Source organism: Ammospiza nelsoni, chromosome 26, assembly GCF_027579445.1.
Source record: "Ammospiza nelsoni isolate bAmmNel1 chromosome 26, bAmmNel1.pri, whole genome shotgun sequence".
Lineage (NCBI taxonomy): Eukaryota > Metazoa > Chordata > Aves > Passeriformes > Passerellidae > Ammospiza > Ammospiza nelsoni.
In genome coordinates, this window is record NC_080658.1 from 3,989,687 (window position 1) to 4,104,307 (window position 114,621).

At 51.8% G+C, this 114,621-nt stretch overlaps 13 protein-coding genes and 20 pseudogenes across 13 annotated transcripts; 9 read left to right on the top strand and 24 right to left on the bottom strand.

Moving 5' to 3' along the window:
* Positions 1 to 706: 706 nt before the first annotated feature.
* Positions 707 to 1,450, bottom strand: LOC132084326 (feather keratin Cos1-1/Cos1-3/Cos2-1-like; annotated as a pseudogene).
* Positions 1,451 to 4,219: 2,769 nt separating this feature from the next.
* LOC132084327 (feather keratin Cos1-1/Cos1-3/Cos2-1-like) lies at positions 4,220 to 4,976 on the bottom strand (annotated as a pseudogene).
* A 2,768-nt stretch (positions 4,977 to 7,744) lies between these two features.
* LOC132084068 (feather keratin Cos2-2-like) lies at positions 7,745 to 8,578 on the bottom strand (annotated as a pseudogene).
* A 2,663-nt stretch (positions 8,579 to 11,241) lies between these two features.
* On the bottom strand, positions 11,242 to 12,018 carry LOC132084069 (feather keratin Cos2-2-like; annotated as a pseudogene).
* Positions 12,019 to 14,774: 2,756 nt separating this feature from the next.
* On the bottom strand, positions 14,775 to 15,083 carry LOC132084336 (feather keratin Cos2-2-like). Its single transcript, XM_059489406.1, has one exon. The coding sequence runs from the start codon at positions 15,081 to 15,083 to the stop codon at positions 14,775 to 14,777; it is 309 nt and encodes a 102-aa protein (XP_059345389.1).
* A 3,217-nt stretch (positions 15,084 to 18,300) lies between these two features.
* Positions 18,301 to 21,075, bottom strand: LOC132084070 (feather keratin Cos2-2-like; annotated as a pseudogene).
* A 754-nt stretch (positions 21,076 to 21,829) lies between these two features.
* On the bottom strand, positions 21,830 to 24,614 carry LOC132084071 (feather keratin Cos1-1/Cos1-3/Cos2-1-like; annotated as a pseudogene).
* Positions 24,615 to 25,357: 743 nt separating this feature from the next.
* Positions 25,358 to 26,128, bottom strand: LOC132084323 (feather keratin Cos2-2-like; annotated as a pseudogene).
* A 3,903-nt stretch (positions 26,129 to 30,031) lies between these two features.
* LOC132084359 (feather keratin Cos2-2-like) lies at positions 30,032 to 30,340 on the bottom strand. Its single transcript, XM_059489432.1, has one exon. It carries the CDS (start codon positions 30,338 to 30,340, stop codon positions 30,032 to 30,034), a length of 309 nt encoding a protein of 102 aa, XP_059345415.1.
* A 2,049-nt stretch (positions 30,341 to 32,389) lies between these two features.
* Positions 32,390 to 32,719, bottom strand: LOC132084395 (feather keratin Cos2-2-like). Its single transcript, XM_059489463.1, has one exon. The coding sequence runs from the start codon at positions 32,717 to 32,719 to the stop codon at positions 32,390 to 32,392; it is 330 nt and encodes a 109-aa protein (XP_059345446.1).
* Positions 32,720 to 35,134: 2,415 nt separating this feature from the next.
* On the bottom strand, positions 35,135 to 35,443 carry LOC132084365 (feather keratin Cos2-2-like). The gene has a single exon (XM_059489440.1). It carries the CDS (start codon positions 35,441 to 35,443, stop codon positions 35,135 to 35,137), a length of 309 nt encoding a protein of 102 aa, XP_059345423.1.
* A 2,038-nt stretch (positions 35,444 to 37,481) lies between these two features.
* On the bottom strand, positions 37,482 to 37,811 carry LOC132084355 (feather keratin Cos2-2-like). Its single transcript, XM_059489427.1, has one exon. It carries the CDS (start codon positions 37,809 to 37,811, stop codon positions 37,482 to 37,484), a length of 330 nt encoding a protein of 109 aa, XP_059345410.1.
* A 2,431-nt stretch (positions 37,812 to 40,242) lies between these two features.
* LOC132084356 (feather keratin Cos2-2-like) lies at positions 40,243 to 40,551 on the bottom strand. The gene has a single exon (XM_059489428.1). The coding sequence runs from the start codon at positions 40,549 to 40,551 to the stop codon at positions 40,243 to 40,245; it is 309 nt and encodes a 102-aa protein (XP_059345411.1).
* Positions 40,552 to 42,589: 2,038 nt separating this feature from the next.
* On the bottom strand, positions 42,590 to 42,919 carry LOC132084073 (feather keratin Cos2-2-like). The gene has a single exon (XM_059489042.1). It carries the CDS (start codon positions 42,917 to 42,919, stop codon positions 42,590 to 42,592), a length of 330 nt encoding a protein of 109 aa, XP_059345025.1.
* A 2,430-nt stretch (positions 42,920 to 45,349) lies between these two features.
* LOC132084345 (feather keratin Cos2-2-like) lies at positions 45,350 to 46,115 on the bottom strand (annotated as a pseudogene).
* A 1,580-nt stretch (positions 46,116 to 47,695) lies between these two features.
* On the bottom strand, positions 47,696 to 48,475 carry LOC132084274 (feather keratin Cos2-2-like). The gene is made up of 2 exons (XM_059489342.1): positions 48,416 to 48,475; positions 47,696 to 48,046 (listed from the first exon to the last, which is right to left on the bottom strand). Exon 2 carries the CDS (start codon positions 48,023 to 48,025, stop codon positions 47,696 to 47,698), a length of 330 nt encoding a protein of 109 aa, XP_059345325.1. The 5' UTR covers positions 48,026 to 48,046; positions 48,416 to 48,475.
* A 1,970-nt stretch (positions 48,476 to 50,445) lies between these two features.
* LOC132084272 (feather keratin Cos2-2-like) lies at positions 50,446 to 53,123 on the bottom strand. Its single transcript, XM_059489341.1, has 2 exons — positions 53,092 to 53,123; positions 50,446 to 50,740 (listed from the first exon to the last, which is right to left on the bottom strand). The coding sequence occupies exons 1-2, from the start codon at positions 53,121 to 53,123 to the stop codon at positions 50,446 to 50,448; spliced, it is 327 nt and encodes a 108-aa protein (XP_059345324.1).
* Positions 53,124 to 55,543: 2,420 nt separating this feature from the next.
* LOC132084329 (feather keratin Cos2-2-like) lies at positions 55,544 to 56,312 on the bottom strand (annotated as a pseudogene).
* A 1,579-nt stretch (positions 56,313 to 57,891) lies between these two features.
* Positions 57,892 to 58,671, bottom strand: LOC132084328 (feather keratin Cos2-2-like). Its single transcript, XM_059489401.1, has 2 exons — positions 58,612 to 58,671; positions 57,892 to 58,242 (listed from the first exon to the last, which is right to left on the bottom strand). The coding sequence occupies exon 2, from the start codon at positions 58,219 to 58,221 to the stop codon at positions 57,892 to 57,894; it is 330 nt and encodes a 109-aa protein (XP_059345384.1). The 5' UTR covers positions 58,222 to 58,242; positions 58,612 to 58,671.
* Positions 58,672 to 60,641: 1,970 nt separating this feature from the next.
* Positions 60,642 to 61,409, bottom strand: LOC132084310 (feather keratin Cos1-2-like; annotated as a pseudogene).
* Positions 61,410 to 65,324: 3,915 nt separating this feature from the next.
* Positions 65,325 to 66,005, top strand: LOC132084314 (feather keratin Cos2-2-like; annotated as a pseudogene).
* Positions 66,006 to 68,886: 2,881 nt separating this feature from the next.
* Positions 68,887 to 69,216, top strand: LOC132084074 (feather keratin Cos2-2-like). The gene has a single exon (XM_059489043.1). It carries the CDS (start codon positions 68,887 to 68,889, stop codon positions 69,214 to 69,216), a length of 330 nt encoding a protein of 109 aa, XP_059345026.1.
* Positions 69,217 to 70,805: 1,589 nt separating this feature from the next.
* On the top strand, positions 70,806 to 71,567 carry LOC132084379 (feather keratin Cos2-2-like; annotated as a pseudogene).
* A 2,398-nt stretch (positions 71,568 to 73,965) lies between these two features.
* Positions 73,966 to 74,295, top strand: LOC132084396 (feather keratin Cos2-2-like). Its single transcript, XM_059489465.1, has one exon. The coding sequence runs from the start codon at positions 73,966 to 73,968 to the stop codon at positions 74,293 to 74,295; it is 330 nt and encodes a 109-aa protein (XP_059345448.1).
* A 1,566-nt stretch (positions 74,296 to 75,861) lies between these two features.
* On the top strand, positions 75,862 to 76,628 carry LOC132084072 (feather keratin Cos2-2-like; annotated as a pseudogene).
* Positions 76,629 to 79,060: 2,432 nt separating this feature from the next.
* LOC132084339 (feather keratin Cos2-2-like) lies at positions 79,061 to 79,390 on the top strand. The gene has a single exon (XM_059489408.1). It carries the CDS (start codon positions 79,061 to 79,063, stop codon positions 79,388 to 79,390), a length of 330 nt encoding a protein of 109 aa, XP_059345391.1.
* A 1,583-nt stretch (positions 79,391 to 80,973) lies between these two features.
* LOC132084337 (feather keratin Cos2-2-like) lies at positions 80,974 to 81,740 on the top strand (annotated as a pseudogene).
* A 2,705-nt stretch (positions 81,741 to 84,445) lies between these two features.
* LOC132084319 (feather keratin Cos2-2-like) lies at positions 84,446 to 85,208 on the bottom strand (annotated as a pseudogene).
* A 6,763-nt stretch (positions 85,209 to 91,971) lies between these two features.
* On the bottom strand, positions 91,972 to 92,737 carry LOC132084307 (feather keratin Cos2-2-like; annotated as a pseudogene).
* Positions 92,738 to 95,184: 2,447 nt separating this feature from the next.
* Positions 95,185 to 95,955, bottom strand: LOC132084301 (feather keratin Cos2-2-like; annotated as a pseudogene).
* Positions 95,956 to 98,833: 2,878 nt separating this feature from the next.
* LOC132084294 (feather keratin Cos1-2-like) lies at positions 98,834 to 99,604 on the bottom strand (annotated as a pseudogene).
* Positions 99,605 to 101,826: 2,222 nt separating this feature from the next.
* Positions 101,827 to 102,580, top strand: LOC132084346 (feather keratin Cos1-2-like; annotated as a pseudogene).
* Positions 102,581 to 106,149: 3,569 nt separating this feature from the next.
* On the top strand, positions 106,150 to 106,910 carry LOC132084269 (feather keratin Cos1-2-like; annotated as a pseudogene).
* Positions 106,911 to 114,621: the final 7,711 nt, after the last annotated feature.

The window sequence follows — 114,621 nt, forward strand, 5'->3', positions numbered from 1 at the left end:
CTGGGACAGGCAGTGACCCACCAGGATTGGACTGACCCTAATGGTGCCACTGTTCCTCTCTTATGTGTCTCTGCAGCCTGGCAGTGCCTTGGAACCTGTGAGTTAATGAGGTAATGAAATAAATCTACTCTTTGCATTTCAGCTGTGGTTTGGTGACTTGGACTTATCAATTCACATACCAACCCACTCCTGGTACCATTTGGAGCCTTGCTGTTCCTGATGGCCATTGACTGTGCAGTACCCAGGCACATTTTTCTCAACTCCAAGACAAAAGGGCAAAAAGTAAAATTAACTGTAGGAACTCCCACCCTCTGCTTCTCCTCCTGTTATCCTGAGCAGACTGGAAGACTTTCAGTGGAAAGAAAGAGAACTTGGAGGACAAGGCTTGGATGCAAAACAACTTTATTGAGTTGAAAGAAGAAAAGGGAGTGGCGCCCAGAGAGCAACAGCAGCAGCCACTAAGGAGCAGAGGAGTTTCTGCAGGGTGTCCACCACCCTGTCCTAATGAGGGAGGGAGGACAACACATCTCCTTGATGCTGATTTGGGAAGATACGGGGAGCAAAGGAAAGAAAGAGAAGAGTAAAAGAAGGGAACAATGCCACAATGCCACGAAGCTGTAAAGAAAATATCCCAAAGCTCTAGGCCCTGACCAGAGCCAGGTTCGGAGATTTGGAAGATTCTTTCCTGAGGAGGTTGCCGGCAGATTTAGCAAGGACGGCATCTGTTGCCACCATAGCAGTTGGTGATGCAGGAGATGTCAAAGCCTCCAGAGCTGATGGGCACTCCGCCACAGCTGAGGATGTTGCCAACAGCAGCAGAGGTGGAGGATCCCACGGCGGTGTTCTGTGGGGAGGAGCTGAGGATGGGCCCAGGCAGGGTCACCAGCACAGCAGGCGGCTCAATGACAACGTGGGAGCTCTGGCACTGCCTGACACAGCACTCATTGCAGCTGCTGGCCAGCGGGCAGGGGCCACAGGGCTGGCAGCAAGGGTCACAGGGCTTGCAGCAGGACATGGCTCGGGCTCACAGGTGCACCTGGCACAGAGGGCAGGGAGAAGCACAAAGTGAGGACACGTGAGGAGCAGCACTGCACCCAAACACCCTGCAGCCAAGGCACCTTCTGGCCTACACTGCAGTGCCCAGCTCAAAGCTCAGGAGTCACCTCAGCCAAGTCCCAGCCTCTCTCTGCCTGCACAAGACCGTCTTTCCACTGCCCTCTCTTAGCAGAAGCCGCTCCCTCTCAGCTGAGACCTCCAGCCAGGCAAGAGCTGCTCTTGAAGCAGCAGCAGGCAGAGAGGAGGTTTCCCACTCACCTGATTCCTGAAGAGGAGTAGGAGGTGAGAGAAGTGGATGCGAAAGCAGAGACTTGGGCTGCCTTTTATAGCAGTCCTGCCCTGCCTCGGGCCCTGAGGCACCTTAGTGGAAGTCATAATTTTCTGACCAGCTCATGTCAAATGTGCACCATCCCAGCTAATGGTAGGGATTCTGTCCCGATTTCCTGTTCTGCCGCCTTTTCATTTCCCGGGTAATTCTCTGAGCTTCCTACGTGAAGGGTCATTTCTCTAAATGCTGGGATGAGAGATTCAAGAGTTTCTTTGGCAAAACCAATGCTGGGTGTATTTGGAATGCTCACACCATCACTTGACAGCATCCTCTGTGGAAAAATATGTTCACCTGTGTCATTCCTGTGGGTTTGGTTTTGTCCAAGTTGTCAGGAAATGGGCATCAGTCTCGTGCCTCTTGCCCACATGCCCAAGGAATGACATGTGAGGGCTCATGACATATCATTTTCTGTTGCTTTTCCCATCTCTCCATGATGGTCAACCACTGTTGCACCGAGGTCTGCATCTGCTGCGACGGTTGGTCCCCAGTTGCTACACAAATAGTGCTCAGACAATAATTTTGTTGCCTCAGTTGACTCATGGTCTTTCTGTGCAATCTCTGTGGGTCCTCTGGAAATATTGTGATTTGTCTGGGGCCTGATCCTTGTCATGGACACCTGAGTAATTTTCTGCCACACATGTCCCCAGTATCTCATCTGCTCAGTTCCCAGAACTGCGCATCTTTTCTGTCTGTTCCTAAGTCTTTGCTGAATCTCTGAAACCCTAGAGATCTTTGTATTATTCCATGCTGCTGTTTGAGGTGTGTTTGAGCACACATGGAACATTCTTTGCTTGGGTGACCCTCCTGAGGGCATGTGCAGGTCAGAGCAGCAGGACTCTTTCCTGGAGTGTTCATCATCTCACATAGAAACGTTTCCTTTGCCATCAGGACTGGCATTTTGTATGGAATCTACAGGTAAATGGCCATGGATCCCAGCTGTCAGAGAACTAGCACTGAAATCAACTTTGACCTCCTGCACTCTCCATTTCTTGTTTTATGGAGAGGGAGAAACATCAAGGCAGTCTGCCCACTTCCACAGTTTGTTATCATTCAGTGGGTCCACTTCTGGTGGAATGCTGCTGGTGGCCAGGATGCAACAAACGCTCTTTCTGTCCAGGCCAATGTCAGATGCATTTCTACATCTCAGCATCCTGGTGCTGACTGAGCATGGCTGAGACACCCCAGGAAATTGTTCTTGGACCAAAGGAACCCCTATTCAGATGTTTCTCTGCTGTGAGATATAGGACTGTTGGATCTACCCACATAGGATAGCTGAGTTCTGCTCTCTTCCCTTTAGAGGCTGTTGAGGATTAGAATCTTTTTGTTTGATGCTTTTTCCTCCAGGAATTTTGCACCATGATTTGCTAGGAAAGAGTAAGATCTAGGTACTTGAGAATGACAAAGAAGTGGCCAAGCTCATGGGAGGAGGACATCTGGCTGCACATCTCTTATCTGTGGGTTTCTCCTGGAGACCAGATATGTCGAGATATTTGGAGTGGGAAAATGGGTTTGGGCGCAGTGCCTGGCTCTCTTTCTCTCTCCACTTTTAGCAGGGAAAGGGACCTCAGCGCTGTGGGGAGAATTTGTCACCACTGCGGGTTTCCATGTCCTGTTACCTTTATCTACTGCGAGTGGAGCTCTGCTCGTAAAAGCAGCCTTGCCCTGGGACCTCATTAACACTCTCCATCACTATAAAAGGTTCTTTTCACCACATGTTCTGGTGCTCAGAATCTCCGCCCCTCCTTTCCTTACACTGCTTGGAGCCAGGCTTCCACTGCTATCCCCCTGCTGATTCTTTGTCGCTACTCTGGGTTTTGCTGCACAGTAGCCCCCTGACTGTTGAGATATCCCACAGATCGTGCTACAGCTGCAGAGTTTAAACAAGCTCCATCCCCCAACCAGGGATTTTTACTCGTTCCTGCCATTCTTGCTTGCAGATCCTGAGAGTCCAGCTGGGGCACTGGATCGCCTGCTCCTCGGGATTTGTAAATCCCAGCATTTCTTCCATGGCTTCCCATCTTGGCCAAGCCGCCATTACCGCATGACCCCCAAGCTCGCACCACAGCGCCCTCTGCTGCCATGGGGGAATCATCACACACGCCCTGCGTGGCCAGGAGCCAGCAGCGCCCCTGCTGGCTGTGCCCGGAGGTGTGGTCCCCTCAGCCCGGCGTGTCTGGGCAGCAGCTGGGCACTGCCGAGTGCTGAGGGACTATGTGAGGTTTGGAATTCATTGTGTTGTTCCCCAGAGTGCTGGCCACAGGCCCTAGGCCAGGCATGGAAGGAAGATTAGGAAGAGATGAGTTGTGGGCTGTCCCCAATTCATGATTTTCCCCATATCCCCTCCATTGGAGCCAAAGTCTCACTGATGGCCATTTGGCTGCTGAGTAGCCTGAGATGTTCTTCATCAGCCTTACGGGAAAAGGGCACAAAATAAAATCCGCTGCAGTGAGCCCCAAACATTGCATCCTGCATCTTTTTCCTGAGCAAACTGGAGGAGTTGTTCCAGAACAACAGACGACTCAGACACAAAGGCTTGAATGCAAGATAATTTTAATAAGTTGAAAGAAGAAAAGGAGATGGTTCACAGAGAGCACCAGGAGCAGCCACTAAGATGGAGCTCCCATGTGGTGTTCTCTGCACTGCTCTGCAGACGAAGGAAGGATGGCAGGTCCAGACTAGACTGCCTTGGGGAGTGAGGGACAGAAATGGAGAGGAGAATTCAACAAGGAAGGGAAGATCCAAAGCTCTAAATAGAATTTTCTGAAGCTCTACTTCCTGCCCAAAACCATGCTTTGAAGTCTTGGGTGTTCATGCCAGAAGACATTGCCAGCAGGTTTAGCAGGGACGACATCTGTTGCCACCATAGCAGTTGGTGATGCAGGAGATGTCAAAGCCCCCAGAGCTGATGGGCACTCCGCCACAGCTGAGGATGTTGCCAACAGCAGCAGAGGTGGAGGATCCCACAGCAGTGTTCTGTGGGGAGGAGCTGAGGATGGGCCCAGGCAGGGTCACCAGCACAGCAGGCGGCTCAATGACAACGTGGGAGCTCTGGCACTGCCTGACACAGCACTCATTGCAGCTGCTGGCCAGTGGGCAGGGGCCACAGGGCTGGCAGCAAGGGTCACAGGGCTTGCAGCAGGACATGGCTCGGGCTCACAGGTGCACCTGGCACAGAGGGCAGGGAGAAGCACAAAGTGAGGACACAAGAGAAGCAGCACTGTACCAAAACACCCTGCAGCCAAGGCACCTCCTGGCCCCCATTGCAGTGCCCAGCTGAAAGCCCAGGAGCCACTTCCGCCAACTCCCAGCTTCTGAGGGTCTGCCCAAGACCTTCTCTCCCCTTCCCTGTCCCAGCACAAGCAGCTCTCAGCCCTGCACTACAACAGCACTTCTCAGCTGAGACCTCTCGCCTGCAAGTAGCAGGAGGAAAAGGGGGAAAAGAGGCTTCCCACTCACCTGATTCCTGAAGAGGAGGTGGAGGTGAGAGAAGTGGATGCGAGAGCAGAGACTTGGGCTGCCTTTTATAGCAGTCCTGCACTGCCTCAGGCCCAGAGGCACCTTCGTGGAAGCCACAATTTTCTGACCAGCTCATGTCAAATGTGCACCATCCCAGTTAATGGTAGGGATTCTGTCCTGATTTCCTGCACTGCTGCCTTTTCATTTCCTGGCTAATTCTCTGTGCTTTCCTACATGAAGAGTAATTTCTCTAAGAGCTGGCATGAGAGATTCAAGGGTTTCCTGGGCAAAACCAATGCTGAGTGAACTTGGAATGTTCACACCATCACTTGGCAGCATCTTCTGTGGAAATATATGTTCACCTGTGTCATTCCTGTGGGTTTGGTTTTGTCCAAGTTGTCAGGAAATGGGCGTCAGTCTTGTACTTCTTGCCAACATGCCCAAGGACTGACATGTGAGGGCTCATGACACATCATTTTCTGTTGCTTTTCCCATCTCTCCATGATGGTCACTCACTGTTGCACACAGGCTGGCATCTGCTGCGAGGGTTGGACATGTTGCTACTCTAACATTGCTCAGAGAAAAATTGTGTTGGCCTCATTTGGTTTGTGATCTTTCTGTGCATTCACTGTGGTTTCTCTTGGAATATCAGGAGTTGTCTGGAGGCTGATCCTTGTTAAGGAGACCACACATGTTTTGGCCGCACTTGCCCCTAGTGTCTCCTCAGCCGAGTTCCCAGAATTTCACATTTTTTCTGTCTGTTCCTCAGTGTTTGCTGACTCTCTGGGAACATACAGATGTTTGCATTATTCCTTGCTGGTCTGTTTGAGCACACGTGCCTCCTTTTGTGCTTGGGTGACCCTCCTGAGGGCATGTGCAGGTGAGAGCAGTAGGATTCTTCCCTGGAGTGTTCATGATCGGAGAGACAAACATAGTTCCTTTGCCATCAGGAATGGCACTTTGTATGGAATCTATAGCAGAATGGTCATGGCTCCCAGCTGGCAGAGAACTAGCACTGAAATGAGCTTCTGTCTCCTGCACTCTCCATTTCTTGTTTTCTGGAGAGGGAGAAACACCAAGACAGCCTGCCCACTTCTGCAGGTCGTTATCATTCAGTGGATCCACTTGTGGTGGAATGCTGCGGGTGGCCAGGGTGGGACACCGGGTCTTCCTGTCCAGGCCAATGCCAGATGCATTCCTACATCTCAACAGCCTGGTGCTGAGTTAGCAAGACTGAGACGCCCAGGAAATTGTTCTTGGACCAGAGGAACCCCTATTCAGATGTTGCTCTGCTGTGAGATATAGGACTGTTGGATCTACCTATATAGCACCGCTGAGTGCTGCTTCCTTCCCTTTAGAAGCTGTTGAGGGTTAGAATCTTTTGTTTTGATTCAACTTCCTCCAGGAATTATCTCCTATAACTTGCCTGGAGACATTAACAACTGGGTACTTAAGAAAGAGAGAAGTGCCCAAGCTCAGTGGAGGAGGGCTGCACTTCTCTTATCTGAGGGTTTCTCCTGGAGGCCAGAGGTGCTAAGACATTTGGAGTGGTGAAAATGGGCTTGGGTGCAGCTTCTGGCACTCTTTCTCCCTCAGCTTTCAGAGAGGAGAGAGCCTGAAGAGCTGTGGGGAGACTTTGTCACCACTGCCAGGTACTGTCGTTTACTGCCTTTCTTCTACTGTGAGTGGACCTCTGCTTGTAGGAGCAGGTGTTGCACTGGGACCTTGTTAAAACAATACCTCGGTAAAAGAGGTGCTTTTCACCATATGTTCACGTGCTTGGAATCAGCACCCTACCTTTCCTTGCACTTTTGGGAGCTGAGCTGCCACTGCTGGGCCCCTGCTTCTAATTCATCACAGCTCTGGATTTTGCTGCACGGCAGTCCTACAGCCCCTGCCTGCTGAGACGTCATGCAGTTCCAGCTACGGCTGCAGAGATACGGATATATCTCATCCACGCCCCTGGAATTATTGCTCTTTCCTGCCATTCCAGCTTTCTGCTCCTCAGAGTTCTTCTGGGACACTGGGATCTGCTGCCACTCGGGCTTCCCAAACCAAAGCCTTTCTTCCATCCCTTTCCATCTTGGTCAAGCCGCCATTACCACATGGCCCCCGATCATGCACCACAGCGCCCTCTGCTGCCATGGGGGAATCATCGCACGTACCCTGCCCAGCTGGGATCCAGCAGCGCCACTGCTGGCTGTGCCCGGAGGTGCGGTCCCCCAGCCCTGCGTGTCTGGGCAGCAGCTGGGGCTAGGCCCTGCCGAGTGCTGAGGTGCCATGTGAGGTTTGGATCTCATCTCCTTGTTCCCAGGTGTGCTGGCCAAAGACTGCAGGCCAGGAAAGGAAGGAAGGAGAGGAAGAGATGAGTTATGGACTGTCGAAGGATGTTGGTTTTTGCCACCTCCACTCTTCTGGAGCCAAACTGTCCGTGATGGCCATTTGGTTGCCTAATAGCCAGGGATGCTCTTTATCAGCTCCAAGAGAAAGGGGCACAATATAAAACCCATTGCAGCAAGCCCCAAAGATTGCTTCCTACATATTTTTCCTGAGCTAACCGGATGAGTTTCCCCAGAACAACACACAACTCAGACACAAAGGCTTGAATGCAATACAGTTTTATTAAGTTGAAAGAAGAAAAGGAGATGGCTGTCAGAGAGCACCAGGAGCAGCCACTAAGATGGAGCTCCCATGTGGTGTTCTTTGCACTGCTCTGCAGATGAAGGAAGGATGGCAGGTCCACACTAGACTGCATTGGGGAGGAGGGAACAGAAAAAGAGAGGAGAATAGAGCAAAGAAAGGATGCCCTAAAGATCTAAATACAATATTCTGAAGCTCTACTTCCTGCCCAAAACCATGCTTTGAAGTCTTGCGCGTTCTTGCCGGGAGACATTGCCAGCAGGTTTAGCAGGGACGGCATCTGCTGCCACCATAGCAGTTGGTGATGCAGGAGATGTCAAAGCCCCCAGAGCTGATGGGCACTCCGCCACAGCTGAGGATGTTGCCAACAGCAGCAGAGGTGGAGGATCCCACGGCGGTGTTCTGTGGGGAGGAGCTGAGGATGGGCCCAGGCAGGGTCACCAGCACAGCAGGCGGCTCAATGACAACGTGGGAGCTCTGGCACTGCCTGACACAGCACTCATTGCAGCTGCTGGCCAGTGGGCAGGGGCCACAGGGCTGACAGCAAGGGTCACAGGGCCTGCAGCAGGACATGGCTCAAGGTCACAGGTGCACCTAGAATGGAAGACAGGGAGAAGCACAAAGTGAGGACATATGAGAAGCAGCACTGCACCCAAACACCCTGCAGCCAAGGCACCTCCTGGCCCACATTGCAGTGTCCAGCTCAAAGCCCAGGAGCCACCTGAGCCAAGTCCCAGCCTCTCTCTGTCTGCACAAGACCTTCTCTCCCCTGCCTTTTCCCAGCAAAAGCAACTCCCAGGCCTGCACTATGACAGCTCCTCTCAGCTAAGACCTCCAGCCAAGCAAGAGCTTGCCTTGAAACAGCAGGAGGAGGAGGAGGACAGGTTTCCCACTCACCGATTCCTGAGGAGGAGGAGATGAGAGAAGTGTATGTGAGAGCAGAAACTTGGGCTGCCTTTTATAGCAGTCCTGACCTGCCTCAGGCCCACAGGCACCTTAGTGGAAGCCACAATTTTCTGACCAGCTCATGTCAAATGTGAACAATCCCAGGTAATGGTAGGGATTCTGTCCTGATTTCCTGCACTGCTGCCTTTTCATTTCCCAGCTAATTCTCTGAGCTTTCCTACATGAATGGTCATTGCTCTAAATGCTGGGATGAGAGATTCAAGGATTTCCTGGGCAAAAACCAATGCTGGGTGTATTTGGAATGCTCACACCACCACTTGGCAGCATCCTCTGTGGAAAAATATGTTTACCTGTGTCATTCCTGTGGGTTTGCTTTTTTCCAAGATGTCAGGAAATGGGCATCAGGCTCGTGCTTCTTGCCCACATGCCCAAGGACTGACATGTGAGGCATCATGACACATCATTTCCTACTGCTTTTCCCATCTCTACATGATGGTCACTCACTGTTGCACACAGGCTGGCATCTGCTGGGAGAGTTGGACCCTGTTGCTACTCTAACATTGCTCAGAGAAAAATTGTATTGGCCTCCTTTGGCTCATGATATTTCTGTGCCCTCTCTGTGGGTCCTCTGGAAATACCAGTTGTTGTCTGGGGTCTGATCCTTGTCAAGGACACCTGAGTAATTTTCTGGCACACGCGTCCCCAATATCTTGTCAGCAGAGTTCCCAGAACTGCACATCTTTTCTGTCCGTTCCTGACTCTTTGCTGACTCTCTGGGACCCTAGACATCTTTGCATTATTCCATGCTGGTGTGTTTGAGGACACAGGTAGCATTCTGTGCTTGGATGGCCCTCCTGAAGTCATGTGCAGGTCGGAGCAGTAGGACTCTTCCCTGCAGTGTTCATGATCTCAGAGAAAAACATATTTCCTTTGCCATCACAATGTCACCTTCTATGCAATTTACAGCTAAATTGTCATGGCTTCAAGCTGTCAGAGAACTAGCGCTGAAATCAGCTGTTGCCTCCTGCTCTCTCCATTTCGTCTTTATGGAGGGAGAAACATCAAGGCAGCCTGCCCACTTCCACAGTTTGTTATCATTCAGTGGATCCTCTTCTGGTGGAACATTGCTGGTTACCAGAGTGGGAAACAGGCTCCTCCTGTCCAGGCCAATGCTGACTGAGTAGGGCTGAGCCCCCCCAGGAAATGGTTCTTGGGCCAAATGTACTCACAATGAGGTTTTGGTCTGCTGTGAGATATAGGACAGTTGGATCTATCTACATAGCATAGCTGAGTGATGTTCCCTCTCCTTTAGTGGCCATTTATGGTTATAATCTTCTTGTTTGATTCTTCTTCCTCAAGGAATTTTGTCCCTCTAATTTGCTAGGAAACATTAATGACTGGGTATTTAACGATGACATATGAATTGGCCAAGCTCGGGAGAGAAGAGCATCTGGTTGCACTTCTCTTCTCTGAGGGTTTCTCTTGGAGGCCAGAGATGCCAATATATTTGGTCTGGGATAATGGGGTTGGCTGCAGACTCTGGCACTCTTTCTCTCTCTGCTTTTGGAGCAGAGACAGACTGCTGCGCTCTGGGGAGAATTTGTCACTACTACGGAGTTCAGTCTCCTGCTGCCTTTTTTCTACTGTGAGTTGTGCTCTGCCGTAAGAGCAGCTGTTGCACTCGGACCTTGTTATCATTCCACCTCTCTAAAACAGGCAGTTTTCACCATATGTTCAGGTGTTCGGAATGCCACCCCGCCTTTCCTAGCACTGCTAGGAGCCAAGCTACCTCTGCTGGGCCCCTGTTGCCTCTTTGGCTCTAATCTGGGTTTTGCTGCACCATAGACCCCTGCTTGCTGAGGCATCCTACAGCCCCACTTCAGCTGCAGAGCTTACAATATGTCTATTCCACCATCCCGGGATTTTTACTCATTCCAGCCATTCTAGGTTGCAGCTCCCGTGAGTCCAACTGGGGCATTTGGATCAGCTGCCCCTTAGGATTGTAAAGCAAAGCCTTTCTTCAATCTCTTCCCATCTCGGTCAAGACGCCATTACCGCATGACCCCCCAGCTTGAGCCACAGTGCCCTCTGCTGCCATGGGCGAATCATCACACGCGCCCTGCGCGGCCAGGAGCCAGCAGTGGCCCTGCTGGCTGTGGCCGGAGGTGCAGTCCCCTCAGCCCTGCGTGTCTGGGTGGTAGCTGGGCCCTGCCGAGTGCTGAGGGACTGTGTGAGGCTTGGATCTCATCTCCTTGTTCCCTGGAGTACTAGCCACAGGCCCCCAGGCCAGGCAATGAAGGAAGGAGAGGAAGAGATGAGTTATGGACTGTCCCCAGGTATTGTTAGCTCCCATCTCCACTCCTTTGGGGCCAAAGTGTCTATGATGGCCTTTGGCTGCCAAGTAGCCAGGGATGTTATTCATTAGCTTCAAGGGGAAAACGTGAAAAATAAAATCCTCTGCAGTGAGACCATCATATTGCTTTCCCCAACTTTTTCCAGAGCAAACTGGAAGAGTTGCCCCAGAACAACATACCACTCAGAGACAAAGGCTTGAATGCAATACAGATTTAATACGTTGAAAGAAGAAAAGGAGATGGCTCTCAGAGAGAACCAGGAGCAGCCACTAAGATGGAGGTCCCATGTTGTGTTCTTTGCACTGCTGTGCAGATGAAGGAAGGATGGTAGGTCCACACAAGACTGCCTTGGGGAGTGAAGGACTGAAAAGGAGAAGAGAATTGCACAAGGAAGGCATGGTCCAAAGCTCTAAAGACACAATTTTCTGAAGCTCTATTTTGGTGCCCAAAACCATGCTTTGAAGTCTTGCGCGTTCTTGCCGGGAGACATTGCCAGCAGGTTTAGCAGGGACGGCATCTGCTGCCACCATAGCAGTTGGTGATGCAGGAGATGTCAAAGCCCCCAGAGCTGATGGGCACTCCGCCACAGCTGAGGATGTTGCCAACAGCAGCAGAGGTGGAGGATCCCACGGCGGTGTTCTGTGGGGAGGAGCTGAGGATGGGCCCAGGCAGGGTCACCAGTACAGCAGGCGGCTCAATGACAACGTGGGAGCTCTGGCACTGCCTGACACAGCACTCATTGCAGCTGCTGGCCAGTGGGCAGGGGCCACAGGGCTGGCAGCAAGGCTCACAGGGCTTGCAGCAGGACATGGCTCAAGGTCACAGGTGCACCTAGGATGGAAAGAAAGGGAGAAGCACAAAGTGAGGACATGTGAGAAGTAGCACTGCACCCAAACACCCTGCAGCCAAGGCACCCCCTGGCCCCCATTGCAGGGCGCAGGTCAAAGCCCAGGAGCCACGTGAGCCAAGTCCCAGCCTCTCTCTGTCTGCACAAGACTTTCTCTCCCCTGCCCTCTCCCAGCAAAAGCAGCTCCCAGTCTTGCACCCGCCCCTGTTAGCTGAACCCCACAGGTCTCAGGCAAGACATGCTCTTGAAGCGGCAGCAGGAGGATGCAGAGGAGAAGAGGCTTCCCACTCACCTGATTCCTGAAGAGGAGGAGGTGAGAGAAGTGTATGTGAGAGCAGAAACTTGGGCTGCCTTTTATAGCAGTCCTGCCCTGCCTCAGGCCCACAGGCACCTTAGTGGAAGCCACAATTTTCTGACCAGCTCATGTCAAAAGTGCACCAATCCCAGTTAATGGTAGGGATTCAGTCCTGGTTTCCTGCACTGCTGCCTTTTCATTTCCCTGCTAATTCTTTGTGCTTTCCTACATGAAGGGTCATTTTCTGTAAGTGCTGGAATGAGAGATTCAAGGATTTCCTGGGCAAAACCAATGCCAGTGCATTTGGAATGCTTAGATCATAACTTGGCAGCATCCTCTGCAGAAATATGTGTTCACCTTTGTCATTCCTGTGGGTTTGTTTAGTCCAGGTTGTCAGGAACTGGGCGTCCGTCTCATGCTTCTTACCCACATACCCAAGGAATGCCATGTGAGGAGACATGACAGATAATTTTCTTTTTCCAATCTCTTCATTATGGTCACTCACTGTTGCCCAGAGCTCTGCATCTGCTGCTAGGGATGGACTCTCTTGCTATTCAAACAGTACACGGAGAAAAATTGTGTTGTCCTCATTTGGCTCATGGTTTTTCTGTGTAATCGCTGGGAGTTCCCTGAAATTAGCAGGAGTTGTCTAGGGCCTGATCCTTCTCAAGGAGACCTGAGTAATTTTCTGCCACACTTGTCCCCGGTATCTCCTCAGAGGTGTTCCCAGAACTGCACATTTTTTCTGGCTGTTCCTGAGTCTTTGCTGACTCTCTGGGACCATACAGTTCTTTGCATTATTCCAGGCTGGTGTGTTTGAGCACATGTACATTTTTCTGTGCTTGGGTGACCGTCCTGAGGGCATGTGCAGGTCAGCGCAGCAGGACTCTTCCCTGGAGTGTTCATGATCTCAGATAGAGATCCTTTGCCATCAGGAATGGCTCTTTGTATGGCATCTACAGCTGAATGGGCATGGCTTCCAGCTGGCAGAGAACTAGCACTGAAATCATCTTCTGCCTCCTGCACTCTCCGTTTCTTGTTTTCTGGAGAGGGAGAAACACCAAGACAGCCTGCCCACTTCTGCAGGTTGTTATCATTTAGTGGATCCCCTTCTGGTAGAACGTTGCAGGTGGCCAGGGAGGGACACTGGCTCCTCCTGTCCAGGCCAATGCCAGATGCATTTCTACATGTCAGCATCCTGGCGCAGACCTAGCTGGGCTAAGACTGCCTAGGAAATTTTTCTTGGATGAAAGGAACCCATATTCAGGTGTTACTCTACTGTGAGATACAGGACAGTTGGGTCTACCCACTTAGCATAGGGTAATGCTGCTCCCTTCCCTTTAGAAGCTCTTGATGGTGCTTTTATTTGATTCTTTTCCCTCGAGGAATTTTATCCCAAAATTTTCTAGGAACCATTAATGACTGGGTACTACAGAAAGAGAAAAGAAGTGGCGAAGTTCAGGTGAGAAGGGCATTAAGATGCACTTCTCTTATCTGAGGGTTTCTCCTTTGGCCAGAGATGCCGAGACGTTTGGACTGGCAAGACGGGCTTGGTTGCAGCCCCTGGCTCTCTTTGTCTCTCAGCTTTTGTAGGGGAGAGACAATGCAGAGTTGTGGGGAGAATTCATCACCACTGTAGGGTTCTGTCTCCTGCTGCCTTTCTTTTACTGTGCGTGGAGCTCTGCTCATAGGAGCAGGCATTGATTTGGAACCTTGGTAACACTCTACCTCAGTAAAAGAGGGACTTTTCACCTTCTGTCCATATGTCCAGGTGCTCAGAATCCCGTACCCCGCCTTTCCTTGCAATGTTAGGATCAGGACTCCACTGAAGGACCCCTGCTGCTTCTTCAGCACTGCTCTGGATTTTGCTACAATGTAGCCATGCAGCCCCTGCCTGCTGAGACATCCCACAGTTCCAGCCACAGCTGCAGAGATCCAGATAAATCTCATCCACTACCCTGGAATATTTGCTCGTTCCTGCCATTCCAGCTTTCTGCCCCCCAGGGTCCATATGGGACACTGGGATCAGCTGCCCCTTAGGATTGTAAAGCAAAGCCTTTCATCCATCCCTTCCCGTCTCGGTCAAGCTGCCATTAGCGCATGGCCCCATCGCTCGCACCACAGCGCCCTCTGCTGCCATGGGGGAATCATCACATGCGCCCTGCGCGGCCAGGAGCCAGCAGCACCCCTGCTGGCTGTGCCTGGAGGTGCGGTCCCCTCAGCCCTGCGTGTCTGGGCAGTGGCTGGGCCCTGCCGAGTGCTGAGGGACTGTGTGAGGTTTGGATCTCATCTCCTAGTTCTACAGAGTGCTGGCCACAGGTCCCCAGGCCAAGCAATGAAGGAAGGATAGGAAGAGATGAGTTGTGGACTGTCCCCTTGCGTTTTTGTTTCCCATCCCCACTCCTATGGAGCCAAAACCTTCATGATGGCCTTTGGCTGTCAAGTAGCCAGGGATGTTCTCCATCAGCTCCAATGAAAAGGGCAAAAAGAAAATCCACTGAAGCAAGCCCCAAACATTACTTTCTCCACCTTTTTCCTGAGCAAAATGGAGGAGATGTCCCAGAACAACGCACAACTCAGACACAAAGGCTTGAATGCAAGACAGTTTTAATAATTTTACAGAAGAAAAGGAAATGGCTCTCAGAGAGCACCAGGAGCAGCCACTAAGATGGAGGTCCCATGTTGTGTTCTTTGCACTGCTGTGCAGATGAAGGAAGGATGGTAGGTCCACACTAGACTGCCTTGGGGAGTGAAGGACTGAAAAGGAGAAGAGAATTGCACAAGGAAGGCATGGTCCAAAGCTCTAAAGACAATTTTCTGAAGCTCTATTTCCTGCCCAAAACCAAGCTTTGAAGTCTTGGGTGTTCTTGCCGGGAGACATTGCCAGCAGGTTTAGCAGGGACGGCATCTGCTGCCACCATAGCAGTTGGTGATGCAGGAGATGTCAAAGCCCCCAGAGCTGATGGGCACTCCACCACAGCTGAGGATGTTGCCAACAGCAGCAGAGGTGGAGGATCCCACGGCGGTGTTCTGTGGGGAGGAGCTGAGGATGGGCCCAGGCAGGGTCACCAGCACAGCAGGCGGCTCAATGACAACGTGGGAGCTCTGGCACTGCCTGACACAGCACTCATTGCAGCTGCTGGCCAGTGGGCAGGGGCCACAGGGCTGGCAGCAAGGGTCACAGGGCTTGCAGCAGGACATGGCTCAAGGTCACAGGTACACCTAGGATGGAAGGAAAGGGAGAAGCACAAAGTGAGGACATATCAGAAGTAGCACTGCACCCAAACACCCTGCAGCCAAGGCACCTCCTGGCCCCCATTGCAGGGCGCAGGTCAAAGCCCAGGAGCCACGTGAGCCAAGTCCCAGCCTCTCTCTGTCTGCACAAGACCTTCTCTCCCCTGCCCTCTCCTAGCACAAGTATCTCCCGGCCTAGCATCAGCCTATCTCAGCTGAACCCCACAGGTCTCTGGCAAGAGCTGCTCTTGAAGTAGCAGCAGCAGGCAGAGGAGAAGAGGCTTCCCACTCACCTGATTCCTGAAGAGGAGTAGGAGGTGAGAGAAGTGGATGAGAGAGCAGAGACTTGGGCTGCCTTTTATAGCAGTCCTGCCCTGCCTCAGGCCCAGAGGCACCTTTGTTGAATCATAATTTTGCTGACCAGTACCTTTCAAATATGAACCATCCCAGTTAGTGGTAGGGGCTCTGTCCTGGTTTCCTGCACTGCTGCCTTTTCATTTCCTGGCCAATTCTCTCTGCTTTCCTAAATGAAGGATCGTTTCTCTAAATGCTCAAATTAGAGATTCAAGTATTTCCTGGGCAAAACCAATGCTGTGTCCATTTGACATGCTCATACCGTCACTTGGCAGCATGCTCTGTGGACAAATATATTCACCTGTGTCATTCCTGTGGGTTTGGTTTTGTTCAAGTTGTCAGGAACTGGGCGTCAGTCTCATACTCCTTGCCCACATGCCCAAGGACTGCCATGTGAGGGGTCATGACACATCATTTTCTGTTTCTTTTCCTATCTCTCAGTGATGGACACTCACTGTTGCACACCGGTCTGCATCTGCTGGGAGGGTTGGACGATGTTGCTACTCTAACATTGCTCAGAGAAAAATTGTGTTGGCCTCATTTGGTTATTGGTCATTCTTTTCAATCTCTCTGGGTCTCCTTGAAATACCAGGAGTTTCGTGTGGCCTGATCCTTGTCAAGGATAACTGAGTAATTTTCTACCACACTTGTCCCCAGTATCTCATCTGCAGAGTTTCCTGATCTGCACATTTTTTCTGTCTGTTCCTGACTCTTTGCTGACTCTCTGGGACCATACAGATCTTTGCATTATTCCATGCTGCTGTGTTTAAGGACGTGTGTATCATCCTGTGGTTGGGTGACCCTCCTGACGTCATGTACAGGTCAGAGCAACAGGACTCTTCCCTGCAGTGTTCATGATCTCAGATAGAAACATGTTCCTTTGCCATCAGGAATGGCACTTTGTACGGAATCTACAGGTAAATGGTCATGGCTTCAAGCTGGCAGAGATCTAGCACTGAAATCACCTTCTGCCTCCTGCCCTCCCCATTTCTTGTTTTCTGGAGAGGGAGAAACATCAAGGCAGCCTGTCCACTTCTGCAGGTTGTTATCATTTAGCAGATCCCCTTCTGGTGGAATGTTGTAGGTGTCCAGGGTGGGACACAGGTTCCTCCTGTCAAGGCAAATGGCAGATGCACTTCTACATTTTAGCAGATGGTGCTGACTGAACAACCATGAGATCCCCCAGGAAATGTTTCTTGGACCAAAGGAACCCATATTCAGGTGTTGCTCTGCTGTCCGATATAACAACATAGCATACTTGAGTGCCTGTTCCCTCCCCTTTAGCGGCTCTTGAGGATCAGACTTATTCTTTTTGATGCTACTTGCTTAAGGAATTTTACCCCATAATTTACTGGGAAATATTAATGACTGTGTTCGTAAGAAAGAGAAAAGAAGTGGCCAAGCTCAGGGAAAGATGTCATCTGGTTGCACTTCTCATATCTGCGGGTTTCTATTGGTGGCCAGAGATGCTCAGACAGTTGGATGTTGGAAAAAGTAGTTAAGTGCAGCCCCCGGCTCGCTTTCTTTCTCCACTAATGGAGGGGAGAGAGACTGTAGTCCTGTGAAGAGCATTTATCACCATTGTGGTGTTCTATCTCCTGCGACCTTCCTTCTATAGTGAGTGGAGCTCTGTTTGTAAGAGCAGTCATTGCACTAGGACCTTGTTAACACTCTATCTCAATGAAAGAGGGATTTTTCACCATGTGTTCAGTTGCTCGGAATGCAGACCTCATCTTCCCTTGCAATGCTTGGAACTGGGCTGACACTGTTGGGCCTCTGTGGCTTTTTCTGCACTACTCTGAGCTTTGCTGCACTGTAGCTCCCTACCTGCTGAGACATCCCTCAGTTCCAGCTACGGCTACAAAGATTCTGATAGATCTGCCCACCAGCTCAGGACTTTTACGCATTCCTGCTTTAAAGCTTGCTGCTTCTGAGAGTCTAGCTGGGGCAGCCGGATCAGCTGCCCCTCGGGATTTGTAAACCAAAGCCTTTCTTAAATCCTTTCCCATCTCTGTCTAGACGCCATTACCACATGGCCGCCGAGCTCGCACCACAGCGCCCTCTGCTGCCATGGGGGAATCATCGCACGCGCCCTGTGTGGCCAGGACCCAGCAGCGCCTCTACTGGCCGTGGCCAGGGGTGCGATCCCGTCAGCCCTGCGAGTCTGGGCAGCAGCTGGGCCCTGTTGAGTGATGAGGGACTGTGTGAGGTTTGGATCTCATCTCCTTGTTCCCAGATGTGCTGGCTACAGACCCTAGGCCAACCTATGAAGGAAGGATGGGAAGAGAAGAGTTTTGGGCTGTCTCCTAGCGTTTTTGTTTCCCATCCCCACTCCTATGGAGCCAAAGCCTTCATGATGGCCTTGGGCTGCCCAGTAACCAGGGATGCTCTTTATCAGCTCCAAGAGAAAGGGGCACAATATAAAATCCACCGCAGTGGCCCCCAAACATTGTTCTCTCGATTTTTTTCCTGTGCAAACTGGAGGAGATGCCCAGGAACAACAGGTGACTCAGACACAAAGGCATGAATGCAATACAGTTTTAATAAGTTTACAGAAGAAATGGAGATGGCTCTCAGAGAGCACCAGGAGCAGCCACTAAGATGAAGATCTCATGTGGTGTTCTTTGCACTGCTCTGCAGAGGTAGGAAGGATGGCAGGTCCTGACTACACTGCCTTGGGGAGTGAGGGACAGAAATGGAGAGGAGAGGACAATTGCACAAGGAAGGGATGATCCAAAGCTCTAAAGACAATTTTCTGAAGCTCTATTTCCTGCCCAAAACCAAGCTTTGAAGTCTTGGGTGTTCTTGCCGGAAGACATTGCCAGCAGGTTTAGCAGGGACGGCATCTGCTGCCACCATAGCAGTTGGTGATGCAGGAGATGTCAAAGCCCCCAGAGCTGATGGGCACTCCACCACAGCTGAGGATGTTGCCAACAGCAGCAGAGGTGGAGGATCCCACGGCGGTGTTCTGTGGGGAGGAGCTGAGGATGGGCCCAGGCAGGGTCACCAGCACAGCAGGCGGCTGAATGACAACGTGGGAGCTCTGGCACTGCCTGACACAGCACTCATTGCAGCTGCTGGCCAGCGGGCAGGGGCCACAGGGCTGGCAGCAAGGGTCACAGGGCTTGCAGCAGGACATGGCTCAAGGTCACAGGTGCACCTAGAATGGAAGGAAGGGAGAAGGACAGAGTGAGGACACATGAGAAGCAGCACTGCACCCAAACTCCCTGCAACCAAGGCACCTCCTGGTCCCCATTGCAGTGCCCAGCTCAAAGTCCAAGAGCCACGTGAGCCAAGTCCCAGCCTCTCTCTGTCTGCACAAGACCTTCTCTCCCCTGCCCTCTCCCAGCACAAGCCGCTTCCAGCCCTGGGCTCTTGTAGCCCATCTTAGCTGAGACCTCCAGCCAGGCAAGATCTTGCCTTGAAACAGCAGCAGCAGCAGGCAGAGGAGAAGAGGCTTCCCACTCACCTGATTCCTAAAGAGGAGGTGAGAGAAGTGGATGAGAGAGCAGAGACTTGGGCTGCCTTTTATAGCAGTCCTGCTCTGCCTGAGGCCCAGAGGCAACTTTGTGGAAGCCGTAATTTTCTGACCAGTACCTGTCAAATATGAACCATCCCAGTTAATGTTAGGGATTCAGTCCTGATTTCCTGCACTGCTGCCTTTTAATTTCCTGGCTAATTCTCTATGCTTTCCTACATGAAGTGTTATTTCTCTAAGTGCTGGGATGAGGGATTCAAGGGTTTCCTGGGCAAAACCAATGCTGGGTGCATTTAGAATGCTCAGACCATCACTTGGCAGCATCCTCTATGGACAAATATGTTCACTTGTGTCATTCCTGGTTTTGTTCAGGATATCAGCAAATGGGCGTCACTCTTGTGCTACTTGCCCACATACCCAAGGACTGCCATGTGAAGGCTCATGAGACATCTTTTTCTCTTGCTTTTCCCATCTCTGCATGTTGGTCACTTACTGTTGCACACAGTTCTGCATCTGCTGCGAGGGTTGGACCCTGTTGCTACTCAAAGAGTTCTCAGGGAAAAATTGTGTTGGTCTCATTTGGCTCGTCAGCTTTCTGTGCCCTCTCTGTGGGTCCTCTGGCAATATCAGGAGTTGTCTGGCGCCTGATCTTTGTCCAGGACAACTGAGTAGTTTTTCACTACGCTTGTCCCCTGTATCTCCTCAGCGGAGTTCCCAGAACTGCACGTCTTTTCTGGCTATTCCTGACTTTTTGCTGACTCTTTGGGACCATACAGATCTTTGCATCATTCTATGCTGAAGTGTTTGTACAGACAGACAGCATTCTGTTCTTGGGTGACCCTCCTTAGGGCATGTGCAGGTCAGAGCAGCAGGACTCTTCACAGGAGCATTCAGGATCTCAGCAACACACGTCTCCTTTGCCATCAGGAGTGGCATTTTGTGTGGAATCTACAGCTAAATGATCACGGCTTGAAGCTGGCAGAGAACTAGCACTGAAATCAGCTTTTGCCTCTTGTACTCTCCATTTCTTCTTTTATTGTGAGGGAGAAACAGCATGGCAGCCTGCCCACTTCCACAGTTTGTTATCATTCAGTGGATCCCCTTCTGGTGGAATGTTGCTGGTGGCAAGGTAGGACACAAGTTCTTCCTGTCCAGGCACATGCCAGATGCACCTCTACATCTCAGCAGCATGGTACAGACTGAGTATGGCTGAGCCCGCCCTGTAAATCGTTCTTGGACCAAAGGAACCTATATACAGGTGTTGCTCTGCTGTGAGATATATGGCAGTTGGATCTACCTACATAGCATAGCTGAGTGCTGTTCCCTTCCCTTTAGTGCTGTTGAGGGTCAGAATCTCTTTGTGTGATGCTTTTTCCTCCAGGAATTTTGTCCCATAAGTTGCTAGGAAAGATTAAGATCTGGGTAGTTGAGAATGACAAAAGAAGTAGCCAAGCTCAGGGGAGGTGGGTATCTGGCTGCATGGCTCATCTCTGAGGGTTTCTCCTGGAGGCCAGAGATGCCAAGACCTATTTGGAGTGGGAAAATGTGGTTGGGTGCAGCCCCTGGCTCTATTTCTCTCTCTGTTTTCTGAGGTGAGAGTGCAGCACAGTGGGGAGAATTTGTCGCCCCTTTTGTGTTTTGTCTCCTGCTGCCTTTCTTCTACTGTGAGGGGAGCTCTGCTTGTAAGAGCAGGTGTTGCACTGGGACCTTGTTAACACTCTACATCACTAAAAGGGGGACTTTTTACCATATGTCCAGGTGCTTGGAATCCTTACCTCACCTTTCCTAGCTCTGCTTGGAGCCAGGCTGCCACAGCTGGGCCCCTGCTGCTTCTTTGGCACTGCTCTGGGTTTTGCTGGACTGTAATCCCACATCTCCTGCTTGCTGAGACATCCTGTAGTTCCAATAAAAGCTGCTGAGCTTCTGATAATTCTTGTCCACAACCCCGAGATTTTAGCTGGTTCCTGCCTTTCCAACTTGTTCCTCCTGAGAGTCCAGCTGGGGCACTGAATCATCTGCCCCTCAGGCTTTGCAAACCAAAGTCTTTCTTCCATCCCTTCCAATCTCGGCCAAGCCGCCATTACCACTTGATCGCCAATCTCGCACCACAGCGCCCTCTGCTGCCATGGGGGAATCATCACACGCGCCCTGCCCAGCCAGGAGCCAGCAGCGCCCCTGCTGGCTGTGCCCGGAGGTGCGGTCCCCTCAGCCCTGCGTGTCTGGGCAGCAGCTGGGCCCTGCTGAGTGCTGAGGGACTGTGTGAGGCTTGGATCTCATCTCCTTGTTCCCAGGTGTGCTGGCTATAGACCCAAGGCCAGGCAATGAAGGAACAATAGGAAGAGATGAGTTGCGGGATGTCCCCAGGCATTGTTGTCTCCCATCCCCACTCCTTTGGAGCCAAATTCTCCGTGATGCCCTTTGGCTGCCAAGTAGCCAGGCATGTTCTTCATCAGCTCCAAGGGAGAAGGACATCAAATTAAAATCCGCTCCAGCGAGCCCCAAACATTGCGTCCTGCATCTTTTTCCTGAGGAGAATGGAAAAGTTGCCCCAGAACAACAGATGACTCAGACACAAAGGCATGAATGCAAGACAATTTTAATAAGTGTATAGAAGAAAAGGAGATGGCTCACAGAGAGCACCAGGAGCAGCCACTAAGATGGAGCTCCCATGTGGTGTTCTTTGCACTGCTCTGCAGAAGTAGGAAGAATGGCAGGTCCTGACTACACTGCCTTGGGGAGTGAGGGACAGAAATGGAGAGGACAATTGAACAAGGAAGGGATGGTCCAAAGTTCTAAAGACAATTTTCTGAAGCTCTATTTCCTGCCCAAAACCATGCTTTGAAGTCTTGGGTGTTCTTGCCGGAAGACATTGCCAGCAGGTTTAGCAGGGGCGGCATCTGTTGCCACCATAGCAGTTGGTGATGCAGGAGATGTCAAAGCCCCCAGAGCTGATGGGCACTCCACCACAGCTGAGGATGTTGCCAACAGCAGCAGAGGTGGAGGATCCCACGGCGGTGTTCTGTGGGGAGGAGCTGAGGATGGGCCCAGGCAGGGTCACCAGCACAGCAGGCGGCTCAATGACAACGTGGGAGCTCTGGCACTGCCTGACACAGCACTCATTGCAGCTGCTGGCCAGCGGGCAGGGGCCACAGGGCTGGCAGCAAGGGTCACAGGGCCTGCAGCAGGACATGGCTCGGGCTCACAGGTGCACCTAGAATGGAAGGAAGGGAGAAGGACAGAGTGAGGACACATGAGAAGCAGCGCTGCACCCAAACTCCCTGCAGCCAAGGCACCCCCTGGCCCCCATTGCAGTGCCCAGCTCAAAGCCCAGGAGCCACCGCAGCCAAATCCCAGCCTCTCTCCATCTGCATAAGACCTCCTCTCCCCTGCCCTCTCCCAGCACAAGCCTTGCAACAGCCCTGGGCTCCTGTAGCTCCTCTCAGCTGAGACCTCCACCCAGGCAACAGCTGGTCCTGAAGCAGCAGCAGCAGGCAGAGGAGAAGAGGCTTTCCACTCACCTGATTCCTGAAGAGGAGGTGAGAGAAGTGGATGAGAGAACAGAGACTTGGACTGCCTTTTATAGCAGTCCTGCCCTGCCTCAGGCCCAGAGGCAACTTTGTGGAAGCTGTAATTTTCTGACCAGTACCTGTCGAATGTGCACCATCCCAGTTAATGGTAGGGATTCAGTCCTGGTTTCCTGCACTGCTGCCTTTTCATTTCCTGGCTAATTCTCTGTGCTTTCCTACATGAAGTGTCATTTGTCTGAGCGCTGGAATGAGAGATTCAAGGGTTTCCTGGGCAAAACCAATGCTGGGTGCATTTAGAATGCTCAGACCATCACTTGGCAGCATCCGCTGTGGAAAAATATGCTCACCTGTGTCATTCCTGTGGGTTTAGTTTTGTTCAAGTTGTCAGGAATTGGACGTCAGTCTCGTGCTTCTTGCCCATATGCCCAAGGACTGCCATGTGAGGGGTCATGCAACATCATTTTTTGTTGCTTTTCACATCTCTCCATGATGGTCACTCCCTGTTGCACACAGGTCTGCATCAGCTGCGAGGGTTGGACTCTGTTTCTACTCAAAGAGTGCTTGGAGAAAAATTTTGTTGGTCTCATTTGTCTCATGGTCTTTCTATGCCCTCTCTGTGAGTCCCCTGGAAATACCAGGAGTTGTCTAGGGCCTGATCCTTCTCAAGGATACGTGAGTAGTTTTTTGCCACACATGTCCCCAGTATCTCATCTGCACAGTTCCTAGAGCTGCACAGTTCTTCTGTCCATTTTTGACTCTGTGCTGACTCTCTAGGAACATGCAGATCATTGCATTATTCCAGACAGGTTTCTTTGAGCAATTGTGCCTTATTCTGTGCTTGTGTTACCCTCCTGAGGGCATGTGCAGGTCAGAGCAGCAGGACTCTTCCCTGGAGTGTTCATGATCTCAGAGAGAAATGTTTCCTTTTCCATCAGGAATAGCACTTTGTATGGAATCCACAGCTGAATGGTCATGGCTTGAATCTCACCAAGAACTAGCACTGAAATCAGCTTCTGTCTCCTGAACTCTCCATTTCTTGTTTTATTGGGAGGGAGAGACACCAAGGCAGCCTGCCCACTTCTGCAGGTTGTTATTCAGTGGATCCCCTTCTGGTGGAACATTGCTGATGGCCAGGGTGGGACACAAGCTACTCCTGTCCAGGCAATTGCCAGACGCACCTTTACATCTCAGCCACCTGGTGCTTGTGGAGCTGGGCTGATCCCCCCCCACAAATAGTTCTTAGACCAAAGGACCCCAGATTCAGGTGTTGCTCTGCTTTGAGATATATGGCATTTGGATCTACCCACATAGGATATCTGAGTGTTGCTCCCTTCCCTGAAGCACTGTTGAGGGTTAGAATATTTTGTTTGATGCTTTTACATAAGGAATTTTCCCCCATAATTTGCTAGGAAATATTTATGATTGGGTAGTTGAGAATGACATAAGAATGCCCAATCTCAGGGTAGGAGGGCGTCTGGCTGCACATCTCTTATCTGTAGGTTTCTCCTGTAGGCCAGATTTGTCGAGATATTTGGAGTGGGAAAATGGGGTTGGGTGCAGCCTCTGGCACTCTTTCGCTCTCTCACCTTTCAGAGGGGAGAAAGACTGCAGTGCTATAGGGAGAATTCATCACCACTGCATGGTTTCATCTCCAGCTGCTGTTCTTCAACCGTGGGTAGATCGCTGCTTAAAAGAGCAGGCTTTGAACTGGGACCTTGTTAACACTCTACCTCAGTAAAAGAGGGACTTTTCACCATATGTTCAGATGCTCATCATGTCCACCTCTCCTGTCTGTGCAGTGCTTGGAGCCAGGCTGCTGATGCTGGCCACCTGCTGATTCTTTGTTGCTACTCTGGGTTTTGGTGCATTGGAGCCCACTTCCTGTTGAGACATCCTGCAGTTACAGCTACAGCAGCAGAGCTTAAAATACATACCATCCACCAACACGGGATTTTTACTCATTCTTGCCATTCGATCTTGCAGATCCCAAGAGTCCAGCTGGGATACTGGGATCAGCTGCCCCTCAGACTTTGTAAAGTCAAAACTTTCCTCCATCCCTTCCAATCTTGGCCAAGCCGCCATTACCACGTGACCCCCGAGCTCGCACCACAGCGCCCTCTGCTGCCATGGGGGAATCATCGCACGCGCCCTGCCCAGCCAGGAGCCAGCAGCGCCCCTGCTGGCTGTGCCCGGAGGTGCGGTCCCCTCAGCCCTGCGTGTCTGGGCAGCAGCTGGGCCCTGCTGAGTGCTGAGGGACTGTGTGAGGCTTGGATCTCATCTCCTTGTTCCCAGATGTGCTGGCCACAGGCCCTTTGCCAGGCAAAGAAGGAAGATTAAGAAGAGATGAGTTGTGGGCTGTTCACAGGTATTGATGATTCCCGTCTCTACTCCTTTGGAGCCAAAGTCTCCGTGATGCTCATTTGGATGGCAAGTAGCCAAGGATATCCTTCATCAGCTCCAAAGGAAAAGGGCAGAAAGTAAATTCCACTACAGCCAGCCCAAAACATTGAGTGCTCCATCTTTTTACTGAGCAAACTGGAGGAGTTGCCTCAGAACAACAGACGACTCAGGCAAAAATACTTGAATGCAAGACAATTTTAATAAGTTTACAGAAGGAAAGGAGATGGCTTACAGAGAGCACCAGGAGCAGCCACTAAGATGGAGCTCCCATGTGGTGTTCTTTGCACCGCCCTGCAGAGGTAGGAAGGATGGCAGGTCCAGACTAGACTGCCTTGGGGAGTGAGGGACAGAAATGGAGAGGACAATTGAACAAGGAAGGGATGGTCCAAAGTTCTAAAGACAATTTTCTGAAGCTCTATTTCCTGCCCAAAACCAAGCTTTGAAGTCTTGGGTGTTCTTGCCGGAAGACATTGCCAGCAGGTTTAGCAGGGACGGCATCTGCTGCCACCATAGCAGTTGGTGATGCAGGAGATGTCAAAGCCCCCAGAGCTGATGGGCACTCCGCCACAGCTGAGGATGTTGCCAACAGCAGCAGAGGTGGAGGATCCCACGGCGGTGTTCTGTGGGGAGGAGCTGAGGATGGGCCCAGGCAGGGTCACCAGTACAGCAGGCGGCTCAATGACAACGTGGGAGCTCTGGCACTGCCTGACACAGCACTCATTGCAGCTGCTGGCCAGCGGGCAGGGGCCACAGGGCTGGCAGCAAGGGTCACAGGGCTTGCAGCAGGACATGGCTCGGGCTCACAGGTGCACCTGGCACAGAGGGCAGGGAGAAGCACAAAGTGAGGACATATGAGAAGCAGCACGGCACCCAAACACACTGCAACCAAGGCACCTCCTGGCCCCCACTGCAGTGCCCAGCTCAAAGCCCAGAAGCCACCTGAGCCAAGTCCCAGCCTCTCTCTGTCTGCACAAGACCTCCTCTCCCCTGCCCTCTCCCAGCACAAGCAGCTCCCAGCCCTGGGCTCTTGCAGCCCCTCTCGGCTGAGACTTCCAGCCAGGCAAGAGCTGCTCTTGAAGCCGCAGCAGCCAGAGGAGGAGAAGTGGCTTTGCACTCACCTGATTCCCGAAGAGGAGGAGGTGAGAGAAGTGGATGAGAGAGCACAGGCTTGTGCTGCCTTTTATAGCAGTCCTGCACTGCCTTGTGCCAAGCGACACTTAGTAGAACTAATAATTTTCTGACCAGGTCATGTCAAATGTGCACCATTCCAGGTAATTGTATGGGCTGTGTCCTGTTTTCCTGTCCTTCTGCCTTTTCATTTCCTGGCTAATTTCTCATGCTTTCCCACATGAATTGCTACTTCTCTAAGTTGTGGGGTTAGAGGTTCTATGATTTCCAGGGCAGAAAGACATCATCACAGGCAGAAGACTCTGATCAAGGGCCAGTGGCATCCCATATAGACAGGTAATGTTGACCTGGGTCATTCCTGGGGGTTTATTTTTTGTCCAAGTTGTCAGGAAATGGGCATCACTCTTGTGCTTCACTTCCACGTGCCCAAGGACTCCCTTGTGAGGGGACATATTTTATGTCCACCGCAGAGTTCCTAGCTGGTGATGTTTCTTGGCCTTATTTGAGCATGCAGATTATTGTCTGGCTCCATGCAAATATCTGTAAGCCCTCGTGTGTCTGTCTGAGCTCGGGAACCCTCATCCTGGGAGCATGTGCAGGTCATGGCCAGGGGACTCTCCCCTTGTGTGTCCTTGAGCCCCACAGTGCTGCCTCTTGCACTTGTAGAGGGAGCCAATTCACAGCTCAATTGTGCAGCCTTTGGCCTTTCCGAGAAGTGTCCAGGGAACTGAAGCACAGCCTGCACCTCCTGCACTCTTCTGTTCTTGCTTTATATTCAGGGTGAAAGGCCAATAAATCTTTCTGGCCTCGGCAGATTGTCATCCCTAAATCAATCCTTTCTGGTGCAGTGTTGCTGGTGACCAAGAGGGGACACAGCCTCCTCATGTCAGGGCCAGTGCAAGATGCACTTGTACAGCTCAGCAACCTGGTGCTGAGGCAAAGGTTGAGATCTTCCTACAAGTATGTCTTGAACTGAAGGCACCATGTTCCTGTATTGCTCCACTGAGAGATGTAGGAGAGTTTCTCTGGAGGAGTCAACAGATTTGAGTCAAACTCTTTGGGTTCTCTAGTCCAGGTTTTCTATATCCCCGCCCAAAAAAACCTGAATCTCAGGGCCTAGCAATTGTGCCTTGGGAGCAGGAAAATATGACTTAGGACAAACTGATGAATTCCTGCTTCATTTTCTTATGCAGGTCCAGCAGATTGCACAGAAAGAAACTGTTGTATTCCAACTGGAACCCTCCATTCTGCATCCCACTGTGCTGCTTAAGGGTGGTGGAAATAGAAGAACCAGGAACAAAGGAAAAGAAAGAAAAAGAGATGGAGATGGATTAAAGTAATTTCAGTGCTTTTTTTCCCCCCTGTTTCTCACAATAAGGTGAATGTTCTCCAAGTCAAGCCTGGTTTTTCCTCTGATGGTAATGATGAGTAATCCCACTGTTTTTACCTTAACCCACAACATTTTCCAAATTATTTTCCCATGACCCATAAAAGATGGAGACTGAGACAGCAGCTGGGTGCGTCTGAAAGCTAGTTAAGGTCTCTGTGCTTTTGTAACAATTATGGTAATGAGAAATGTCTTTAGTGTTTTTCATTTACACAGCATTTTTCCGATTTCTGTGTGTGCCAGCAGAAGCAAATCTCTTTCTCTCACTGTTCCCCTCAGAGGACAGTGAGCAATGTTGTCATTTGGCTTTTGTGCTTGTGGTGCACCCTTTCTTGCAGGACATGTTTAATGAGGATCCAGAGAGGAACGGACCACACTGCCCCAGTTTAGAGGCAAGTTTAGGAGAAAAACACTCTGTAATGTGTGTTTAGTCTAAATAAATAGTTCCAGCAATCATTTTCCACAAATAAGAAATGAATGCTAGTGAATGAAAGCGAAGAAAACCCCAACCATTTATTGACAGATTGCCCACACTGCATGGGAAAAGGTAAATAAATGTTAGATATTAAACTGTCAGACCTTGCACCCCTCTCCCTTCCCCTCTCCCCACCAGGAAAAAAACCTAAAATGCCAGGCAAAGAAAAAAAAAACCACAACAGCTTGTCACATGGTGAGGAGAAAGATGGCACTGGCTCCTGTCTCAGGAGGAAAATCAATTCCAAAGTTTCACACAGCTTCTTGGGAAAACGGATGGGAACCTGGTGAATCCCTGGTTTTGGTCCCCTCTTCACAGCAGATAAAGCAGGAAGGGAAAAAACCTTCTTGCTTAAACTAACAAAAAACCCAAGCAGACAAAGCAAAAAAGTCAGACTCCCAGCACTCCTGACACTTGGGGGGTGAGGCTTGAAAAAGCCTGCTGAAGAACTGAATCCTCCTCCATCCCCTGGGACACACCTTAGAGATAAAGCAACCATATCTGGGGCATGAAGGACATGGTAAGGGAATAGACTAATCATGGTAAAACCACCCCAAGACACACACACAGCCAGAAGCTGGAATGCAGTAGATTCTAATGAGTCTAAAGAGAAAAATAAATTTTGAAGAGGAGGCAAGAGTAAAAAACTCAGCATGGACAGCCCAAGGTCAGTCCCCAACAGAGGCAGAAGTGAGGGAAGTCTGCCCTAGGCTAGTCTAGGATCAAGGATAGGAATCAAGGCTGAAAAAAGCAGAAAATAAAAAAGGAAAAAGCGGGAAAGGAGAAAGCAGTGGAAAGGAATGGGAGGCATGGACCATATTTTCAGAGTGTCCAGGCAGGCCCTTTCTGAAGAGCTTTCCCTTTGAAGGACAGGAGGCACATGTTTAGCCCATCTGAAAGCCATAGCCACAATATCCTTATTTGGAGTCTGGAATCATCATCTGAGCTCCTTCTCTGGTCTTTTACGGGAGTCTTTAGCAACATGGGCATCTCTGGCAGCAATCATGGCAGCTGGTGATGCAGGAGATGTCAAAGCCCCCTGGGTTGATGGGAACCCTGTCAGAGCTGAGGATAATGCCAACAGCAGCAGTGGTGGAGGATCCAGCCAGTGCCAGTCACTGACACCCTCAGCCCCCAGTTCCTTCTCTGCAGGAACCTGGACAGGGCCACAGCACCCACACCTCTCAAGGACAAGCCTTTTCATGCCACCTCCAGGCAGCCTTGGGGCTCTCAGCAGTTTCCCAGGGTCCTTGTTCCTGACTCATGCAGAAGGGTTGATATGACAGGGTTCTGTTTTCTCTGTGGGGACGGGGGAGTCCACTGGCCACAGAGGCCTTTGCCCCACAGTCCAGGAGCTGTGAGAAATGGATACTGTCACTGAGAATGAGGGATGTAGAGAGAAACTGTTAACTGTGCCGGGGAGGTGGATGGTGGAATATGGGGGAGTTTCTCTTCTCCCAAATCCAGAAGGGGAAACAGTGGCAGCCTTCAACATGGAGTGAGGATGGTTTCAGTTTTGGTTCTGTCGTCATGCTCACTTGATCCTGTGTAACCATTCAACACTGCCTGTGAACTAAGAAGCTGAGCAGAAGACTAGTGTGATGGACGTGTTTGAAGAGAGGAGGTTGTGGATTATCCCCAGGCACGGCTGTTTCCCATGCCCTGTCACCATTTGACATCATCTTCTCATGATGATCACTATTTGGGGGGAGCCAGGGAGGTGTTTGGGAGCTCCAAAAGATAAAGCACAAAATAAAGTCCACCGCGGAGTTTCCACCCACGGCTTCCTCCACCTTTTGAACTGAGCTGAATGGAAGTGTACCAGCATAAGGAAGGACAAAGCAGAGAGCCAGTTTTGGATGCAAAAAATATTTATTAACTGTAAGGAAGAGAAGGAGGTAGCAGAAAGAGGACACCAGGAGCATAGACGGGGGCACAGTGGGGGAGTCCATTTGCCTGGACTCCAGAGACAGGGAGGCAGGCAAACAGATCACACTAGGATGGCATCGGGTGGTGCAGACAGGAAAGGCAGGGAAGGGAAGAGAGTGGAAGAAAAGAGCAGTAAATCAAGGGCACAAATCCATTGTTCCAAAGATACATCTTCAGTGCAGCTCCACGTTCTGAGGTTCTGGAGGTTCTTGCCCAGGGATGTTGGCAGCAGCTTCTTTAGCAGGGACGACAACAACTGTTGCCATAGCAGTTGGTGATGCAGGAGATGTCAAAGCCCCCAGAGCTGATGGGCACTCCGCCACAGCTGAGGATGTTGCCAACAGCAGCAGAGGTGGAGGATCCCACGGCGGTGTTCTGTGGGGAGGAGCTGAGGATGGGCCCAGGCAGGGTCACCAGCACAGCAGGCGGCTCAATGACAACGTGGGAGCTCTGGCACTGCCTGACACAGCACTCATTGCAGCTGCTGGCCAGCGGGCAGGGGCCACAGGGCTGGCAGCAAGGGTCACAGGGCTTGCAGCAGGACATGGCTCACGGTCACAGGTGCACCTAAAATGGAAGACAGGGAGAAGCACAAAGTGAGGACACATGAGAAGCAGCACTGCACCCAAACACTCTGCAGCCAAGGCACCTCCTGGCCCCCATTGCAGTGCCCAGCTCAAAGCCCAGGAGCCACCTCAGGCAAGTCCCAGCCTCTCTCTGTCTGCAAAAGACTTTCTCTCCCTCGCCCTCTCCCAGAAAAAGCAGCTCCCAGACATGCACTACGACAGCCCCTCTCAGCTGAGACCTCCAGCCAGGCAAGACCTGGTCTTGAAGCAGCAGCAGGTGGAGGAGAAGAGGCTTCCCACACACCTGATTCCTGAGGAGGAGGTGAGAGAAGTGGAGAGAGCAGAGACTTGGGCTGCCTTTTATAGCAGTCCTGCCCTGCCTCAGGCCCACAGGCACCTTAGTGGAAGTCATAATTTCCTGACCAGCTCATGTCAAATGTGCACTAATCCCAGTTAATGGTAGGGATTCAGACCTGGTTTCCTGCACTGCAGCCTCTATTTCCTGGCTTCTGCCCTGTGCGTTCCTATCTAAATACTCCTTGAAGGGCCAGGAATGAGAGATCCAAGACTTTCCGGGATATGGACACGTCAGAGTAGGCAGAATGCTTGGATCATGGTCTGGTGGCATTCCATGCAGGCACATGACCTGAACCTGTGTCATTCCTGTGGGTTTCTTTGTGGCCAAGCACTCAGGGCATCACTCTCATTCTTCCTGTTTTCCTGCCCTTCTCTCCCGCATCCCTTTGTGACATCCCCTGAGTTTTCACATGCAGCCTGTTTTCCTGGCCCATTTTGGGAATGGATAGGGGACAGAAGGTGTTCTTTGTGGTCTTGCTTCCCCTCTATTACGTCTCCCTTTCGTCAGCACTCCATGCCTGCTTCTGCAACTCGTTCCTGCTCTTGCCCTGGGCTGGGCTGCGAGCTGTGCTGGATGGCCCTTGGCTGGATGGATGGTGCCTTGCAAGCTGCTCTGTCAATCCCCTTTCTCAGGCAGAATGACAAGATAAAACCAAACTGATAACAACTTGAAGCTTGAGTGTTGGAAGTTTGCCAAAGGTAAAGGGAAAGATTACGCATGAACGAGTACACCGGGAAAGAAAATGAAATTATGGCCTCCTTCCCTCAGGAAGTGATGGCTGGCAATTTGCCAGGAAGCAGGGCTTCCACCTGTGTCATGGTTGCTCATGATGGCACACTTTGTGACCAAGGCTGCAGAAATGGGCTCTGTGAGAAGAGTCCAGTGGCTCCAGACAGCTGTGACTGAGTCAGCTCCAGCTGTGTCCAAAGGGGACTCAGCACTGCCCAACACGGAGCACATTTGTCACACTGCTGATGCCTCTGTGCAAGCAGATTTCCTTAGAAATGGTTTGGGCTGGAAGGCATGCTTCGAGAGCATTTCTTTCCTGTTCCACCTTCCTCAATAGTTGGCCACCCACTAAACCAGTTGAGTTTAAACCTCCCTCTTGATCCAATTTGTGTCCAGACCAGTCTTGCACACTTGCAGGGCTGAGGAATCTAAACCCTTTCTGGGCAAGGTGTTTCTATGCCTCCGCTATCTCACAGAGAGAGGATATCTTTGCCAGGTCCAAAGGAAAGGGAAAAATAAAATTTTACTGCGGGAATTGCAATGCTGAGCTTCCTGCCCCCTTTTTCCCGTAAGTAAACTGGAGGACATGTCAGATAAAGAAGGAGGAATCAGAGGCCAGCATTTGAATGCAAAAGGAACTTTACTGAGTCAAAAGAAGCAAATATGGAGGGTCAGGGAGGGCATCCAAGAGAAGCAACTAAGATGCAGCAGGGAGGACTGATGTCCTGGGTTGTGAAGGGAAGGAAGACAGCAGGTCCCACTAGGCAGGCATTGAGTGGTAGTGATGAAAGGAGAGGAAGGCATGACAAAAAAAAAGAGGAGAACCAGAAGGAGACAATAGTCCAAAGCCTTAAATCAATTAACCCAGAATTCCATTTTCATTCCAGAACCATGTTCCGAGGTCTTGGAGGTTCTTGCCTGATGATGTTGCCGACAGCATCATTAGCAGGGACGACAGCATCTGCTGCCACCATAGCAGTTGGTGATGCAGGAGATGTCAAAGCCCCCAGAGCTGATGGGCACTCCCTCACAGCTGAGGATGCTGCCAACAGCGGCAGAGGCGGAGGATCCCACGGCGGTGTTCTGTGGGGAGGAGCTGAGGATGGGCCCAGGCAGGGTCACCAGCACAGCAGGCGGCTGAATGACAACGTGGGAGCTCTGGCACTGCCTGACACAGCACTCAGTGCAGCTGCTGGCCAGCGGGCAGGGGCCACAGGGCTGGCAGCAAGGCTCGCAGGGCCGGCACTGCTGGCACTTCTCAGAGCAGGACATGTCTGGAGCCTGGCGCTGCACCTGGCACAGAGGGCAGGGAGGAAGCAGAGCACACGCACACCTCAGACACAGCCCGCAAGGCAGCCCCAGCAGCACAAGGCCCCTGCTGCCTGCACAGCTCCAGCCTGGCCAGCCCCAACCTGGGCATCCTTTGCCTCAGCCCAGCACCCTCCTTCCCAGCTCAGCCAGGCCCAGCTCTGCTCCTGCCTAACCTGCAGGAAAATCAGCCCCTCAGCCCAGCCTCAGCCTCTGGCCAGAACACTCGCTGTCCCCTCTGCCCACACCAGCACCAGTGCACAACAGACCCAGAAGAACAAGGAGCAGCAACAAGGGCCAGAAAGCTCAATGCTGTCTTGGAGAGGGTGGAGGAGAAAGGGGCTTCCAACTCACCTGGTTCCCAAGGAGCAGGAGGTGACAGAAGTGGATGAGAGAGCCCCCAGTGTGGCTGCCTTTTATCCTGGCCCCACAGTGCCTCAGGGCCCACAGTTTGTGCTGCGCAGGTGACGATATTCCTGCATGATCCCAAACGAATGGAAAGATCTCTGGGAATGGTATGGCATGAGTTGGATTTTCCCTCTACCATGACTTTGCATTTCCTGGCATACCTCATTCCCAATCCCTCACGGACAATTCTTTTGAGTGCTTGTATGTGTGTTTCCATGATTCCTGGGGGCAAGGATGTGTCAGTGTGGTCATAAAACATGAACTATGTGCAGAAGGGATAACAAGGAGGCAGGTGATGGCTGCCTGAGGCATTCTTTGGGTATTTTGTGTTCCTGCTGACTGGAAGTGCCTCATCCACTCCCAGCCCCCCAGTCTTTGGCTCATCACCCAATGGCTCTCCTTCATGCCTTGCCTTTGAGGTAAAACCTCTTTGCCTTCCTCCTGAGCCTTCACAGTGCATGAGACTCCTGTAGCAGGGCTACCTGAGCTTGTGTCCTCCTTGGTGTTGTCAGAATCTGCTCTGGCTGGGAGCTCCCCAGCATCTCCTCAGTGCCACCCTTTCCTCAGGCCTCTGCCCCATGTGCTCCCCCACAATCATGTGCGTGGCAGTGTGGCTGTGGCCCAGTGTGTGCCAGTGTCTGCACACGCCTGTGCTTGTGCCCTGCTGGGAACAGCCCCTGAGAGCCTCTGGCCTGCACGGGGATGGTTGTGCACAGGGCAGGGCCCTTGTGTGCAACCCCCCTGCCCGTGTGCCTGTGCCCGTGTGCTGGGCTCTGTGCTCTGGGCTCAACTCTGAGCACCCCTGGCCAGACTGGCAGTGTGTCAGTGCCCTGGCTGTGTGTGCACAGCTGGGCCTGAGCTGAGCTCTCAGCCCAGCCATTGCACGGCCTGGAGGGCCTTCCCTGCCCAGCAGGGCCAGCCACTGACACACACTCAGCCCCCAGTTCCTTCTCTGCAGGAACCTGCACAGGGCCACGGCACTCACATCTCTCAGGGACAATCCCAAACCCAGGCCATCCCTTCAGTGCCACCTCCAGGCACCCTTGGGGCCTTCAGCTGTTTCCCAGGTTCCTTGTTCCTGCCCCATGGAGAAGTTTTGATGTGGCAGAGTACTGTTTTCTCTGTGGGGATTGGAGAGTCCACTGACCACAGTGGCCTTTGCCCTATAGTCCAGGAGCTGTGGGAAAATGTTTCTGTCAAAGAGAAGGAGTCAGCTGGAGAAAAACATTTGACCATGTCTGGGATTTGGTGGCCAGGAAATGGGAGAGTTTCTCCTCTCCCAAATCCAGAAGAGGAAACAGTGGCATCCTCCAACATGGTGCCAGAATGTTTTTGGTTCTGTCCTCATGTGAAATTGATCCTGTGAAACCCCTCATCCCTGCTTGTCTGGTTTAGGGCTGAGCAGAAAGCCAAAGAGATGAGGTTGTAGAATATCCCCAGGCACTGTTGTTTCCCACTCCCACTCCTGTGACCATTTGACATCATCTTCTTCCGATGATCAGTATTTTGGTGAAGCCAGGGATGTGTTTTAGAGCTACAATAGAAAAGGCACATAGTAAAGGCCACCGCGGAGTGTCCACCCTCAGCTTCCTCCAGCTTTTGCCCTGAGTTGAGTGGAAGAGTTCCCACACAAGGAATGAGAAAGCAGAGGACCAGGTTTGGATGCAAAATGACTTTATTGAGTCTAAGGTAGAGAAGAAGGTAGCTGAAAGAGGACAAAAGGAGCAGCCAGTGGGGCCCAGTGGGGATGTCCATTTGCCGGGCCAGCAGAGGGACAGAAGGAGGTCAAAGAGGCCCCACTAGGCTGGCAAAGGGAGGTGCTGACAGGAAAGGCAGGGAAGGGAAGGAAGAGGGTGGAAGAAAAGAGCAGTAAATCAAGGGCACAAATCCATTGTTCCAAAGATCCATCTTCAGTGCAGCTCCACGTTCTGACGTTATGGAGGTTCTGGCCCAGACATGTTACCAGCAGCTTTAGCAGGGACGACAACAACTGTTGCCATAGCAGTTGGTGATGCAGGAGATGTCAAAGCCCCCAGAGCTGATGGGCACTCCGCCACAGCTGAGGATGTTGCCAACAGCAGCAGAGGTGGAGGATCCCACGGCGGTGTTCTGTGGGGAGGAGCTGAGGATGGGCCCAGGCAGGGTCACCAGCACAGCAGGCGGCTCAATGACAACGTGGGAGCTCTGGCACTGCCTGACACAGCACTCATTGCAGCTGCTGGCCAGTGGGCAGGGGCCACAGGGCTGGCAGCAAGGGTCACAGGGCTTGCAGCAGGACATGGCTCGGGCTCACAGGTGCACCTGGCACAGAGGGCATGGAGAAGCACAAAGTGAGGACATATGAGAAGCAGCACGGCACCCAAACACCCTGCAGCCAAGACACCTCCTGTCCCCCACTGCAGTGCCCAGCTCAAAGCCCAGGAGCCACCTGAGCCAAGTCCCAGCCTCTCTCTGTCTGCACAAGACCTTCTCTCCCCTGCCCTCTCCCAGCACAAGCAGCTCCCAGCCCTGCACTACGACAGCCCCTCTCAGCTGAGACCTCCAGCCAGTCAAGGACTGGTCTTGAAGCAGCAGCAGCAGGTGGAGAAGAGGCTTCCCACTCACCTGATTCCTGAGGAGGTGAGAGAAGTGGATGAGAGAGCAGAGACTTGGGCTGCCTTTTATAGCAGTCCTGCCCTGCCTCAGGCCCACAGGCACCTTAGTGGAAGTCATAATTTTCTGACCAGCTCATGTCAAATGTGCACCATCCCAGTTAATGGCAGGGGTTCTGTCCTGGTTTCCTGCACTGCAGCCTCTATTTCCTGACTTCTGCCCTGTGTTTTCCTCTCTGAAGACTCTTTCTAGGGCCAGAAATGAGTGATCCAAGAATTTCCGGGATATGGACACGTCAGAGTAGGCAGAATGCTTGGATCATGGTCTGGTGGCATTCCATGCAGGCGCATGACCCAAACCTGTGTCATTCCTGTGGGTTTGGCCAAAGCACAAAGGCCAAGCACTCAGGGCATCACTCTCATTCTTCCTCTATCCCTGCCCATCTCTACCGCTTCCCTTTGTGACATCCCATGAGTTTTCACATGCAGCCTGTTTTCCTGGCCCATTTTGGGAATGGATAGGGGACAGAAGGTGTTCTTTGTGGTCTTGCTTCCCCTCTATTACATCTCCCTTTGGTCAGCACTCCATGCCTGCTTCTGCAGCTCGTTCCTGCTCTTGCCCTGGGCTGGGCTGCGAGCTGTGCTGGATGGCCCTTGGCTGGATGGATGGTGCCTTGCAAGCTGCTCTGTCAATCCCCTTTCTCAGGCAGAATGACAAGATAAAACCAAACTGATAACAACTTGAAGCTTGAGTGTTGGAAGTTTGCCAAAGCTAAAGGGAAAGATTATGCATGCACGAGTACACTGGGAAAGAAAATGAAATTATGGCCTCCTTCCCTCAGGAAGTGATGGCTGGCAATTTGCCAGGAAGCAGGGCTTCCACCTGTGTCATGGTTGCTCATGATGGCACACTTTGTGACCAAGGCTGCAGAAATGGGCTCTGTGAGAAGAGTCCAGTGGCTCCAGCCAGCTGTGACTGAGTCAGCTCCAGCTGTGTGCAAAGGGGACTCAGCACTGCCCAGCACTGAGCACATTTGTCCCACTGCCGATGCCTCTGTGCAAGCAGATTTCATTCAAAATGGTTTGGGCTGGAAGGCAACTTCAAGACCATTTCTTACTCATCCTCCTTCCCTCAAAGAGGGTCACTGATGAAACCCACTTAACGAGCTTTCTCCAAGCTTTTCCCAATTTGGTCCTGCACACTTCCAGCGCTGAGGCATGCAAACCATTTTGGGCATGTTAAAAACATTGCCTCAGTGTCCTCACAGAGAGGGACATCTTTGTCAGCTCCAAGGGAAATGGAAAAATAAAATTACAAGGCAGGGATTGCAACGCTGTTCTTCCTCCACACTTTTGCAATTGAGCAAAGTTGAAGAGTTGTCACGGAAAGAAGGAGAAATCAGAGACCAAGGTCTGAATGCAATAGAAACTTTATTGAGTCAAAATTAGAAAATATGGAGTATCAGAGAGGGCGCTCGAGAACAGCAAGAAAGATGCAGTAGCATGTCTGACCTACTGCGTTGCCAAGGGAAGGAAGCCAGTAGGTGCCACTACCCTGGCATTGAGTGGTGGTGACAGGAAAGGAAGGGAAGAGATAAATGAGAGGAGGACAATAAGGAAACAATAGTCCAAAGCTCATAATACATTGTGTTAAATTCTGTCTTCATTCGATCATCACAGTCCGAGGTCTTTGAGGTTCATGCCAGAGGACGTTGGTGGCAGCATCTTTAGCAGGGACGACAGCATGTGCTGCCACCACAGCAGTTGGTGATGCAGGAGATGTCAAAGCCCCCAGAGCTGATGGGCACTCCCTCACAGCTGAGGATGCTGCCAACAGCAGCAGAGGCGGAGGATCCCACGGCGGTGTTCTGTGGGGAGGAGCTGAGGATGGGCCCAGGCAGGGTCACCAGCACAGCAGGCGGCTGAATGACAACGTGGGAGCTCTGGCACTGCCTGACACAGCACTCAGTGCAGCTGCTGGCCAGCGGGCAGGGGCCACAGGGCTGGCAGCAAGGCTCGCAGGGCCGGCACTGCTGGCACTTCTCAGAGCAGGACATGTCTGGAGCCTGGCGCTGCACCTGGCACAGAGGGCAGGGAGGAAGCAGAGCACACGCACACCTCAGACACAGCCCGCAAGGCAGCCCCAGCAGCACAAGGCCCCTGCTGCCTGCACAGCTCCAGCCTGGCCAGCCCCAACCTGGGCATCCTTTGCCTCAGCCCAGCACCCTCCTTCCCAGCTCAGCCAGGCCCAGCTCTGCTCCTGCCTAACCTGCAGGAAAATCAGCCCCTCAGCCCAGCCTCAGCCTCTGGCCAGAACACACGCTGTCCCCTCTGCCCACACCAGCACCAGTGCACAACAGACCCAGAAGAACAAGGAGCAGCAACAAGGGCCAGAAAGCTCAATGCTGTCTTGGAGAGGGTGGAGGAGAAAGGGGCTTGCAACTCACCTGGTTCCCAAGGAGCAGGAGGTGACAGAAGTGGATGAGAGAGCCCCCAGTGTGGCTGCCTTTTATCCTGGCCCCACAGTGCCTCAGGGCCCACAGTTTGTGCTGTGCATGTGACGATATTCCTGCATGATCCCAAATGAATGGAAAGATCTCTGGGAATGGTATGGCATGAGTTGGATTTTCCCTCTACCATGACTTTGCATTTCCTGGCTTACCTCATTCCCAATCCCTCACGGACAATTCTTTTAAGTGCTTGTATGTGTGTTTCCATGATTCCTGGGGGCAAGGATGTGTCAGTGTGGTCATAAAACATGAACTATGTGCAGAAGGGATCACAAGGAGGCAGGTGATGGCTGCCTGAGGCATTCTTGGGGATATTTTGTGTTCTTGCTGACTGCAAGTGCCTCATCTGCTCCCAGCCCTCCAGTCTTTGGCTCATCACCCAACGGCTCTCCTTCATGCCTTGCCTTTGAGGTGAAACCCTGTTTGCCTTCCTCCTCAGCCTTCACAGTGCATGAGACTCCTGTAGCAGGGCTACCTGAGCTTGTGTCCTGCCTGGTGTTGTCAGAATCTGCTCTGGCTGGGAGCTCCCCAGCATCTCCTCAGTGCCATCCCTTCCTCAGGCATCTGCCCCATGTGCTCCCCCACAATCATGTGCGTGGCAGTGTGGCTGTGGCCCAGTGTGTGCCAGTGTCTGCACATGCCTGTGCTTGTGCCCTGCTGGGAACAGCCCCTGAGAGCCTCTGGCCTGCACGGGGATGGTTGTGCACAGGGCAGGGCCCTTGTGTGCAACCCCCCTGCCCATGTGCCTGTGCCCGTGTGCTGGCCTCTGTGCTCTGGGCTCAACTCTGAGCACCCCTGGCCAGGCTGGCAGTGTGTCAGTGCCCTGGCTGTGTGTGCACAGCTGGGCCTGAGCTGAGCTCTCAGCCCAGCCATTGCACGGCCTGGAGGGCCTTCCCTGCCCAGCAGGGCCAGCCACTGACACACACTCAGCCCCCAGTTCCTTCTCTGCAGGAACCTGCACAGGGCCACGGCACTCACATCTCTCAGGGACAATCCCAAACCCAGGCCATCCCTTCAGTGCCACCTCCAGGCACCCTTGGGGCCTTCAGCTGTTTCCCAGGTTCCTTGTTCCTGCCCCATGGAGAAGTTTTGATGTGGCAGAGTACTGTTTTCTCTGTGGGGATTGGAGAGTCCACTGACCACAGTGGCCTTTGCCCTATAGTCCAGGAGCTGTGGGAAAATGTTTCTGTCAAAGAGAAGGAGTCAGCTGGAGAAAAACATTTGACCATGTCTGGGATTTGGTGGCCAGGAAATGGGAGAGTTTCTCCTCTCCCAAATCCAGAAGAGGAAACAGTGGCATCCTCCAACATGGTGCCAGAATGTTTTTGGTTCTGTCCTCATGTGAAATTGATCCTGTGAAACCCCTCATCCCTGCTTGTCTGGTTTAGGGCTGAGCAGAAAGCCAATGAGAGGGAGGAGTTTAAAGAGAGGAGGTTGTAGAATATCCCCAGGCACTGCTGTTTCCCACTCCCACTCCTGTGACCATTTGACATCATCTTCTTCCGATGATCAGTATTTTGGTGAAGCCAGGGATGTGTTTTAGAGCTACAATAGAAAAGGCCCATAGTAAAGGCCACCGCGGAGTGTCCACCCTCAGCTTCCTCCAGCTTTTGCCCTGAGTTGGGTGGAAGAGTTCCCACACAAGGAATGAGAAAGCAGAGGACCAGGTTTGGATGCAAAATGACTTTATTGAGCCTAAGGTAGAGAAGAAGGTACCTGAAAGAGGACAAAAGGAGCAGCCAGTGGGGCCCTGTGGGGACGTCCATTTGCCGGGCCAGCAGAGGGACAGAAGGAGATCAAAGAGGCCCCACTAGGCTGGCAAAGGGAGGTGCTGACAGGAAAGGCAGGGAAGGGAAGAGGGTGGAAGAAAAGAGCAGTAAATCAAGGGCACAAATCCATTGTTCCAAAGATACATCTTCAGTTCAGCTCCACGTACTGAGGTTGTGGAGGTTCTGGCCCAGAGATGTTGCCAGCAGCTTTAGCAGGGACGACAACAACTGTTGCCATAGCAGTTGGTGATGCAGGAGATGTCAAAGCCCCCAGAGCTGATGGGCACTCCGCCACAGCTGAGGATGTTGCCAACAGCAGCAGAGGTGGAGGATCCCACGGCGGTGTTCTGTGGGGAGGAGCTGAGGATGGGCCCAGGCAGGGTCACCAGCACAGCAGGCGGCTCAATGACAACGTGGGAGCTCTGGCACTGCCTGACACAGCACTCATTGCAGCTGCTGGCCAGTGGGCAGGGGCCACAGGGCTGGCAGCAAGGGTCACAGGGCTTGCAGCAGGACATGGCTCGGGCTCACAGGTGCACCTGGCACAGAGGGCATGGAGAAGCACAAAGTGAGGACATATGAGAAGCAGCACGGCACCCAAACACCCTGCAGCCAAGGCACCTCCTGGCCCACATTGCAGTGCCCAGCTCAAAGCCCAGGAGCCACCTGAGCCAAGTCCCAGCCTCTCTCTGTCTGCACAAGACCTTCTCTCCCCTGCCCTCTCCCAGCACAAGCAGCTCCCAGCCCTGCACTACGACAGCCCCTCTCAGCTGAGACCTCCAGCCTGTCAAGGACTGGTCTTGAAGCAGCAGCAGCAGGTGGAGAAGAGGCTTCCCACTCACCTGATTCCTGAGGAGGTGAGAGAAGTGGATGAGAGAGCAGAGACTTGGGCTGCCTTTTATAGCAGTCCTGCCCTGCCTCAGGCCCACAGGCACCTTAGTGGAAGTCATAATTTTCTGACCAGCTCATGTCAAATGTGCACCATCCCAGTTAATGGCAGGGGTTCTGTCCTGGTTTCCTGCACTGCAGCCTCTATTTCCTGACTTCTGCCCTGTGTTTTCCTCTCTGAAGACTCTTTCTAGGGCCAGAAATGAGTGATCCAAGAATTTCCGGGATATGGAGACGTCAGAGTAGGCAGAATGCTTGGATCATGGTCTGGTGGCATTCCATGCAGGCGCATGACCCAAACCTGTGTCATTCCTGTGGGTTTGGCCAAAGCACAAAGGCCAAGCACTCAGGGCATCACTCTCATTCTTCCTGTTTTCCTGCCCATCTCTACTGCTTCCCTTTGTGACATCCCATGAGTTTTCACATGCAGCCTGTTTTCCTGGCCCATTTTGGGAATGGATAGGGGACAGAAGGTGTTCTTTGTGGTCTTGCTTCCCCTCTATTACATCTCCCTTTGGTCAGCACTCCATGCCTGCTTCTGCAGCTCGTTCCTGCTCTTGCCCTGGGCTGGGCTGCGAGCTGTGCTGGATGGCCCTTGGCTGGATGGATGGTGCCTTGCAAGCTGCTCTGTCAATCCCCTTTCTCAGGCAGAATGACAAGATAAAACCAAACTGATAACAACTTGAAGCTTGAGTGTTGGAAGTTTGCCAAAGGTAAAGTGAAAGATTATGCATGCACGAGTACACTGGGAAAGAAAATGAAATTATGGCCTCCTTCCCTCAGGAAGTGATGGCTGGCAATTTCCCAGGAAGCAGGGCTTCCACCTGTGTCATGGTTGCTCATGATGGCACACTTTGTGACCAAGGCTGCAGAAATGGGCTCTGTGAGAAGAGTCCAGTGGCTCCAGACAGCTGTGACTGAGTCAGCTCCAGCTGTGTCCAAAGGGGACTCAGCACTGCCGAACACTGCGCACATTTGTCACACTGCTGATGCCTCTGAGAATGCAGATTTCATTCAAAATGGTTTGGGCTGGAAGGCAACTTCAAGACCATTTCTTACTCATCCTCCTTCCCTCAAAGAGGGTCACTGATGAAACCCACTTAACGAGCTTTCTCCAAGCTTTTCCCAATTTGGTCCTGCACACTTCCAGGGCTGAGGCATGCAAACCATTTTGGGCATGTTAAAAACATTGCCTCAGTGTCCTCACAGAGAGGGACATCTTTGTCAGCTCCAAGGGAAATGGAAAAATAAAATTACAAGGCAGGGATTGCAACGCTGTTCTTCCTCCACACTTTTGCAATTGAGCAAAGTTGAAGAGTTGTCACGGAAAGAAGGAGAAATCAGAGACCAAGGTCTGAATGCAATAGAAACTTTATTGAGTCAAAATTAGAAAATATGGAGTATCAGAGAGGGCGCTCGAGAACAGCAAGAAAGATGCAGTAGCATGTCTGACCTACTGCGTTGCCAAGGGAAGGAAGCCAGTAGGTGCCACTACCCTGGCATTGAGTGGTGGTGACAGGAAAGGAAGGGAAGAGATAAATGAGAGGAGGACAATAAGGAAACAATAGTCCAAAGCTCATAATACAATGTGTTAAATGCTGACTTCATTCGATCATCACAGTCCGAGGTCTTTGAGGTTCATGCCAGAGGACGTTGGTGGCAGCATCTTTAGCAGGGACGACAGCATGTGCTGCCACCACAGCAGTTGGTGATGCAGGAGATGTCAAAGCCCCCAGAGCTGATGGGCACTCCCTCACAGCTGAGGATGCTGCCAACAGCAGCAGAGGCGGAGGATCCCACGGCGGTGTTCTGTGGGGAGGAGCTGAGGATGGGCCCAGGCAGGGTCACCAGCACAGCAGGCGGCTGAATGACAACGTGGGAGCTCTGGCACTGCCTGACACAGCACTCAGTGCAGCTGCTGGCCAGCGGGCAGGGGCCACAGGGCTGGCAGCAAGGCTCGCAGGGCCGGCACTGCTGGCACTTCTCAGAGCAGGACATGTCTGGAGCCTGGCGCTGCACCTGGCACAGAGGGCAGGGAGGAAGCAGAGCACACGCACACCTCAGACACAGCCCGCAAGGCAGCCCCAGCAGCACAAGGCCCCTGCTGCCTGCACAGCTCCAGCCTGGCCAGCCCCAACCTGGGCATCCTTTGCCTCAGCCCAGCACCCTCCTTCCCAGCTCAGCCAGGCCCAGCTCTGCTCCTGCCTAACCTGCAGGAAAATCAGCCCCTCAGCCCAGCCTCAGCCTCTGGCCAGAACACACGCTGTCCCCTCTGCCCACACCAGCACCAGTGCACAACAGACCCAGAAGAACAAGGAGCAGCAACAAGGGCCAGAAAGCTCAATGCTGTCTTGGAGAGGGTGGAGGAGAAAGGGGCTTCCAACTCACCTGGTTCCCAAGGAGCAGGAGGTGACAGAAGTGGATGAGAGAGCCCCCAGTGTGGCTGCCTTTTATCCTGGCCCCACAGTGCCTCAGGGCCCACAGTTTGTGCTGTGCATGTGACGATATTCCTGCATGATCCCAAATGAATGGAAAGATCTCTGGGAATGGTATGGCATGAGTTGGATTTTCCCTCTACCATGACTTTGCATTTCCTGGCTTACCTCATTCCCAATCCCTCACCGACAATTCTTTTAAGTGCTTGTATGTGTGTTTCCATGATTCCTGGGGGCAAGGATGTGTCAGTGTGGTCATAAAACATGAACTATGTGCAGAAGGGATCACAAGGAGGCAGGTGATGGCTGCCTGAGGCATTCTTGGGGATATTTTGTGTTCTTGCTGACTGGAAGTGCCTCATCTGCTCATAGCCCTCCAGTCTTTGGCTCATCACCCAACGGCTCTCCTTCATGCCTTGCCTTTGAGGTAAAACCTCTTTGCCTTCCTCCTCAGCCTTCACAGTGCATGAGACTCCTGTAGCACGGCTACCTGAGCTTGTGTCCTGCTTGGTGTTGCCAGAATCTGCTCTGCCTGGGAGCTCCCCAGCATCTCCTCAGTGCCATCCCTTCCTCAGGCCTCTGCCCCATGTGCTCCCCCACAATCATGTGCGTGGCAGTGTGGCTGTGGCCCAGTGTGTGCCAGTGTCTGCACATGCCTGTGCTTGTGCCCTGCTGGGAACAGCCCCTGAGAGCCTCTGGCCTGCACGGGGATGGTTGTGCACAGGGCAGGGCCCTTGTGTGCAACCCCCCTGCCCGTGTGCCTGTGCCCGTGTGCTGGGCTCTGTGCTCTGGGCTCAACTCTGAGCACCCCTGGCCAGGCTGGCAGTGTGTCAGTGCCCTGGCTGTGTGTGCACAGCTGGGCCTGAGCTGAGCTCTCAGCCCAGCCATTGCACGGCCTGGAGGGCCTTCCCTGCCCAGCAGGGCCAGCCACTGACACACACTCAGCCCCCAGTTCCTTCTCTGCAGGAACCTGCACAGGGCCACGGCACTCACATCTCTCAGGGACAATCCCAAACCCAGGCCATCCCTTCAGTGCCACCTCCAGGCACCCTTGGGGCCTTCAGCTGTTTCCCAGGTTCCTTGTTCCTGCCCCATGGAGAAGTTTTGATGTGGCAGAGTACTGTTTTCTCTGTGGGGATTGGAGAGTCCACTGACCACAGTGGCCTTTGCCCTATAGTCCAGGAGCTGTGGGAAAATGTTTCTGTCAAAGAGAAGGAGTCAGCTGGAGAAAAACATTTGACCATGTCTGGGATTTGGTGGCCAGGAAATGGGAGAGTTTCTCCTCTCCCAAATCCAGAAGAGGAAACAGTGGCATCCTCCAACATGGTGCCAGAATGTTTTTGGTTCTGTCCTCATGTGAAATTGATCCTGTGAAACCCCTCATCCCTGCTTGTCTGGTTTAGGGCTGAGCAGAAAGCCAATGAGAGGGAGAAGTTTAAAGAGAGGAGGTTGTAGAATATCCCCAGGCACTGTTGTTTCCCACTCCCACTCCTGTGACCATTTGACATCATCTTCTTCCGATGATCAGTATTTTGGTGAAGCCAGGGATGTGTTTTAGAGCTACAATAGAAAAGGCCCATAGTAAAGGCCACCGCGGAGTGTCCACCCTCAGCTTCCTCCAGCTTTTGCCCTGAGTTGAGTGGAAGAGTTCCCACACAAGGAATGAGAAAGCAGAGGACCAGGTTTGGATGCAAAACAACTTTATTGAGTCTAAGGTAGAGAAGAAGGTACCTGAAAGAGGACAAAAGGAGCATCCAGTGGGGCCCAGTGGGGATGTCCATTTGCCGGGCCAGCAGAGGGACAGAAGGAGGTCAAAGAGGCCCCACTAGGCTGGCAAAGGGAGGTGCTGACAGGAAACGCAGGGAAGGGAAGAGGGTGGAAGAAAAGAGCAGTAAATCAAGGGCACAAATCCATTGTTCCAAAGATCCATCTTCAGTGCAGCTCCACGTTCTGACGTTATGGAGGTTCTGGCCCAGAGATGTTGCCAGCAGCTTTAGCAGGGACGACAACAACTGTTGCCATAGCAGTTGGTGATGCAGGAGATGTCAAAGCCCCCAGAGCTGATGGGCACTCCGCCACAGCTGAGGATGCTGCCAACAGCAGCAGAGGTGGAGGATCCCACGGCGGTGTTCTGTGGGGAGGAGCTGAGGATGGGCCCAGGCAGGGTCACCAGCACAGCAGGTGGCTCAATGACAACGTGGGAGCTCTGGCACTGCCTGACACAGCACTCATTGCAGCTGCTGGCCAGCGGGCAGGGGCCACAGGGCTGGCAGCAAGGGTCACAGGGCCTGCAGCAGGACATGGCTCGGGCTCACAGGTGCACCTGGCACAGAGGGCAGGGAGAAGCACAAAGTGAGGACATATGAGAAGCAGCACGGCACCCAAACACTCTGCAACCAAGGCACCTCCTGTCCCACACTGCAGTGCCCAGCTCAAAGACCAGGAGCCACCTGAGCCAAGTCCCAGCCTCTCTCTGTCTGCACAAGACCTTCTCTCCCCTGCCCTCTCCCAGCACAAGCAGCTCCCAGCCCTGCACTACGACAGCCCCTCTCAGCTGAGACCTCCAGCCAGTCAAGGACTGGTCTTGAAGCAGCAGCAGCAGCAGGTGGAGTAGAAGAGGCTTCCCACTCACCTGATTCCTGAGGAGGTGAGAGAAGTGGATGAGAGAGCAGAGACTTGGGCTGCCTTTTATAGCAGTCCTGCCCTGCCTCAGGCCCACAGGCACCTTAGTGGAAGCCATAATTTTCTGACCAGCTCATGTCAAATGTGCACCATCCCAGTTAATGGTAGGGGTTCTGTCCTGGTTTCCTGCACTGCAGCCTCTATTTCCTGACTTCTGCCCTGTGTTTTCCTCTCTGAAGACTCTTTCTAGGGCCAGAAATGAGAGATCCAAGAATTTCTGGGATATGGACACGTCAGAGTAGGCAGAATGCTTGGATCATGGTCTGGTGGCATTCCATGCAGGCGCATGACCCAAACCTGTGTCATTCCTGTGGGTTTCTTTGTGGCCAAGCACTCAGGGCATCACTCTCATTCTTCCTCTATCCCTGCCCATCTCTACCGCTTCCCTTTGTGACATCCCATGAGTTTTCACATGCAGCCTGTTTTCCTGGCCCATTTTGGGAATGGATAGGGGACAGAAGGTGTTCTTTGTGGTCTTGCTTCCCCTCTATTACATCTCCCTTTGGTCAGCACTCCATGCCTGCTTCTGCAGCTCGTATCTGCTCTTGCCCTGGGCTGGGCTGCGAGCTGTGCTGGGTGTCCCTTGGCTGGATGGATGGTGCCTTGCAAGCTGCTCTGTCAATCCCCTTTCTCAGGCAGAATGACAAGATAAAACCAAACTGATAACAACTTGAAGCTTGAATGTTGGAAGTTTGCCAAAGGTAAAGTGAAAGATTATGCATGCACGAGTACACTGGGAAAGAAAATGAAATTATGGCCTCCTTCCCTCAGGAAGTGATGGCTGGCAATTTGCCAGGAAGCAGGGCTTCCACCTGTGTCATGGTTGCTCATGATGGCACACTTTGTGACCAAGGCTGCAGAAATGGGCTCTGTGAGAAGAGTCCAGTGGCTCCAGCCAGCTGTGACTGAGTCAGCTCCAGCTGTGTGCAAAGGGGATTCAGCACTGCCCAGCACTGACCACATTTGTCTCACTGCTGATGCCTCTGAGAATGCAGATTTCATTCAAAATGGTTTGGGCTGGAAGGCAACTTCATGACCATTTCTTTCCCATCCTCCTTCCCTCAACAGTTGGTCACTGATGAAACCCACTTAACGAGCTTTCTCCAAGCTTTTTCCAATTTGGTCCTGCACACTTCCAGCGCTGAGGCATGCAAACCATTTTGGGCATGTTAAAAACATTGCCTCAGTGTCCTCACAGAGAGGGACATCTTTGTCAGCTCCAAGGGAAATGGAAAAATAAAATTACAAGGCAGGGATTGCAACGCTGTTCTTCCTCTACACTTTTGCAATTGAGCAAAGTTGAAGAGTTGTCACGGAAAGAAGGAGAAATCAGAGACCAAGGTCTGAATGCAATAGAAACTTTATTGAGTCAAAATTAGAAAATATGGAGTATCAGAGAGGGCGCTCGAGAACAGCAAGAAAGATGCAGCAGCATGTCTGACCTACTGCGTTGCCAAGGGAAGGAAGCCAGTAGGTGCCACTAACCTGGCATTGAGTGGGGGTGACAGGAAAGGAAGGGAAGAGAAAAGTGAAAGGAGGACAATAAGGAAACAATAGTCCAAAGCTCATAATACATTGTGTTAAATTCTGTCTTCATTCGATCATCACAGTCCAAGGTCTTTGAGGTTCTTGCCAGAGGACATTGGTGGCAGCATCTTTAGCAGGGACGACAGCATCTGCTGCCACCATAGCAGTTGGTGATGCAGGAGATGTCAAAGCCCCCAGAGCTGATGGGCACTCCCTCACAGCTGAGGATGCTGCCAACAGCAGCAGAGGTGGAGGATCCCACGGCGGTGTTCTGGGGGAAGGAGCTGAGGATGGGCCCAGGCAGGGTCACCAGCACAGCAGGCGGCTGAATGACAACGTGGGAGCTCTGGCACTGCCTGACACAGCACTCATTGCAGCTGCTGGCCAGCGGGCAGGGGCCACAGGGCTGGCAGCAAGGCTCGCAGGGCCGGCACTGCTGGCACTTCTCAGAGCAGGACATGTCTGGAGCCTGGCGCTGCACCTGGCACAGAGGGCAGGGAGGAAGCAGAGCACACGCACACCTCAGACACAGCCCGCAAGGCAGCCCCAGCAGCACAAGGCCCCTGCTGCCTGCACAGCTCCAGCCTGGCCAGCCCCAACCTGGGCATCCTTTGCCTCAGCCCAGCACCCTCCTTCCCAGCTCAGCCAGGCCCAGCTCTGCTCCTGCCTAACCTGCAGGAAAATCAGCCCCTCAGCCCAGCCTCAGCCTCTGGCCAGAACACACGATGTCCCCTCTGCCCACACCAGCACCAGTGCACAACAGACCCAGAAGAACAAGGAGCAGCAACAAGGGCAAGAAAGCTCAATGCTGTCTTGGAGAGGGTGGAGGAGGAGGGGGCTTCCAACTCACCTGATTCCCAAGGAGCAGGAGGTGACAGAAGTGGATGAGAGAGCCCCCAGTGTGGCTGCCTTTTATCCTGGCCCCACAGTGCCTCAGGGCCCACAGTTTGTGCTGTGGATGTGACGATAATCCCAAACGAATGGAAAGATCTCTGGGAATGGTATGCCATGAGTTGGATTTTCCCTCTACCATGACTTTGTATTTCCTGGCTTACCTCATTCCCAATCCCTCACCGACAATTCTTTTGAGTGCTTGTATTTGGGTTTCCATGATTCCTGGGGGCAAGGATGTGTCAGTGTGGTCATAAAACATGAACTATGTGCAGACGGGATCACAAGGAGGCAGGTGATGGCTGCCTGAGGCATTCTTGGAGTTATTTTCTGATCTTGCTGACTGGAAGTGCCTCATCTGCTCATAGCCCTCCAGTCTTTGGCTCATCACCCAACGGCTCTCCTTCATGCCTTGCCTTTGAGGTAAAACCTCTTTGCCTTCCTCCTCAGCCTTCACAGTGCATGAGACTCCTGTAGCAGGGCTACCTGAGCTTGTGTCCTGCTTGGTGTTGTCAGAATCTGCTCTGGCTGGGAGCTCCCCAGCATCTCCTCAGTGCCATCCCTTCCTCAGGCCTCTGCCCCATGTGCTCCCCCACAATCATGTGCGTGGCAGTGTGGCTGTGGCCCAGTGTGTGCCAGTGTCTGCACACGCCTGTGCTTGTGCCCTGCTGGGAACAGCCCCTGAGAGCCTCTGGCCTGCACGGGGATGGTTGTGCACAGGGCAGGGCCCTTGTGTGCAACCCCCTTGCCCATGTGCCTGTGCCCGTGTGCTGGGCTCTGTGCTCTGGGCTCAACTCTGAGCACCCCTGGCCAGGCTGGCAGTGTGTCAGTGCCCTGGCTCTGTGTGCACAGCTGGGCCTGAGCTGAGCTCTCAGCCCAGCCATTGCACGGCCTGGAGGGCCTTCCCTGCCCAGCAGGGCCAGCCACTGACACACACTCAGCCCCCAGTTCCTTCTCTGCAGGAACCTGCACAGGGCCACGGCACTCACATCTCTCAGGGACAATCCCAAACCCAGGCCATCCCTTCAGTGCCACCTCCAGGCACCCTTGGGGCCTTCAGCTGTTTCCCAGGTTCCTTGTTCCTGCCCCATGGAGAAGTTTTGATGTGGCAGAGTACTGTTTTCTCTGTGGGGATTGGAGAGTCCACTGACCACAGTGGCCTTTGCCCTATAGTCCAGGAGCTGTGGGAAAATGTTTCTGTCAAAGAGAAGGAGTCAGCTGGAGAAAAACATTTGACCATGTCTGGGATTTGGTGGCCAGGAAATGGGAGAGTTTCTCCTCTCCCAAATCCAGAAGAGGAAACAGTGGCATCCTCCAACATGGTGCCAGAATGTTTTTGGTTCTGTCCTCATGTGAAATTGATCCTGTGAAACCCCTCATCCCTGCTTGTCTGGTTTAGGGCTGAGCAGAAAGCCAATGAGAGGGAGGAGTTTAAAGAGAGGAGGTTGTAGAATATCCCCAGGCACTGTTGTTTCCCACTCCCACTCCTGTGACCATTTGACATCATCTTCTTCCGATGATCAGTATTTTGGTGAAGCCAGGGATGTGTTTTAGAGCTACAATAGAAAAGGCCCATAGTAAAGGCCACCGCGGAGTGTCCACCCTCAGCTTCCTCCAGCTTTTGCCCTGAGTTGAGTGGAAGAGTTCCCACACAAGGAATGAGAAAGCAGAGGACCAGGTTTGGATGCAAAACAACTTTATTGAGTCTAAGGTAGAGAAGAAGGTAGCTGAAAGAGGACAAAAGGAGCATCCAGTGGGGCCCAGTGGGGATGTCCATTTGCCGGGCCAGCAGAGGGACAGAAGGAGGTCAAAGAGGCCCCACTAGGCTGGCAAAGGGAGGTGCTGACAGGAAACGCAGGGAAGGGAAGAGGGTGGAAGAAAAGAGCAGTAAATCAAGGGCACAAATCCATTGTTCCAAAGATCCATCTTCAGTGCAGCTCCACGTTCTGACGTTATGGAGGTTCTGGCCCAGAGATGTTGCCAGCAGCTTTAGCAGGGACGACAACAACTGTTGCCATAGCAGTTGGTGATGCAGGAGATGTCAAAGCCCCCAGAGCTGATGGGCACTCCGCCACAGCTGAGGATGTTGCCAACAGCAGCAGAGGTGGAGGATCCCACGGCGGTGTTCTGTGGGGAGGAGCTGAGGATGGGCCCAGGCAGGGTCACCAGCACAGCAGGTGGCTCAATGACAACGTGGGAGCTCTGGCACTGCCTGACACAGCACTCATTGCAGCTGCTGGCCAGCGGGCAGGGGCCACAGGGCTGGCAGCAAGGGTCACAGGGCCTGCAGCAGGACATGGCTCGGGCTCACAGGTGCACCTGGCACAGAGGGCAGGGAGAAGCACAAAGTGAGGACATATGAGAAGCAGCATGGCACCCAAACACACTGCAACCAAGGCACCTCCTATCCCCCACTGCAGTGCCCAGCTCAAAGACCAGGAGCTACCTGAGCCAAGTCCCAGCCTCTCTCTGTCTGCACAAGACCTTCTCTCCCTTGCCCTCTCCCAGCACAAGCAGCTCCCAGCCCTGCACTACGACAGCCCCTCTCAGCTGAGACCTCCAGCCAGTCAAGAACTGGTCTTGAAGCAGCAGCAGCAGCAGGTGGAGTAGAAGAGGCTTCCCACTCACCTGATTCCTGAGGAGGAGGTGAGAGAAGTGGATGAGAGAGCAGAGACTTGGGCTGCCTTTTATAGCAGTCCTGCCCTGCCTCAGGCCCACAGGCACCTTAGGGGAAGCCATAATTTTCTGACCAGCTCATGTCAAATGTGCACCATCCCAGTTAATGGTAGGGGTTCTGTCCTGGTTTCCTGCACTGCAGCCTCTATTTCCTGACTTCTGCCCTTTGTTTTCCTCTCTGAAGACTCTTTCTAGGGCCAGGAATGAGTGATCCAAGAATTTCCGGGATATGGACACGTCAGAGTAGGCAGAATGTTTGGATCATAGTCTGGTGGTATTCCATGCAGGCGCATGATCCAAACCTGTGTCATTCCTGTGGGTTTCTTTGTGGCCAAGCACTCAGGGCATCACTCTCATTCTTCCTCTATCCCTGCCCATCTCTACCGCTTCCCTTTGTGACATCCCATGAGTTTTCACATGCAGCCTGTTTTCCTGGCCCATTTTGGGAATGGATAGGGGACAGAAGGTGTTCTTTGTGGTCTTGCTTCCCCTCTATTACATCTCCCTTTTGTCAGCACTCCATGCCTGCTTCTGCAGCTCGTTCCTGCTCTTGCCCTGGGCTGGGCTGCGAGCTGTGCTGGATGGCCGTTGGCTGGATGGATGGTGCCTTGCAAGCTGCTCTGTCAATCCCCTTTCTCAGGCAGAATGACAAGATAAAACCAAACTGATAACAACTTGAAGCTTGAGTGTTGGAAGTTTGCCAAAGGTAAAGTGAAAGATTATGCATGCACGAGTACACTGGGAAAGAAAATGAAATTATGGCCTCCTTCCCTCAGGAAGTGATGGCTGGCAATTTGCCAGGAAGCAGGGCTTCCACCTGTGTCATGGTTGCTCATGATGGCACACTTTGTGACCAAGGCTGCAGAAATGGGCTCTGTGAGAAGAGTCCAGTGGCTCCAGCCAGCTGTGACTGAGTCAGCTCCAGCTGTGTCCAAAGGGGACTCAGCACTGCCAAACACTGCGCACATTTGTCACACTGCTGATGCCTCTGAGAATGCAGATTTCATTCAAAATGGTTTGGGCTGGAAGGCAACTTCAAGACCATTTCTTACTCATCCTTCTTCCCTCAAAGAGGGTCACTGATGAAACCCACTTAACGAGCTTTCTCCAAGCTTTTCCCAATTTGGTCCTGCACACTTCCAGCGCTGAGGCATGCAAACCATTTTGGGCATGTTAAAAACATTGCCTCAGTGTCCTCACAGAGAGGGACATCTTTGTCAGCTCCAAGGGAAATGGAAAAATAAAATTACAAGGCAGGGATTGCAACGCTGTTCTTCCTCTACACTTTTGCAATTGAGCAAAGTTGAAGAGTTGTCACGGAAAGAAGGAGAAATCAGAGACCAAGGTCTGAATGCAATAGAAACTTTATTGAGTCAAAATTAGAAAATATGGAGTATCAGAGAGGGCGCTCGAGAACAGCAAGAAAGATGCAGTAGCATGTCTGACCTACTGCGTTGCCAAGGGAAGGAAGCCAGTAGGTGCCACTACCCTGGCATTGAGTGGTGGTGACAGGAAAGGAAGGGAAGAGATAAATGAGAGGAGGACAATAAGGAAACAATAGTCCAAAGCTCATAATACAATGTGTTAAATGCTGACTTCATTCGATCATCACAGTCCGAGGTCTTTGAGGTTCATGCCAGAGGACGTTGGTGGCAGCATCTTTAGCAGGGACGACAGCATCTGCTGCCACCACAGCAGTTGGTGATGCAGGAGATGTCAAAGCCCCCAGAGCTGATGGGCACTCCGCCACAGCTGAGGATGTTGCCAACAGCAGCAGAGGCGGAGGATCCCACGGCGGTGTTCTGTGGGGAGGAGCTGAGGATGGGCCCAGGCAGGGTCACCAGCACAGCAGGCGGCTGAATGACAACGTGGGAGCTCTGGCACTGCCTGACACAGCACTCAGTGCAGCTGCTGGCCAGCGGGCAGGGGCCACAGGGCTGGCAGCAAGGCTCGCAGGGCCGGCACTGCTGGCACTTCTCAGAGCAGGACATGTCTGGAGCCTGGCGCTGCACCTGGCACAGAGGGCAGGGAGGAAGCAGAGCACACGCACACCTCAGACACAGCCCGCAAGGCAGCCCCAGCAGCACAAGGCCCCTGCTGCCTGCACAGCTCCAGCCTAGCCAGCCCCAACCTGGGCATCCTTTGCCTCAGCCCAGCACCCTCCTTCCCAGCTCAGCCAGGCCCAGCTCTGCTCCTGCCTAACCTGCAGGAAAATCAGCCCCTCAGCCCAGCCTCAGCCTCTGGCCAGAACACACGCTGTCCCCTCTGCCCACACCAGCACCAGTGCACAACAGACCCAGAAGAACAAGGAGCAGCAACAAGGGCAAGAAAGCTCAATGCTGTCTTGGAGAGGGTGGAGGAGAAGGGGGCTTCCAACTCACCTGATTCCCAAGGAGCAGGAGGTGACAGAAGTGGATGAGAGAGCCCCCAGTGTGGCTGCCTTTTATCCTGGCCCCACAGTGCCTCAGGGCCCACAGTTTGTGCTGTGGATGTGACGATAATCCCAAACGAATGGAAAGATCTCTGGGAATGGTATGCCATGAGTTGGATTTTCCCTCTACCATGACTTTGTATTTCCTGGCTTACCTCATTCCCAATCCCTCACCGACAATTCTTTTGAGTGCTTGTATTTGGGTTTCCATGATTCCTGGGGGCAAGGATGTGTCAGTGTGGTCATAAAACATGAACTATGTGCAGACGGGATCACAAGGAGGCAGGTGATGGCTGCCTGAGGCATTCTTGGAGTTATTTTCTGATCTTGCTGACTGGAAGTGCCTCATCTGCTCATAGCCCTCCAGTCTTTGGCTCATCACCCAACGGCTCTCCTTCATGCCTTGCCTTTGAGGTAAAACCTCTTTGCCTTCATCCTCAGCCTTCACAGTGCATGAGACTCCTGTAGCAGGGCTACCTGAGCTTGTGTCCTGCTTGGTGTTGCCAGAATCTGCTCTGGCTGGGAGCTCCCCAGCATCTCCTCAGTGCCATCCCTTCCTCAGGCCTCTGCCCCATGTGCTCCCCCACAATCATGTGCGTGGCAGTGTGGCTGTGGCCCAGTGTGTGCCAGTGTCTGCACATGCCTGTGCTTGTGCCCTGCTGGGAACAGCCCCTGAGAGCCTCTGGCCTGCACGGGGATGGTTGTGCACAGGGCAGGGCCCTTGTGTGCAACCCCCCTGCCCGTGTGCCTGTGCCCGTGTGCTGGGCTCTGTGCTCTGGGCTCATCTCTGAGCACCCCTGGCCAGGCTGGCAGTGTGTCAGTGCCCTGGCTCTGTGTGCACAGCTGGGCCTGAGCTGAGCTCTCAGCCCAGCCATTGCACGGCCTGGAGGGCCTTCCCTGCCCAGCAGGGCCAGCCACTGACACACACTCAGCCCCCAGTTCCTTCTCTGCAGGAACCTGCACAGGGCCACGGCACTCACATCTCTCAGGGACAATCCCAAACCCAGGCCATCCCTTCAGTGCCACCTCCAGGCACCCTTGGGGCCTTCAGCTGTTTCCCAGGTTCCTTGTTCCTGCCCCATGGAGAAGTTTTGATGTGGCAGAGTACTGTTTTCTCTGTGGGGATTGGAGAGTCCACTGACCACAGTGGCCTTTGCCCTATAGTCCAGGAGCTGTGGGAAAATGTTTCTGTCAAAGAGAAGGAGTCAGCTGGAGAAAAACATTTGACCATGTCTGGGATTTGGTGGCCAGGAAATGGGAGAGTTTCTCCTCTCCCAAATCCAGAAGAGGAAACAGTGGCATCCTCCAACATGGTGCCAGAATGTTTTTGGTTCTGTCCTCATGTGAAATTGATCCTGTGAAACCCCTCATCCCTACTTGTCTGGTTTAGGGCTGAGCAGAAAGCCAATGAGAGGGAGGAGTTTAAAGAGAGGAGGTTGTAGAATATCCCCAGGCACTGTTGTTTCCCACTCCCACTCCTGTGACCATTTGACATCATCTTCTTCCGATGATCAGTATTTTGGTGAAGCCAGGGATGTGTTTTAGAGCTACAATAGAAAAGGCACATAGTAAAGGCCACCGCGGAGTGTCCACCCTCAGCTTCCTCCAGCTTTTGCCCTGAGTTGGGTGGAAGAGTTCCCACACAAGGAATGAGAAAGCAGAGGACCAGGTTTGGATGCAAAATGACTTTATTGAGCCTAAGGTAGAGAAGAAGGTACCTGGAAGAGGACAAAAGGAGCAGCCAGTGGGGCCCAGTGGGGACGTCCATTTGCCGGGCCAGCAGAGGGACAGAAGGAGGTCAAAGAGGCCCCACTAGGCTGGCAAAGGGAGGTGCTGACAGGAAAGGCAGGGAAGGGAAGAGGGTGGAAGAAAAGAGCAGTAAATCAAGGGCACAAATCCATTGTTCCAAAGATACATCTTCAGTTCAGCTCCACGTACTGAGGTTGTGGAGGTTCTGGCCCAGAGATGTTGCCAGCAGCTTTAGCAGGGACGACAACAACTGTTGCCATAGCAGTTGGTGATGCAGGAGATGTCAAAGCCCCCAGAGCTGATGGGCACTCCGCCACAGCTGAGGATGTTGCCAACAGCAGCAGAGGTGGAGGATCCCACGGCGGTGTTCTGTGGGAAGGAGCTGAGGATGGGCCCAGGCAGGGTCACCAGCACAGCAGGCGGCTCAATGACAACGTGGGAGCTCTGGCACTGCCTGACACAGCACTCATTGCAGCTGCTGGCCAGCGGGCAGGGGCCACAGGGCTGGCAGCAAGGGTCACAGGGCCTGCAGCAGGACATGGCTCGGGCTCACAGGTGCACCTGGCACAGAGGGCAGGGAGAAGCACAAAGTGAGGACATATGAGAAGCAGCACGGCACCCAAACACTCTGAAACCAAGGCACCTCCTGTCCCACACTGCAGTGCCCAGCTCAAAGACCAGGAGCCACCTGAGCCAAGTCCCAGCCTCTCTCTGTCTGCACAAGACCTTCTCTCCCCTGCCCTCTCCCAGCACAAGCAGCTCCCAGCCCTGCACTACGACAGCCCCTCTCAGCTGAGACCTCCAGCCAGTCAAGAACTGGTCTTGAAGCAGCAGCAGCAGCAGGTGGAGTAGAAGAGGCTTCCCACTCACCTGATTCCTGAGGAGGAGGTGAGAGAAGTGGATGAGAGAGCAGAGACTTGGGCTGCCTTTTATAGCAGTCCTGCCCTGCCTCAGGCCCACAGGCACCTTAGGGGAAGCCATAATTTTCTGACCAGCTCATGTCAAATGTGCACCATCCCAGTTAATGGTAGGGGTTCTGTCCTGGTTTCCTGCACTGCAGCCTCTATTTCCTGACTTCTGCCCTGTGTTTTCCTCTCTGAAGACTCTTTCTAGGGCCAGAAATGAGAGATCCAAGAATTTCTGGGATATGGACACGTCAGAGTAGGCAGAATGCTTGGATCATGGTCTGGTGGCATTCCATGCAGGCGCATGACCCAAACCTGTGTCATTCCTGTGGGTTTCTTTGTGGCCAAGCACTCAGGGCATCACTCTCATTCTTCCTCTATCCCTGCCCATCTCTACCGCTTCCCTTTGTGACATCCCATGAGTTTTCACATGCAGCCTGTTTTCCTGGCCCATTTTGGGAATGGATAGGGGACAGAAGGTGTTCTTTGTGGTCTTGCTTCCCCTCTATTACATCTCCCTTTGGTCAGCACTTCATGCCTGCTTCTGCAGCTCGTATCTGCTCTTGCCCTGGGCTGGGCTGCGAGCTGTGCTGGATGGCCGTTGGCTGGATGGATGGTGCCTTGCAAGCTGCTCTGTCAATCCCCTTTCTCAGGCAGAATGACAAGATAAAACCAAACTGATAACAACTTGAAGCTTGAATGTTGGAAGTTTGCCAAAGGTAAAGTGAAAGATTATGCATGCACGAGTACACTGGGAAAGAAAATGAAATTATGGCCTCCTTCCCTCAGGAAGTGATGGCTGGCAATTTGCCAGGAAGCAGGGCTTCCACCTGTGTCATGGTTGCTCATGATGGCACACTTTGTGACCAAGGCTGCAGAAATGGGCTCTGTGAGAAGAGTCCAGTGGCTCCAGCCAGCTGTGACTGAGTCAGCTCCAGCTGTGTGCAAAGGGGATTCAGCACTGCCCAGCACTGACCACATTTGTCACACTGCTGATGCCTCTGTGCAAGCAGATTTCATTCAAAATGGTTTGGGCTGGAAGGCAACTTCAAGACCATTTCTTACTCATCCTTCTTCCCTCAAAGAGGGTCACTGATGAAACCCACTTAACGAGCTTTCTCCAAGCTTTTCCCAATTTGGTCCTGCACACTTCCAGCGCTGAGGCATGCAAACCATTTTGGGCATGTTAAAAACATTGCCTCAGTGTCCTCACAGAGAGGGACATCTTTGTCAGCTCCAAGGGAAATGGAAAAATAAAATTACAAGGCAGGGATTGCAACGCTGTTCTTCCTCTACACTTTTGCAATTGAGCAAAGTTGAAGAGTTGTCACGGAAAGAAGGAGAAATCAGAGACCAAGGTCTGAATGCAATAGAAACTTTATTGAGTCAAAATTAGAAAATATGGAGGATCAGAGAGGGCGCTCGAGAACAGCAAGAAAGATGCAGCAGCATGTCTGACCTACTGCGTTGCCAAGGGAAGGAAGCCAGTAGGTGCCACTAACCTGGCATTGAGTGGGGGTGACAGGAAAGGAAGGGAAGAGAAAAGTGAAAGGAGGACAATAAGGAAACAATAGTCCAAAGCTCATAATACATTGTGTTAAATTCTGTCTTCATTCGATCATCACAGTCCAAGGTCTTTGAGGTTCTTGCCAGAGGACATTGGTGGCAGCATCTTTAGCAGGGACGACAGCATCTGCTGCCACCATAGCAGTTGGTGATGCAGGAGATGTCAAAGCCCCCAGAGCTGATGGGCACTCCCTCACAGCTGAGGATGCTGCCAACAGCAGCAGAGGCGGAGGATCCCACGGCGGTGTTCTGGGGGAAGGAGCTGAGGATGGGCCCAGGCAGGGTCACCAGCACAGCAGGCGGCTGAATGACAACGTGGGAGCTCTGGCACTGCCTGACACAGCACTCATTGCAGCTGCTGGCCAGTGGGCAGGGGCCACAGGGCTGGCAGCAAGGCTCGCAGGGCCGGCACTGCTGGCACTTCTCAGAGCAGGACATGTCTGGAGCCTGGCGCTGCACCTGGCACAGAGGGCAGGGAGGAAGCAGAGCACACGCACACCTCAGACACAGCCCGCAAGGCAGCCCCAGCAGCACAAGGCCCCTGCTGCCTGCACAGCTCCAGCCTGGCCAGCCCCAACCTGGGCATCCTTTGCCTCAGCCCAGCACCCTCCTTCCCAGCTCAGCCAGGCCCAGCTCTGCTCCTGCCTAACCTGCAGGAAAATCAGCCCCACAGCCCAGCCTCAGCCTCTGGCCAGAACACACGCTGTCCCCTCTGCCCACACCAGCACCAGTGCACAACAGCTCCAAAAGAACAAGGAGCAGCAACAAGGGCAAGAAAGCTCAATGCTGTCTTGGAGAGGGTGGAGGAGAAGGGGGCTTCCAACTCACCTGGTTCCCAAGGAGCAAGAGGTGACAGAAGTGGATGAGAGAGCCCCCAGTGTGGCTGCCTTTTATCCTGGCCCCACAGTGCCTCAGGGCCCACAGTTTGTGCTGTGGATGTGACGATAATCCCAAACGAATGGAAAGATCTCTGGGAATGGTATGCCATGAGTTGGATTTTCCCTCTACCATGACTTTGTATTTCCTGGCTTACCTCATTCCCAATCCCTCACCGACAATTCTTTTGAGTGCTTGTATTTGGGTTTCCATGATTCCTGGGGGCAAGGATGTGTCAGTGTGGTCATAAAACATGAACTATGTGCAGACGGGATCACAAGGAGGCAGGTGATGGCTGCCTGAGGCATTCTTGGAGTTATTTTCTGATCTTGCTGACTGGAAGTGCCTCATCTGCTCATAGCCCTCCAGTCTTTGGCTCATCACCCAACGGCTCTCCTTCATGCCTTGCCTTTGAGGTAAAACCTCTTTGCCTTCCTCCTCAGCCTTCACAGTGCATGAGACTCCTGTAGCAGGGCTACCTGAGCTTGTGTCCTGCTTGGTGTTGCCAGAATCTGCTCTGGCTGGGAGCTCCCCAGCATCTCCTCAGTGCCATCCCTTCCTCAGGCCTCTGCCCCATGTGCTCCCCCACAATCATGTGCGTGGCAGTGTGGCTGTGGCCCAGTGTGTGCCAGTGTCTGCACATGCCTGTGCTTATGCCCTGCTGGGAACAGCCCCTGAGAGCCTCTGGCCTGCACGGGGATGGTTGTGCACAGGGCAGGGCCCTTGTGTGCAACCCCCCTGCCCGTGTGCCTGTGCCCGTGTGCTGGGCTCTGTGCTCTGGGCTCATCTCTGAGCACCCCTGGCCAGGCTGGCAGTGTGTCAGTGCCCTGGCTCTGTGTGCACAGCTGGGCCTGAGCTGAGCTCTCAGCCCAGCCATTGCACGGCCTGGAGGGCCTTCCCTGCCCAGCAGGGCCAGCCACTGACACACACTCAGCCCCCAGTTCCTTCTCTGCAGGAACCTGGACAGGGCCACGGCACTCACATCTCTCAGGGACAATCCCAAACCCAGGCCATCCCTAGGATGCCACCTCCAGGCACCCTTGGGGCCTTCAGCTGTTTCCCAGGTTCCTTGTTCCTGCCCCATGGAGAAGTTTTGATGTGGCAGAGTACTGTTTTCTCTGTGGGGATTGGAGAGTCCACTGACCACAGTGGCCTTTGCCCTATAGTCCAGGAGCTGTGGGAAAATGTTTCTGTCAAAGAGAAGGAGTCAGCTGGAGAAAAACATTTGACCATGTCTGGGATTTGGTGGCCAGGAAATGGGAGAGTTTCTCCTCTCCCAAATCCAGAAGAGGAAACAGTGGCATCCTCCAACATGGTGCCAGAATGTTTTTGGTTCTGTCCTCATGTGAAATTGATCCTGTGAAACCCCTCATCCCTGCTTGTCTGGTTTAGGGCTGAGCAGAAAGCCAATGAGAGGGAGGTGTTTAAAGAGAGGAGGTTGTAGAATATCCCCAGGCACTGCTGTTTCCCACTCCCACTCCTGTGACCATTTGACATCATCTTCTTCTGATGATCAGTATTTTGGTGAAGCCAGGGATGTGTTTTAGAGCTACAACAGAAAAGGCACATAGTAAAGGCCACCGCGGAGTGTCCACCCTCAGCTTCCTCCAGCTTTTGCCCTGAGTTGAGTGGAAGAGTTCCCACACAAGGAATGAGAAAGCAGAGGACCAGGTTTGGATGCAAAACAACTTTATTGAGTCTAAGGTAGAGAAGAAGGTACCTGAAAGAGGACAAAAGGAGCATCCAGTGGGGCCCAGTGGGGATGTCCATTTGCCGGGCCAGCAGAGGGACAGAAGGAGGTCAAAGAGGCCCCACTAGGCTGGCAAAGGGAGGTGCTGACAGGAAACGCAGGGAAGGGAAGAGGGTGGAAGAAAAGAGCAGTAAATCAAGGGCACAAATCCATTGTTCCAAAGATCCATCTTCAGTGCAGCTCCACGTTCTGACGTTATGGAGGTTCTGGCCCAGAGATGTTGCCAGCAGCTTTAGCAGGGACGACAACAACTGTTGCCATAGCAGTTGGTGATGCAGGAGATGTCAAAGCCCCCAGAGCTGATGGGCACTCCGCCACAGCTGAGGATGTTGCCAACAGCAGCAGAGGTGGAGGATCCCACAGCAGTGTTCTGTGGGAAGGAGCTGAGGATGGGCCCAGGCAGGGTCACCAGCACAGGGGAGGGTTCAATGACGACGTGGGAGCTCTGGCACTGCCTGACACAGCACTCATTGCAGCTGCTGGCCAGCGGGCAGGGGCCACAGGGCTGGCAGCAAGGGTCACAGGGCCTGCAGCAGGACATGGCTCGGGCTCACAGGTGCACCTGGCACAGAGGGCAGGGAGAAGCACAAAGTGAGGACATATGAGAAGCAGCACGGCACCCAAACACTCTGCAACCAAGGCACCTCCTGTCCCCCACTGCAGTGCCCAGCTCAAAGACCAGGAGCCACCTGAGCCAAGTCCCAGCCTCTCTCTGTCTGCACAAGACCTTCTCTCCCCTGCCCTCTCCCAGTACAAGCAGCTCCCAGCCCTGCACTATGACAGCCCCTCTCAGCTGAGACCTCCAGCCAGTCAAGAACGGTCTTGAAGCAGCAGCAGCAGCAGGTGGAGGAGAAGAGGCTTCCCACTCACCTGATTCCTGAGGAGGAGGTGAGAGAAGTGGATGAGAGAGCAGAGACTTGGGCTGCCTTTTATAGCAGTCCTGCCCTGCCTCAGGCCCACAGGCACCTTAGTGGAAGTTATAATTTTCTGACCAGCTCATGTCAAATGTGCACCATCCCAGTTAATGGCAGGGGTTCTGTCCTGGTTTCCTGCACTGCAGCCTCTATTTCCTGGCTTCTGCCCTGTGTTTTCCTCTCTGAAGACTCTTTCTAGGGCCAGAAATGAGTGATCCAAGAATTTCCGGGATATGGACACGTCAGAGTAGGCAGAATAGTTGGATCATGGTCTGGTGGCATTCCATGCAGGCGCATGACCCAAACCTGTGTCATTCCTGTGGGTTTCTTTGTGGCCAAGCACTCAGGGCATCACTCTCATTCTTCCTCTATCCCTGCCCATCTCTACCGCTTCCCTTTGTGACATCCCATGAGTTTTCACATGCAGCCTGTTTTCCTGGCCCATTTTGGGAATGGATAGGGGACAGAAGGTGTTCTTTGTGGTCTTGCTTCCCCTCTATTACATCTCCCTTTCGTCAGCACTCCATGCCTGTTTCTGCAGCTCGTTCCTGCTCTTGCCCTGGGCTGGGCTGTGAGCTGTGCTGGATGGCCCTTGGCTGGATGGATGGTGCCCAGCAACCTGCTCTGTCAATCCCCTTTCTCAGGCAGAATGACAAGATAAAACCAAACTGATAACAACTTGAAGCTTGAGTGTTGGAAGTTTGCCAAAGGTAAAGTGAAAGATTATGCATGCACAAGTACACTGGGAAAGAAAATGAAATTATGGCCTCCTTCCCTCAGGAAGTGATGGCTGGCAATTTCCCAGGAAGCAGGGCTTCCACCTGTGTCATGGTTGCTCATGATGGCACACTTTGTGACCAAGGCTGCAGAAATGGGCTCTGTGAGAAGAGTCCAGTGGCTCCAGCCAGCTGTGACTGAGTCAGCTCCAGCTGTGTGCAAAGGGGACTCAGCACTGCCCAGCACTGACCACATTTGTCCCACTGCCGATGCCTCTGTGCAAGCAGATTTCATTCAAAATGGTTTGGGCTGGAAGGCAACTTCAAGACCATTTCTTTCTTGTCCTTCTTCCCTCAACAGAGGGGCACTGATGACACCCTCTAAATCAGATTGCACGAAGCTGTGTACATCCTGATCTTGCACATTTCCGATCTTGAGGGATTACAAACCTTTTTGGGCAAGTTATTTCAATGTCTCACTGTCCTCACAGAGAGGGACATCTTTGCCACCTCCAAAACAAGAAGGAACAAATAAAATTGCACTTCAGGGATTGCAACACTATACTTCCTCCACCCTTTTTCCAGTGTGTGGAAATGGACGAGTTTCACAGAAAGGATAAGAAATCAGAGGCCGAGGTTTGAATGCAAAAGGACTTTATTGAATCAAGAGAAGAGAAGAAGAAGGCTCAGAGAGTGCACCCAAGTGCAGCAACTAAGATGCGGCAGAGATGTCTGATGTCATGGGCTTCTGAGGGAAGGAGGCCAGCAGGTCCCACTAGGTTGGCATCTAGTGATGTTAACAGGAAAGGAAGGGAAGAGAAAAATAAGACAAGGAGAAGAAGAAAAGAACAGTTCGAAGTTCGAAATCCAATGTGTTCAGTTCTGACTTCATTCCATCATCACGGTCCAAGGTTCTTGCCAGAGGATGTTGGTGACAGCATCTTTAGCAGGGACGACAGCATGTGCTGCCACCACAGCAGTTGGTGATGCAGGAGATGTCAAAGCCCCCAGAGCTGATGGGCACTCCCTCACAGCTGAGGATGCTGCCAACAGCAGCAGAGGTGGAGGATCCCACGGCGGTGTTCTGTGGGGAGGAGCTGAGGATGGGCCCAGGCAGGGTCACCAGCACAGCAGGCGGCTGAATGACAACATGGGAGCTCTGGCACTGCCTGACACAGCACTCAGTGCAGCTGCTGGCCAGCGGGCAGGGGCCACAGGGCTGGCAGCAAGGCTCGCAGGGCCGGCACTGCTGGCACTTCTCAGAGCAGGACATGTCTGGAGCCTGGCGCTGCACCTGGCACAGAGGGCAGGGAGGAAGCAGAGCACACGCACACCTCAGACACAGCCCGCAAGGCAGCCCCAGCAGCACAAGGCCCCTGCTGCTTGCACAGCTCCAGCCTGGCCAGCCCCAACCTGGGCATCCTTTGCCTCAGCCCAGCACCCTCCTTCCCAGCTCAGCCAGGCCCAGCTCTGCTCCTGCCTAACCTGCAGGAAAATCAGCCCCACAGCCCAGCCTCAGCCTCTGGCCAGAACACACGCTGTCCCCTCTGCCCACACCAGCACCAGTGCACAACAGCCCCGGAAGAACAAGGAGCAGCAACAAGGGCCAGAAAGATCAATGCTGTCTTGGAGAGGGTGGAGGAGAAGGGGGCTTCCAACTCACCTGGTTCCCAAGGAGCAAGAGGTGACAACAGTGGATGAGAGAGCCCCCAGTGTGGCTGCCTTTTATCCTGGCCCCACAGTGCCTCAGGGCCCACAGTTTGTGCTGCGGAGGTGACGATATTCCTGCATGATCCCAAATGAATGGAAAGGTCTCTGGGAATGGTATGGCATGAGTTGGATTTTCCCTCTATCATGACTTTGCATTTCCTGGCTTACCTCATTCCCAATCCCTCACCGACAATTCTTTTGAGTGCTTGTATGTGTGTTTCCATGATTCCTGGGGGCAAGGATGTGTGAGACTGCGCCATAGACATGATAGAAATGAACTAAGTGCAGACGTGATCCCGGGGATGCAGGTGATGCCAACATGGGGCACTCTTTTGTATTTTTTATGTTTCTGATGACCGCAAGGGCCCCTGCTTTCCCAGCCCTCCAGTCTTTGGCTCAGCACCCTACGCCTCCCTTGAGTATCATCCTTGTCCTTCTCTTAAAATCTTTTAGTACTCCTTCTCTGCATGCACAGTCTCTGAGGGACATGTTGCACTGCTGCGTTAACCACACTGTCTGTGAGTATCTGCACATCCATGTGCTTTTGCACTTGTGTGAACACACCCCTGAGTGCTGCAGTCGTGCATTTGGAGTGTTCTCCACATAGGAGAGCACTTGTCTACAACCATACTCTAGGGAATTCTATTCATGCATTGCTGCACTGTGAGTGATGTCTAGAGAGAACAATACACTGGATTAAGCAAGGAAAGTTGAGGTGTTGTTCAGTGCTTCCTACTACTCCAAGTTTTGACTGCAGTCCCAAGCCTCGGGAGCCACCAAGATGGTGCTAGAGCCGGGCTTGGGATACTGGACTTCCCTGGAGGCTCTGGGAGTCCGGGAGATTAATGGCTACACTTTAATGATTGGCAGCCCAATTTCAGATCTTGCTCCTTTGTATTAGCAGGAGGTTTGGGGATTAGAGCAGGAGGAAGCTGAATGTCTGGATCTCGATTCTTTGAGTCCCTGCTGAAGGGAGGATGGGGTGAACAGATATGGCCAACTGCCAATTGCCATATCTTAATATTCAATTTAATTTCCTACATATTTTCCCAACCCTGTTCACCTCAGAATGGAGAATCATAGAGTGGCTGCAGGGCCCTGGCTGTCCAGCCAAGATCAACCCAGCACAGCTGGTAATAACCATCAAGGATTGTTGGTAAGAACATGTGGAGAGAAAGACCAGCATGTGGCTGGAGACGGGACCTAGGGAGGTAGGGCAGCACTTTTCAGGGAGAAGTATCCTTGCTGAAGCTACTGGAAAGAAACAAAATAAAGCACAAGAAAACAGCAGGAATGAGGCGGAGAAATGGGCATGGATTGTTGAACAATTATGCTGACTTAGGAGGGAGGAATAAAAATGCAACATGTGCCTGCATGGAATGCTATCAGACCATGGTCCAAGCATTCTGCCCACTCTGACGTGTTTATACCCCAGAAATTCTTGTTTCTCTCATCCCGGCCTTAACAGAAGACTTCAGATAGGAATGCACATGGCAGAAGCCAGGAAATGAAAAGGCAGAAATGCAGGAAATCAGGATACAGACCCTACCATTAACTGGACGGTGCATATTTGAAATGATCCGGTCAGAAAATTATGACTTCCACTAAGGTGCCTGTGGGCCTGAGGCAGGGCAGGACTGCTATAAAAGGCAGCCCAAGTTTCTGCTCTCTCATCCACTTCTCTCACCTCCTCCTCCTCTTCAGGAATCAGGTGAGTGCAAAGCCTCTTGTCCTCCTCCTCCTGCTGCTTGAAGACCAGTTCTTGCCTGGCTGGAGGTCTCAGCTGAGAGGGGCTACAAGAGCCCACGGCGGTTGCAAGGCTTGTGCTGGGAGAGGGCAGGGGAGGGAAGGTCTGAAGGTTGTTTGGGTGCAGTGCTGCTTCTCACGTGTTATCACTTTGTTCTTCCTCCCTGCCCTCTGTGCCAGGTGCACCTGTGAACCCGAGCCATGTCCTGCTGCAAGCCCTGTGAGCCTTGCTGCCAGCCCTGTGGCCCCTGCCCGCTGGCCAGCAGCTGCAATGAGTGCTGTGTCAGGCAGTGCCAGAGCTCCCACGTTGTCATCCAGCCGCCTGCTGTGCTGGTGACCCTGCCTGGGCCCATCCTCAGCTCCTTCCCCCAGAACACCGCCGTGGGATCCTCCACCTCTGCTGCTGTTGGCAGCATCCTCAGCTGTGAGGGAGTGCCCATCAGCTCTGGGGGCTTTGACATCTCCTGCATCACCAACTGCTATGGCAACAGTTGTTGTCGTCCCTGCTAAAGCTGATGGTGACATCCGTAAGGAACAACCTCCAAGACCTCAGAACATGGTGCCAGAATGAAGATGGAAGTTTTGGAACGTTAAATTTATGCTGTTAGCTTTCTGTTGCCTTCTATGACTCGTTTCCCTTTCTTTTGCATTCCTTTCCTGTCACCACCATGCAATGTTAGCCTAGTGGGACCTCTTGGCTTCTCTCCCTCCCTATCTCTGGAGGCCAGGCAGATGGACACCCCCACTGCACCATAGTTGCTGCTCCAGATGCCTTCCGTGAGCCTCCTCCTTTTCTTCTTTAGTCTCAATAAAGTTGTTTTGCATCCAAGCCTTGGCCTCTGATTCTCTTTTCCTCTGTGCCATGTTCTTCCAGGGAGCTCAGGAGAAAACATAGAGAAGTAGAGGGTGGAACTCCCTAGAGTGTATTTGACTTTTTGCCCTTTACGTGGTAGCTGTTAAACACATCCCTGGCTACTCTACTGAAGTGACTCTCAGGGTGAAGGTGGGAGGGAATGGAAACCAGGGAGGCCTGGGGAAAGCCCACAACCTCTTCTCTTCCAACTGTCCTCACATTTAATATTCATCCCAGCTTCTGTCCAGACAGGCAGGACTGAGGGGTTTCATGATTAGTATTCTATTAGCCACACAAAAGAGCTGATTGGGAACTGCTTTTCTCCACGGTTCTTTGCTGGTTCATCCAGAAACTGCCAATCTTCCTCTAATGTTGCAAAATTCAACCAAGTGGGGATTTTTTTTACCATGCCCCTTTTAGATTATCTACTACTTATTTCGAAGATTCTTAGAGAAGTGCTGAGAAGTCGATTCATCTAGGATCTGCATGGGCAAGTTCCTCATCATGTTTTTGCCACTGGCCATGTGGCCCCGCCTCCATGCTCTGAATAATGCAAAATGCAGCAGGCATACAGTTAATGAGATTTTTTATCATATGCAGTAATTACACATTCATATTCATTAGTGAGCCAAACACACTTGACATATTTTACATACTTGCCGTCCTTATCACCTGTCCTTTTATACTTGTTTGGGTTCTGTCCTCAGCCTGATTTCCCTCTTAGGCAGCTGGTCCTCCACTGCAACATTTGAGTCAGGACAATATTGTTGTTTAGTAGAACTTCTGTTTTGTCAGACCTCAAGGTCTGAGCTAGCATCCTGCTTGCCATTTGAAGGACTTCTGTTTGCCTAAGTTACATCCTTAAGGTACTTTTCACCACCCAGACATGGACATACTCTTTTCCCCACATGCCTCCTTCTCTTTGACAGAAACATTTTCCCAGAGCTTCTGGCTGAGGACAAAGGCCTGTGTGGCCACAGGACTTCTCCCACTCTGATGAGACACCAGAGGTCTGTCACCTCAAAGCATCCCCATGAGGCAGGAGCACGGTCGTGTGAAAAAGCTGATGGCCCCAAGAAAGCCTGGAGGTGGCATCCAAGGGATGGCCTGGATTTGGGATTGTCCCTGAGAGATGTGAGTGCCGTGGCCCTGTCCAGGCTCCTGCAGAGAAGGAACTGGGGGCTGAGTGTGTGTCAGTGGCTGGCCCTGCTGGGCAGGAAAGGCCCTCCAGGCCGTGCAATGGCTGGGCTGAGAGCTCAGCTCAGGCCCAGCTGTGCACACACAGCCAGGGCACTGACACACTGCCAGTCTGGCCAGGGGTGCTCAGAGTTGAGCCCAGAGCACAGAGCCCAGCACACGGGCACAGGCACACGGGCAGGGGGGTTGCACACAAGGGCCCTGCCCTGTGCACAACCATCCCCGTGCAGGCCAGAGGCTCTCAGGGGCTGTTCCCAGCAGGGCACAAGCACAGGCATGTGCAGACACTGGCACACACTGGGCCACAGCCACACTGCCACGCACATGATTGTGGGGGAGCACATGGGGCAGAGGCCTGAGGAAGGGATGGCACTGAGGAGATGCTGGGGAGCTCCCAGCCAGAGCAGATTCTGGCAACACCAAGAAGGACACAAGCTCATCCACTGTGAGGGCTAAGGAGGAAGGCAAAGAGGTTTTACCTTAAAGGCAAGGCATGAAGGAGAGCTGTTGGGTGATGAGCCAAAGACTGGGGGGCTCAGAACTGATGAGGCACTTCCAGGTAGCAGGAGCAGAAAATAACCCCAAGAATGCCGCTGGCTGCCATCATGTGCCTCCTTGTGATCCGTTCTGCACATAGTTCATGTTTTATGACCACACTGACACATCCTTGCCCCCAGGAATCATGGAATCTTGCATACCAGCACTCAGAAGAAGTGTCGGTGAGGGAATGGGAATGAGGTAAGCCAGGAAATGCAAAGTGATGGTAGAGGGAAAATCCAACTCATGCCATACCATTCCCAGAGATCTTTCCATTCATTTGGGATCATGCAGGAATATCATGTCACCTCCGCAGCACAAACTGTGGGCCCCGAGGCATTGTGGGGCCAGGATAAAAGGCAGCCACACTGGGGGCTCTCTCATCCACTTCTGTCACCTCTTGCTCCTTGGGAACCAGGTGAGTTGCAAGCCCCTTTCTCCTCTATTCTCTCCAAGGCAGCATTGATCTTTCTGGCCCATGTTGCTGCTCCTTGTTCTTCGCTGTTGTGTACTGGTGCTGGTGTGGGCAGAGGGGACAGCGTGTGTTCTGGCCAGAGGCTGAGGCTGGGCTGTGGGGCTGATTTTCCTGCAGGTTAGGCAGGAGCAGAGCTGGGCCTGGCTGAGCTGGGAAGGAGGGTGCTGGGCTGAGGCAAAGGATGCCCAGGTTGGGGCTGGCCAGGCTGGAGCTGTGCAAGCAGCAGGGGCCTTGTGCTGCTGGGGCTGCCTTGCGGGCTGTGTCTGAGGTGTGCGTGTGCTCTGCTTCCTCCCTGCCCTCTGTGCCAGGTGCAGCGCCAGGCTCCAGACATGTCCTGCTCTGAGAAGTGCCAGCAGTGCCGGCCCTGCGAGCCTTGCTGCCAGCCCTGTGGCCCCTGCCCGCTGGCCAGCAGCTGCACTGAGTGCTGTGTCAGGCAGTGCCAGAGCTCCCACGTTGTCATTCAGCCGCCTGCTGTGCTGGTGACCCTGCCTGGGCCCATCCTCAGCTCCTCCCCACAGAACACCGCCGTGGGATCCTCCGCCTCTGCTGCTGTTGGCAGCATCCTCAGCTGTGAGGGAGTGCCCATCAGCTCTGGGAGCTTTGACATCTCCTGCATCACCAACTGCTATGGTGGCAGCACATGCTGTCGTCCCTGCTAAAGATGCTGTCACCAACATCCTCTGGAAAAATCTCCAAGACCTCGGACCGTGATGATGGAATGAAGTCAGAACTTAACAGATTGGATTTAGAGCTTTGGACTACTGGTTTTTTTCTTCTCCTCCACTCATTTTTCTCTTCCCTTCCTTTCTTGTCGCCACCCCTCAATGCCAGCCTAGTTGGACCTGCTGACTTCCTTCCCTCGCAGCCCAGGATGTCAGACATCCCTGCTGCATCTTAATAGCTTCCTTCAGGTGCCTTTCTGACCCTCCATATTTTCTTCTTTTGACTTAATAAAGTTCCTTTTGCATTCAAACCTTGGCCTCTGATTTCTACTTCTTTCTCTAACAACTCTTCCAAAGTGTCCATTGGAAAACAGGTGGAGGAAGCACAACGTTGCAATCCCTGCTGCTTTCTTTGTGCTGTTTATTTCATTCAGTTTGTTCCTTTTCTTTTGGTGTTGACAAAGGTGTTCCACTCTGTGTCGACGGTGAGGCATTGCAATAACTTGCCCTGAATGGTTTTGGATGCTTCCACCCTAGATGTGTGCAAGACCAGGGTGGACACAGCCTGAAGAAAGCTGGATTAGTGGGTGGCATCAGTGCCCACCTGTTCAGGGTAGGAGGATGGGACAGAAATGGTCTTGAAGTTGCCTTCCAGACCACACCATTTCTAATGAAATCTGCATTCTCAGAGGCAACAGCACTGGGACAAATGTGCTCCGTGTTCGGCAGTGCTGAATCCCCTTTGGACATAGCTGGAGCTGACTCAGTCACACCTGCCAGAAGTCGGTGGACACTTCTCACAGGGCCCATTCTTGCAGCCTTGGTTACAAAGTGTGCCATCAAGAATACCCATGACACAGGAGGAAGCCCTGCTTCCTGGGAAATCGCCAGCCAACACTTCTTAAGGGAAGGAGGCCATAAAGTGATTTTCTTTCCCGGGGGAAATGTGCATGCATAACCTTTACCTTTATCAAACTGCTTTTTATCAAGTGTCATGTTGTTATCAGTTTGGTTTTCTCATCTTTCTGCCTGAGAAAGAGGATTAATAGAGCAGCTTGCTGGGCACCATCCATCCAGCCAAGGGCCACCGAGAAAAGCTCAGAGTCCAGCCCAGGACAAGAGCAGGAACTAGCTGCAGAAACAGGCATGGAGTGCTGACCAAACAGAGACGTAATACAGGGGAAGCAAGACCACAAAGAATACCTCATGTTCCCTGTCCATTCCCAAATTGCGACAGGAAAACAGGCTGCACGTGAAAACTCATGGGATGTCACAAAGGGATGCGGAAGAGATGGGCAGGGATAGAGGAAGAATGAGAGTGAGCCCTGAGTGCTTGGCCACAAAGAAACCCACAGGAATGACACAGGTTTGGGTCATGCGCCTGCATGGAATGCCACCAGACCATGATCCAACCATTCCGCCTACTCTGACGTGTCCATATCCCGAAAAATCTTGGATCACTCATTTCTGGCCCTAGAAAGAGTCTTCAGAGAGGAAAACACAGGGCAGAAGCCAGGAAATAGAGGCTGCAGTGCAGGAAACCAGGACAGAACCCCTGCCATTAACTGGGATGGTGCACATTTGACATGAGCTGGTCAGGAAATTATGGCTTCCACGAAGGTGCCTGTGGGCCTGAGGCAGGGCAGGACTGCTATAAAAGGCAGCCCAAGTCTCTGCTCTCTCATCCACTTCTCTCACCTCCTCCTCTTCAGGAATCAGGTGAGTGAGAAGCATCTCCTCCGCATCTCCTCCTCAAGGAAGAGATCTGTTCTGGCTGGAGGTCTCAGCTGAGAGGGGCTGTCGTAGTGCAGGGCTGGGAGCTGCTTGTGCTGGGAGAGGGCAGGGGAGAGAAGGTCTTGTGCAGACAGAGAGAGGCTGGGACTTGGCTCAGGTGACTCCTGGTCTTTGAGCTGGGCACTGCAGTGGGGGCCAGGAGGTGCCTTGGCTGCAGGGTGTTTGGGTGCCGTGCTGCTTCTCATATGTCCTCACTTTGTGCTTCTCACTGCCCTCTGTGCCAGGTGTACCTGTGAGCCCGAGCCATGTCCTGCTGCAAGCCCTGTGAGCCTTGCTGCCAGCCCTGTGGCCCCTGCCCACTGGCCAGCAGCTGCAATGAGTGCTGTGTCAGGCAGTGCCAGAGCTCCCACGTTGTCATTGAGCCGCCTGCTGTGCTGGTGACCCTGCCTGGGCCCATCCTCAGCTCCTCCCCACAGAACACCGCCGTGGGATCCTCCACCTCTGCTGCTGTTGGCAACATCCTCAGCTGTGGCGGAGTGCCCATCAGCTCTGGGGGCTTTGACATCTCCTGCATCACCAACTGCTATGGCAACAGTTGTTGTCGTCCCTGCTAAAGCTGCTGGCAACATCCTCAGGCAAGAACCTCCATAACCTCAAAACGTGGAGCTGAAATGAAGATGGATCTTTGGAACAATGGATTTGTGCCCTTGATTTACTGCTGTTTTCTTCCACTCTCTTCCCTTCCCTTCCCTTCCTGTCTGCACCACCCAATGCCAGCCTAGTGGGGCCTGTTTGCCTCCCTCCACCCCTCTGCAGGCCTGGCAAATGGACACTCCCACTGGGCCCCCATGGCTGCTCCTTTCGTCCGCTTTCAGCTACCTCCTTCTCTTCCTTAGACCTAATAAATTTTTTTGCATCCAAAGCTGGCTCTCTGCTTTATCCTTCCTTTGGTTGGAAAACTTCCATTCAGCTCAATTCAAAAAGTGGAGGAAGCCGTGGGCGGGCACTCCGTGGTGGCCTTTACTTTCTGCCTTTCCTATTGAAGCTCCCAAACACATCCCTGACTTCTCAAAAATAGTGGTCATGTGGAGAAGATGATGTCAAATGGTGGCAGGGAATGGGAAACAGCAGTGCCTGGGGATATTCCACAAGCTCCTCGCTTCAAACACGTCCTTCACATTAGTCTTCTGCTCAGCCCTCAGCCACACAAGCAGGGGTGAAGGATTTAACAGGATCAACTAAGCATGAGGACAGAACTAAAGCCATCCTCCTACAGTGTTGGAGGATGCCACAGTTTCCCCTTCTGGATGTGGCACAGGAGAAAGTCTTCCATGTCCTCGACTCCATCTCCCATACACAATCAATAGCTTTTCTCCACTTGACCCATTCTCGTTGACATAAACATTTTCCCACATTTTCTGGCTCAGGACAAAGGCTACTGTGTCCACACAACTCCCTAGGCCCACAGGGCCAGCAGTACACTCCAACCTCAAAGCATCCCCATGAGGCAGGAGCAAGGACACTGGGAAACAGCTGATGGCCCCAAGACTGCCTGGAGCTGGCATCCAAGGGATGGCCTGGATTTGGGATTGTCCCTGAGAGATGTGAGTGCCGTGGCCCTGTCCAGGCTCCTGCAGAGAAGGAACTGGGGGCTGAGTGTGTGTCAGTGGCTGGCCCTGCTGGGCAGGGAAGGCCCTCCAGGCCGTGCAATGGCTGGGCTGAGAGCTCAGCTCAGGCCCAGCTGTGCACACACAGCCAGGGCACTGACACACTGCCAGCCTGGCCAGGGGTGCTCAGAGTTGGGCCCAGAGCACAGAGCCCAGCACACGGGCACAGGCACACGGGCAGGGGGATTGCACACAAGGGCCCTGCCCTGTGCACAACCATCCCCGTGCAGGCCAGAGGCTCTCAGGGGCTGTTCCCAGCAGGGCACAAGCACAGGCATGTGCAGACACTGGCACACACTGGGCCACAGCCACACTGCCACGCACATGATTGTGGGGGAGCACATGGGGCAGAGGCCTGAGGAAGGGATGGCACTGAGGAGATGCTGGGGAGCTCCCAGCCAGAGCAGATTCTGGCAACACCAGGCAGGACACAAGCTCATCCACTGTGAGGGCTAAGGAGGAAGGCAAAGAGGTTTTACCTTAAAGGCAAGGCATGAAGGAGAGCTGTTGGGTGATGAGCCAAAGACTGGGGGGCTCAGAACTGATGAGGCACTTCCAGGTAGCAGGAGCAGAAAATAACCCCAAGAATGCCGCTGGCTGCCATCATGTGCCTCCTTGTGATCCGTTCTGCACATAGTTCATGTTTTATGACCACACTGACACATCCTTGCCCCCAGGAATCATGGAATCTTGCATACCAGCACTCAGAAGAAGTGTCGGTGAGGGAATGGGAATGAGGTAAGCCAGGAAATGCAAAGTGATGGTAGAGGGAAAATCCAACTCATGCCATACCATTCCCAGAGATCTTTCCATTCATTTGGGATCATGCAGGAATATCATGTCACCTCCGCAGCACAAACTGTGGGCCCTGAGGCATTGTGGGGCCAGGATAAAAGGCAGCCACACTGGGGGCTCTCTCATCCACTTCTGTCACCTCCTGCTCCTTGGGAACCAGGTGAGTTGCAAGCCCCTTTCTCCTCCACCCTCTCCAAGACAGCATTGAGCTTTCTGGCCCTTGTTGCTGCTCCTTGTTCTTCCAGGGCTGTTCTGCACTGGTGCTAGTGTGGGCAGAGGGGACAGCGTGTGTTCTGGCCAGAGGCTGAGGCTGGGCTGAGGGGCTGATTTTCCTGCAGGTTAGGCAGGAGCAGAGCTGGGCCTGGCTGAGCTGGGAAGGAGGGTGCTGGGCTGAGGCAAAGGATGCCCAGGTTGGGGCTGGCCAGGCTGGAGCTGTGCAGGCAGCAGGGGCCTTGTGCTGCTGGGGCTGCCTTGCGGGCTGTGTCTGAGGTGTGCGTGTGCTCTGCTTCCTCCCTGCCCTCTGTGCCAGGTGCAGCGCCAGGCTCCAGACATGTCCTGCTCTGAGAAGTGCCAGCAGTGCCGGCCCTGCGAGCCTTGCTGCCAGCCCTGTGGCCCCTGCCCGCTGGCCAGCAGCTGCAATGAGTGCTGTGTCAGGCAGTGCCAGAGCTCCCACGTTGTCATTCAGCCACCTGCTGTGCTGGTGACCCTGCCTGGGCCCATCCTCAGCTCCTCCCCACAGAACACTGCCGTGGGATCCTCCACCTCTGCTGCTGTTGGCAACATCCTCAGCTGTGAGGGAGTGCCCATCAGCTCTGGGGGCTTTGACATCTCCTGCATCACCAACTGCTGTGGTGGCAGCACATGCTGTCGTCCCTGCTAAAGATGCTGCCGCCAACGTCCTTTGGCAAGAACCTCCAAGACATTGGAACGTGGTGCTGGAATGAAAATGGAATTCTTGACTGTTGTATTTAAGGCTTTGGACTTCTGTTTTCTTCTTCTCCTCCACTCATTTTTCTCTTCCCTTCCTTTCCTGTCACCACCACTGAATGCCAGCCTAGTTGGACCTGCTGTCCTTCTTCCGTCGGCAGCCTAGGACATCAGACATCCCCACTTCTCCATAAAGGCTTTCCTCAGGGGCTCCTTTTCATCCTTCTCCTTCTCTTCTTTTGATTCAATAAAGTTATTTTGCATTCAAACCTTGGCCTCTGATTTCTCCTTCTTTCCGTGACAACATTTCCAGTTTGCTCACTGGGAAGAAGTTGGGAGGAAACACAGAATTGAAATCCTGGCGGTGCAATTTTATCTTTTCCCTTTCCCTTGGCGCTGACAAAGGTTTCCCTCTCCGTCATGCTAATGTGGCATTGTAATAAATTGCCCTGAAATCTTTTAGACTCTTCAACACTGGAAGTGTGCAAGAGCAGGGTGTACACAGTTTGGAGCAAGCTGTTTTAGTGTGTACTGAACTGTTGAGCAAGGGAGGAGTGGAAAGAAATGGTTTTGAAGTTGCCATCCGGCCCAAACCATTTCTAATGAAATCTGCTTTCACGGAGGCATTAGCAATGTGACAAATGTGCTCAGTGCTGAGCAGGGATGAGTCCCTGCTGGACACAGCTGGAGCTGACTCAGTCACAGCTGCCTGGAGCCAGTGGACTCTTCTCACAGGGCCCATTCTTGCAGCTTTATGTGGAAAGTGTGCCATCATGAGCAACCATGACACAGGAGGAAGCCCTGCTTCCTGGGAAATTGCCAGCCATCACTTCCTGAGAGAAAGAGGCAATACGTTTATTTTCTTTCCCAATTTAATAGTGCATGCATAATATTCCCCTTTACCCTTGGCAAACTCCATTCTATCAAGCTTCATGTTGTTATCAGTTTGGTTTTACCTTGTCTTACTACCTGAGAAAGGGGATTGACAGAGCAGCTTGCTGGGCACCATCCATCTAGCCAAGGGCCACTGAGAACAGCTCAGAGTCCAGCCAAGGGCAAGAGCAGGAACTAGCTGCAGAAGCAGGCATGGAGTGCTGACCAAAGGGAGATGTAATAGAGGGGAAGCAAGACCACAAAGAACACCTTCTGTCCCCTATCCATTCCCAAAATGGGCCAGGAAAACAGGCTGCATGTGAAAACTCAGGGGATGTCACAAAAGGATGCAGGAGAGATGGGCAGGCATAGAGGAAGAATGAGAGTGATGCCCTGAGTGCTTGGCCACAAAGAAACCCACAGGAATGACAGGTTTTGGTCGTGAGCCTGCATGGAATGCCAACAGACCATGATCCAAGCATTCTGCCCACTCTGACGTGTTTATACCCCAGAAATTCTTGGAACTCTATTTCCTGGCCCTACAAGGAGTCTTTAGATAGGAACGTACAGGCCAGAAGCCAGGAAATAGAGGCTGCAGTGCAGGAAAACAGGACACTGCCCCTACCATTAACTGGGATGGTGCACATTTGACATGAGCTGGTCAGAAAATTATGACTTCCACTAAGGTGCCTGTGGGCCTGAGGCAGGGCAGGACTGCTATAAAAGGCAGCCCAAGTCTCTGCTCTCACATCGACTTCTCTCACTTCCTCCTCAGGAATCAGGTGAGTGGGAAGCCTCTTCTGCTCCTGCAGCTGCTGCTTCAAGAGCAGCTCTTGCCTGGCTGGAGGTCTCAGCTGAGAGGGGCTGTTGTAGTGGGGGTCTGGGAGTTGCTTGTGCTGGGAGGGGCAGGGGAGAGAAGGTCTTGTGCAGGCCGAGAGAGGCTGGGTTTGGCTGAGGTGGCTTCTGGTCTTTGAGATGGGCACTGCAATGTGGGCCAGGAGGTGCCTTGGCTGCAGGGTGTTTGGGTGCCGTGCTGCTTCTCATATGTCCTCACTTTGTGCTTCTCCCTGTCTTCCATTCTAGGTGCACCTGTGAGCCCAAGCCATGTCCTGCTGCAAGCCCTGTGACCCTTGCTGCCAGCCCTGTGGCCCCTGCCCGCTGGCCAGCAGCTGCAATGAGTGCTGTGTCAGGCAGTGCCAGAGCTCCCACGTTGTCATTCAGCCACCTGCTGTGCTGGTGACCCTGCCTGGGCCCATCCTCAGCTCCTCCCCACAGAACACCGCCGTGGGATCCTCCACCTCTGCTGCTGTTGGCAACATCCTCAGCTGTGGTGGAGTGCCCATCAGCTCTGGGGGCTTTGACATCTCCTGCATCACCAACTGCTATGGCAACAGTTGTTGTCGTCCCTGCTAAAGCTGCTGGTGACATCCTTTGGCAAGAACCTCCACAACGTCAGAACGTGGAGCTGCACTGAAGATGGATCTTTGGAACAATGGATTTGTGCCCTTGATTTACTGCTCTTTTCTTCCACTCTCTTCCCTTCCTTTCCTTTCCTGTCTGCACCACCCAATGCCAGCCTAATGTGATCTGTTTGCCTCCCTTTATCCCTCTGCAAGCACTGCAAATTGACTCCCCCACTGGGCCCCACTGGCTGCTCCTGATGTCCTTTTCAAGCTTACTCCTTCTCTTCCTTAGACTCAATAAAGTCATTTTGCATCCAAACCTGGCCCTCTGCTTTCTCCTTCCTGGTGTGGAAACTCTGCGATTCAGTGCAAGGCTAAAGGTGGAGGAAGTTGTGGGTAGACACTCCATGGTGGAGTTTCTTTATTTTGTGCCTTTTCTATTGGAGCTCTAAAACACATCCCTGGCTTCCCCCAAATAGTGATCATCAGAAGAAAAGATGATGTCAAATATTCACAGGTGTGGAAATGGGAAACAGCAGTGACAGGGGATATTCTACAACCTCCTCTCTTCAAACACCACCCTCACATTACCCTTCTTCTCAGGCCTCAACCAGACAAACAGGGGTGAGGGGTTTCACAGGATCAACTAAACATGACAGACCAAAGTCATTCTCCCACCATGCTGGAGTCTGCAATTGGTTCCCCTTATGGATCTGGGAGAGGATAAACTCTCCCATCTTCCAGCTCCACCTGTCAGAAACAGTTAAATATTTTTCCTCACTTGACTCATTCCGTTCAACAGCAATATCTTCCTAGAGCTCCTGGATAATGGGGCAAAGGCCATGGGGGTCAGTGCACTCCCCAATCCCCACATGGCCACCAGAACAATGTGACCTCAGAGGCTTCCCATGAGGCAGGAACGAGGACACTGGGAAACAGCTGATGGCCCCAAGAAAGCCTGGAGGTGGCATTGAAGGGATGGCCTGGGTTTGGGATTGTCCCTGAGAGATGTGAGTGCCGTGGCCCTGTCCAGGCTCCTGCAGAGAAGGAACTGGGGGCTGAGTGTGTGTCAGTGGCTGGCCCTGCTGGGCAGGGAAGGCCCTCCAGGCCGTGCAATGGCTGGGCTGAGAGCTCAGCTCAGGCCCAGCTGTGCACACACAGCCAGGGCACTGACACACTGCCAGCCTGGCCAGGGGTGCTCAGAGTTGGGCCCAGAGCACAGAGCCCAGCACACGGGCACAGGCACACGGGCAGGGGGGTTGCACACAAGGGCCCTGCCCTGTGCACAACCATCCCCGTGCAGGCCAGAGGCTCTCAGGGGCTGTTCCCAGCAGGGCACAAGCACAGGCATGTGCAGACACTGGCACACACTGGGCCACAGCCACACTGCCACGCACATGATTGTGGGGGAGCACATGGGGCAGAGGCCTGAGGAAGGGATGGCACTGAGGAGATGCTGGGGAGCTCCCAGCCAGAGCAGATTCTGGCAACACCAAGCAGGACACAAGCTCAGGCAGCAGTGCTACAGGAGTCTCATGCACTGTGAAGGTTGAGGAGGAAGGCAAAGAGGTTTTACCTCAAAGGCAAGGCATGAAGGAGAGCCGTTGGGTGATGAGCCAAAGACTGGGGGGCTGGGAGCGGATGAGGCACTTCCAGTCAGCAGGAACAGAAAATATCCCCAAGAATGCCTCAGGCAGCCATCACCTGCCTCCTTGTGATCCCTTCTGCACTTAGTCCATGTCTCTTAACCACACTGACACATCCTTGCCCCCAGGAATCATGGAAACTTGCATACCAGCACTCAGAAGAAGTGTCGGTGAGGGATTGGGAATGAGGTAAGCCAGGAAATGCAAAGTGATGGTAGAGGGAAAATCCAACTCATGCCATACCATTCCCAGAGATCTTTCCATTCATTTGGGATCATGCAGGAATATCATGTCACCTGCGCAGCACAAACTGTGGGCCCTGAGGCACTGTGGGGCCAGGATAAAAGGCAGCCACACTGGGGGCTCTCTCATCCACTTCTGTCACCTCTTGCTCCTTGGGAACCAGGTGAGTTGCAAGCCCTTTTCTCCTCCACCCTCTCCAAGACAGCATTGAGCTTTCTGGCCCTTGTTGCTGCTCCTTGTTCTTCCGGGGCTGTTGTGCACTGGTGCTGGTGTGGGCAGAGGGGACAGCGAGTGTTCTGGCCAGAGGCTGAGGCTGGGCTGAGGGGCTGATTTTCCTGCAGGTTAGGCAGGAGCAGAGCTGGGCCTGGCTGAGCTGGGAAGGAGGGTGCTGGGCTGAGGCAAAGGATGCCCAGGTTGGGGCTGGCCAGGCTGGAGCTGTGCAGGCAGCAGGGGCCTTGTGCTGCTGGGGCTGCCTTGCGGGCTGTGTCTGAGGTGTGCGTGCGCTCTGCTTCCTCCCTGCCCTCTATGCCAGGTGCAGCGCCAGGCTCCAGACATGTCCTGCTCTGAGAAGTGCCAGCAGTGCCGGCCCTGCGAGCCTTGCTGCCAGCCCTGTGGCCCCTGCCCGCTGGCCAGCAGCTGCACTGAGTGCTGTGTCAGGCAGTGCCAGAGCTCCCACGTTGTCATTGAGCCGCCTGCTGTGCTGGTGACCCTGCCTGGGCCCATCCTCAGCTCCTCCCCACAGAACACCGCCGTGGGATCCTCCACCTCTGCTGCTGTTGGCAACATCCTCAGCTGTGAGGGAGTGCCCATCAGCTCTGGGGGCTTTGACATCTCCTGCATCACCAACTGCTGTGGTGGCAGCAGATGCTGTCGTCCCTGCTAAAGCCGCTGCCACCAACATCCTCAGGCAAGAACCTTCAAGAACTCGGAACATGGTGCTGGAATGACAATGGAATTTTTGATTTTTGGATTTAAGGCTTTGGACTATTGTCTCCTTCTCCTCCTCCTCTTTTTTCTCTCTTCCCTTCCTTTCCTGTCACCACCACTCAATGCCAGCCTTGTGGGACCTACTAGCTTCCTTCGCTCGACAGCTCAGGACATCAGACTTCCTACTTCATAGTAGTGGCTTCCCTCAGGGGCTCTCTTTGAGCCTTCTCCTTCTCTTCTTTTGACTCAATAAAGTTCTTTTGCATTCAAATATTGGCCTCTGATTTCTCCTTCTTTCTGTTTCAACTCTTGTAGTTTGCTCACAGGAAAAAGGGTACAGGAAGCGCAGCATTGCAATCCCTGAAGTGCAATTTTGTTTGTTCCTTTTCCCTTGGTGGTGACAAAGATGTCTCTCTCTGTGAGGACAGTGAGGCATTGAAATAACTTGCCCAGGAATGGTTTAGATTCCACAGCCCTGCAAGTGTGCAAGAATGGGACGGACACAGCTTAGTGCAATCTGGTTTAGTGGGTGGCATCAGTGCCCAACTGTTGAGGGAAGGAGGATGGGAAAGAAATGGTCTTGAAGTTGCCATCCCGCCCAAACCATTTCTAATGAAATCTGCTTGCACAGAGGCATCAGCAGTGGGACAAATGTGCTCAGTGCTGGGCAGTGCTGAGTCCCCTTTGCACACAGCTGGAGCTGACTCAGTCACAGCTGGCTGGAGCCACTGAACTCTTCTCACAGAGCCCATTTCTGCAGTCTTAGTTACAAAGTGTGCCATCATGAGCAACCATGACACAGGAGGAAGACCTACTTCCTGGGAAATTGCCAGCCATCACTTCCTGAGAGAAAGAGGCAATACGTTTATTTTCTTTCCCAGGGCACTTCTCTATTCATAATCTTTTCCTTTTGTTTTAGCAAACTGCTTTCTATCAAGCTTCAAGTTGTGATCAGTGGGGTTTTATCTTGTCATTCTGCCTGAGAAAGGGGATTGACAGAGCAGGTTGCTGGGCACCATCCATCCAGCCAAGGGCCACTGAGAACAGCTCAGAGTCCAGCCCAGGGCAAGAGCAGGAACGAGCTGCAGAAGCAGGCATGGAGTGCTGACGAAAGGGAGATGTAATAGAGGGGAAGCAAGACCACAAAGAACACCTTCTGTCCCCTATCCATTCCCAAAATTGCGACAGGAAAACAGGCTGCATGTGAAAATTGATGGGATGTCACAAAAGGATGCGGGAAGAGATGGGCAGGGATAGAGGAAGAATGAGAGTGATGCCCTGAGTGCTTGGCCACAAAGAAACCCACAGGAATGACACAGGTTTGGGTCATGCGCCTGCATGGAATGCCACCAGACCATGATCCAACCATTCTGCCTACTCTGACGTGTTTATAGCCCGGAAATTCTTGGAACTCTATTTCCTGGCCCTAAAAGGAGTCTTTAGATAGGAACGCACAGGCCAGAAGCCAGGAAATAGAGCCTGCAGTGCAGAAAACCAGGACACTGCCCCTACCATTAACTGGGATGGTGCACATTTGACATGAGCTGGTCAGAAAATTATGGCTTCCACGAAGGTGCCTGTGGGCCTGAGGCAGGGCAGGACTGCTATAAAAGGCAGCCCAAGTCTCTGCTCTCTCATCCACTTCTCTCACCTCCTCCTCTTCAGGAATCAGGTGAGTGGGAAACCTCTTCTCCTCCTGCTGCTTCAAGACCAGTTCTTGACTGGCTGGAGGTGTCAGCTGAGAGGGGCTGTCGTAGTGAGGGGATGGGAGGTGCTTTTGTGGGAGAGCACAGGGGAGAGAGCCTCTCTTTGTCTTGTGCAGACAGAGAGAGGCTGGGACTTGGCTCAGGTGGCTCCTGGTCTTTGAGCTGGGCACTGCAATGTGGGCCAGGAGGTGCCTTGGCTGCAGGGTGTTTGGGTGCCGTGCTGCTTCTCATATGTCCTCACTTTGTGCTTCTCCCTGCCCTCTGTGCCAGGTGCACCTGTGAGCCCGAGCCATGTCCTGCTGCAGGCCCTGTGACCCTTGCTGTCAGCCCTGTGGCCCCTGCCCGCTGGCCAGCAGCTGCAATGAGTGCTGTGTCAGGCAGTGCCAGAGCTCCCACGTTGTCATTGAGCCGCCTGCTGTGCTGGTGACCCTGCCTGGGCCCATCCTCAGCTCCTCCCCACAGAACACCGCCGTGGGATCCTCCACCTCTGCTGCTGTTGGCAGCATCCTCAGCTGTGGCGGAGTGCCCATCAGCTCTGGGGGCTTTGACATCTCCTGCATCACCAACTGCTATGGCAACAGTTGTTGTCGTCCCTGCTAAAGATCTGCTGGTAACATTCCTGGGCCAAAACCTCCACAACGTCAGAACGTGGAGCTGCACTGAAGATGGATCTTTGGAACAATGGATTTGTGCCCTTGATTTACTGCTGTTTTCTTCCACTCTCTTCCCTTCCTTTCCTTTCCTGTCTGCACCACCCAATGCCAGCCTAATGTGATCTGTTTGCCTCCCTCCATCCCTCTGCAGGCCAGTCAAATGGACATCTCCACTGGGCCCCCATGTCTGCTCCTTTTGTCCTCTTTCAGCTACCTCCTTCTCTTCCTTAGACTCAATAAAGTCATTTTGCATCCAAACCTGGCCCTCTGCTTTCTCCTTCCTGGTGTGGAAACTCTGCGATTCAGTGCAAGGCTAAAGGTGGAGGAAGTTGTGGGTAGACACTCCATGGTGGAGTTTCTTTATTTTGTGCCTTTTCTATTGGAGCTCTAAAACACATCCCTGGCTTCCCCCAAATAGTGATCATCAGAAGAAAAGATGATGTCAAATATTCACAGGTGTGAGAGTGGGAAACAACAGTGCCTGGGGATATTCTACAACCTCCTCTCTTCAAACGCCTCCCTCCCATTTGCCTTCTGCCCTGCTTGTAGCCAGACAGGAAGGTCTGTGTTTTGTCACAGGATCAACTGAGCATGCGGACAGAACCAAAGCCAAAACCATCCTCCCACCATGCTGGGGTCTACCAGTGTTTCCCCTTCTGGATACAGGAGAGGACAAATTCCCTCATCTTCCTGGCCTCAACTCCCCAGATGTGTTCAAATGTTTTTCTCCCCTTGACTCAGTCTTTTTGACAGCACCATTTTCCCACAGCTCCTGGCCCAGGACAAAGGCCACTGCGGCCAGAGGACTCCCCCATCTCCTCAGAGACAAAAGAACCCTGTCACCTCAAAGCCTTCACATGAGGCAGGAACAAGGACCGTGGGAAACAGCTGAGGGCTCCAAGGCTTCCTGGAGGCGGCATCAAAGGGATGGCCTGGTGTCCTGGGTTTACTATATGATGCTTTTATCCCAAATTGTCTTGTTCTCTTTATGCTGAATAATAAGTTTTGAGCCTTTAAGTCTTGATTCAGAGAGTGAAGGGGGGAGAGAAGAAGTGTGCAGTTTGTTTTCAGACACTGCACTCACCCCTCCTCATTCCTGGTCCTGGACTGTTGCTCTCTGTGGATGGACAGACAGTAGGACAGAACTGTCCTTTGTTTCTTTGTTTTAGTTAGTTTAGCTAGGTGTGGCAAAGATGTTCCTTGGACATCTTTTTTTTTTTTCCCTTTTCTTTGGACTTTTTGACACCTTTGAACAACCAACAGAGCGCCGGCAGCTCCACCTGTGGCCCACTAGGTCGGGCCTGGGCCCGACATTTCCAGCACTGGAGGGACTGATAAGAGACAGAGAGAGCTGAGATGCAACCCAGGGAGGGGATTTTCTGAGTTTTCCATCTCTTGGGGAGAAGCAAGACATTTTATTGTTTAATATTTTTTTAGGTTTTATTGTTTAATAAACAGTTTTTTCCACTCTTCTCTAAGGAGGTATATTCTCCTGAACCAGCTGGGGGAGGAGCCAATTGAATCTGCTTTTCTAGAGGAAACCCTTTGGGGATTCTCTCCAAAATTTACCCTGAAGTAAGACACCCAGGTTTGGGATTGTCCTTGAGAGATGTGGGTGTACTGGCCCTGTCCAGGTTCCTGCAGAGAAGGAACTGGGGGCTGAGGGTGTGTCAGTGGCTAGCCCTACTGGGCAGGGAAGGCCCTCCAGGCCGTGCTCCCAGCCAGGGCAGATTCTGGGAACACCAAGCAGGACAGAAGCTCAGGCAGCACTGCTACAGCAGTATCCAGGATTTTGCAAGATTATGGTGAGAGCACAGAGGTTTCATTAAGTAGACAAGTCACATAGTGGGGCCGATTGTTTCATGAGCAAAAGAAATGAGGGCTGAGAACAGAGGAGCCCCTCAACCAGCTGGGATTACAAAAATCTGGCAGCATTACAAAACTCCAGTACTGTGCCCTAGGCTGGCATCACCTGCCATCCTTTGGATCCATTGTGCACTTAGTTTATGTCTTATGACTACAGTGACACATTCTTGCCCCAGGAAACATGGAATCTCACATACCAGCACTGAGAAGTAATATTCGTGAGGCTGTGGGCTGGAATCAAGCATTGCCGATTCCCACTCACCCCCTTTCACCCCCCATTTCTGTCAAGTTTGGCAGCCATTTTCCTCTCCTGGCAGATTTAGTGGAGTACTGAGGGATGTGTTTGTGAGCTCCATGAGAAAAGGCACAAAGTAAAATCCACTCTAGGGAGTCCCAAGCTCTGCTTACTCCACCTTTTGCCCTGAGCTCACGGGAGAAGGTGACACAGATAAAAAGAGAATCAGAGGCCAAGTCTTGGATGCAAAACAACTTTATTGAGACTAAAGAAGAAAAAGGAGGTGGATCCAGAGAGCACCAGGAGCAGCCACTAAGGTGCAGTGGGGGTGGCAATTGCTGGTTACCAGAGCAAGGGAGGTAGAGAAGCCAACAGGTCCCACTAGGCTGGCATAGAGTGCTATTGACTGGAAAGGAATGCAAGAGACAGAAGAGAGGAGAAGAAGGAAACAAAAATCAGAGGCCCTACATTCAGTCCCAAAGTTCTGTCTTCATTTCAGCTCCATGTTCTGAGGTTGTGGAGGCTCTTGCCTGAGGATGTTGCCAGCAGATTTAGCAGGGGCGACAGCACCTGCTGCCATAGCAGTTGGTGATGCAGGAGATGTCAAAGCCCCCAGAGCTGATGGGCACTCCCTCACAGCTGAGGATGCTGCCAACAGCAGCAGAGGTGGAGGATCCCACGGCGGTGTTCTGTGGGGAGGAGCTGAGGATGGGCCCAGGCAGGGTCACCAGCACAGCAGGCGGCTCAATGACAACGTGGGAGCTCTGGCACTGCCTGACACAGCACTCATTGCAGCTGCTGGCCAGCGGGCAGGGGCCACAGGGCTGGCAGCAAGGCTCACAGGGCTTGCAGCAGGACATGGCTCACGGTCACAGGTGCACCTAGGATGGAAGACAGGGAGAAGCACAAAGTGAAGACACATGCAAAGCAGCATGGCACCCAAACTCCCTGCAGCCAAGGCACCTCCTGGCCCCCACTGCAGTGCCCAGCTCAAAGACCAGGAGCCACCTCAGCCAAGTCCCAGCCTCTCTCTGTCTGCAAAAGACCTTCTCTCCCCTGCCCTCTGCCAGCACAAGCAGCTTCCAGCCCTGGGCTCTTGTAGCCCCTCTCAGCTGACACCTCCAGCCAGGCAAGAGCTGGTCTTCAAGCAGCAGAAGGAGGAGAAGAGGCTTCCTACTTACCTGATTCCTGAAGAGTACGAGGTGAGAGACGTGGATGAGGGAGCAGAAACTTGGGCTGCCTTTTATAGCAGTCCTGCCCTGCCTCAGGCCCACAGGCACCTTTGTGGAAGCCATAATTTTCTGACCAACTCATGTCAAATGCAAGCTATCCTAGTTAATGGTAGGGGCTGTGTCCTGGTTTCCTGCATTTCTGCCTTTTCATTTCCCAGCTTCTGCCATGTGCATTCCCATTTCCTATCTGAAGAGTCATGTTAGGTCCAGGATGAGAGTTCCAAGAATTTCCAGGATGTAAACAGGTCAGCACAGGCAAAGTGCTTGGATCATGGTCTGGTGACATTCCACGCAGGAACGTGGTGTTCACCTGTGTCATCCCTGTAGGATTCTTTGTGGCAAAATTTTCAGTGCGTCAGGCTTGTTCTTCTTGCCCACAGGCACAAGGGCAGGCATGTGAGATAAGAGGAAACACCCTTTTCTCCTTTGGCCCCATCTCTCTCTGGCAAAGAGTGAAACTCTTTGTTTCACTCAGATGAGCTTCTGCTTGCAGGGTATTTTTCTTCTTGCTAGATTTACCGTGTCTCAGGGAAATTGTGCTGGTCTCATTGACCTCATCCTATTTCTGTACACTTTCTGTGGGTGCTTTGGGAAGACAAGACCATTTCTGTAGCTGGGTTCCTTCACAGGTGCTTGAGTTCTCTTCTCTCAGAGCTGTCCCAAACAAGTCAACAGCGTGCTCAATTTTTGACAGTTTTATTTTACAAATGTTCAGATTCCAAGGTCCAAGGGAGGCCTTCCTAAGTGCATATGTGTCAGTCTGTACATGTGCGCGCCGTGAGGGTATAGGAATGTGCTCCCTGTTGACAGAGTGAACAAATTATCCTTTGTCTCCTTACAGAAAAAAGCCCAGAAGTTTCTCTCCTCAATTGGGTAAAAAGACACCTCATAAGACCTTGAAGACTTCACCTCAAACCTAAAGATACCCAATTGGACAGAAGCCAAAATGTTCCACCGAAGCAATTCACTAGAAAAAGAAGAAAGCAAAAGAAGCAATCACTTTTGTGGGGTGTTTTTACCAGGCCCAAGAACCTCTTACCCCTAACTCAGTTCTTCTCTGTAAAGAGCTTTGTTATTTCACCTTTTATTAAAACTTTTCTGTTTCCAACCACCTCAAAAGCCATCCTACTAATTTTATACCATCAAAGTAGCTAAGCTATCTCAAGTGTGTTTTATTTCTCTAAGAACTCATAAGACCTGGCTGGAGGAGAAAATATAACATGAGGCCACATGAAAGTTCTCATTGTTTGTCTCCCTGTGGTGTGTCTTTTAATCCCACAGAGGCACTGGCTGCCCTGGAGAGCCAATGTACAGCTGAACAGTGCTGCTTTGACCTTACAGAGAAATGTCTGGAGAACTGAAATGCAAATTCTGCCTCCTCTACCCTCCACGTCTTGCTTTATGTTCAGGGAGAAAGCCCAGAAATCCTGCCAGCAGGCCTTCATCCCAAATGGATTCCCCTCTACTAGAGGGTTGCTGGTGAGTGGGTGTCATGTCCCACGCGTAAGGGGGAGGGAACTGCCAGGATTTGTACATGCTGGTGGTTGAGAGGAAAAACAAAGTCAGAGACTCCACAGAAGATTTCACATTTTATTAATAAATTGCACACTTGGCATTGAAATAGGACTAGGACTAGGACTAGGACTAGGAATAGGAATAGGAATAGGAATAAGAATAGGAATAGGAATAGGAATAGGAATAGGAATAGGAATAGGAATAGGAATAGGAATAGGAATAGGAATAGGGAAGGGCAAGGCCAAGGCAAAGGCCAGGCCAAGGTGGACAGGGAAGAGAAAATAAGATGGGAAACAACTTGAGGCTCGAGGCAGTTGGCTAAAGCAAAAGGGTGCATAACAATGTGCTGTTGAGGCTCGAGGCAGTTGGCTAAAGCAAAAGGGTGCATAACAATGTGCTGTTGAAATTTTTATTCTTCTGATTGTGCTTCACACTGTGTAGGACACTCTCCCTTAAGTAAAAGTGGTGAGGTTTGGCAGCTGGGGCAGAAAACTGTAGGAATGGGCTCTGGGACAAGGGTCCAGTGTCTCCCACCACAGGTGACTGAGTCAGCTCCAGCTGTGTCCAAAAGGGGCTCAGCACTGCCCAACACTGAGCACATTTATCACACTGATAATGCCTCTGTGAAAGCAGATTTCATTAGAAATGGTTTGGGTTTGGGAGGAAAGGGCTAAAAGCAGAAGAATTAGGAGGATGAATGTAGGTTTGCTGAAATGACTTTGCAGCTGAGGATGCCAAAGCATGGAGGATATCAATGTGGGAAAAACCATAAAGGATGCCTTCTGCTGTTTTATTCTGTGTTTGGAGAAGCAGAATCTCTGTGTAGAGACAATGCCAGTGTTTGAAGAGACTCGGAGGGCCATCTCATGGACATGCTTGAGCTCCCTATTTTAGGGGAGAAAAAAATCAAAGCTCAGAGATCACAAAAAGCACAGGGAGATCACAGCATTGGTGTAAAGAGGAGCCCTGCCAGCAGGGACTGATCTGAAGCAGGATAACGCTCCCAACTGTACATCCCTGCCCAACTGTTGATTGTATTTCCTCTTCAGAGTGAGGTAAAGCAATAAATTTACTCTTTGCCTTTCCACCATGGTTTGTGCCTGTTCCATCTGCCCAACTGTGTCAACTGAAACACTTGGAATAGAAGGGAACTTAAACATTTCTTTGTTTGCAACACTCCACCCAGCCCACAAAACATGGGCAAGAATGGCCCCCACCAAAACAAGGGGCTCAAAGTCCTGAGCAACCTTGCCTTGTACATTTCCAGGAATCAGAAATCTACAATTTCCCTAGGAAACTTGTTCCAATGCCTGATCACCCTCAGTGTCAGGGTATCTTTGTCAGATTCAAGGGAAAAGGCACAAGGAAAACCCATAGCAGTGAGTCCTGCTCTCTGCTCTTCCACTGTACTCCTTAGGAGACTAGAAGTGTTGTCAGAGAAGGAAGGAGAAATCAGAGGCTGAGGTTTGAATGCAAAACCTTTATTGAGTATAAAGAAGAAAAATGGGTACATCAGAGAAAGCACCAGGAACAGCTACTAAGATGAAGTGAGGGTGTCCAGAGGCCTGGCCAGCAGATAGAGGAGGGGAAGGGAGGGGGCCACTAAGGTGACATTGGCTAGTGTCAACAAAAAGGAAGGGAAGAAAGAAGAGAGAGCAGAAGAAGGAACTAATAGCTAAAAAGTCTAAAGCCAATGTCCCAAACTTTTGTCTTCATTCCAACTCCATATTCCGAGGTCTTGGAGGTTCTTGCCTGAGGATGTTGGTGACAGCATCTTTAGCAGGGATGACAGCATGTGCTGCCACCACAGCAGTTGGTGATGCAGGAGATGTCAAAGCCCCCAGAGCTGATGGGCACTCCCTCACAGCTGAGGATGCTGCCAACAGCAGCAGAGGTGGAGGATCCCACGGCGGTGTTCTGTGGGGAGGAGCTGAGGATGGGCCCAGGCAGGGTCACCAGCACAGCAGGCGGCTGAATGACAACGTGGGAGCTCTGGCACTGCCTGACACAGCACTCATTGCAGCTGCTGGCCAGCGGGCAGGGGCCACAGGGCTGGCAGCAAGGCTCGCAGGGCCGGCACTGCTGGCACTTCTCAGAGCAGGACATGTCTGGAGCCTGGCGCTGCACCTGGCACAGAGGGCAGGGAGGAAGCAGAGCACACGCACACCTCAGACACAGCCCGCAAGGCAGCCCCAGCAGCACAAGGCCCCTGCTGCTTGCACAGCTCCAGCCTGGCCAGCCCCAACCTGGGCATCCTTTGCCTCAGCCCAGCACCCTCCTTCCCAGCTCAGCCAGGCCCAGCTCTGCTCCTGCCTAACCTGCAGGAAAATCAGCCCCACAGCCCAGCCTCAGCCTCTGGCCAGAACACACGCTGTCCCCTCTGCCCACACCAGCACCAGTGCAGAACAGCCCCGGAAGAATAAGGAGCAGCAACAAGGGCCAGAAAGCTCAATGCTGTCTTGGAGAGGGTGGAGGAGAAAGGGGCTTGCAACTCACCTGATTCCCAAGGAGCAGGAGGTGACAGAAGTGGATGAGAGAGCCCCTAGTTGGGCTGCCTTTTATCCTGGCCCCACAGTGCCTCAGGGGACATGCAGCAGTCTATGCTGCATAAGTGACAATTTTCTTTTATGATCTCAATGAACGGAAACATGTCCCAGAAGGTTATGGCATGAGTAGCTGCTTCCCTTTACCATGACTTTGCATTTCCTGGCCTACATCATTCCCATTCCCTCACAGACACTTCTGAGTGATGGTATGTGAGATTCCATGTGTCCTGGGGGAAAGGATGTGTCAGTAAGGACAGAAGACATGAACTGTGTGCACAATGGATCCCAAGGAGGCAGGTGATAGCAGCCTGTGGCATTCTGCTGGAGTTTTGTAATGCTACAAGATTTTTGTAATCCCTGCTTGACTGGATGGGTCCCATCTGCCCCCAGCCCTCCAGTCTCTGTCTCTGCATCCAATGGCTCCTCTGACTATGTGCCCTGCACCCTCGCTGAAACCTCTTTGCTCTCTTCATCATCCTGCACAATCCTTGAGAGCCCTGTAGCACTGCTGCCTGACCTTCTGCCCTGCTTGGTGTTTCCAGACCACACTGATTTTTGTCCTTAGCCAGGAGCTATGGGAAAATGTTTCTGTCAAAGAGAATGAGGCATGTGGGGAAAACAGTTTGACCATGTCTGGGAGGTGGAAGTAAGGAGATTGAAAAAGACAGTAGAAAAGAACAGCATTTCATTCTGATAGGAGTAGTATCACATAACAGCACAGCCTTGGAGAAGTACATTAAGGATATAACTTAGGCAAACAGAAGTCATGCAAATGGCAAGTAGGGTGGCAGCTCAGCTCTTGAAATCTGACAGAACAGAAGTTCTGCTAAACAACAATATTGGCCTGACTCGAATGTGGCAGTGGAGCACCAGGTACCCAAGAAGGACATCAGGCTTCAGGACAGACCCTCAAGAAGTATAGAAGGACATCTGACAAGGATGGCAACTATGTAAAATAATTCAAGTGTGTTGGGCTAGCTAATGAATATGAATATGTAATCACTGCATATGATAAAAAAATCTCATTAACTGAATGCCTGGTGCATTTTGCATTATTCAGAGGGTGGTGGCGGGGCCACATGGCCAATGGCAAAAACCTGGTGAGGAACTTGCCCATGCAAATCGTGGATGAATAGGCTTCTCAGCACTCCTCTAGGAATCTTTGAACTAGTGGAACGTTTTGGCAATGGTACCTAGAAGCAGCAGTTCTTCTTCTAGTCAGAGAAGAGGAGGAAATGAGGACATGCAAGGGAAAGCAACATGGTGGCACCAAGGTCAGTGGAAAAAAGAGGGAGAGGAAGTGCTTCAAGTGGTGGAGCCAAGATTCTTCTGCAAGACATGGTGAGGACCATGGTGAAACAAACTGTCCCCCTGTAATCCATGAAGTCCATGGTGGATGCAAAGATCCACTGGAGCACATGGGAAGAGGGCTCACGCTGGAGCAGGTATATGCTGGGGAAAGCTGTGATCCAGTGAGAGACCAAATACAGTGAGAGGGCTCCTGCTTCCAGAGAGAGAGGGAGAGAGCCCTTGCTTCCAAACTAGAGCAGCCTATCCTTAAGAGACTGCACCCCATGGCTGAGTGTCCCATGCCATAGCAGTTTGGGGAAGACTGTTTACCCAGGGGATGGACCCCATAGCATAGCAAAGACTCCTCTCCCTGAGCAAACAGAAGATCTTGAGTTAGGAACTGAGCAAAACCCAAATGCCCTACCTCCCTTCACTGTCAGGGAGAAAGAGGGAGGGGCTGTGAGTGAAAAAAGGTGGTTTAAAGACTTACTTCTCATCATCCTCCTCTGACTCTGTTAATAATAAATTTACTTTAAACCTTTAAATTTGAACCTGTTTTGCCCTTGGAGTGTTTTTCTCCCAGTCCTTACCTAACTCATGAACCCCCTGTTAATTTTTTCCCCTCTCCTCTGCCCAACTATAGCAGAAGAGGGTGAGCCAATGAATTTTCTCGGTGCCTGGCATTTGGGCAGTATCAAACCACAACATACTTGGAAATAAGTAGTAGACAATCTAAAAGGGGCATGGTAAAAAAATCCCCACTTGGTTGCATTTTGCGACCTTGGAGGAAAATTGGTAATTCATGGATGAACCAGCAAAGGACCCCAGAGAAAAGCAGTTCCCAATCAGCTCTTTTGTGCGGCTGATAGAATACTAATCATGAAACCTCTCAGTCCTGCCTGTCTGGACAGAAGCTGGGATGAACATTAAATGTCAGGACAGTTGGAAGAGAAGAGGCTGTGGGCTTTCCCCAGGCCTCCCTGGTTTCCATTCCCTCCCACCTTCACCCTGAGAGTCACTTCAGTAGAGTAGCCAGGGATGTGTTTAACAGCTACCACATAAAGGGCAAAAAGTCAAATACACTCTAGGGAGTTCCACCCTCTACTTCTCTATGTTTTCTCCTGAGCTCCCTGGAAGAACATGGCACAGAGGAAAAGAGAATCAGAGGCCAAGGCTTGGATGCAGAACAACTTTATTGAGACTAAAGAAGAAAAGGAGGAGGCTCAAGGAAGGCATCTGGAGCAGCAACTATGGTGCAGTGGGGGTGTCCATCTGCCTGGACTCCAGAGATAGGGAGGGAGAGAAGCCAAGAGGTCCCACTAGGCTAACATTGCATGGTGGTGACAGGAAAGGAATGCAAAAGAAAGGGAAACGAGTCATAGAAGGCAACAGAAAGCTAACAGCATAAATTTAACGTTCCAAAACTTCCATCTTCATTCTGGCACCATGTTCTGAGGTCTTGGAGGTTGTTCCTTACGGATGTCACCATCAGCTTTAGCAGGGACGACAGCAACTGTTGCCATAGCAGTTGGTGATGCAGGAGATGTCAAAGCCCCCAGAGCTGATGGGCACTCCCTCACAGCTGAGGATGCTGCCAACAGCAGCAGAGGTGGAGGATCCCACGGCGGTGTTCTGGGGGAAGGAGCTGAGGATGGGCCCAGGCAGGGTCACCAGCACAGCAGGCGGCTGGATGACAACGTGGGAGCTCTGGCACTGCCTGACACAGCACTCATTGCAGCTGCTGGCCAGCGGGCAGGGGCCACAGGGCTGGCAGCAAGGCTCACAGGGCTTGCAGCAGGACATGGCTCGGGCTCCCAGGTGTACCTAAGATGGAACGAAGGGAGAAGCACAAAGTGAGGACTCTTGAGAAACAGCACTGCTCCCAAACACTCTGGAAGCATGAGAACTCCTGGCCCACATTGCAGTGCCCAGCTCAAAGCCCAGAAGTCGCCTCAACCAAGTCCCAGCCTCTCTCTGTCTGCACAAGACCTTCTCTCCCTTGCCCTCTGCCAGCACAAGCAGCTCCCAGCCCTGGGCTCTTGTAGCCCCTCTCAGCTGAGACCTCCAGCCAGGCAAGACGTACTCTTGAAGCAGCAGGAGGAGGAGGAGAAGAGGCTTCCTACTTACCTGATTCCTGAAGAGTAGGAGGTGAGAGACGTGGATGAGGGAGCAGAGACTTGGGCTGCCTTTTATAGCAGTCCTGCCCTGCCTCAGGCCCACAGGTACCTTAGTGGAAGTCATAATTTTCTGACCAGCTCATTTCGAATGCGCACCATCATAGTTAATGGTAGGGGCTGTATCCTGATTTCCTGCATTTCTGTCTTTTCATTTCCTGGCTTCTGCCATGTGCGTTCCTATCTGAAGTCTTCTGTTAGGGCTGGGATGAGAGAAACAAGAATTTCTGGGGTATAAACACGTCAGAGTGGGCAGAATGCTTGGATCATGGTCTGATGGCATTCCATGCAGGCACATATTGCATTTTGATTCCTCCCTACTAGGTCAGCATAATTGGTCAACAATCCATGCCCGTTTCTCCGCCTTATTCCTGCTCTTTTCTTGTGCTTTATTTTGTTTCTTTCCTGTCACCACAGCAAGGACATTTCTTCCAGAAAAGTGCTGCCCTACCTCCCCTAGGGCCCCTTCTCCAGCCACATGCTGGTCTTTCTCTCCACATGTTCTTACCAACAATTGTTGGTTGTTATTACCAGCTGTGCTGGGTTGACCTTGGCTGGATGGCCAGTGCCCTGCAGCCACTCTATGATTCTCCATTCTGAGGTGAACAGGGATGGTAAAATAAGAAGGAAAACGACTAGAATATTAAGATTTGAATGTTTGCTAAAACATACTCAAAAGATTGTGCATGCAGTAGTAAACTGGAAGAAAACCCCGCTTCTTATGCTCTACTTCCAATCAGAAAGTTCTATCTGGCCACTTCCCAGGAAGCAGGACGTGAGCACATGTAGTGGTGTTATTTGAAGGTAAACATTGCAAATTACAAATGCCCACCCTTGTGACTCCTTTCCTTAGCTGCTGTGTCTGAACTCATGTCATGTGGCACAGAACATCCTTTTTGCTCAGTTTGGGTCAAGTTGTTTGAGTTTTGTCCACTCCCCTCATGGTCTTACCACCCCCCAGCTCCTGATGGGGAAGGGAATATTGGAGAGGCAGTGCTGGTGCTGTGTGAGCGGTGCTCAGCAGAAGCCAAAGGACTGGTGTGTTACCAGCACCTTTGTAACACCCAGTGCACAGCACAGCCCTGCTAGGACTGCTGTGGGGAACGTGAACAGACTCAACACAGCCATAAGTCTTGGCTGGCCCCAGGGGTGCCCAGCTCTCCGTGTTGGAGACATACACATCAGGAACAGTCAAAGAGCTGTGAACTCTCTTTAGTGTTCAAGCACCAGGATGTCCATATCTCCCAAAAATGGTGTTCCCAGCAACTATGTCCAGGATAGCAGTGACACATCATTCAGGACCATAAGGCCAAAAACACAGCTCCTCTTTCATGGGGAAGGTTAGTAAAATTCCCTCTTTGCTGCAAGAACACTTACATAATTTTTCTTTAGGTTATGGAAAGTTATATTCATCCCGGTCTTAAGCCTGGACCACTGTTAGGCTGTTAGAAATTTTTATTCATCCAATTGTTTTTCACACTGTAATGGATCTTCACTCTTGTGTTGAAGTGGCAAAGTTTAGCAATGGGGAAAAAGGCTGCAGGAATGGGCTTTGGGACAACATTCCAGCAGGTCCCACCATGTCTGACAGTCAGCTCTGACTGTGTCCAAAAAATCCCCCATAAATGATACCTTCTGCTGTTTTATCCTCAGTTTGAAGAAGCAGAATCTGTGTAGAAACCACACTAATGTTTAGAAAGACATGGAGGCCCTCACAAAGACATATTTGAGCGCTGGTCAAAGAGGAGCTTTGCCAGGAAGGCCTGAGCCCAAGGGGGAGGATGTTCCCACTTGTGCATCTCTGCCCAAGCATTGCTTCAACCTCCTCCAGGGAGAGAGGTATGGAAATAAATTTACTCTTTGCCTTTCCACCATGGCTTTTGGGTGTTCGTTCCACACAATTCTGTCAACTCAAGGGAACCTCAATAATATTTAATTTCATTTTCAAATCCACAGCAAACCAACCAAGTGGCTCAAAGTCCTGAGCAACCATGCCTGAACATTTCCAGGAATCCAGGAATGAGAAATCTACACATTCTCCAGGAAACTTGTTCCAATGCCTCATCACCCTCACTGTCCACAGATGTCTTTGTCAGCTTGACGGGAAAGGGCACAAGGAAAATCCATAAGAGCAAGTCCCACTCTCTGCTTTTCCACTGTACTCCTGGGGAGTCTGGAAGAGTTGCCACAAAATGAAGGAGAAATCAGAGGCCGAGGTTTGAATGCAAAAAACTTTATTGAGACTAAAGAAGAAAAGCAGGTAAGTAGGGGACAGAACCAGGAGCAACCGCAAAGATGCAATGGGGGTGTGCAGAGGCCTGGCTGGCAGATAGAGGGAGGAAAGGATGGGGAGAAGAGAGTTCCACTAGGCTGGCATTGGGTGGTGGGGAAAGGAAATGAAGGGAGGAGAGAGGAGAAGACGGAATTAATAGCAAAAATGTCTAAAATCAAAGTTCCAAAATTCTGTCTTCCTTCCAGCACCATGTTCTGAGGTCTTGGAGGTTGTTGGCCGATGACGTCGGCGGCAGCATCTTTAGCAGGGACGACAGCATCTGCTGCCACCATAGCAGTTGGTGATGCAGGAGATGTCAAAGCCCCCAGAGCTGATGGGCACTCCCTCACAGCTGAGGATGCTGCCAACAGCAGCAGAGGTGGAGGATCCCACGGCAGTGTTCTGTGGGAAGGAGCTGAGGATGGGCCCAGGCAGGGTCACCAGCACAGCAGGCGGCTCAATGACAACGTGGGAGCTCTGGCACTGCCTGACACAGCACTCATTGCAGCTGCTGGCCAGCGGGCAGGGGCCACAGGGCTGGCAGCAAGGCTCACAGGGCCTGCAGCAGGACATGGCTCGGGCTCACAAGTGCACCTAGAATGGAAGACAGGGAGAAGCACAAAGTGAAGACACATGAGAAGCAGCACTGCACCCAAACACCCTGCAGCCAAGGCACCTCCTGCCCCACATTGTAGTGCCCAGCTCAAAGCCCAAGAGCCACCTGAGCCAAGTCCCAGCCTCTCTCTGTCTGCACAAGACCTTCTCTCCCCTGCCCTCTCCCAGCACAAGCAGCTCCCAGCCCTGCGCTATGACACCCTCTCTCAGCTGAGACCTCCAGCCAGGACAGATCTCGTCTTCGAGGAGGAGATGTAGAGAACATGCTTCCCACTCACCTGATTCCTGAAGAGGAGGTGAGAGAAGAGGATGAGAGAGCAGAGACTTGGGCTGCCTTTTATAGCAGTCCTGCTTTTCCTCAGGCCCAGAGGCACCTTTGTGGAAGTCATAATTTTCTGACTAGCTCATGTCAAATGTGCATAATCCCAGTTAATGGTAGGGGCTGTGGTCTGATTTCCTGCATTGCTGCCCTTTTCATTTCCTGTCTAATTCCATCTGAATTCCTATCTGAAGATTTCTGTAAGTGCTGGGATGAGAGACCCAAATATTTCCAGGATACAGACCATGTCAGCTCAGGAAGAAGGTTCAGATGGTGGCATTCCATGTGGTCTGTTGATGTGAACCTGTGCCAAAAACTCTCTATGGTTTTTTGTACTAGAATTGTCAGGAATGTACACTGCTCTCATTCCTGCATGCTCAGGACTGACATGTGAGGGTACATTCAGCATCCTTCTCTGTTTTTCTCCCTGACTCTGTCAGTCTGTCATTGCTGCACTGACCACATTGGTGCACAAACATTGCTCACAGGAAAATTCAGCTCGTCTCATTTGCCTCATCCTCTTACTGTGCAGTCTCTGTGGGTCACCTGTGAACACCAGCAGTGTGTCTGTGACCTGGTCTTTCCTTGGTATTCCTGAGTCCTCTCCCCCCAGAGTTGCTCCCTACATGTCTTCAGCAGAGTTCTGAGTTGATGGTATTTTTATGGCCTTTTATGAATATATAGAATTTTGCTTGGCTCCATGCAGCCACGCATGAGCACACGAGTCAGTCTGTGTGTGCGGGTGTGTGTGCATTTGTATGTGTGTAAACCTCATCATGAGGGCACATGAAGATTCCCTCAGTCAGCCCTGCCCTTGGTGTGTCCTTCAGCACCACAGAGTAGCCAGGTATCTTTGCCAGAAGAAGCCAATCTACAACTGAATGGTGCTTGCAGGGAAGTACCTGACATAGAACTGAAACACAGCCTCTGTCTCCTTCATCCTCCATTTCTTGCTATATGTTCCAAGAATGTCATCCTACCTCTGCAGATTTTCAATCTTTAATTGAAAATTAAGGGATAAAAGGGACAATATCCAGCCCTGGGGTGCCTAGCAAGCTGCCAGAAGCATATTGTTAGCTTAAAACAATTTTCATATATACTTTTTCATTAAATTCGTTACATACATATTCATGAGGGTTATACATATTCAAACATTCCTGTGAGTTCTTTTACATGTTCTGAGAACTCTTTAGCTTTGTTCGACCCTTGATCTGTCATGCAATAGTGTAGATTTGATTTCTTGGAGTTGTATATATCATTTCCTCACAATATATATGCCATTTTCTTATGTGTATGCCATTTCCTCACAACAACAAACAGAGAATTATTGATCACCACACAGTCAATGGCAGGAGTCTTTTTCACATCCCTTCTTTTAGTGTTATCTATATGGTTCCTTCTATGTTATCTAATCATACAGACAGTTTTAGATAATTTCATATACTTATCTGAGTTTTCTCACTATTGTCAGCTAGTTACAAAGATAAAAATGTTCAGTAAGAGTTAATATTACAAAGTCTTTATTTTAATATTTTGTGAAAGCCAAAACTATAATATATTCATCACACTAATATATATAAACTACACATGGCCAGAGCATTGGCCACAAAAGCTGACAAATTATACTATATACAAAACCAGTTAAAAGTGATTAAAAATTGTACTAGATCAATATTGTTGTGATTAATACTAATCTGCAAAAGCTAATACATAACAGCAAAAGCCCACAACTCTCCAGTTATTTATAACACACATAATTCTCCAAGGCTATATTGTTCCATTAATTTGGTAAGAGTAAAATGCTGTTCTGTTCTGCTGTTCTTATCAGGCATTCAAACATTTGGCCTTGATTTCAGGGCCTCGTGGCCTCAGGGAGTAGTGGAGAACTCCAGCATTAGCTGGCATCATCGCACAGGGAAACCACCCACTGTCTCTCCTCTTGAAGGGTTTTCATTAAAAGCAAGCTTCCTGGCAAAGTGGTTTGGCCTTTGGCAGATGCAGCCTTTCATCTGCAGAAGCTGCAGCTCCCTGCTCTGACTCCTGCCAAGTTCAGATGTTTGCTATCAGTGTTCCCAGGCAACCTGCAGCTTTCCTTTCCCCAGAGGCTTACATTCCTGGAAAGGCCACTATCCACATCTGAACCCAGTCCCTAAGCCAATTCCTTCACTGCTTTTGAGCTTGAGCATTTTGGAATCCTGAGTATTTCCCTCTCCTTAATGAAGGCAAGGTGCTACCTCAAGTGTGCTCAACTTGATTGGCAGATGCTGATCCCAAATTCTGCACCACCTCAGCCCTGCATGTCTGGACAGCAGCTGGGTCCTGCCAGGTGCTGAAGGACTCTGTGAGGTACCTGTCTCATCTGCCTTTGACCACATGTGCTGCTCATGGGCCCTGGACTGGGTAATGCAGGGGAGGAGAAGGAAGAGATGAGGCTGTGGGCTGGTCCCAGACATTGCTGTTTCCCTTCCCCATTCCTGCCACCCTTTGGAGCCATCTTTTCCCTGTTTGCCATTGAATGTGGAGTAGCCAGGGATGTTCTTCATCAACTGCAATGGAAAAGGAAGAAAGGAAAACCCACTATAGGGAGTCCCACGCGCTCCCCATCCACTTTTACCCTGTGCAGACTGCAATATTTTCCATAAAAAAAGGAAGATATGGAGGCCAACGCTTGGATGCAAAACAACTTTATTGAGCGTAAAGTGGAGAAGGAGGTGGCTCACAGAGGCCAAGAGGAGCAGCCACTAGGATGCAGTGGAGCTCATGCAGGGTGTGCACCTGCCTGCCCTGCAGAGAGAGGGAGGGCAACATGGCCACACTTGCCTGGCCTAGGGAGACACAGACAGTGAATAAGAGAGAGGGGAGAGTAGAAGAAGGAAAGAAAAGCCTGCAGCTCTAAATACAATCTCCCAAAGCCCTGTCTGTGCCCAGAATGAGGTTCAGAGGTCTTTGGAGGTGCCAAGGATGTTGCCAGCAGATTTAGCAGGGACGGCACCTGCTGCCACCATAGCAGTTGGTGATGCAGGAGATGTCAAAGCCCCCAGAGCTGATGGGCACTCCGCCACAGCTGAGGATGTTGCCAACAGCAGCAGAGGTGGAGGATCCCACGGCGGTGTTCTGGGGGAAGGAGCTGAGGATGGGCCCAGGCAGGGTCACCAGCACAGGGGAGGGTTCAATGACAACGTGGGAGCTCTGGCACTGCCTGACACAGCACTCATTGCAGCTGCTGGCCAGCGGGCAGGGGCCACAGGGCTGGCAGCAAGGGTCACAGGGCTTGCAGCAGGACATGGCTCACGGTCACAGGTGCACCTAGGATGGAAGACAGGGAGAGGGACAAAGTGAGGACATATGAGAAGCAGCACGGCACCCAAACACACTGCAACCAAGGCACCTCCTGTCCCCCACTGCAGTGCCCAGCTCAAAGACCAGGAGCCACCTCAGCCAAGTCCCAGCCTCTCTCTGTCTGCACAAGACCTTCTCTCCCCTGCCCTCTGCCAGCACAAACAGCTCCCAGCCCTGGCTCTTGTAGCCCCTCTCAGCTGAGACCTCCAGCCAGGCAAGAGCTGCTCTTGAAGCAGCAGCTGCAGGAGCAGAAGAGGCTTCCCACTCACCTGATTCCTGAAGAGGAGGAGGAGGTGAGAGAAGTGGATGAGAGAGCAGAGACTTGGGCTGCCTTTTATAGCAGTCCTGCCCTGCCTCAGGCCCACAGGCACCTTTGTGGAAGCCATAATTTTCTGACCAGCTCATTTCAAATGTGCACCATCCCAGTTAATGGTAGGGCCTGTGTCCTGGTTTCCTGCACTGCATCCTTTTCATTTCCTGGCACATGCCATATTCTTTCCCCCTTGAGGTCTTTTGTAAGTGCTAGGAGGACAAGCCCAAGGATTTCCGGGAGGTAAACACATCCACACCTGCCAAATGCTCAGATCAAGGCCCGTTGGCATTCCATGCATTCAGCCGATGTGAACCTGTGTCATTCTTGTGGGTTTGTTTGTGTCAAAGTTGGCAGGAAATGGGCACCAGTTTTTTGCTTCTTGCCCAAGGACTGCCATGTGAGCGGATATGTTGTGTCAACAGAGACCCCAGGTGCTGACTTCTTCCTGTCCTCATAGGAGTGCACATAATTTTGAGTTGTTCCAGGCAGACCACTGAACTGAAGTCCCTGAATGGATCTTCTTATGCTGGAGTGTTTCTGGTGACTGGGATGGGACACAGGCTCCTCCTCTCCAGACCAATGCTGGATGCACTTGTACAGCTCATCTCCCTGGTGCTGAGTGAGGAGGTGGTTGCATCTCACAGCAAATGGGTGTTGAACTGAATTGACTGGGACGTGGGTTGTGCTCTGCTGTGAGACGTAGGACAGGCTCTCTTGTGTGGTACTGGGGAAGTCAAAAATCTTTGAGTCAAACTCCTTTCATGTTTAAGGACCAGGACCTCCATACCGCCCCAAAATTGCATGTCTAGCAACTGTGCATGGAAGAGTAGGAAAGTGTGACTTTTTTTAGGCTAACTGCCAAAATCATGCTGCTTTTTCATGATCAGTTCTGTTGAAGTTGATTTTTGGCAAAAAATAACTTGTGTTCTGACTGCAACCCCTCATTCTCTATCTTGTCGTGCTACTTAAACATGAAGGAAATAGAAGAGAACCAGGGCTGAGGCATCTTGCAGACAGCACATTCCCAACTCTTATCACACAGAGCACCTCTGGGACAGGAAAGGTTATTCACATGGGCTGGCAAGGTGGCACGGACGAGCCACCACCAGTTCCTGCAATGGTCCTCGAAAGAGAGCACCAGTCAGAACAACCCTTGCTCTATCACTGCAATTGCAATCCCATCCTGGGACAGTTCCATAGCAGAAGCTCTTTCCTCCACCATTTCCTCTTCTCTGAGGCAATAATCCCAGCCCCTCACAGCAAGAGGATTTTTTCCCATCTCTGGCTGCATGGGGAAAATTGGGATGCCAGGGGAGAACTGAGGCCCCTTCCTGCAGAGCTCAGCCTTGCACCAAAGGGTGCGAGGTCCTCCTGCCTGGATGCCAACACAGGAGAATTCTACTTTGCGTCTATCCCTCACTCCCACCTCTCCTGAAGCGTGGAGCTCATAGGGAACACCCTTTAATGCTCAAACCTCAGAAATCTGGGACCACAAAGACAGTGGAGACTTCTGAAAAGCCTGTCTGGGGAACACAGAGTGGACTGGCCAGAAGAGAGGGTCAGTGAGGGATGGATGTTTGGGAAAAGAAAACAATAGAGTTACATTGGGGAACATTTGTTGAAGACACTGACAATGAAAAAAATAAAACAGGATATTGAGAAACAGAAAAAAAAGAAAAAAAATGCAACCCCTTCTCCCCCGAAACAGCCCTTGAATTAAGTTCAGTGTCCTTGACCATGGCAGGGGGGGTTTGGACTAGATGATCTTTAAGGTCCCTTCTCAGCCTTAACATTCTATGATTCTTTGAGTCCATTATTCAGTCCATCCACATCTCTTTCTTAAAGATTCAAGTTCCATCCTTCATTAATGAATCTCCTATATCTTCCAGCCCTCCATGGCACTGTGGGCTGTGGAATGGAGGAGTTTTAGTCAGAGCACAACTGTTCTTTTCTGCCTCCTCACATTTTTTTCTGTTCCAGGATGAGCTCTTCCTACAGGCTGCAGTCCTTCAAGGTAGGTATGATGCCAATACAGAAGAACTCTACTTTGCCACTATGGTTTTGCCATATTTTTATATGAACAAACCCATAGAAATTACACCGCTTTACATTACGTGCCTCCATGGGATGCCACCAGCCCAGGACTTAGGCATTCTGCCTGTTTTTATGATCCCAGAAATTCTTGGGTCTCTCATCTCAGCACTTAAAGAAGAATTCATATAGGAAAGCACGTGGCATGTGCCAGGAAATGAAAATGAGGCATTATAGGAAGCCAGGACACATCTGCCACCATTAGATGGGATGGTGCATATTTGACATGAGTTGGTCAGAAAATTATGACTTCCACAAAGTTCCCTGTGGGCCTGAGGCAGGGCAGGACTGCTATAAAAGGCAGCCCAAGTCTCTGCTCTCTCATCCACTTCTCTCACCTCCTCCTCCTCAGGAATCAGGTGAGAGCAAAGCCTCCTCCTGCAGCTGCTGCTTCAAGAGCAGCTCTTGCCTGGCTGGAGGTCTCAGCTGAGAGGGGCTGTTGTAGTGCAGGGCTGGGAGCTGCTTGTGCTGGGAGAGGGCAGAAGGTCTTATGCAGGCAGAGAGAGGCTGGGACTTGGCTCAGGTGGCTCCTGGGCTTTGAGCTGGGCACTGCAGTGGGGGCCAGGAGTTCTCATGCTTCCAGAGTGTTTGGGTGCCGTGCTGCTTCTCATATGTCCTCACTTGGTGCTTCTCCCTGTCTTCCATTCTAGGTGCCCCTGTGACCTCGAGCCATGTCCTGCTGCAAGCCCTGTGACCCTTGCTGCCAGCCCTGTGGCCCCTGCCCCCTGGGCAGCAGCTGCACTGAGTGCTGTGTCAGGCAGTGCCAGGATTCCCATGTGGCCATCCAGCCGCCTGCTGTGCTGGTGACCCTGCCTGGGCCCATCCTCAGCTCCTTCCCCCAGAACACCGCCGTGGGATCCTCCACCTCTGCTGCTGTTGGCAACATCCTCAGCTGTGGTGGAGTGCCCATCAGCTCTGGAGGCTTTGACATCTCCTGCATCACCAACTGCTATGGTGGCAGCAGGTGCCGTCCCTGCTAAACCAAACATCCTTGGGCACAAACCTCCAAGACCTCAGAACCTTGTTCTGGGCTGAAGATAGAGCTTTGGGACATTGTATTTACATCTTCAAGCCATCATTCCCTTCTACTTTTCTTTCTCCTCTGTTTGCTGTCTGTGTCTCCCCAGACCAGTCTAGTGGGGACATGTTGCCCTGCAGGTTGGGCAGATGCACACTCTGCAGAAGCTCCACTGCTCCTTAGTGGCTGCTCCTGGTGCTCTCTGTGAGCCACCCCCTTTTCTTCTTTCAACTCAATAAAGTTGTTTTGCATCCAAGCCTTGTCCTCCAAGTTCTCTTTCTTTCCATGGCAACTCCTCCAGTTTGCTCAGGACAAAAAGTGGAGAAGCAGAGGGTGGGAGTTCCTGCAGTTGATTTTACTTTCTGCCCTTTTGTCTTGTAGCTGACGAAAACATACTTGGGTACTGCACAGTCAGTGGCCATCAGGTACAGCGAGGCTCCAAAGGGTACCAGGAGTGGGTTGGTGTGTGAATTGATACATCGAAGTCACCAAACCACGGCTGAAATGCAAAGAGTAGATTTATTTCATTACCTCATTAACTCAAGGGTCCCAAGGCACTGCCAGGCTGCAGAGACACATAAGAGAGGCACAGTGGCACCATTAGGGTCAGTCCAATCCTGCGTCAGAAAGCTGACATTACTTTATTAGAGAGCTGGATGCATGGGGATGTCTCTTTTAAGCATGCCCACTAACCTAACAGAACAGGTTGTATTCCAAAAATTAATACATATTCACATATTCATCCTTTTATAAATAATGTCCATATTTTAAATATATCCATGGACTTGTTTGAATATGGTTCCAGATCTTCTGATGAATCTTTTCTTTTTGAGAGTATCCCAAATATGTGGTCAGGTCATAAAGTACTACTCCATCATTCTTCAGTCTGACACACAAACCTCATTCTCATGTTGGGGTTTAGGATTTTTCTTTTGTTTATATCTCTCACGGATTTTTCTCCCATCTCTTGCCAAGAAACCATAACAATAGATACTTAAGAGAGACAAAAGAAATTGCCACGGGAAGAATGCAGCTCTTAGCTGGGGAGTTTCTCTTGGAAGGGCAGAGATACTGCCAGATTTTGGCTGGGTTAAAGAGATTTGCAGCTCCTAACTCTCTTGGTCTCTTGGCATTTGGAGGAAAGCAGGCTGCAGTCACTGTGGGGGGAGTTCACCAGAACTGTGAGGCTCCATCTCCTGCTGACTTCTCCTACCTGAGTAGGAGACTGAAGTATGACTGAAGCTCTGCTTGTGGGGGTGGCCATTGCACTGGGACCTCCATCTCATTAGAGGGAGACCCTTTTCACCATCTGCTCATGTGCCTCAGGCAAAACTTAATCTCAGGCCCTTACCCGGGTCCTTTCCCCCTTCAGGATCCCGGGCTCTTTTTCCCTCCAGGAAAGCCTCTCCTGGATGTGTCTGGGAGCTGGGCTGCTGCTGATGCTGAGTTTCTGCTGCCTCTTGCTTGCTTCCCTGGGTGAGCTCATCCTGCTGTTCCAGCCGCCGTTCCGAGCTTCCTGCTGCAGCCCATTTCCCCATCCAGCCTCATTCTGAGATTCCCATTGAAGCCCATTTCACCATCCAGCCCCATTCCAAGGTTCCTGCTGCAGCCCATTTCTCCATCCAGCCCTGTTCTGAGATTCCCACTGAAGCCCATTCTGTCATCCAGCCCTGTTCTGAGGTTCCTGCTGGAGCCCATTCCGCCATCCAGCCCTGTTCTGAGGTTCCTGCTGGAGCCCATTGCGCCATCCAGCCCTGTTCTGAGGTTCCTGCTGGAGCCCATTCCGCCATCCAGCCCTGTTCTGAGGTTCCTGCTGGAGCCCATTCCGCCATCCAGCCCTGTTCTGAGGTTCCTGCTGGAGCCCATTCCGCCATCCAGCCCGCCCACCATTACCGCGTGAGGGACCCGAGCTCGCGCCACAGCGCCCTCTCCTGGCCCCGGGGAATCACCGCACCCGCCCTGCCTGGCCGGGAGCCAGCAGCGCCCCTGCTGGCTGTGCCCGGAACTGCACCAAAGGGGAAAGCGCCTGCGGCCGAGAGAGGCAAGGACTGGGTGTGTGATTCTGTTTGGTGCTATTTGTTTGTTTGAGTTGTTATACATATATTTATTAGTAAAGGTCTGTTATTCCTTTTCCTACATCTTTGTCTGAAATCCCCTTAATTTCAAAGTTAACATAATTCGGAGGGAAGGGGGTCATTGACAAATGTTACACATTGCTTTTCTCTGCAGAGCCTGATTGTGGCAGACACTGATCCCAGCTTGTGGATCATCTCAAGCCCTGCATGTCTGGACAGCAGGTGGGCCCTGCCAGTACTGAAGGATTGTACAGATGTCATAAGGGTGTCATGTCTTTCACCACATGTGCTGCTTATGGACTGTCACTCATGTGCTGGGGTCAGGGCAGGAACAGGCGAGAGGCAGAATGGTAGAAAAGGCAAAGAAGGCTTTATTCAAAAGAACCGCTCGGTTTTTATAGAGTGGTACATTAGATTCTATTATATTGGCTAACTAACAGAAACGTCTTTCTCACGCACTGTCCTTGAGAGGAACAGAAAAATAAAGTACAAAAATACCACCTGCAAATTGTTTAGAGTCAACAAGTTATCACATCTTTCCAGCTCCCTAAAACTTCTCACAAGCCTCTGTGAGAAATGCTTGCCACTTCTCTCTCTCTGTCCCATGGCATCCACAATGGACCAGGTAATGGAGAGGAGCAGAAGGAAGGGATGAGGTTGTGGGCTGTTATCACCAAAATGAAGATTGTTCCTCATATTCACTGCTGCCACTCTTTGCATCCAGGGTCTCCCTGATGGCCACTGGCTGCAGAGTAGCCAGGGATGTCTTCATCAGCTGCAAGGGAAAAGACACAAAGTAAAATCTGCTACAGGGAATCCCACTTAGAGCTTCTCCACCTCTTTTCCTGAACAGACTGGAAGTGTTGCCACAAAACACATGATGAAAAAAAGTCCCAGTTAGGGATGCACAAATAATTTGGTGAGTCTAAGAAGAAAAGGAGGTGGCTCACAGAAGGAACCAGGAGCAGCCACTAAGATGTAGTGGAGTTCCAGTGGGGTGTCCATCTGCCTCTCAGGCTGAGGGAGACAGGGCAACACATCCCCTATAGACTGGCCTGGAGAAACACAGAGAGCAGGTGGAAAGAAGGAGATGAGTGGAAGAAGAAAACAACATGCCAAACCTCTGTCATGTCCCCTCACACTGGATTTCTTGGGCATGTGACCAAGAAGAACAAGACCAGAGCCTCTTTCCTGACAATTTTGCCACAAAAAAACTATTCAGAAATTACACAAGAGAACATCACCTGCCCACAAAGGATGCTGCTGGCACCTGATCAGAGACTTCTGTCTGTGCTGACGTCTTTCTGCCCCGGAAATCCTTGGGTTTATCCTGTCGCACTTACAGAAGTAGCCTTTCATATAGGAAAGCAAGCGAAATTACCAGGAAATGAAAAGGCAGCAGCGCAGGAAAACAGGACACAGGCCCTACCATTAACTGGGATGGTGCACATTTGACATGAGCTGGTCAGAAAATTATGACTTCCACTAAGGAGCCTCTGGGCCTGAGGCAGGGCAGGACTGCTATAAAAGGCAGCCCAAGTCTCTGCTCTCGCATCCACTTCTCTCACCTCCTCCTCCTCTTCAGGAATCAGGTGAGTGGAAAACCTCTTCTCCTCCGCCTGCTGCTGCTTCTTCAAGAGCAGCTCTTGCCTGGCTGGAGGTCTCGACTGAGAGGGGCTACAAGAGCCCAGGGCTAGGAGCTGCTTGTGGTGGGAGAGGGCAGAGGAGAGAAGGTCTTGTGCAGAGAGAGGCTGGGACTTGGCTCAGGTGGCTCCTGGGCTTTGAGCTGCAATGGGGGACAGGAGTTCTCATGCTTCCAAGGTGTTTGGATGCTGTGCTGCTTCTCATATGTCCTCACTTTGTCCCTCTCCCTGTCTTCCATCCTAGGTGCACCTGTGAGCCCGAGCCATGTCCTGCTGCAAGCCCTGTGACCCTTGCTGCCAGCCCTGTGGCCCCTGCCCGCTGGCCAGCAGCTGCAATGAGTGCTGTGTCAGGCAGTGCCAGAGCTCCCACGTTGTCATTGAACCCTCCCCTGTGCTGGTGACCCTGCCTGGGCCCATCCTCAGCTCCTTCCCCCAGAACACCGCCGTGGGATCCTCCACCTCTGCTGCTGTTGGCAACATCCTCAGCTGTGGCGGAGTGCCCATCAGCTCTGGGGGCTTTGACATCTCCTGCATCACCAACTGCTATGGTGGCAGCAGGTGCCGTCCCTGCTAAACCTGCTGGCAACATCCTTCGGCAAGAATGTCCAAGACCTCTGAACCTTGTTCTGGGCAGAGATAAAGCTTCTGGACATTGTAGTTGGAATGTTTGACCATCGGTTCCTTGTTCTACTCTCCTCTCCTTTTCTGTCCCTCACACCCCAAGGCGTGGGACACTCCCAGTGTGGACCTGCCATCCTTCCTTTGTCTGCAGAGCAGTACAAAGAACACCACATGGGAGCTCCATCTTAGTGGCTGCTCCTGGTGCTCTCTGTGAGCCATCTCCTTTTCTTCTTTAAACTTATTAAAATTGTGTTGCATTCAAGCCTCTGCCTCTGAGTCATCTGTTGTTCAGCAACTCCTCCAGTTTGCTCAGGAAAAAGATGGAGAAAGCAATTTTTGATGCTTGCTGCAGTGAATTTTATTTTGTGTCCTTTTCCTTTGGAGCTGATGAAGAACATCCCTGGCTACTTGGCATTCAAAGGCCATCATGGAGACTTTAGACATAGGAGTGGGGATGGGAAACAACAACACCTGGGACAGCCCACGACTCATCTCTTCCTCTCCTTCCTTCATTTCCTGGCCTTGGGCCTGTGGTCAGCACACCTGGGAACAAGGAGATGAGATCCAAGCCTCACACAGTCCCTCAGCAGTCAGCAGGGCCCAGCTGCTGCCCAGACATGCAGGGCTGAGGGGATTCACAAGGAAGGATTGGTAACACACTCAATCTGTGCAGCGGAGTCTCCATCAACGTGAATCCAACTCCTCCAAAAGGATCTAATGTTTTGTTCCAGGTGTCCATCTTCCCTGTGCAAGTGACTTGTGGCTTCACTACTAATGCCAACATTTAGGAATGTTTTCAGCTGTACTTCAAAATGTATGGTTAATCCTTGGCCTTTAGCTCCAGGCAATGGTGCAAATACCATTCCCTGAGTATCCATGTTCTCTTGGCTGCAGAAAATGAATTCCTGAAGGCTTTTCTGGGCTCCAAATACCAGCTCAGGTTCATAGGTCTCTGTGATGCATGAAACCTTCCTCCCATGCTCCTCCTGCCTGGATCTCCAGGCAGAGACAGTGGCTTTGTCCATCTGATGGGATACTGGCTCACCTTGCTCTGTCCCAAAACCAAGGCTTCACCTGCTCCTATGAGACCTGCTGCCCAAGCACTGCTCTCAGTTGCCAGAACCAAACCATCTCCACTCCCATTTCGCTCTGTGTGTGACCCCCACGGGCAACCCCTCCACATGGCTCCATTACCAAAACCTTCTGCCCTCTGGAATAATCTTTATAGCCAAACTGGGGAGATACAAGCTGGAGAAGTGGAGTTTAAGCTGGCTGAAAATTCCACTAGGAGGATTCTCACCATAGCTAAATACTGCATCTCCCACACAGGCACCTTGATCCACTAAATTTGCATCACCAGAATATCTTGATTTTACCAGAAACAAAGGACAAAGGCTCAGACAAAAGAATACCGAAAGAAATGCCACTGTCTTGAGAGCTGATTAAAATCCTTCTGTTTACCATCTCCTGTGCCAGCAAACACAAACAAGGCAACAAAACAAGAAAAGCTCCCTAATTAACCACATGGGAAGAATTTACCCTCCAGTTCTTAATGAGTGGTGAGAAACATTCCACATTTCATTAGGGGCAGGGCCATGTGATGCCTTTAGGGGGATCATAGGTTTTAAAACCATTGCAGGCTGCCCAGGCATCAAGAGCTCTGAGTCTGATGCTACTGTACAAAAATTGTTCCTTTGGGATCTCTAGATGGACCCATCCATGCCAAGGGGATCCATTTCTGTATAATATCTCCTCAGGAGTACAGTGAAAAGCACAGATTCAATACCCATATAACACCCAAGGGAAGGATGAATAAAGAGGTAGGTAAAGGATGTTGTCGGTTTCTTATGAGATTTAAAGATTATTTGCATGACTTTCTCAAATATTTCCCATCCTTGCTGAGTACCCCTCATTCATCACAAACATTTCCCTGGCAGTCAAAACCAAATCTCCACCTGCAACACAAAGCCTGCAATCAGGTTTTCACACACAAGATGAGTTCTTTTCTACTCAGTCTTTTCCAGGTAGGGCCCTCACACCCTTACTTCATCCCAGAGCTCTGTAGTCACTCCAGAAACACTTTTGGCCATTATCCCTGGAGCCCACATCAAAGAGCAGCAAATGGTGTTGCTCCAAAGGCAGGGCAAGCTCAGCAGCCTTCTTCCTCAACAAGAAACCTCTCGAAACATCAGGTCAGGTTAGGAAACTGCTGCTTAAGCTTCCTAATAGAGGGAGTCTCCTGAAGATGCAACAGGTATTTTCTCCTTCAAGGAGGAAAAATTGTTTGAGCACAGGTCCCTCTGGCAAATTCCCACATTTTGGGGAATTTTTGTCTTTTTGTCCTCACCAGTTTGCAGGTGACAGCACCTGCTCTGAAGTTAAAGTCCACAGGGGAGCAGTAGCCTTTTTTCTATTGCCAAAACTCATCTTCCAGCCTTCCGCCCCCTGAGCTGGTTGGTCCTGGTCCCCATCTGCCCTGCCTTTCTTGCTCTGTGCAGCTGAAGCTCTTGGCTCCATGGGACAGGCACTGGAAGCAGATCCACTCAGGGCTTCCATGCTCAAGCTGGGCAGGATTTCTTGGCATTTCTCCTAATGCTCTTTGAAGCTTTATAACATGGAGAATGAAAGAGGCAGCCCAGCCTGCAGGGCCAGGCTGTGGGGATGGCCATCACATCCTGTTGTGATGAGTGCCAGAAATGTACAAACTCATTTGAGCTCATCTGCAGAGCATTGCATGCAAATTCATCCATGCCATGCATGCAAAGGTATTTATCATCCACCTAAGTGCATCCATCAAGCAAAAATGCCCTTGTGTGACCACTGTGGGTTCAACAGGCACAAGCCTGGCTGGGCTGGAGCACACCAAGGCACCGCATGGCCCCAAGATGGATTGGCTGAGGATCCCCAGTCATGGCCTGAAGAGTGGAAGAAGCCAAACAACCTGGGGAATCTCTTCCAAGTTGGTGAATGAAGGAAAAATATTGAAGCTCAGCAGTGCAGTTCAGCTGCCTGGAAGAGAAAAACCAGTAGCAATCAGGTGCTGGGAGGGAGAGAGGGAAAAGTTCATTGTGTGTCCTTTTGGGATCCATTTGGTGTCCAGACAAAGATTGCAGGGCTGAGAGGAGCTTGGCCTTTTGTCAGTGTGGTTGAAAACACCACCCCAGGACTGCCCCAGGCCACTGGTCCTGGTGTGTAGAGGGCTTTTACAGCAATTGGAGTGAGTGTTCTGCCCACAATTACATGCTCCTGTCCCAGAAATTTTAGGAAATCTCATTTTAACCTCAAAACAAACATCCAGGAGGGAAATATCATAGTGTAAACAAGGAAGTGAAAGGCACCAGGAACTTGGAACACAGTCTGTATCATCTGGGATGCCTGACATTTCAGAAGAGCATGTCAAAATTTTTCTGTCTGCTTGGGCAAACTTCCTGAGCCTGGGGCAGCATAAAAACCAATGCAGGTCCTTGGTGTCTCATCCACTTCACTCTCCTTTTTCTCCTTAAAAACAAGGTGAGTCTGCAGGCCCTTTTCCTTCTGTTACTCCCAGAGGATGAAGGCATTAGTCAGTGGACTGTTATTCTTTTTCCCATATCTTTGCCTGAAAGCCCCATAATTTCAAAGTTACAATAATATGGAGGGAAGGGGCTAACATTTTCCATTCCAAGGGAAGTTCCCACCTTCCTTGGCAGACATCTTTCAAACCAGGATATTTTTTACTCCCCTTACCTCCATTCTGCAGCAGATGAGATGGAACCCTGTTCTCTTCCATCTGTGTGAATGGATCCTGTGCTCTGGGCTCGACAGAATGTTCATGGGCTGTTATTTGCAGAGTGCTTGGGACATAAACACAAGGATTATTTTTGCCATCCTACATAAATGGGCCATCTAAAAGAGCCCTGTGTGTCATCCCACTGCTGAGCATGACTGTGTGTTCTGATAGAGCTGCTGGCCTAGTTTGATTTTTTTGAATCCTTTCTACATTGTTTTTGCACTTTATCCAACTGGATCACAGTGCAAGGTTTATCTTTAGTTGTTACAGAGGGCTCGACTTCATAAATTAATTCAGTTGTTACAAATTGGCAGAGTTTAGAGTGAGGTGGTGTGGAGTTTGGCTTTACTGCATCAAACTTTTCTGACAATGAATAAAGGATGGGGAGATCATATAGAATGTAGTCTGCCTTCCACTCTACTTCATTAGCAAGGCTGGAAAACTCCTCATTCTCCAGCTCCACAATGAGACAGGGAGTTTGCAAATTTAATTCTCTTTCTATTTTGGAAGAAGTCAAACAACTGGTTCTTCAAGTTTTCGGCCAATCTCTTTTTAGCATTCAATTCCTTTTCAGCTTTCTCTCCAAGGTGTTCGACTTCTAATTTGCAAAGCTTTAGTTAAGTAAAACAAAGACTAAATGCCTTGGATTTCATTGCTTGGCAACATGCTTCTCTCACCAAAATGTCAGTGTGTTTTTCCTTTTCTATTACCATGTCCCACATTTTCTTGACTATACTGTGCCTCTGTAAATACTCTGTTTTGTCTGTTTCTCAAAATTTGCCATCCTGCCAACTACACCAAATTGTCACTGGTGAAGAGGGAGCTTCAGACAGAGTATTTTAGAGAAGTCCTGCTGAGTTGTGAGATGCAGAGAGAACACCCTGGCTTTCTAAATTCCTCCCCAAAGAGGAGCCTGGGTTAGGCTGCATCCAATCTTAGCCCTAGACTGGGAGTGGTTTAAGTCACTTTGTCCCACAGGATTAATAAGGGAAAATTTTAGATACATATATATACTCATGTATATATATATACATGAGTATATATATATAATATATATACACACACACATATATATATATAATGATTATGTATATGTAAAATAAATTATTATGACAAATTGTTAGACAAAATATATTAATCAGAATTATTTACTACACATTGTAAAACCTAAAACTATTAGTACTGTGTAGAATAGGCTAATGTACTATATCAAAGCAATGATATTACAGCAATTACATTAAAGCCAGCAAAAATAAAGAACTATTGAAATAGATAATAGTGCAACTCAGCATACCAGGGCTCATGGGCAGATCTCTTTTACTTGACATAAAGGAGCAGTCTTGAAGGGACATTTCCACTCCAAGGCAGGAAAGTTCATACACACATGCAAGCAGGAAAATGTTAGAATAACCTATTGTCTAAAATTGGACTGGACTTCTATAGTACAGAGGGATTGACTCTCAGTCATGTGTCTGTCATTGCAGCAATGTAAGGATGTTGATTGCGGTTTGGTGAGCCCTCAATCCACTACTGATTGATGAGCCTGGCAAATAAGGCATTCTCCAAGTTGCTTGACCACATTACAGGGCAGAATATCCTGCCATAGTGTCTCATCCTTCCATGACTCCAGGGAGACCCAGGGCTCTCATCTGTGCCTGACACATCCCCCCAGAGCAACACCTTTCTCTCTGGCAGCTGGAGACAACATAGGGAGAGGGAAGGACCACACAGAGGCACAGGCTGGGATGCAGCAAAACTTTAATGAGTTGGAAGAGGGAAAGGAAGCCCTCTGAGTGGGTACCATAGTGCAGAGAGCACCAGAGGGATGAAGAAGACTCTGTCCCTTGGTCACAATGCAGTTCACACCTTGGATGTGGCTTAGCCAGTGATCACAGAGAAGAAAAAGAAAGGAAGAAGAGCGGGAGAAAAAAGCAATTTAGTCAAGGTTTCAGAGAGCCCATACACCCCACCTCCAGTGCAGGTGAATGCTCAGTGCCTCTGAAAGCAATGGTCAGGATCTCCACGCTCAGTCCATTTCCATCTTCTGGGTTCTGGGGGTTCTTCTGTGGGGCAGCAGCTTCAGCAGACCCTGTTCCAGCGGGGCCTGGCGATGCAGGAGATGTCAAAGCCCCCAGAATTGATGGGCACTCCCTCAGAGCTCAGGATGCTGCCAGCAGCAGCAGAGGAGGAGGATCCCACCACGGTGTTCTGTGGGAAGGAGCTGAGGATGGGCCCAGGAAAGGTCACCACCACAGGGGAGGGTTCAATGACGATGGTGGAGTCCTGGCACTGCCTGACACAAGGCTCATTGCAGCTGCTGCCCAGGGGAGTGGGGCCACAGGGCTGGCAGGGCTGGTAGCAGGACATGGCTCTGAGTCACACGTGCACCTGGGAGACAAGAAAGAGACAAGACGGGGATGGTTGAGAAGACACCTCTCCACCCACCACAAGGGAGCCAAGACACAGCCTGGACTGTGCAGGGAGGACCACACAACTCATTGCCTGCTCCCCACCACTGAGCAAGGACAGACAGGACCACAAAAACACTTTCTTAGTCAACACAACAAGAGTTCCCCCAGCCCAGACACAGCCCCTCTACACACCAAAACCTCTCTCCACCTCCCCTCCCCAAACAGGCAGCCTCAAGCCCAGCATAGGACAGAGCCTCCAACTCACTTGCTTCCAAAGGAGAAGAAGGGCAGTGGAGTGGATGGGAGAGTGAAAAGCTGGGACGCCTTTTATACTGGTCCTGCACTGCCCCAGGTCCAGAGGAAGTCTCTCTGGAAACAATAATTTTCTGAGAAGCTCATTTCAAGTGCAAAACACTCCGATTAATGTGATGGGCTGTGCTTTGTTTTCCTGCATGGCCGCGTTTCCATTGCCTTCCTTGGCCACACACGTTTCTCCCTGAAGGCTCCATTTTAGAGCTGATCATGGAAGCCCATTGACCTGTGGGACAGAAGCTCATTTGTGCCACCAGAAGATGAGTCTGGAGTGCCAGAGGCACTGCCTGCAGTCTGGGGACATTGGCTTGGGGCACTCCTGTGGGCAGGAAGGGCCCTGAAGCTCCAAGCCTTGGATTGTTTGCTCATATGCTGAAGGGTTACTGAATGTGCTGATGGGCCACATCCCTTCCTCCCACCCTCCAAAATGTCTGATTCACACTGGCCATTGCCTTTGCAGGCTGGTCATCAGCACTGCTGCTCTCATTTCTTTTCCTTTTAATGCTGCCCTCAGAAGTCCTTGGTGCACTTGCTGTGCCTCATCCACTCCATGGACTCTCTCTGATAGTCCCTACAAACACAAACAACCTCATCATGAACTCATCCACTCCATGGACTTCCTCTGATAGTCCCCTACAAACACAAACAACCTCATTGTTTCCTCTCCCAGGATGCTCCAGCCTTGCCCACCTAAGAGATTTCTCTAGAGGTTTCTCTGAGTCTCCTCTGCCACACAAGCCCACAGCTGCTCAACTGGAGGCTCTTTTTTCAGTGGTGTTTTCACCACATCAAGGCCTCTTCTGCTTCTTACACTGAGTGGAAGCACAAGAACTAGGGAGGGGACAGCTGGGACAGCAAAGGCAATGGCCGGTATCAACCAGACATTTTGGAGGGTGGGAGGAAGGGATGTGGCCCATCAGCACATTCAGTAACCCTTCAGAATATGAGCAAGCATTCCAGGGCTTGGAGCAGCAGGGCCCTTCCTGCCCACAGGAGTGCCCCAAGCCAATGTCCCCAGACTGCAGGCAGTGCCTCTGGCACTCCAGACTCATCTTCTGGTGGCACAAATGAGCTTCTGTCCCACAGGTCAATGGGCTTCCATGATCAGCTCTAAAATGGAGCCTTCAGGGAGAAACGTGTGTGGCCAAGGAAGGCAATGGAAACGCGGCCAT

Excerpts from the sequence above, each read along its gene's own strand:
- LOC132084336 (XM_059489406.1), bottom strand. The coding sequence starts at position 15,083 with ATGTCCTGCTGCAAGCCCTGTGACCCTTGCTGCCAGCCCTGTGGCCCC.
- LOC132084359 (XM_059489432.1), bottom strand. The coding sequence starts at position 30,340 with ATGTCCTGCTGCAAGCCCTGTGACCCTTGCTGCCAGCCCTGTGGCCCC.
- LOC132084395 (XM_059489463.1), bottom strand. The coding sequence starts at position 32,719 with ATGTCCTGCTCTGAGAAGTGCCAGCAGTGCCGGCCCTGCGAGCCTTGC.
- LOC132084365 (XM_059489440.1), bottom strand. The coding sequence starts at position 35,443 with ATGTCCTGCTGCAAGCCCTGTGACCCTTGCTGCCAGCCCTGTGGCCCC.
- LOC132084355 (XM_059489427.1), bottom strand. The coding sequence starts at position 37,811 with ATGTCCTGCTCTGAGAAGTGCCAGCAGTGCCGGCCCTGCGAGCCTTGC.
- LOC132084356 (XM_059489428.1), bottom strand. The coding sequence starts at position 40,551 with ATGTCCTGCTGCAAGCCCTGTGACCCTTGCTGCCAGCCCTGTGGCCCC.
- LOC132084073 (XM_059489042.1), bottom strand. The coding sequence starts at position 42,919 with ATGTCCTGCTCTGAGAAGTGCCAGCAGTGCCGGCCCTGCGAGCCTTGC.
- LOC132084274 (XM_059489342.1), bottom strand. The coding sequence starts at position 48,025 with ATGTCCTGCTCTGAGAAGTGCCAGCAGTGCCGGCCCTGCGAGCCTTGC.
- LOC132084272 (XM_059489341.1), bottom strand. The coding sequence starts at position 53,123 with ATGTCCTGCTCTGAGAAGTGCCAGCAGTGCCG. Across the intron at positions 50,741-53,091 it reads GAGAAGTGCCAGCAGTGCCG|GCCCTGTGACCCTTGCTGCC; the intron begins GCCCTGCGAGCC and ends GTCCTGCTGCAG.
- LOC132084328 (XM_059489401.1), bottom strand. The coding sequence starts at position 58,221 with ATGTCCTGCTCTGAGAAGTGCCAGCAGTGCCGGCCCTGCGAGCCTTGC.
- LOC132084074 (XM_059489043.1), top strand. The coding sequence starts at position 68,887 with ATGTCCTGCTCTGAGAAGTGCCAGCAGTGCCGGCCCTGCGAGCCTTGC.
- LOC132084396 (XM_059489465.1), top strand. The coding sequence starts at position 73,966 with ATGTCCTGCTCTGAGAAGTGCCAGCAGTGCCGGCCCTGCGAGCCTTGC.
- LOC132084339 (XM_059489408.1), top strand. The coding sequence starts at position 79,061 with ATGTCCTGCTCTGAGAAGTGCCAGCAGTGCCGGCCCTGCGAGCCTTGC.